The 138034-nt window shown below is 33.3% G+C and overlaps 10 protein-coding genes and 1 long non-coding RNA gene across 27 annotated transcripts; 3 read left to right on the forward strand and 8 right to left on the reverse strand.

Moving 5' to 3' along the window:
- Window positions 1-6416: 6416 nt before the first annotated feature.
- LOC111701483 (calcium release-activated calcium channel protein 1) lies at window positions 6417-12587 on the forward strand. 16 transcript variants are annotated; one of them, XR_002765200.1, is made up of 11 exons: window positions 6417-6612; window positions 7040-7154; window positions 7684-7742; window positions 8144-8300; window positions 8828-8947; window positions 9695-9794; window positions 10242-10369; window positions 10904-10987; window positions 11800-11868; window positions 12206-12269; window positions 12450-12587. XR_002765200.1 is itself a non-coding variant. In XM_023472782.1 (10 exons), exons 1-9 carry the CDS (start codon window positions 6572-6574, stop codon window positions 11860-11862), a joined length of 867 nt encoding a protein of 288 aa, XP_023328550.1. In that variant the 5' UTR covers window positions 6417-6571; the 3' UTR covers window positions 11863-11888; window positions 12206-12587. The 16 variants fall into 16 exon arrangements, 10 of the variants coding, with proteins under 10 accessions (XP_023328550.1, XP_023328549.1, XP_023328552.1 ...); XR_002765201.1 differs by having other exon boundaries at window positions 12460-12587; XR_002765203.1 differs by having other exon boundaries at window positions 12206-12258.
- Window positions 12588-12677: 90 nt separating this feature from the next.
- On the forward strand, window positions 12678-16795 carry LOC111701482 (ubiquitin-like modifier-activating enzyme 5). The gene is made up of 5 exons (XM_023472780.1): window positions 12678-12922; window positions 13108-13278; window positions 15245-15344; window positions 15617-16204; window positions 16389-16795. Exons 1-5 carry the CDS (start codon window positions 12849-12851, stop codon window positions 16626-16628), a joined length of 1173 nt encoding a protein of 390 aa, XP_023328548.1. The 5' UTR covers window positions 12678-12848; the 3' UTR covers window positions 16629-16795.
- A 1286-nt stretch (window positions 16796-18081) lies between these two features.
- Window positions 18082-21506, reverse strand: LOC111701488 (ubiquitin-conjugating enzyme E2 A). The gene is made up of 4 exons (XM_023472794.1): window positions 21126-21506; window positions 20494-20638; window positions 19723-19903; window positions 18082-18380 (listed from the first exon to the last, which is right to left on the reverse strand). Exons 1-4 carry the CDS (start codon window positions 21190-21192, stop codon window positions 18276-18278), a joined length of 498 nt encoding a protein of 165 aa, XP_023328562.1. The 5' UTR covers window positions 21193-21506; the 3' UTR covers window positions 18082-18275.
- A 253-nt stretch (window positions 21507-21759) lies between these two features.
- Window positions 21760-24616, reverse strand: LOC111701487 (uncharacterized). The gene is made up of 5 exons (XM_023472792.1): window positions 24456-24616; window positions 24031-24117; window positions 22841-23476; window positions 22536-22687; window positions 21760-22056 (listed from the first exon to the last, which is right to left on the reverse strand). The coding sequence occupies exons 1-5, from the start codon at window positions 24607-24609 to the stop codon at window positions 21898-21900; spliced, it is 1188 nt and encodes a 395-aa protein (XP_023328560.1). The 5' UTR covers window positions 24610-24616; the 3' UTR covers window positions 21760-21897.
- Window positions 24580-28859, reverse strand: LOC111701486 (centromere/kinetochore protein zw10 homolog). Its single transcript, XM_023472791.1, has 7 exons — window positions 28591-28859; window positions 28230-28305; window positions 26991-27637; window positions 26409-26592; window positions 25652-26343; window positions 25297-25408; window positions 24580-25030 (listed from the first exon to the last, which is right to left on the reverse strand). The coding sequence occupies exons 1-7, from the start codon at window positions 28833-28835 to the stop codon at window positions 24788-24790; spliced, it is 2199 nt and encodes a 732-aa protein (XP_023328559.1). The 5' UTR covers window positions 28836-28859; the 3' UTR covers window positions 24580-24787.
- A 5346-nt stretch (window positions 28860-34205) lies between these two features.
- Window positions 34206-96418, reverse strand: LOC111701468 (rap guanine nucleotide exchange factor 2). Of its 2 annotated transcripts, XM_023472758.1 has the most exons (14): window positions 96171-96418; window positions 77765-77892; window positions 75841-75924; window positions 49782-49857; window positions 48158-48213; window positions 46383-46514; window positions 44852-46001; window positions 42199-43656; window positions 37747-37932; window positions 37023-37154; window positions 36736-36847; window positions 36284-36652; window positions 34959-35114; window positions 34206-34469 (listed from the first exon to the last, which is right to left on the reverse strand). In XM_023472758.1, exons 1-14 carry the CDS (start codon window positions 96288-96290, stop codon window positions 34441-34443), a joined length of 4188 nt encoding a protein of 1395 aa, XP_023328526.1. In that variant the 5' UTR covers window positions 96291-96418; the 3' UTR covers window positions 34206-34440. The 2 variants fall into 2 exon arrangements, with proteins under 2 accessions (XP_023328526.1, XP_023328527.1); XM_023472759.1 differs by lacking the exons at window positions 75841-75924; window positions 77765-77892; window positions 96171-96418 and adding an exon at window positions 68589-69322.
- On the reverse strand, window positions 51952-56172 carry LOC111701470 (solute carrier family 28 member 3). Its single transcript, XM_023472760.1, has 4 exons — window positions 54137-56172; window positions 53607-53978; window positions 53154-53434; window positions 51952-53036 (listed from the first exon to the last, which is right to left on the reverse strand). The coding sequence occupies exons 1-4, from the start codon at window positions 54607-54609 to the stop codon at window positions 52378-52380; spliced, it is 1785 nt and encodes a 594-aa protein (XP_023328528.1). The 5' UTR covers window positions 54610-56172; the 3' UTR covers window positions 51952-52377.
- On the forward strand, window positions 54735-56756 carry LOC111701471 (uncharacterized). The gene is made up of 2 exons (XR_002765197.1): window positions 54735-54817; window positions 56598-56756. It is a non-coding gene; the product is annotated as an uncharacterized LOC111701471 (long non-coding RNA).
- A 9091-nt stretch (window positions 96419-105509) lies between the features above and the next one.
- LOC111701473 (beta-1,4-glucuronyltransferase 1) lies at window positions 105510-120948 on the reverse strand. The gene is made up of 19 exons (XM_023472763.1): window positions 120846-120948; window positions 120258-120308; window positions 120006-120040; window positions 119856-119950; window positions 118729-118795; window positions 117070-117139; window positions 116728-116789; window positions 116199-116307; window positions 115558-115615; window positions 115449-115496; window positions 113700-113754; window positions 113103-113214; window positions 112450-112488; window positions 111543-111611; window positions 110458-110571; window positions 109486-109614; window positions 108278-108335; window positions 105848-105914; window positions 105510-105651 (listed from the first exon to the last, which is right to left on the reverse strand). Exons 1-19 carry the CDS (start codon window positions 120939-120941, stop codon window positions 105510-105512), a joined length of 1476 nt encoding a protein of 491 aa, XP_023328531.1. The 5' UTR covers window positions 120942-120948.
- A 2242-nt stretch (window positions 120949-123190) lies between these two features.
- Window positions 123191-128159, reverse strand: LOC111701479 (putative leucine-rich repeat-containing protein DDB_G0290503). The gene is made up of 2 exons (XM_023472776.1): window positions 124830-128159; window positions 123191-123846 (listed from the first exon to the last, which is right to left on the reverse strand). The coding sequence occupies exons 1-2, from the start codon at window positions 128048-128050 to the stop codon at window positions 123324-123326; spliced, it is 3744 nt and encodes a 1247-aa protein (XP_023328544.1). The 5' UTR covers window positions 128051-128159; the 3' UTR covers window positions 123191-123323.
- An 8-nt stretch (window positions 128160-128167) lies between these two features.
- Window positions 128168-130362, reverse strand: LOC111701480 (vicilin-like seed storage protein At2g18540; the record flags this gene model as incomplete). The annotated part of the gene is made up of 3 exons (XM_023472777.1): window positions 130203-130362; window positions 129104-129433; window positions 128168-128581 (listed from the first exon to the last, which is right to left on the reverse strand). Coding segments are annotated over exons 1-3 (795 nt in total), but the record flags the coding sequence as incomplete, so codon positions are not given.
- Between the last annotated feature and the right edge of the window lie 7672 nt (window positions 130363-138034).

Consider the following 138034-nt stretch of genomic DNA (forward strand, 5'->3'; position numbering starts at 1 on the left):
CCCCCCCCCATACCTCGTATTTACTCCCATCTGCAGGATCTGTAACAGCCCGGAGACAAATACGTAGTCAGTGTTGTATGATCTACCTTCAGTCCGCTTCCGGTAATTTCAACGCCAGTTTCCGTTATAAATATGTATGCAGTGCATGAGGACTGTACTGAATTATTGTTTAAATCTCAATATATCTTTATAATATATTATAAACCATCATTGTTATAAAGTTCTTTATCTTTAGTTTACATAGATTTCAGGGCAGATTATTACACAATGCACGGTGCAAACTCAGTTTATTAAATGCAAATTAAATTAGTTCTGAAAAACAACAACATAAATTTTAGACTCTTAGAATTCTTGTAATTAGATAACATCACCTAAAAATACTATTTGAGTGGAATGTTTTCTTGACAATTGTTCTGCATGTACAATAACAAATCTTAGGTTATGCATGCATATTGCAAACGAGGGATTCTAGCCTAATTTTTTTGCAAACTACAAAATATACTTCAAAAACAACTTTTCTGACCTAATAATCACGTTATTATCTTCAAAAAAAACCAAAATTTTGATCCTACGGGTGAGGAGTTGTGTCCCTCTGTAGGATGTCAGGGGGAATGAGCCTGTTTTCCTCCTCAGCTATGGCCCTGTCTACAAGTGTGTTAATATGGATTTTCAATTCAATATGATCAGTGACATTAATATGAAACTATTCATCACAAAGTTTAAAAATCCTCGTGACATCTTTATGTGCAAAAAGTTTTACCACAATTAGTATTATGTTTAATTGTATCCCTATATCTCTGCAACCCGAGAGGTACAATCAGATCATATATTTGAACTATTAAAGGTTTATACTATCAGGTTGCCAAGATATAGGGATAAGAAAATTTCAGTTTGTGGCAAAAGCTCAATTCCTTTACAGGGTTGACAAGGCTGTTACAAGGGCCAAGACCTGGCATTATCGTCAAAAATTAAGCAGTTATGTGAAAACATTCTTCACAAAAGCCGTAATTCGTAAAAGTTAAAAAGAAATATAGAAATGGATAAATATTGGTAAAGGATGACATAGATGAAACTGAAACCACTATTTCAGTTAAAACCAAGAATTTTTAACCATATGGACGGTAAAATCATGACTAAGGAATGATGGTTTATGCAAATATTAAATTTATCTTTTTTATTCAAAAGCAAAATGTGGTTTTCGTAGAATTGCCTATTCTTCTAATGTGCAGATACTTTTTGCCAAGTTGAACCCAACTGTGCAGAACCATTTGTTAAATTTCCTCTGATTGTTAATTTTTCCGGTCGAATTGGCGACACATAAAGGATTTTATTGTGATTTGCATTTTACCATAAGCATTTAAAGATATATGGTTGTTTGGTTTATTTTCTGATAGTTCGGATAATATCCTCTTCCCTTTTATTATATAAATGTTAGACTACAACCGGTAATGATCTTCAATGTATACTCTACAGCCTTTTATTACACAACCAATATTTCACAATGTATAATTTAAATTATCCTTGATTTCTTCATTTCAGCAGTTTCTTTACCATTTGATCTAATAAGTAGATAAGTAGATTAGATGAAGGAACTGGAGTAGATATATGGAGGAAATCTGGATGAGCTGGAAGAATAAGAACCTCTGGATGAATTGGATGAGTTGAGAAACCTCTGGATGAGCTAGTAGGAGTAGGAGAACCTCTGGATGAGCTGGTAGGAGTAGGAAAACCTCCGGATGAACGGGACGAGTAGGAAAACATCTGTATGGAAGAGTAGGAAAACCTCTGGATGAACTGGATGAGTTGGAAAACCTCTGGATGAGCTGGACGAGTTGGAAAACCTCTGGATGAACGGGAAGAGTAGGAAAACCTCTAAATGAACAGAACGAGTTGTAAAACCTCTGGATGAACAGGAAGAGTTAGTGAACCTCTGCATTAATTGAAAGAATAGGAAAACCTCTGGATGAACTGGATGTGTTGAAAAACCTCCGGATGAACAGGAAAAGTTGGAGAATATCTGGATGAACAGGACGAGTTGGAGAACCTCAGGATGAATTGGACGAGTAGGAAAACCTGTGGATGAACTGGAAGAGTAGAAAAACCTCTGGATGAACTGGACGAGTAGAAAAACCTCTAGATGAACAGGACGAGTTGGAGAACCTCTGGATGAATTGGACGAGTAAGAAACTCTCTGGATGAACTGGACGAGTAGGAAACCCTTTTGATGAAATGAAAAAGAACTAAAAATTGATCAAGACTTTACAAACCTATATAGTATATATAGATTGTGTATATTTTATAGATAAATAATATACTTGTAGAAAGTTGTTCTATGCATAATAGCCGCCTACACGTTTCTGGAGGCGTTACTACAGAAGTCATAATAATATGCTAACGAATCAGTTTCAATTTCTCAATATTCTAACAGTTTCTTTTTCTTTTTCTTTTAAAGTTTCATTTCAGTTTCATTTCAATTATTCAATTTTGACTTCGTATACATCATCAGCTGGAGTTCTTGCATCGATTTAATTTGCTCTTTCATTTCATTTATAATCTTTCATTCCTAGTTCACATTATTTTATCTCTCATAATTTGCAATATTCCTTTCATGAAAAGGATTCTTCAGCAATTTAAATCAATATTGCTTAATTTATGGTAATAAGTGGTTTTCATAGGTCTTCATAAACCATCTTATAAGATAAATTAGTTTTATTGTGTATAGTGTACTATTTAAAAAAAACCATTAGTAATCGTGAAAGAACGTATCATTTTGGTCCTTAGGCAGGGGCGGATACAGGGGGGGGGGCGGGGGGACATTTTCAGAATAGCTTCTCAATAGCATGCTTAAGGGAAAGAAACCCTAGTGCAAAACAGGAAAAATATCTGTCTTAATAAACTATAATGTGTGAAAAGTTAAAAATCTGGTTTTTTAGTTTTTAGTCATTAATTTTGACTCTTTTTGAGTCTTTTACGTCAAAAAAATTTTCGCCTGCAGCGCGATTTTTTGTTCCTAATTATGAATTTTTTTGTTCCTAAAATATCTTGCCCCCCCCCCTCACTTAAATCCTGTATCCGCCCCTGTCCTTAGGGCCATCTTTGAGTTGTTAGATATGGCTTTGTTATGTTTCTTACTTTAAAAATTACGGTATTTTGTTTATTTAAAAAATGTCAATACAATTCTTGTTTAGTGCTATTCAGAATTGTCGGATTGAGTATAAACATAAATGGCGAGACCGTGGGTCAATTTTTAAGAAGAAATACCAATTAATTAGTTGTAGGATACTTGTATAGTAAACTGGAGCTGAAAGTAAAAATCATCAACCAAAAAACCTCTTGTGGACTATATACTGTCCAATAGAATGACCGTTGTTGTACACACAACCAATTAAATTAATTATATTTTCTCGGTATGCTTTGAGGACGGTATAAATTACAGAATAATGAAGATGACAACGAAAATTCAAATATAAAATTGAAAAGAATGGATCTCTGGATGTAAAACCGTTTCCTGGTCTCAAATACGTAGGCCTTCACAGCATAGTTATCCTGAACATCTTTGTCAGATATTTCAAAGCATGGTCGCATAAATTACTAGGAAACTCGTTCAGAAGCGATATTTTAAAGGGACTGTACACGTAATTTCAAGTGACCCTTAATTTATAAAGTGGCATTTACGATTCACAACGGTTCCCTTCAAAGCTTTATCCAATCAATGATGAATAATAATCCTTATTTTTCGAGCTAAAAATATTTTTTTTTCGAATGTGGTTAATGTAACGATCTCTTGCACATTTATGCTTCAAGGAAATAAAGGAAATTTACAGAATTCAACATGTGTGAATCGGACATGCCACTCTGTGTCTGTAGTGTCACTTTAAAATTACATCTCTTGTCCCTTTAACATGACTAAGAATGATGATGTTCTATAATGCAGGGTAAAACTTCATATAATGACTCCCTTTGAGCGTAATCCTGTACTTTAGTTATATATGGATACAGGTTGGTATCCTACAGATATATATCCTGTACTTTGGTTATATATGGATATAGGTTTGTATTGTATCCTACAGATATATATTCTGTACTTTGGTTATATATATACAGGTTGGTATCCTTATAATAATACTTCTAATCATTTGAGGAAGGGAGAACCCCATATACATGATACAATAGGGGGCAATTATGTACCTTGGAACAACTCAATATAGACTAATATACAGGCAAGGCTTAGTTGCACACTTATATATTATTGTACAATTCATACAAATGTACAGGTTTACACACAAGGATGAGATTTCAGAAATAATTGCACGGAATTTACTTATCAATTTTTTATTTTATTCTTGGTTCCAGTACAACTAAAATTGTTTCTTTCTTTGCCAAGCCATTAAAGGAATGGATACAAGGATGGGAATGGATACAAGGATAGGAATGGATACATGGAGAGGAATGGATACAAGGAGAGGAATAGATACAAGGATAAGAATGGATACAAGGATAGGAATGGATACAAGGATAGGAATGGATACAAGAAGAGGAATGGATACAAGAAGAGGAATGGATACAAGGATAGGAATGGATACAAGGATAGGAATGGATACAAGGATAGGAATGGATACATGGAGAGGAATGTATAAAAGGAGAGGAATGAATACAAGGAGAGGAATGGATGCAAGAGGAGGAATGGATACAAGGAGAGGAATGGATACAAAGATAGGAATGGATACAAGGAGAGAAATGGATACAAGGAGAGGAATGGAAACAAGGAGAGGAATGGATACAAGGAGAGGAATGGATACAAGGAGAGGAATGGATACAATGGTAATAATGAATACATTTTGAAAATAAATGAATAACAGGAGGGAAATTAACAATGAGAGGACCTGACCTAACCTAACCTTGAAATTAATACAATGAGAGGACCTGACCTAACCTAACCTTGAAATTAATACAATGAGAGGACCTGACCTAACCTAACCTTGAAATTGATACAATGAGAGGACCTGACCTAACCTAACCTTGAAATTGATACAATGAGAGGACCTGACCTAACCTAACCTTGAAATTGATACAATGAGAGGACCTGACCTAACCTAACCTTGAAATTGATACAATGAGAGGACCTGACCTAACCTAACCTTGAAATTGATACAATGAGAGGACCTGACCTAACCTAACCTTGAAATTGATACAATGAGAGGACCTGACCTAACCTAACCTTGAAATTGATACAATGAGAGGACCTGACCTAACCTAACCTTGAAATTGATACAATGAGAGGACCTGACCTAACCTAACCTTGAAATTGATACAATGAGAGGACCTGACCTAACCTAACCTTGAAATTGATACAATGAGAGGACCTGACCTAACCTAACCTTGAAATTGATACAATGAGAGGACCTGACCTAACCTAACCTTGAAATTGATACAATGAGAGGACCTGACCTAACCTAACCTTGAAATTGATACAATGAGAGGACCTGACCTAACCTAACCTTGAAATTAATACAATGAGAGGACCTGACCTAACCTAACCTTGAAATTGATATAATGAGAGGACCTGACCTAACCTAACCCTATAATGATACAATGAGAGGACCTGACCTAACCTAACCTTGAAATTTAGGTCATGTATAAAATTAATAGGACCCGGGGGGGGGGGTCCAAAAATTGTATACTAGGACGGAACCAAAAATAGTTTAAATGAGCCCAAAAAAAAATAGTTCAAATGAGCTAAAAAACAGTTGCTCATTTGAACTATATTTTTGATTCAATTGAATATATTTTTTTGTCTCATTTGAACTATTTTTTTGCTTATTTGAATTGAACAGTTTTCTTGATCATTTGAACTATTGGGTCCATCCTAATATACAATTTTTGGATCCCCCCCCCCCTACAATCAATTTCGTACATGACCTAAATTTCAACTATTTTCAACAAAATTTTTATTATTAATCATTTCAACTATTTTTTGCTTATTTGAACTATTTTTTGGTTCAAAACATATATTTTTTTTTGCTTATTTGAAAGCATTTGGTTTGAACGATTAATTGTTTTGCTCATTTGAACTACTTTTTTTCTCATTTGAACTATTTGCTTAATTTGAACTATAATTTGGTCCTTTGAATATGTCCATATGAGTTGTGAAATATCATGATCATCTAAACTATTTTGTAATGATTGTTTGACCTATCTTTTTCATGAAATATAAAAATTTTATGCTGCATGTTTAATAGTTCAAATGAGTAAAAACTGTGTTATTCAAACAGCAGTAGTTAAAATGCTGATCCACCAAAAAGATTATTTTGTTGAATGTTGATTGGTTGATTGCAAAATCAAAGACGACTTTTTTATAAATAGAAAGTGTACAGTTACAACTCACACAGTATATTTCTGACGCAACTCTCCAACTAAACAATATAATAACCTGCGTCAATGATATTATTGAGTATATTAACATGCCAAATGTATAAAAAAAATCTCTAAATCAAAATTGTGAAATGTGTAAAACTGAATTTTCCATTTTTAGAAATTAGAAAGTTTTTGTTAAATTGTGAGAGGAAATCGTATGTCCAAATTTGGAGGAAGAAGGGACTTTGATCCTGAGAGGTAAAAGAAAGTTTATAAATGTAGATAAAAGGTCCGTCCTAGTATACGATTTTTGGACCCCCCGGTCCCTCCCCCCCCCCATTGATAGGAGGTCCTAGATATGTATTTGTAGATAAGTGGGCTCTACGTATAATTTCCCAATACTAGGTTTTTGGCCCTTCTCCTATCAATATTTTACATGTATCTTATATCTAACACAAATGGCCATTGGTTGATGTGTGACTTGTCCTAGTCGCTGTGCTCGACCCACTTGCCTGTCATATAGCCGTTGAAATAGTTAAAACTTAAGGGGGAGTCCGCCCCATGCAAGAGTCTGCTCCTTGCATGACACCGGTCGTAAACTTGATGATTATAAGTTTTTTATATTTGTTATAAGCCTTTTGCTTAAAACTTTAACTTTTTGGGGTTTTATTATTTTTATTTTTAGTTACAAGGGGAGCGAGCAGGGATACAGAGACGATAATTCGTTCCATAGTATAAACAGGCAATCTAGTGTTGTATCCAACTATACAGCATTCTCTAAACCAACCCTCTCACCCCAGGTAATTTAATAAAAAACATTTTTTGTTTTTCACAAAACCTCTCTCCGTTATGTTTTTTATGAGGACAATTTGGAATTGTTGCAATCATAAGTTAGGAAGCATTGGTTTAATATAATTTTCTCCCAATTCTCTTCGGCAAATTAAGGATTAAATTTATCTCTACTTTATCATTATTTCGTTTCATTCTTAGTCTCTGGGATAGCCCCCCCCCACCCATTTGCTATCAACCTTATTCATATGTATTGATAATCTTAATCTTTTCACGCAATCAGATTATGGACGGAACGGTAGAATATTATATTATATTTTTTATTTTAGAATATTTTTTTCTTATTCTTGTTTTTATGAAATGTAAATGCTGTTCGTCTAGCCATGTTCTGTTTTTCTTTTATTCAGAGCTTTCGTTTAGTAATAGTTCGATGTAGGAAGGAGGGGGGGGGGGTTATATATTTTTTAATAATTTATGCAGTTTACAACAATATATTTCCCCGTTAATTAATGAAATATATAAGATATTTAAATATTTAAGAACAGTTTATTGTTCCCGAGAACTCCAATAGTTGTCGAGACAGGATTAAACAGAACAAGGTAATTTGGATAAAATATTAAAGTAAATCTTTTATTATATGTAGATGTTTGCTTCGATCCGTGACTTGAGATAAAAATGGGTTGGATTTTTAAAATTTTTGATTACATCATAAACCAAGGGTTTATATTTTGTTGAAATATCATCCACCACCACTTATTAAGGTTTTGTATCACTATTTTTTTTTTGGGGGGGGGGGGAGTAATATAAAGGTGAAAATTCTTCATTGTGGGATTTGTAATTTTAATTTTTTTAAATCAGATTTGCGGTTTTTTGTAAACTTTATTTCACTCGAATTTCTAAATATCATTCATTTGTTATTTGTTTTCATATCCTGTACTTCTTGTGAACGCCTTTCTAAAAATATTTTTTGGATTTTCTTTATTTCTCTATTTCTGAATAGGATGGGAACTATGGGAGTAGATGAGAGTATATTTCACTGGAAGATATTAAACCTGAGCAGAGCCAAGCTGAAGGCCTCCAGCAGAACTTCGGCCCTGCTCTCCGGGTTCGCCATGGTCGCCATGGTGGAGATACAGATCGATGAAACTATCCCGAGGGTAAGAAATTAGTTCAAGGAATTATTAAAGAGACAGCAGACGTATCTTAAGTGTTCCTTTATATATAGAGTGACATGTCCATTCAGAACAGTGATACCTTTACCCTTTAAACCTTTTAATTGAATATTGATTATTTTTAATTATGGTTTCTCTTAACAAATTACAGATTTATGCTGCAGTAGAGACAATCAAGGAAATTGTTAAATATTTTTCTAAACGCTTCGCAGAAAGGGGTTTAAAGGATACTGTTGTGATGCGGGCATGCCACTTTTAAAAACGGTCATATGAAACTAGTTCTACAGTTTTTATTTTCAATTTATCTAACGTACTCCTTTTAGAAGTTAACTTATTTGATTTTAAATATTTAGAACTTTTAAAACATTCCAAAATTTTATCCCTTTTTCTTTTTCAATAAAATGTACTTTTATGATGTACTTTTGAATACGCTTTTGAATTTATTATTGTTGAAACTAATTCAATAATATTAATTTTGTCAACTGTCTCACTGACTTTTTATTAAAACTCAGGGTTTGTTGATCGCCTTCGCAGTTTGCACAGTTTTATTGATTGCAGTACACATGTTAGCTCTGATGATATCCACCTGTATACTGCCTAATGTAGAGGCTGTATCCAACCTACATGTTCAGGTACTGTTGTATAGCTGTTTTTAGTTGCATTTGCAAACTTTTATCTATATAATAAAACATGACATTCGTATATATATAATGTATATATATGTTGTCTATAGCCGGCCAAACGGCTGGACCGATTGGGCTTAAATTTTTGTGGACACTCATCGGTGGCCGGGGGGTGTCATAGGCAAAAAAAAATCGATTTTAAAAAAAATGTTAGTCCTTAAAATTTTTTCCACGGGCAACGCCAGGCCCTTCAGCTAGTCTTCCATCAAAACTTTTTCAAGAAACAACTGATAAAGATTTCTATTGTTATTTTTCTTAACTCAAGATAGCTGGATAATTCTTTTCAAATATGCCTCGCCCCTCCCCCCCAAGAAATTCTTTTGAAAAATAGCAACCTCTTGTGACTTATGTATCTCTGTTAACCTTACCTAGCCTGGGTCAGAAACACTATGAGAAGATGGAGCCAAATGGTTATGACGAATATTTATTGTATGGAGCTGTTTCGGGCGGACCGACGGTTTCCAGAAATGGAGTTTTAAGGCAGATCGCCTGGCTAAAGTTTTCTCCATAGGGCTTCGTTGCCCATGAATACGTTCGGTGGGCTAGGAGCGCCGACCGTTATTTTATTGAATGCCGAGTTTTTCTTTAATAATAAGAATAATAATAATAGTAATAGTAATAGTAATAATAATAATAATAATAATAATAATTAATAATAACAACAATATATACAATAATAATGTAATCTTATTCTAGACTCCGAATACTGTATTTGAGTCTCCGCACAGGAAGATGTCCAAGATTATAGAACTGTCTTGGGGATTCAGTACTGTACTAGGAATCCTACTCTTTCTAGGTACCCCCCCCCTCTCCAGTAAATCAAAACATTTAATTTTCAATCGCATAGAGAACGTTACAACAAAGAAAAAATGTCATGGGATCAAAATCTTATACTTAAGCCCTATAGCTGCAGAGGAATATCGTAAATTTTTGTAAACGACAAATGATTACCTATAAAATGTCCTGTCTATGTGATGTCATATCTATGAAATGTCCTGTCTATGTGATGTCATATCTATATATGTTACCTATAGCTGGCCAAACGGCTTGACAAAATTGGCTGATTTTTTTTAATAAACGCATCGTCACCCTGGGGGTAACATAGGCTAAAAAAAATTCACCAATTTTTTTCAAAAATCATTTTTTTTAAATCAAACTTTTTTAAAATTCGAATATTTTTTTTAAAATTTCATGTGCGAAGCCGGGCACTTGAGCTAGTGTTGAATATTTATTAATGTTTTAGTTGAGATAGCAATCCTCTGTTGGGTGAAGTTCTATAAGTTTGATGTAGTAGTTGCCTGGGTAGCAACAGCTCTACTTATTCCAATCATTTTCATCTTCATCGCCTTTGCAGCACATTTCTACTTAAAGGTATATCATACAAGATATTAAACAGTGCGGTCGTAGGAATATATGTATATATGTTACCATTTAGAATAATAATATTACATGTAATACAATAATCAGACATCGGTACTTCAGTTCTAACGATATAATAAACATCAAAATCAACAATGAATTCAAAAATTACAAGATAATTAACATTAAAACTTTTAAAAAGGGTGAAGAAGGGAAATGAACCCAGATTATGATATGTAAAATAAAATAATTGGCAAAAACTCACTTGTAAAAGAATGTTTATTAAAAGACAATTATTTTTCCTTGATATTTATGTCTGTCATGAAGATAGAAAACAAACTGCTTTAATGTACGAGAGTGTAAACTATAGAAATTTTATGGAAATCAGTAAATTTTTTCTTCAAAAATAAACAAATCCTCTTTATTTTTTTTTAAATGACTGAATAGAAGTGTAAAAGTTTGCACATTTAAAACCCAGAATATTTTCTGTTTCAAAGCTTCAAAATCATTAATGCCTGAACTAAATACCTGTTGTTTATGTTGTAGTTGGTGTCCCACAAGTCCGAGGTGTATGAGCACAATATGAAGGAGCTGGAGCTGCTGAAGGATCAGCTAGACGAGGGGAACCAGGAACCGGATGGAAACAGTGAAAATGAAATTATCAAAATTGTGTAATTTCTCTCGGTTGAAATTTACAAGATCTGATGAAACGCCATCACATTTTCTTTGAGACAGTAAAACGTTCATTTAAATTCTCCTAAATGACGATTGAGTAAATAATTTTTGCAAAACGAAAAACTTATCTAGGTTTTGATGGAAGTACATGTATGAATCAGAATGTAAATATTTGATGAGATTCAAGAATGGAATATGCGTCGTTTAAACTATTCTAACAATACTAAATCTAATCTTTAATCCAATGCTGATCAGAGAAAATGATGATGGTGCTTCGAAAGATCAGAAACTGGAGTTAAACCGAATGTTTGTTGTCTGTTGTAAAGCCATATTTGAAGAATTCATTCAGTCCAAAGTTCAGCTTTAAATAAGCTCTGAAGTACATTGCTACCATCATTTGTCTTTTATAATTCGAATTATTATTCTTTTTTTATTTTTTTTTTACTTAAATTTTAAACTTATACTATTTTTGGACATTTTTTACATTCAATCCAAGTTCTATAATCGATCGTAATGTTATTTATTGCTAAAATTTAGATTAAACTATTTAAATTTTATTGTGAATACTTATTTTTTTCTTAGAATTGTTGAATGTTGATCTTCATCATCCTTAACCTTTCTTAACTGATTTATCTTTCAAAACGATAAGAAAAAATGTGTTTCTTAAAGCCGGTAATTGCAAAGGGATGGAAAAATCAGAGAAATCAATATTCTTTAAACATTCAAATGTACCAAAAATCATTTTTTCAATGGCATCTATCCACCAGATTTTTAATGTACCTCAGATATCAGTTTTACCATGGGTTCAGAAAAAAATGATAATTGTCTAGACTACGGCTAGGATAAAACTGCATGTGTATATATTTTACAAAATAATTATATTAGGGATTTCAAAGCTCAAAGGGCATTTTTTAGTTTTGTAGTTTACAAAGCGTTTTTTTTAAGAATTGGAATAGGGAGGGGTGGGGGGATCTTCTAAATTACATTTTTTTTGTGCAAGTCTTCAAAAAAGTTTGCAGATTATTTCTAAATTTGTGCCCATTCTTGATTACACTGAATTGCCACAAAAACAACATGTTCTATGGTAATATCAAGAAATGGAAACAAAACAACTCAATTGTTCTTGAATTTGGATTTTTGTATAATATATACACGCATACAATATACATAAAGATATACAAGCTCAGATAAATATAGCTTTTGAAACAGTTTCAAATTTATGATCGGTATCTCTCAAGTAAAAAACATTTAGGCTTTCAGCCATATTTTTCAAATCAGGGTATAACCGTCCAACGTGTTTTTTTAGGATTTTTTAGAAAATAAAATAATAATCGGTCACAAAATATATGAGTACTGCTAGTGCCAAATCATCCTGAGCCAAAATATTTTAATTTTGATGTGATTTTAATGCATATAGCACACTTGAGATATACCAATCAACTCAAAATGAACAAATATGATAAATACATAGATATTAGATAATGATTTATCAATCTTTATTTAAATATGTTCATATAATGTTAAGTGCCTTTGTTAAATATATCTGATAACGATGTATTATTTGCAATGTAAGTATTAGTTTCTTACTAGATTTTGTTTGGTTAATTTAGTTATTTATTGAATTTTATTAACGTATTTGTTGAAACGATGCAAGTTATCAGTACTTTTCTTCTTAATCTTGAAATTTTAAAAAGAGGCATCGTACTTAATTATTCTAGTCATATTTATTAATATTCGCCTGTCAATAGCTCCAATTGTATTTTCTTGTTTAAAATGAAATTAGTTTGAAAAAATCTATTCCTCATCAGAAAACAAAATGTCGGTAGAACAACTGAAGGCTCGTGTGGCAGAGTTGGAAGCAATGCTTCAGATTAAGACAGGGACAGCTAGGTAGGATCATTCCCCCCCCCCCCCCCCCCCCCCCCCCCCCCCCAATCGGCCAAATCTTTTACGAGACTCCAGACCCCCAACCTCTGACCAAATTTTGTATCAAATCTTTAAAAATTCTCGAATTCATTTACATTTTTGTGTGAATAAATTCACATCTTGGCAAATTCTTATTTTAAACATTGTAGAGAGAAGATCACTGAGATGTCCAGCCAGGTTGTTGACTCCAACCCCTACAGCAGGCTCATGGCTCTAAAAAGAATGGGGATTGTGGACAACTATGAGAAAATCCGGGATTACACTGTGGCTGTGGTCGGAGTAGGAGGGGTCGGTAGTGTTACTGCGGAGATGCTGACAAGGTCGAAATTTATAAATGCTTTATTTATTTATTTATTTAAAAGTAGAATAAGAAACTTAAGACCAGAGCCTGAAATTTAAGCCAAGGTATCGTTTTAAAACTCTGCATCCAATACATTGTCCCAGGTGTGGTATCTGTTACAGTATATGTCCTAGGTGTGGTATCTGTAACCAATATATTGTGCTTGGTGTGGTATCTGTAACCAGTATATTGTACTAGGTGTGGTATCTGTAACCAGTATATTGTCCCAGGTGTGGTATCTGTTACTGTATATGTCCCAGGTGTGGTATCTGTAACCAATATATTGTCCCAGGTTTGGTTTCTGTAACCAGTATATTGTCCCAGGTGTGGTATATGTTACTGTATATGTCCCAGGTGTGGTATCTGTAACCAATATATTGTCTCAGGTTTGGTTTCTGTAACCAGTATATTGTCCCAGGTGTGGTATCTGTAACCAAAATATTGTCCCAGGTGTGGTATCTGTAACCAATATATTGTCCCAGGTGTGGTATATGTAACCAATATATTGTCTCAGGTGAGGTATCTATAACCAATATATTGTCCCAGGTTTGGTTTCTGTAACCAGTATATTGTCCCAGGTGTGGTATCTGTAACCTATATATTGTCTCAGGTGTGGTATATGTAACCAATATATTGTGCTAGGTGTGGTATCTGTAACCAATATGTTGTGCTAGGTGTGGTATATGTAACCAATATATTTTCCCAGGTGTGGTATCTGTAACCAATATATTGTCTCAGGTGTGTTATCTGTAACCAATATGTTGTGCTAGGTGTGGTATTTGTAACCAGTATATTGTCCCAGGTGTGGAATCTGTAACCAATATATTGTCTCAGGTGTGGTATCTGTAACCAATATATTGTCTCAGGTGTGGTATCTGTAACCAGTATATCGTCTCAGGTGTGGTATATGTAACCAGTATATTGTCTCAGGTGTGGTATCTGTAACCAATATTTTGTCTCAGGTTTGGTATCTGTAACCAGTATATTATCCCAGGTGTGGTATCTGTAACTAATATATTGTGCTAGGTGTGGTATATGTAACCAATATATTGTCCATGGTGTGGTATCTGTAACCAATATATTGTCCATGGTGTGGTATATGTAAACAATATAGTGTCCATGGTGTGGTATCTGTAACCAATATAGTGTCCCACGTGTTTATCTGTAACCAATATATTGTCCATGGTGTGGTATCTGTAAACAAAAAAGTGTCCATGGTGTGGTATCTTTAACCAATATAGTGTCCCACGTGTTTATCTGTAACCAATATATTGTTCATGGTGTGGTATCTGTAAACAATATATTGTGCTAGGTGTGGTATCTTTAACCAATATAGTGTCCCACGTGTTTATCTGTAAGCAATATATTGTCCAAGGTGTGGTATCTGTAACCAATATATTGTGCTAGGTGTGGTATCTGTAACCAATATATTGTCCCAGGTGTGGTATCTTTAACCAATATAGTGTCCCACGTGTTTATCTGTAACCAATATATTGTCTCAGGTGTGGTATCTGTAACTATTATATTGTCCTAGGTGTGGTATCTTTAACCAATATAGTGTCCCACGTGTTTATCTGTAACCAATATATTGTGCTAGGTGTGGTATCTGTAAACAATATATTGTGCTAGGTGTGGTATCTTTAACCAATATAGTGTCCCACGTGTTTATCTGTAACCAATATATTGTCCAAGGTTTGGTATCTGTAACCAATATATTGTGCTAAGTGTGGTATCTGTAACCAATATATTGTCCCAGGTGTGGTATTTGTAACCAATATAGTGTCCCACGTGTTTATCTGTAACCAATATATTGTCTCAGGTGTGGTATCTGTAACTAATATATTGTCCAAGGTGTGGTATCTTTAACCAATATAGTGTCCCACGTGTTTATCTGTAACCAATATACTGTCCAAGGTGTGGTATCTGTAACCAATATATTGTGCTAGGTGTGGTATTGGTAAGCTGATCCTGTTTGACTATGACAAGGTGGAGATGGCGAACATGAACCGTTTGTTTTTCCAGCCTCACCAGGCAGGATTATCTAAGGTAAAGGAAAATGTTAAATATTTTGAAAGGAGAAAAAAAACGACTAAAGGAGATGAGTACTAAAGTTCCTGAGCTTTATATTGTTCAGAATTAGTTCATGGGGAGGGGGGGGGGGGGTATATGAATCAACAGACAAATGTTCTTCCTTTTTCTTACTTTTATCCAAAAAGTGTCCTTGTGCACAAAAAAATGGGTGAATTAAGTTTTTATAAATAGGGGAAATATTCTATATTGAGAATACATATACCTTTAATATTTTCCGTTATTGTCAGGTTGAAGCCGCAGCTCGAACTCTAGAGAATATCAATCCTGATGTTCAATTCGAGACTCACAACTACAATATCACAACCGTAGAGAACTTCGAGCATTTTATGTCAAGGATATCCGAGGGCAGCCTCACCGGAGGCCGGATAGACCTTGTCCTTAGCTGTGTTGATAATTTCGAGGCCAGGATGGCGATCAACAAGGCCTGCAACGAGCTCAGCCAAACCTGGTTCGAGTCCGGAGTATCAGAGAACGCCGTTTCTGGTCATATTCAGTTCCTAAAACCAGGTGAAACTGCGTGTTTCGCCTGCGCCCCGCCTCTAGTAGTGGCGAGCAATATAGACGAGAAAACATTGAAGCGGGACGGCGTGTGTGCGGCGAGCCTGCCGACCACAATGGGTATAGTGGCCGGGTTCTTGGTTCAGAACACGCTCAAGTATCTTCTTAAATTCGGACAGGTGAGCATGTATCTCGGATACAATGCTATGCTTGACTTCTTCCCAACTATGACGATGAAACCTAATGAATCCTGCGATGAATATTTCTGCCGTCAAAGACAGAAGGAGTTCGTTATTGAGTTGGCCAAGCGACCGAAGGTAAAAACTTTTAAAATCCGATATTTTAGAAATTTTTATTAAAAAATATCAGATAATTTCCTCTGACCTCTATAAAATATCAAGATGCGGAAAACCTGTGAAACCAAATCTGAGAATTTTTCTTAGTTCTTATTTTTTTCAGTTTACAGTTGAGGAAATGAAAATCTGTTTGTTTTTTTTACAGGAAGAAGTAGTTGAAGAGGTCGAGGAGGCTGTTGTTCACGAGGATAATGATTGGGGAATATCCCTGGTGTCCGAGGATGCCGGAGAAACAGACGCGTCCGTCCCAACCCTGGTGGCCGGTATTACAGTCGCGTATTCCCGGCGTGCGCAGGGTACTACTGACGAGGACAAGGAGGAACCAGGAACTGGAGCTGATGAAACATCACTGGAAGATCTCATGAAGCAGATGAAAAGCATGTGAAAAGAAACATAAAAAATGCATTTTTAAGTTGTTGAATGTTGACTTGTTAAATTTATTTATTGTATCGGTGACTGATATTGTCTTTTTTCCATTATTGGTTCTATTATGTAAGTTTTTACTTTCTGTGATTGCTATTTATAAATAGAGAATCCAATCCTTTTAAAAAATTTAGTGTAGAGATTACAAGTACTTTTTATTTTCACCAACTCCTGCCCAGGTACCCGCCGAAATATAAATGTGGATTAGGAATTAGGAACTCTTTATTGCCACTATTGATTTCATTTCTTGTGACCCACCCTTGCATACCCAATTCTCCCTTTAAACCTTTATCTAGTAATAAGAGATATCATCGTTTTTCTAACCTTAATTTATTTCCTTTTCTCTGCTGCATAAATGAAGAGGAATATGTAAATTTCAGATAGAAAAACAAGGATATCTCAAGGTGTGAATCGGCGATGTAACTTTTTAAATGAAAGGTCCTTCTCGTAGTCGGTCCTTATGGTAACCACGATGTGAAGTTTAATTCTATCTTATGTGTTCGAATTTGTCACGTCAATGCAATTACTTTTTGTATAGCAAAGAAATCAGTTGTTGAAGCTATTCAACAACGAATATAAAAATCACTCTTTAAGTTTTGGGGGCTTTAACATTTGAAGGGAACCCTTATTATCAGTTATTTTCGAAGAAATCCATAACAGATATTGCATGCAGGAATTCAGTCTTTGCCACAAACTCTAAATTTCTAATTCCTGTTTCTTTGCAGTCTGATTTTTATATATATATAAGCATTTGATATTTCAATCGTTGATTATTTGATCGAACAGAATTCATAGATTAAAATATCTAAGGTCTTGTACATTGGTTTGCGAAGATATAGATGTTAGAAAATCAGAGTTTCTAAAAGCGGCATTACATCTGACATTTTACACAATTTGTATAATAAATGAACCAATCTGATGATAAACAGGGTGTCCCACGAAACATGACAGTATGCAGGACGACTTGAATGTCGTCTTGACAAAGACGACTTTCAAGTCGTCTTGCTATTGTCATGTTTCGTGGGACACCCTGTAGAATAAACTTGACATAGCTCAAATTAAAAAAAGTGTGCTTTTATTTCAACCTAATGAATTTTGGCCTTATTTAACAAATTAAAATCTGAATAAAATTCTTAATAATTCTTAATATCTCTTTGAATATTGACAGCATAAAAGAGGCAGACCACATTTTGGAAATGCGAAGTTTTGTGATTATTGCTTCAAGAAACGTTGTAAGAGTAGGTTGACGATCGAATGCCGCCGCAATTTTTTACCTTCAAATCGTCTTTCTACCAGCAAGTATCGTGGGACACCCTGTATTTTCCGTTCCGAGGTTACCAATACCATGATTATGCCAAAAATAAAAACATGAAAACGATGCATTAATTTTTAACATATTACAAATATTTCAGTAGTTTAATTTTCTCTGATATATATTTAACAACAATTTTATACAACGGGAAACCGGATACAACATTTATTAAATGTGCTCAGTGTCGACTCAGTGAAATTCCATGCTTGACAAGGAAAATATTGGAAAAATTTAATTTATTTTTCTCTCAGAAAACATTGATGCTGAGAAGATGATTATTGAAGCCAATCCTCTTTCTTACTCTCCCTTCATCTCGTCTTTAGGATCAGTATCATCTGCTAGAATCAACCAGGACTGTTCTACAATACACGCTACTCTCTTCTCATATTCTCTTCGGTTCTCCTAAACAAACATCTTTTAGAAATTTGGCTTGTCTGTTTGCGTCCAATAATTAAAATAAACACCTAAACGGATCAGGCCCAATTTTTTTGTGGTGATTGAAATGACCCCAGAGCCCATTCTCTCCATAGAAAGTGGTCGTGTATTTCACGTACTTTGGGGGACGATATGTGGGCCACTAGATGATCTCATGCTAAATAAATATCTGATAGATAGATATTTCTCCGTACATTTAACGACCAAAATAGGAGAAGTTGTCGACCAATGCAGTTTATGGAAGGTTTAAAAATTTTACGTAGAAAAAATGTCGACTTTCGTCTCAATGTTTAGAGAACATCCGCAGAGTTTTGAATTATCCGATTCCGAAAAGCCTAATATTGAAAACGGAGCTCTAAAATATCCTCATCTCCTTCAATAAGTGCCCAGGATACAGATCTCCTTCAAGAAGTGCCCAGGATACAGATCTCCTTCAAGAAGTGCCCAGGATACAGATCTCCTTTAAGAAGTGCCCAGGATACAGATCTCCTTCAAGAAGTGCCCAGGATACAGATCTCCTTTAAGTAGTGCCCAGGATACAGATCTCCTTTAAAAAGTGCCTAGGATACAGATCTACGTGATCCGCAACTTTTATGCTCTCTAGATCCGGAAGAAAAACTAAGCGCATCCTCGGATTTTAATTACAAAATATTCTAATCAACCTATTTCGAAATTTTCATTCTTCAAAACACACACGTCTAATTTGACAAATTGAAAAAAAATATATCTTCGAGAAGTGAAGCTATTCTAACGTCTATCAATCTGTAAAATATGTAAAGTCCAACTAAAAATCTAAAAAACAAATTTTTAATTTTTTTCACCAAACGGATCAGAATCGAATTAAACAAATCCCACGCACTTATTTAATGCCTACGCCGTCAAATAAAAATCTCAAAAGGGAAATGTAAAGAAACTATTTCCAATAAGATGCATTTCGTATTCAGTATAGTCATATACAATTACAGGGTTACTTACAAAGAATAAGACAATTAAGACGACCTAAAACTCTTAAAATTTAATGATCCAAAAGTTAAATCATTTCTTCAACCTCATTATATTCTTCTATTGGCTTGTTTAATGATTTGACAAAGAAAGAAAGAAATAGTATGAATTCCGTACAGTCGTCTTTGAAGTTTCATCCTTTGTATTTAGTAACAATATTAGATAAGCGTATTTGAGTTAAAATTTAAAGAGAAGACTGAAATAAAGAATACGTACTAAATATTTTTTAGTTTCCATTAAAACTTTATTTTCTTTCTCTTTTAGTTCTCAGCCTGATAACTAAAATAGAGACAATTGCTCTGGGTACCTGATACAACTGGGCAGCAACACTGTTAGCAGGAGAGTTAGGATTGGGTTCATCAAGCAGGGATTGTATTGAAGTTAAAATAGCAGATACATCGTAGGTCGGAGACCATCTGTTCTGAAGGATATCCAGGCAGATTCCTCCATCAGCATATACGTTAGGGTGGAACATCTTACTCACAAACCTAGATATTACATTCTTCGTAGATTAGGGCAAAACATGTAAAAAAAGACAACAAGAAAAGAAGGAAAATAAGATCAATGATTAGCTGGATTCATTTATTTGCCAAATAATTTATAACTTCTCCTGTTCTACCCAACCTTGATTTCTCCTCTTCTAGCAAACCTTGATTTCTCCTGTTCTACCTAACCTTGATTTCTCCTGTTCTACCTAACCTTGATTTCTCCTGTTCTAGCAAACCTTTATTTCTCCTGTTCTAATAAAACTTGATTTATCCTATTCTACATAACCTTGATTTCTCCTGTTCTACCTAACCCTGATTTCTCCTGTTCTAGCAAACCTTGATTTCTCCTGTTTTATATACTAGAACTGGAACCCAGCGTTGCACAGGGGGTCATAGTTAGTCCCACTGATAACCCGCGCTTTACTTAAATTACAATCTCAAAACCAAGCTAAGAACATTCCCGTGGTCCTCCCGAGTTTCCCAATCAAAATTTGAGGCAAATCGGTCAAGGGGTTCCTGAATTATGATCGGACTAACAAACAGAGATTACAACTTTATATATTTAGAAGTATATTGTATATCTCCCGTACCTGACTGTTGGTGGTTTGTTGGGATATTCTTCTGTAAATTCTATTGTAAGTTTGAATGTTCCGTCCTCGAATGGAGTATCATGGGGTCCGAATATAACAGCGTTCCACAGCATTATATTATTATCACTGGGTGCTCCGCTCACACCTATAAATATATTGTACTTTGAACATTATAATTTTTACTATAGGTCGTGGTAGCGGGCTAAAAAAAAAGGACAATGCTAACCTGCCGGAGGTTCTTACTGAGGACAATAAAGCTAACCTGCCGGAGGATCCTACTGAGGACAATAAAGCTAACCTACCGGAGGATCCTACTGAGGACAATAAAGCGATCCTGCTGAGGACAATAAAGCTAACCCGCCAAAGGATCCTACTGAGGACAATAAAGCTAACCTGCCAAAGGATCCTACTGAGGACAATAAAGCGATCCTGCTGAGGACAATAAAGCGAACCTGCCGGAGGTTCTTACTGAGGACAATAAAGCTAACCTGCCGGAGGTTCTTACTGAGGACAATAAAGCTAACCTGTCAAAGGATCCTACTGAGGACAATAAAGCTAACCTGCCAAAGGATCCTACTGAGGACAATAAAGCTAACCTGCCGGAGGATCCTACTCAGGACAATAAAGCTAACCTGCCGGAGGATCCTGTTGCAACCTCTTAAAATCTCTCATCAAACGTCGTCGAGCCGGAGTAGACATTTTATTCTGAAACAAGAAATATTCTATAAAAAATCTACTTTAACAGATTCTAATTAATATTCAAATTCCTTTTTCTTCAGACAATGGAAAGGTTGTCAGAGGAACAGGTTCTTATATGTGTTTATTGCACAAAAATGCAAATTTTTTGGTTAAAAAACTTCTGAACCTATCAAACCTACTTTAAATGTTTCAATGAGAACTAATCTGCAGAGATGGAAGTACAGTTGATGTACAATTTCTCAGCGTACGTTGTACAATTCGCCAGCGATAAACGTTGTACACTTGTATAAACCTCTGCACTCGTTAGGATTTAACGCTGCACTGTTCAGATAAGTTTAAATTGTTAAAACTGTACATTTACAAACAAGTACTGCCAATTAGAAGGCTCAGATAGCATTATTCAAAACTCAAAAAAAAAACAGAAATAAAATTATTTCAATAACACTGGAACAAACCTTTAGTACTTAAAACAGCATTTAAACGTCGTGAAATATTGAGAAAATAAAATTATGTTTAATTTAAAATGTCAAAGACTGATGGTTGAAGCAATTATGTTACCAGGGTCTCTAAGATTATAAAAACCTGTATTTATCACATGACAACGCTGACCGCAACATCAATAATGTGACAAAAATGACAATAAATATTTTAAATGACGAAGTTAACAGTAAAATCTATGTCGTAACAAAGCTGACAGCAGGACAATTACGTAACGGAGATGTTAACTGGATCCGTGACAGGCCTGAATATACCGGAGACGAGAGGAACGGAAAGGTTTGATGAGAGTAGGTTGAACATGAATTCTCTATCACAGGAGATCTTCTCTAGACCAGATAGATTCGGATCCTTGAACACTCCACCATCCTAGATAAACAGATATCTATTTAATTCTGAAATATACTGAAATTTGTTAATTTGAAGCTGATGCTTAAATTATTTATAAAAATACACGTAAATTGTAGATAAATAGTTAGAAAGATAGAGATAAGGAAAGAAAAAAAGAAGAACAGAAAAAATAACGAAAGATAAATGACAGAAAGAAGGACGGACGGACAAAAAGGCACAGATCAACCGATAAAGAAAGAAAGAAAGAAAGAAAGAAAGAAAGAAAGAAAGAAAGAAAGAAACAAAAGAAACAAAAGAAAAAAAGAAAAAAAGAAAAAAAGGAAGAAAGAAAGAAAGAAAGAAAGAAAGAAAGAAAGAAAGAAAGAAAGAAAGAAAGAAAGAAAGAAAGAAAGAAAGAAGGAAAGAAAGAATGAAAGAAAGAAAGACAAACAGACAAAATGATTTTTTATCATTATTCCCATGCAATAAATATCCAATATTTTTATATAAGATTTTACCGTAGTAAGCTGAACCCAGGTAATATGAACTAGGTGCGGAACAGGTTTAGAAGAAACAGGTTCACCTTCTCCTAGAGCATGATCTGAACCTACTCCGGAGATAATATTTCTAAACCCTGCTTCGTGGAGCTCAGCACTGGAAAACGCGTTCTCTAAAAACGAGAAGTCTTTAAAACGCAACCCTGAGAAAGATATTGTATTCAAAATGTTATATAAATATATTAAAAAGCATTAACTTAAATTTGGGGGAGAGGGTATGAAGACTGGGCAAAACGATTATTTTAAAAAGCTATACGCGAAGTTACCTGATAAAAAAATAGGAAGTTTCAATTCAACATTTTTGTTAATTCCTTTTCCTGCGCTGGATATCACGCCCTGGGTCTCGTTTAGAACAGCTCCGAGTCCGTTGATTTGAGCCGGGAGCAGGATTTGCAAACTCATCTCAGGGTTCAGATTCACTTCCACTATCTCCCATTGATCGAACTTGGCAACATTCATCTCTGCATATATCACTGCCATTGGAATAACTTTGGTCAGTTTAGAGTTCACCAAAAATGCCTCTTCGGACATTTTAGAGTTTGCTAGAGACACTTGAAGTTTGTTAGTGTTTAGAATTGAAAATTTATCACATGTATCCGAGGTAACCTCCAGAGTTGCTCCGACAAAACTAGCCACCTCGGAAAATCCTGAAGAGATTTCATTTATGCAGGATGTATTGATATGTATATTGGACTTGAAAGACGGGATTATTTTGTTCAGATCTTGCAGGGTTCCAATCTTTAGCTCCGGGTAGGGGGAAGATTCCCCTGCTTGGAGGCTGTGGACCATGTGGGTCAGCTTAAGAAGACTGAAAGGACTGAAGACAGGATTAGAACCAGTTTTTAGAAGGTTGAGAAGAAGGGTGGAAAAGGCTGAGACAGGTAGCACTGAAGTAACTGGTTCTGAAATAAAAACTAATTTATGCAAACCCGTTCAAGCAAAAAATCCTCAGCTTAATTTAGCTACAATTAGCAATTTCTTACTTTTTAAACTTGAACACTTGATAATTTTGACACATTTTTTAGTTATGCCGTAGTTATGAGTTCATTTTCTAGTTTCATAATTATTAATTCATTCTTATTATCTATGAAGTTAAAGTTGAATCAATATTCTTGAGAGATATAGGAAAACAAGACTTTAAGGGCGCTTCGCGTCCATCTTCTATTTCATTTGAAAACATTTTCTCTTTGAAAACATTTAAAGAATAAAAAATAAAAAAATATCTGGATTTTCTTAATTTTAAAAATCAAATCTTGTTACAAGCTAATTTTTGAAAATTCGATCATTCCTTCCCTGGGGTCACGCAATGTTCCACAAAATTTTGGGCCCGATCGCTTTAGCCGTTTTGACGTTAATTTGATACAAACAAACACCCAAGCAAAGTATACATGTAGAAGGAGTAGTTCTGAAACAAAAATACAGGATTTTTCAATTTCTTCAATTAAATCCATCCTACCTTTCCTCTCCGGAGTTCCGAGAGTAACCAGTGGAACCAGGAGAAGGATTAAACTGAGTGCTAGTAGAACCAGGAGAATTAATAAACCTAGAAAAATAAATTATATTCTGGGTGAGCAATATCAATTATCGAAATATGATAATCTACTGATATGATTCCTTGTCTCACACACCAAAAAAGCTAATTTTAATTATCCTTTGTGCAAATATACAAGATTATACAAAAAGTGAATTTATTATACAGCAGTATAACTAGTTTTTAAAAAGAGGGAAAGTGGTATTAGAATCTTAAACCTTTAGTAAACAAGTTTCCTTATCATGGGAACTACATTTATACTAGGGAAATTGTGAACTCCTTAAATATTCGTATTTAAAGACCAACTTAATTCTCCAGTTTGTACAATAATCCGTTCCAGTAATCCCTACCTAGTTTAGGTCTGAGAGAAGCTGAGACTGAGAACCGGGTTGCATGAATCTCCGGGAGATATCTCCAGGGAGGTTTCCGGCTCAACGATCCTACGACCGGAACAGTCATTATTTCAACATTATCTCTAAAATATGATTTATAGAAATTAAACATGTTTACATCATCATTTGCTTATTCGTGAAGTACAAAAGATATTTTAACACGAGTGCATTCAAACTAATTTGTTTAAATGGTTTGCAAGTAGAAGGCCAGTAAGGCACAACAGTTTGCTTTAAATATATACAGTAGTACATAGTTCACCACGATATTTGTTAGATTTTAACATTTATAATCATTTTATTTTTGAGAGGACTGCAGCCCGTCGCTCGGTATTCTGGAATATTGCTCTGATCAGCTGCTTCACCTCCTCCGGGGAGAATTCCTTGGCCAGCACCCCCTTTCCCTCCCCCCACCTGTCCTCTATAACCCTTAAACTAGAGTTGAGTACAACAATTAGTTCTAGAAACTTCCCCCACTTCTTCACAAACTTCTCAGGTTCCTCAGCTTGGAATAGATCCGGAGCTTTAACAACAATCTAAAAAATATGAAAAAAAGTTTTGTCAATTTTTAGGATCATTTATGCTAATTTTGCTTCAAACTTAAATCATTTTTCCATTGGATACTTTATGTTAACATAAAAGAGCAAAGGGTGGCCGAAAATTAATTTTACAAATATTCATTTTATCCGATCTTACGTAATTACCATAAGTAATTATTTTTTGAGATAGCAGTTAAACTCCGCGCGAGTAAACTATGGCTTTAACTCATTCCGTTGATTTTAAGTTTCCAAGCCTGGTTTACCTGGTTGAGCAAAGAGCAGTATTGTCCTGAAACCTCGGCTGATATATCTGTCAGGTTCAGGATTCTCTGTAGTATCTCTTCAAGACCGGAGTTTACCAGGGTTCCAATACATCTAGACAAATATTTGGTTCAGAATAACTTGGCGTTATCAAATTAAAACAGACAATTTTTTGGCTTAATAGAATCAAAAAAGTGACTTTGAGTTATGAATGAAACAAAATTCGCTTAGAGTGCTTCTGTGACTTTGATAGACTTGCATAAAAGTTAAACTTTAATGTCCGCAGTGACAAGAACTGGTTTGTAATGGTTCATAATTGTTTTTTGGTGGTTTAGCACGTTTTCTATACTAATATACCTGTTATACACGTCTGCGGGAAGAACTTTTTGCCAAACCTTCTGAAGATGAGATAGCTGATGAATAAACTGTCTGACAGCTTGATCAACTCCACTGGATAATCTTCTCTCCGAACCAGCACTATTCATTCCAGCATTACTCAGGGTAGAGACGATAGTATCCCGCTGTATCCTCATACTTCTCAGGAGTACCTCAGCTCCGACAGTTCTGATCCTAGGAACTATATCTATGAAGGTTGGAGTATGCTGGGATAGAGCAGGAAGTTTATCCTTGTACAGGAATCCAAGTGTGATCAACCTATGAGCGAGGTACATGGCACTGTTGTGAACTATAGCGGAGAGCTGGGGTAGGGAATCCAGGTCGGATTTATGAAAGGTTGGAACAACTGCGCACCACAGTTCAAATATATTACGCACCGTGTTGTACAATCGAACGGAGCAGAATGGTTTGGCTAATACAGCTTCTTCTAATCCTTTCAGAGCTAGATCAAGAACCTTCATAGTAGAAGTGGATACTGAACACTCAGGGAACTTGAAGGTTCTGTCAGGCATAGAGAAGTTGGGAGGGATTGGGAGATCTTTTAATTCAGATGTTAGGTTCAGCGGATCTTCATGGTTTGAGTCTCCGGTTGAAATAACTACAGTAGTAAAGAAATCCTCCTTCATGAGATCTCGAGCTTTCACCAGCAACTCCTATTATTCAAACAAATATAAAAAATAAAATAAATAGTTCATCTCAAATTTTTTTCTCAACCCACCTGGCAGAGTTTGTTTGCAAAAAGTGCATCAACATTTTTAGCATAGTTGATAAGGGAGAGATCTGAGCTTGGCATGAAATCAGTTTGAACAAGAAACTCGTGGAAGGAGACGGTTTCCTCTAGAACATTCTCATACTCTGGTAATGATTCAACAGTGGATGGAACAGCTGTGGCAAGAACCTCTCTGAAAGAAACAAGTTTTGAATCCAATTTTGAAAACACATAATTTTTTATCAAGTACTTGATTGACAAAACAGTGCATAGGATCCATTTCATTTGATGCGGAAGAATCATGATCCATTTCACGAATTTTTCTAAAAGTTCTGTTTATTCTTTTTTGTAAAAAAAGGCTAATTTTATGCTAATTTGTATAAAAAAATTATCATTTCATGATGTGAAGGTTTTCATGGTCGCTTTAGATAAAATGTATGTTTAAAGAGAAAAGTGTTCGTTTTCCTTAATTTTTGTTGATATTTTACCACTTGTGGATTAGCAAATTTTATTAATAGGATTTGGGAACTCAAATGTTGCGGATTCAATGGATCCTGAACCTGCGCACAAGATAATAGACAAAAATCTTACGTAATTACAGTTTGGGATAACCAGGAGGAGAGTTTGGTTCCGACTCGTGATAACAGGGTTGGAGAGTTCTCTTCTTTACTCAGTGGAACAGCAAAGTTTGTTGCGAGGAAGGAGAAGAGGAGCCGCAACATTTTAAACACAGAGTTCGGATCCTCATGATCCTTCTCCGAGCTGTTACGTGAAACAGATATTGATCCATGATTAACAACAACTGAGGAATTGCCGGAGATTATGTTTTCAAGAAAATCGTTCTTTAAATGCTGGTTGAAAGGATGGAGAACATCATCAAGGGTTTCGGTGGCGTAGAGCGCCTGGATTAACTCCTCGACGGTCTCGTTGAAGGAAGCGTGTTCTGATGCCCCTCTGAGCTCTAGGTTAAATGAGTTCTTCTCTTCGTCCTTCTTAAAAATAACCTTCTGTGCCCACTGTGTCTTGAGGTTTACGGAAAGCTTTTGTTTTTGAGAAAAAATTTCTTTTTGGATGGACGGAAATATTTTTATTTCCATCTCGTCTAGGCCGGTGCAAGGAGTTCGGAGGATATTGAACACGGCCTGGAGAGAGGTGGAGGCTGCAAACCATTTCCCGGAGGACAGATGTTCATTACAGTCCTCCATGTGATCATAGCAGCACTTGATCTTACGAACTATCTGGAGTAAAAAAAATATGTAACTTTTTGTTTTTTGATTATAGTAAGAATGGTGTTAAATATTCACATTCGTATTTAATTTTGATTTAAAATTCGGTGATGGTGATGGACCAAACCTCTGTAGAGTAAAAAAAGTAGATGTTAGTTCCACATTTATTGAAAATATATTTCGGTCTGGGTTGACCCTCGTCAGTTCTAACGATATAATAACCATCGAAATCGATAAAAAAAAAATATTAAAAAATGTAAAAAATCACAAGAAGATAAACAAACAAAAAAGATTATCCAAAATAAAATTTGGGCTTTCAAATGGACATAAGGGAAACGAACTCAGATTATGAGATGGAAAAAAGATAATTTGCAAATATTCACTTTTAAAAAAATGTTTTGAGACAATTATTATTCCTTGAGATTGTTTCTTCACAAAGATTAAAAAGTTCATGTCCAGGAAGGTTAAAATGTTCTCCTGTAGGCTGGCTTGTATGGAGATTTCTAATGTAACTTAATGTAATTTGGAAACTGTTTACGTCTTTATTACTAACATCAAAAGTTACAGTAAGATTCATTTAATGAAAAAGGGAGAAAACTCTAACCTGAAGTGTTAGGTTTGTTTCTTGCATTCCCTGATTCAATTCAATCAGTTCTCCATTCCTAGCCATGAGCTCTGCTCTAGAGAACAAAAAGATGTCTAATCAAACTAAAAAACAGGACTTTCTTTTTTAATACAAAATACGTATTTTATCGAAGTTAAAAGGAACAATTGATGTTAATGGGTATTCGTTCATTGGTTCGTGATTGAAGGTAAATAAGAAATAAAGAACTTTATAATTATATTATATTCATCGGAGAAATTCTAGATGAATTCAAATTTCCCAAGTAAGTTTATAATCATAAATCTCTTTTTTAAGGAAGACGGGGTAACCTGAATTAAATAAAATAATAATATTTTTGTACCTCAAGTTTTTGTTAATACTTGACTCCAAGGTTTCTATATCAGCAGTTAATCTCTCCAGCTGACCGTTAATGGTAGTTGTGTGGGAGAGAGATGAGGAGAAGTTGGAGTAACGATTATGAATATGAACACTCAACTGAGATTTTAGATCATTCAATTTCTTCTGAATTTTATTCGACTTGGACGCAAAATCGTCTTTCTCCGCAATTACCGCGGCCGAGAGAACCTCGCGGACAAACGAGGCCATTATTTCGTAGTTTTTATATAGAATCTGAAGCAAAATTATATCTGTAGATAATAGCTTTATTATCAATCTGTGCTCTGGTATTGATCCTAAATATGTTATGAAGAAAAAACAATATTCTATATTAAGCCCAATCCTAAAGCTTTAAACTTTGGAAACAAAACTTTGTATTTAGTATATAATCATAACGCGCCATATTCTGAGGATATGAAGAGTGAATAACCATACCTAATATACATTTTACATTTCAGGAAAGAGTATTGAAGAAAAGTTCATACCATCAATGTAATTTTAGTAAAACAATTTCTGTAAAAATTGGCTCTAACAACAGGTTGACAAATGATGTTGTGTCATTTTGATTTTTATAGTATTTGGGTAAATTATTCGTCACTAGAAATTTATTATTAGGTCACTCGTTCTTGTATTTTTCATTCGCATATTCGACTTTTTTAGTTTGAAAGCTGATCAATTTCACTTTTATCGAATATTTGTATGTGTGTTTTTTCTACGTTGAGAGTACAAGGTCGTTGCCGCAAGCGTTTTGTTGTTTCAAACTTAGCAAGAACGGAATAAAAAGTCGTCTTACTTCAAATGTTCTTTAAGATCATCTTAAAAACTTTCATTCGAAAACAGAGTCACCCATAAAGAATGAGACTGTAAAGCTACGACCTGACCTGAAGCTCTTTAAAAATGAGGATTCCAATGTTGAATTAAATTTATTGCATTGAATAAAGGCTTCTTATGGCTTATTTAATGATTTTCGCAAGGGACGAAAAAGTTTAATGTTTCAGATATCATATACAGAGAGTCCCACGAAACATGACAGTTGCAAAACCATATGAAATTCGTCTTTGAACTTTGAATTTATTTGAAACATTCAGTCTTCAACCTACTTTTATGTGAATTATTCTTGAATCAATAACCGCGATATTCTCCTAGTCCTGCAGGTATTTCAAAATTGTGGACTACTTTTTTGTGCTGTAAATATTACCGGAGACATTTAGTCTCCGTCAAGCCAATCTCGATCATTTAACGTCCAGAATTATTTACCCGCCATCGGCACATGTAGTCGGTTAAAATGTTTCAGATGGATGAATTCCGTACAGTCGTCTCTGAACTCGCATCCTTTGTTGCTAACCCTGTAGGTAACAAACAAAACTATAAACTAAATAATTGTCCAAAGAAATGTGAAGTAAGCAAAGCATACAAAAATTGGCGATTTGGGACATGGAGGTTGAGGTTATTTCACAGGGTGTATGATTCGAAATTTCAGTAGAACATTGAAACTCTCCAATATTTTGTTTAAGCATATGCATATGCATAAGCATATGTTTGATATTCATGTGTTTGTAAAATGATAATCAACTTGTTTAATTTCAAAATTAGTCTAAATTATGGAAATAACATACATCAGTTTTATTAGGAGAAAAAGTTGAAAGATTCAACGTTATTTCTCCTTTCTTCTCAACCTCTTAGTTATGCTTTCTCTTCCTTGATCCCGTAAGCTTTAGTTCTTCTCTCTCTTCCTTGATCCTGTAAACCTTAGTTCTCCACTCTTTTCCTTGATCCTGTAAACCTTAGTTCTCCTCTCTTTTCCTTGATCCTGTAAACCTTAGTTCTCCTCTCTTTTCCTTGATCCTGTAGACTTTAGTTCTCTTCTCTCTTCATTGATCCTGTAAACCTTAGTTCTCCTCTCTTCATTGATCCTGTAAACCTTTGTTTTCCTCTCATCATCGATACTGTAAACCTTAGTTCTCCACTCTTTTCATAGATTCTGTAAACCTAATTTCTCCTCTCTCTTCATTGAGTCAGTAAATCTTAGTTTTCCTCTCTTCATCGAACCTGTAGTAAACCTTAGATCTCCTCTCTTTATAGATCCTGTAAACCTTATTTCTCCTCTCTTCATTGAGTCAGTAAACCTTATTTCTCCTCTCTTTTCATCGATCCTGTAGACTTTAGTTCTCTTCTCTCTTCATTGATCCTGTAAACCTTAGTTCTCCTCTCTTTATTGATCCTGTAAACCTTAGTTCTCCTCTCTTTATGGATACTGTAAACCTTAGTTCTCCTCTCTTTATTGATCCTGTAAACCTTAGTTCTCCTCTCTTTATAGATCCTGTAAACGTTAGTTCTTCTCTCTTCATAGATCCTGTAAACCTTAGTTCTCCTCTCTCTTCATTGATCCTGTAAACCTTAGTTCTCCTCTCTTTATAGATCCTGTAAACCTTAGTTCTCCTCTCTTTATAGATCCTGTAAACCTTAGTTCTCCTCTCTTCATCGATCCTATAAACCTTAGTTCTCCTCTCTTCATTGATCCTGTAAACCTTTGTTTTCCTCTCATCATCGATACTGTAAACCTTAGTTCTCCAAGTTAGTTCTTCTCTCTTCATTGATCCTGTAAACCTTAGTTCTCCTCTCTCTATTGATCCTGTAAACCTTTGTTCTCCTTTCTTTATTGATCCTGTAAACCTTAGTTCTCCTCTCTTTATTGATCCTTTAAACCTTAGTTCTCCTCTCTCTTCATTGATCCTGTAAACCTTAGTTCTCCTCTCTTTATTGATCCTCTTAAACGTTAGTTCTTCTTTCTTCATTGATCCTGTAAACCTTAGTTCTTTGTTCTTACTGTAACTAGTATAAATCTAGTGAATGTTTGCTTTATATACATTATGACGATATAAAAGCAGTATTGTTCATAAATATCTTATAATTAACTTGTTCAGGCTTCAAAATGTATCTATTTTACTACCCCCCCCCTCACACCCTCCATGACCTCCGTCCTATACTTTGTATGTTCTTGCATTAGTTGAGGTAAGCCTTGTCATTTATGACTGTAAAGTAAAATAAACTTTTTTACGCCATTTTGATAGCAGTTTATTAAATGCAGCCTGAGCTACGCGTGCGCGGTATTTACGCGCAGAACATAGCTGTCATGAGCATAGGCTTGCCAAGTTTTTGCTTGCATTTATAATATCCTGTAAAATACGATCAAAAGGATCATGTTTACGATAAAACCTTCGTCAATTTACACTTTACAGTTACAGTGATAGTTAGCTGTAAAAGCGTTTTCAAGCATCTAAAATTGTTTAAATAATTATGAAATAATTATTAAATAATTATTAAATAATTATTAAAGTAAGTCTTTCAATAAGTCTAAGAGCCTTAAAAGAACTTATCCCTAGCTTAAAAGAACTTATCCCTAGCTTAAAAGAACTTATCACTCGCCTAAAACCTTTGATATTTCAACCATCAGCTATACATTCCACTTGATCAACTAGTAAAACTTTGAAATATCAAAGGATTACGGCATCATGTTGCAAAGATTAAGAGATCAGAAAGTTACTGTTTAGTCCCTACAACGATATTTGTTTTCATTTGACTTACACTGGAGATAATTTACATTATTCTGAAGAATAAATTTTGAAAAATATAAAGCAACATTTTGGGCAACTGATTGCACAACAAGATTTGAAGATTCTCAATTTGGTATGGAGGTCGAAGATAGGTCAATACTTCAGATATTATTGTTTCTGGGTTCAGCTCAGTCAGGTTTTCAACGATAAGTCAGAATTTGATTTCGGAGCTGTTACGAAATTTTTGCAAATTGTTATTAATATACAACGGGACCCATAAAACTGTGGTAAAAAAATGACGACTATTAAGCAATTTTATCTGTATTTGATGTTATAAAGCAAAGCTGATTTGTAATGAACTTAAACTTAAATGTGTCCGTGTACACTTTGTTGTGATTCATGTTCACTCAACTATTTAAAATTAATAATGTGCATTACATTGGATTGTTATGGGGTCTTTTTTGTCTATATTTTCTAAACATTTACTGTTAGAGGTAAATTTGGTTTTATAGGTCCCATCTTTAGTAAATTTGATTTTATAGGCCCCACCTGTAGTAAATTTGGTTTTATAGGTCCCATCTGTAATAAATTTGGTTTTATAGGTCCCATCTGTAGTAAATTTGGTTTTATAGGTCCCATCTGTAGTAAATTTGGTTTAATAGGTCCCATCTGTAATAAATTTTGTTTTATAGGTCCCATCTGTAGTAAATTTTATTTCATAGGTCCCATCTGTAGTAAATTTGGTTTTATTATAGGTCCCATCTGTAGTAAATTTGGTTACATAGGTCCCATCTGTAGTAAATTTGGTTTTATAGGTCCCATCTGTAGTAAATTTGGTCTAATTGTCTGCAGTGTAAAAGATCACATTACAGGAAATTTTAAAGGAAATTAAAAGGTTACTTCTCCAAAACATTACTATAAAAGAGGGGCTATGTATATCCACGTACATTAAACTTCATTACAGACATTGATATCTATTTATAAAAAGAATAGATTCTACCTAAAAAATCTTAAAAAATGAAATATTATTAATAATTCAGTCCTGTAGTACTCTTATACTAAGTTAAGTTTTGTGCGAGCATAATATGAAAATGTACTAACAAAAAGAACAAATAACATTTACAACGGATTTTATGACCTTTTCCTTCCATAACATAATATTTGAGAAAATGGTGTTAAACTAGAACCTAACTAGAGTTTATTGAATATTTTAAGCTTTAGCAAATTTAACCAACTGATCATTAGCAGCATGAAATCTGGAAACCGTTAAGTTTTTTAAAAGTTTCTATTAAAATAATATTGTAATCTTTTATGAAAATTAAAAAATATAAAATGTAAAAGATATACAACAAAGCCAGAACACTTACATATTAAAACCTATTATTCAGAGGTCGTCGTATATATCAATACAATGAAGACGACTTTAGATTTAAATTTTGATTTTTTCCCATGCTTGGATGCAAATAAACATAGTAACAAAGATAATGTGTCAATTAAAATCTTCTCTTTGTTTACTTGAGACAATGTAATTTATAAAAACAACACAATCAAAGCTTAAAACAAGAAGTCGTTTTTATTGTATTGATAAAAAAGCCAACCACTGTACATAAAACAGGTCTTTTGAAATCTTCCATTAATTTCCATGTTTTTCGATACTCCCTGTTTGCAATTTTCTATATATGAGAACGGCCCAAACAATAGTTGAATGCATATTGCATACCCTCTCTTTAAGGTTTAGTTTAACCTTGTTAAAGATCCCCTTAGCGGCCTAAAACACGAGAATATATCAGCAGTTTGGCCTGTTAACTACCATGTTTACCAACTAGCGCCAGGAACCAGTGTAAGCTTTGCACAATTTATTATTTTCTTTTTAAATTGCTGATATGCCTATACGTGTATATCCTTATGCATATTGCGTATCTTGTATATATTCTTATATATGGATATTGGATCTTTTATACCTGCATACCTACAGATACTATAGTAGATTGACCGTGATCTTTTAACCCTCCAATAAACTTCAATATTTAATAATTCAATATAAATATATTGGAAAACGACATAAATTTACATAGAGACAAGTTTAGTAATTAAATTTACATAAAAATACATAAATGTAAATTGTTTATCACAGGTTTAAGGTTTCATCTCATGCTACTGGTTTAGGTTTAATATCTCCTAGTCTCAGGGTGGTATCAGGAGAAGGGTAGAGAGATTGGAATCAGGTAACAAGATTTTCTTCAGGTCCATCTTTATGATCTTCATACTGCAGACACTTGAGTCTCATCGTCTAAATTTAATGATATTAAGAACTTCGATTATGAAACAGTTATCAAGATTAACATTTTGGGTTTAAGCATTAAAACTATAAAAACCAAGTTAAAAACAGTATACACAAACTGTTAGGTAAATTGCTTTGGAAAAAATTGAGACTTTTCAAGAAATTCTGAATAACTAAATTCATTGTGGTAAAAAGTAAAGATTTTGTTATAATCTCATTTTGAAGAGAAGGCAGAAAATGCAGATTTAGGAAGGTTGGATGGATGAATGGATGAATAGATATCAAAACTTGAGAAGCGTGAATAATCTGCAGACCTAAGTCTATTCCCTGATATTCCCACTGCCTTGAAGTGGAATACTGCTTGTGCAAAACAAATTAAAGAATACAACCTCCCAGTATATATATACACAGGTTTAGGAAACACGCGGAGTCTTTCAACCCGGCACAGAGAACAGGATGAAGAGGATTTGCGGAGATTTAAAATAATTAGATCCTTACCCTCTGACTCCGGGTGGTGGTTGTAGTAGGGAGCATGGATGGGAAGATGGTTGAGCCTGGTAATTCTTGGAGCAGGGATGTGTCTAGAGTAATATCTACCCGGAGAACCTGGGCATATTGATACTGGGACAGCATGGTGCACAGATAACGGTATTCCTAAATATAAATATTTATATTTTTTTTCAAAATATGATCCAAGATTTCTGGGAATTGCAATCAGCTTCATATTAATTATTCATTAGATTAACAATGCCATGAATTAAAAGTTTGTGAGAATTTGCTAAGTGCAAGGATTTCAGGAATTTGCGTGCACAGATGCAAAAACTTGGTTAGAATAAGACCGCAAACTTTATTTTAAAAATGCGAAATATTAGTTAAAGAGCCTGGGGGTGTTTTTTTTTTAACTAATTCCGTGTTGAATACTTAGTGAAGGGGCTCTTCAAGTCCGTCTCCAACCCCCCCCCCCNCACTGTTAAACCTAGAGAAAAATGACGTTATCTTTCTTATTATTATCAGATAAAGGTTTCAAAGATACAGTTTTGAAGTTACCAAAACCTTTATTTATATATATATATATGAGATTTGGTATAAGAATCTAAGTTTTAAACAGATCTGCAAATACGCAACCAATCTGAAAAACTACGATATTACTACTACTACGATAACTTAGGTTTCCTCTTTTTATAATTTTTTATTTTTAATAGATATAAATGATAATTTAATTAAAACGTCTGAATCATGTGACCATAATTTGCACCAATAGCAGTGCAATATCATTGTCACGTGTCTCCGTCGTATCACGTGACAATGATAATGCACTGCCATTGGTGGGAGTTCTGATCACGTGATAATTATATTATCAATTATATCTATCAAAAATGAAAATTTATTCAATTCAAATACTGGTAGGAGCAAGCCTAAGTTATTAAGGCTTACCAGTCCCTTTAAGTTAATTAGGACGATCGTAAAATATTTTGTACAAAAACACATTCACAAGTTTCACCAACCATAAGCTTTAGAAATCCGGGAAATTAAAACCAAGACGAAAGGGTTTAAGAATTAAATAATTTAGAAAGTGAGAACAATAAACATAATGTATACAACAAATGTATCCAAGATAAACGTCAACGCTTTTTGGCAGCATGGATATAATTAGATCAAATAATAAGCTTTAAAACAACTTTGAAAAAGTTGAAATTACGTATATTATAGAATTTGACATGAAAGATATGAAGACAGGAAGTTAGAAGGAAGTAGAGTATCTGAGTAGACGGATGTATTGTATAAAGATATAAACACTTGTATTGTTCATAAAGGATATTTACCATGGTTATGTTGTTGTCTATGGTAGTGTTGATGGTATCTCCTGCGGTTTTGAAGCTGAGGAGACTCACTTTGGTTCCGCTCCAGTCTCTCCTTCTCCGTACTGAAACCACTATCGGACGAGGTTATGGAGCCAATGGAGTTCTGAACCTTCCGCACTTTGGTCTTACTCACGTTACGCTCCTTTGGCCTCCCTGACACAGAGCTGGATTCGGAGGTTAGATTGACCGGGGTTGGTTGCTCCACCCTTTCAGGTTTAGGTTGGCTAGGACTGGGTTGATCTCTCTCAACTCCGGGATGAGATTTATGTCTAGGTTTTGTCTGCTCGGATAGAGCGAGTAGTTTCTTAACCGCCTGAGGACTGGCAGCTCCTAAAATTATATTTCGTGTGTGAAATAGTTCCATGAATAAATTTAACCAACCAACATGAGAGAACATGGTAAGTAAAACTTACCAAACTTCTGTGAAGAGATCATTAAGTTTCTCCGATCTTCTGAATTATGTGACGGAGTAGAAGAGTTACTACTAGCAGCAGAAGGAGAAGGACTGGAGGTCCGTTTACGAATCTAGAAATATAAAAAAAAATGGTCAAAAAAATTGAAACTCGCAGCAGAATTTCACTAAATATATTATGTTTTTTTTTTTTAAATTTAATGTTTGGATTTGTTGTTTGGACCATGTAAATTGTTAATTCCAAGACGAATTCAATTAAAAGTTGAAAACAAATGAAGAAGCGTTTACCAGAACTGTTTGATGTTGATGCATTCCAGCCTGGGGAGGTTCACATTCAAGAGACATCTTGTGGAGTTCATCCTCGTCCGTGATCACCTTCATTGACTTGAGGTAGGCCTTCACCCTCCTCACCATCTGGGCCTGGGTAGACAAAAATATGTTCAAGAATATCCATATCGGGATCATGTACGACCAAATGAATAATGATGTAAAAATGAATAATTTATGTAAAAGTGTGCCGAAGAAGATGATAAAAGAATTACGTAAGAAACCAGCGCAGCGTTCCCTTTTAGGGAACATTGTGGACGTTGATATTAACTAATGTTTAAATCTGCAAGCTCCATATATGGTGAAAACTAGTATATCCAACAAAAGGCAGACCTGAAGAAAATTTAAACCACAGGGTTCTTTTAACCAACTTAATATTTGACTTGTAAAACTCTACTAAAAATTGAAAAATCTGAGGTTTTTGCAAGATCAAGGATTAACGCTATTTTAATGTGGTACTTTCTGTTTTTTCTTTTTTTCAAAAAGCTATGAGCTAATGACTATTGAGCTGTTGAAGTAATTTTCGTGTTTAGCTTTCGGCTTTCCAAGTAAATATTTCTCCAAGTCAGAGAAGTGCAGGAACTACGTACTGCGACTTAAGAAAAATTTAAAAGTCACTTCTCAGTTACTCTCCTATGGTTAAGATTTGGATCAAAATTTAAGGTAAAACATCTATTATTTTTACCTCTTCGAACATTCGTTTAGGATTCGGGATTCCGGCAACCTTTTTCCTTCCTCTTCTTGACGCCAGGTGTTGACCAGTAGTCAGCTGATTCATGGCAACCATTGCTGTTGAAGGTTGTTGTCCTCCTAGCTCTAGCATTGAGAACAGATCCAAGGGAACAGAACACATATTCGTCAAGGTTCGAACCTGAACATGATCATTTTATAAGTTTTTGCATGGTTTTCAGACAAAACACATAATTAGTCGGTATTGCAGAAAAAAAACTTAAAGCTTGAGTTTAAGAAAGAAACCGAACCCTGGGCTTTGCATGCTAAATTATTTTATAAGGAGCTAAAGAATTAATTGCCCATTTTTCACATTTTCTAACGGGGGTACAGAATTTTTCAATTTTTAATGCACATTACACATAAAAAATTCTTATAAATATATTTTTGCATAGCTAAAGATAGGTTTTTTCCCGGTATATTTAAACTATGCACTTGATGCACTATTGCCTAGATTCTAGCACTTTATGGAATCTGTAGAGACTAGATGCAACTATGCAGTGTATTTTTGACAGGTTGCATGCCTGCAAATCAAGTACTTTTATTAAATTCAGTAATGTATATTTACTTTTCTGACATCAGGAGATACATTAAAAAAGTACGTACTCTACATTTAATGGAAATATCTAATATAAAGCTATTTGTCAATTTCAATTTAAAAAAAAAACATTTCATCAATCATGAAAGGCAAAGTTCAAACTACTTGCAAAGTTTATGTAATCTATTTTTAATTTTACTAAAGTAAACTAGATTAATTTGTAAATTTAGCACTACATACAATAAAAAGATATTTAACTAAAAAAATTGTAAATTGCATCATGTGACCTAAATTAAACACACATGTGGCGAACTCATAGAGATTATGATTAAGATTATTTCTTTTTAACTTTCTTGATTCTTTTATTTTACCCTCCAAAAAAAATGTATTTTGAGCCTTAATAACACCCAGAGGCGTATTCATGGGGGGGGGGGTTGCTGTGGGTGCTCAGTCCCCCCTGTATCAGTAAAATCTAGAATTTCCAGGGGTTTTTAGTCCACAATAGGTGCTGAGCCTCCCCCTTGACAAAAAAATGTGAGCCTCCGTCTTGAAAAATTCCTGAATACGCCCCTGATAACACCCCGATCTTCTAAATTATTCTGAAGAGGGAAGAACAAAATTGTTGGTTGTTAAAATAAAATAATTTTTAAACCATATTTTGACATCAAGTGCACGCCTTGTTTGATAGTATGAAAATTGTCTAACGAACACAGGGAATAAACGTTGGTTTAATTCAGAACAGTAAATTTTATTATTAAATATTGATTATTGAATCCTATATTATACAATTTTACATTTTGTTCTGATATTGTAAAGATTCTTTAAGATTCTGGAAAAGGGAAGATATACTTATTTGAGGATTGCCTGTGTGCTTTTAATACCAAAAAGACCATAAAGATAGGATTATTATTTTGGTTTAATTACATTTTCCCGCCAATTGGAATTGGGTTATTTTTTCCGTCAAAGTTTTTTAAATTGTTACACCACACTTTAACTTTGTTGAAATTGACAACAGTACAAAAAACATATTTCAGTGAAAAATCACTTGATCGCAACGGAATATTTAGGAAAGTCAATATTTTTTTTATGTCCTATACAGTATTCAGGGCCGTTACTGAGGGGGCGCCCCCCCCCCCCTGTTGGAAATCGAAAACTATTATTAACTTGACTTGAAACCTGGTGGTCCATATTCAGCAGTGTGAACTATTAACTTGAGTCTAAAAGTCAACTTTCTCTTCCAGAGTTTTCTGGTTATCACTGTATTTCATTTATTCAATTATTTAACAATATCTGCCCTGATTCATTTTGCAAATCTTAAACTAGTTTTTTCTAGTTTTTTACATATGTGTTTTATATTATATAAATAAAAACATTATTTGTTTCCAGATATCATTGTTCATTTAAAATGCTGTGTTGATGACATTTCAATGATATGAAATTAACCAATGAAAAGGATTGAAGTTAACCAATGAAAAAGATTGAAACACTTCACGAATATAAGGTAAAAAAGTTAAAGATAGATAGATAAAACCAGAGATAATACTTTGATTGCCAAGGACAAGATGGGTTTGTATTCTGATTATCCGGACGAATAAGTTGGTGACCATACCACTAGATTGTGGTTGGAATATATACCATAGAGACGGATCCTCCCAACCCAGGGGTCATTAAAAATGATAAATTTAAACTATTTCCTATTTCATATGTTCTTATTCTACATTGCAAAAAGATATAAAATTCCCAACGGTACCTTTTTTAGCTTTGTCTGATCAAATATGGATTAGATATCAATGTTTATGATTTTGAAAAGAAATTATTTTCCATAATGGTTCTCTATACTTGCGCATTTCTACTGGAGAAAATCCTACAGGAATTATCAGAATTAAACACTGTTAAACCTAGAGAAAAATGACGTTATCTTTCTTATTATTATCAGATAAAGGTTTCAAAGATACAGTTTTGAATCGGGAATTGCTCTCTTAGAATGCAAAAATAATGTACTTTAAATCCTAACGTTTCATGAGCGATTGCCAATACACATTAACTTTTATTAAAATTATCCTTTTGACTAAATAAACATATTTTATTATGCTTTAGTTCAGCTTCCGGTAGATATTGTATGTATGTATATAAATACCCCCCCTTTACAAACATGTTCTCGAGCAAACAGGAAGTAAACGTTTGAATTTAGAAGTCTGTTTAATGTTTCCTGTATTTCATGCAAAAGGAGAACCATTTATATCCAGTTTATCTTGGGTTTTGTATATCCTATGTTTCATGTATATCCAGTTTATCTTGGGTTTTGTATATCCTATGTTTTTAAGTATAGCCAGTGTATCTTGGGTTTTGTATATCGGATGTTTTCTTTATATCCTCGGTAGTTTGTATATCCAGTATCCAGTGTTTTTGTGCCATATAAAATCTGTGTATCCTATATATCCAGTGTGTCTTTTGGGTTCTGTATTTCCTTTGTGTCCTGTATATGAAGTGTATTTTGTGTCTGTAAATCGTATACAATCTGTTTATCTTTTGCGTTTTCTGTATCCTGAGCATTCTCTGTATCCTGTGTACTCCCTGTATCCTCTGTATTCCCTGTATTCTCTGTATTCCCTGTATCCTCTGTATTCCCTTTATCCTCTGTATTCCCTGTATCCTCTGTACTCCCTGTATCCTCTGTATTCCCTGTATCCTCTGTACTCCCTGTATCCTCTGTATTCCCTGTATTCCCTGTATCCTCTGTATTCCCTGTATCCTCTGTATTCCCTGTGTCCTCTGTATTCCCTGTATTCTCTGTAATCCCTGTATCCTCTGTACTCCCTGTATCCTCTGTATTCCCTTTATCCTCTGTATTCCCTGTATTCTCTGTATTCCCTTTATCCTCTGTACTCCCTGTATCCTCTGTATTCCCTGTATTCCCTGTATCCTCTGTATTCCCTGTATCCTCTGTATTCCCTGTTTTCTCTGTATCCTCTGTATTCCCTGTATCCTCTGTATTCCCTGTATCCTGTGTATCCTGGATATGGTATGTAACTCTGGTTGACCATGAAACATCTTTATATGTTCTGAACCCAGGCTATAAACATTGAACCTGACCTTATGTTCACCCCTTCCAACATGCGTACTGCGTAGCCGCTCATACGCAAATTTTTTGCTTGCCTAGCATTCTGAGAGGTAATTACCAACATTCTGAAATGATGGGGGGGGGGTAATTGTTAGAATTAGGACAAGCATGGTAAAAACTTTCTTCCCTCGCCATTTTATAGTTAAAGTTATAATTTCACCCAAATTGAATAGCCCATGGTTTAAGAGCTTCATATTTGCATTCAGTTTCTTGCTTTGTTCATGGTTTAAAAGGCCATGCTTAAGGTTCAAAATACCAATTAAATAACAAGAGTTAATTTATCAGACTACATCAGGCAGTTCAAGGCACAAAGGGGAGAGGAGGGGGGGGGATGACTCAATAGTCAATACAAGACTAAAACTAATCGATTCCAATCATATAACGTTGTAACCAACGTAAAAACCGTGGGATACAGTTAAACTTTATAAGCTAGCGGCAAAGGAATAAGGCCCCCCGTAGGTCATTTAGTCAACTATACATCTTAAAATTAATTTAAAATTATATATTTCAGCCCCAAGGCCTACACCACCAAACTGCTAGGTATAATACAATCAGTATAGTCGGAATTAATATTGTTGGATTGAAGTACCAGTTCTCTAGTTCTCTGTGATAATTTTTTTCGTCACGATTATCATTATATAAACAATTCTAATTATAAAACCATTACACAAAAGAATACAGAAATAAACATGGATCTGAAAAGACGACATTACGGAGCTGAAATTAGGAAATAATTTTGCGATAAATACCTCTTTTGCAATCATCCGCATCTTCTCAAAGTTGACTAGGCCGTCCACCTTGCTGTGGTTCCCCAGGTGGATAAAGGTCAGATCCTTCTTCACGACCGGATAGAACGGGATGATGGGAGGCTGGACGTTCTCCGAGTTTACAAGGTTCCTGTACCTGCTCATGTTCCTGGAGGGGTCCATCAGCTGCTGCATCTCGGTAAATAGTCTTTGATATTTTGAGGGAAGTTTCTCCCAGGTTGATTTAAGCCTGGAGACGGAACCGTGACCCAGGCCGGAGATAATAGCGAACATGGAATTGAAATTCTGAGTTTCTTTGCACTGTCGAGCTATTTTTATAAATTGTTTTATTACCCGCATACGTTTATGAATGGATGGTTCGGAGACTATTTCAGAAACAATCCACATCATTTCACGGTTGACAAGAGCACTGAACGTAGTTAGGTTCGGTGTTCCATACTTGGATTTAATTTCAAACAAATCCTCGACGTATTCCGTCGCTTCAATCTGTCGGAATATGGTAAAATCCTCGACCATGAGCTGGGTTGAAACCTCAACAGGGTTCAGCTGAAGCATGGTTACATTTGCCTCCTTGAGTAGATCCTGGGCGCACTCGTCTGGGAGCAGAGCTTCAGATTCATGAACATTCTTGATATAATATCTGCTCGCTAGACCGATTCTCTCTGCTAGGTTCTTCAGCTGGTCAGGAAGGGTTCTTTGCTTTATAAAACCTCCTTCAGCAACACTAACCTCACATAGAGTAAAGTTAGTGCTAGGCTCCGTGATACCAAACTCCTGTAGAGAAAGCATCACTACTTCATGAGCACTTGTCTCCTTGTGTATGAGAAGATATTTAAAGGTTTGGTCTGCCTTGTAAACCTTGAGAACATGCTCCGGATACTCTGATCTATCCTCAGCACTGGTATCTCTGTGCTCCAGGTCGGATTTCAGGTTATTTACGGGGAACATACCGGCATTAGAGTTACAGGTTGATCCACCCGCCAGACTAATCTCCTCTACTAAACAACTCTCATGAGGATTCAAACTTTTCGGTTTACTCAGGAATTTGTGAAACGCGCGGTTCAGGAGTTGTTTAGAGCTAAGAGCTAGAAACCGTCCTCCAGCTCCTGATCCGTTCATCCCAACATACAACTCCTTCTTAGACTTATATACCGGGGCCGAGATATCATTGGTGTGTCCGTAGTTCTCCGAGGGTAGAGAACCATCTACACTAGACTCCAGTAGGATACTGTTTGCATATCTCCTGTTCCTCCCTGTCTTGATTGTATCCTCGGAGTTGATCATATCCTGGTATGCCAGGAGATTACTCTTCACTGTAATACTAAGATGGCAAACCCCCCGGAGTATCTCCGTGGCTCGACTGTACTTGATACTGTGTTCAAAACTCTGTCCGTTCACTTCCAGGATGTGATCTCCTTTCTTTAATCCGATCTCTTCAGCCTAAATAGGAATTCATTAATTTTTATGTTCGATTGTTTCGAGGTTTGTGAACATAGGTATAAAGTTCACTTATAAAAAAGTGAAAGAGTTAATGCATAATTATGTTTTGTTGTTTATAAATGTGCAGATAGGAGAGGGGGCCTTCCATATGATTAAGCCCCCTTAACCTTATTAAGATATGAATAAATTGAAAATGAATAGATTTATAGAATATGGCTGATTATAATAAGTCTGCAGGTTTAATATATGTATGAAGTAAGGATAAGGGTGGGTCCGGTTTATATTCTAGATTAACGATACTACTGAGTTGACCATGAATACAATATATAATTCTTAGATACTCTCAATACATTCCTATATTTAGATATATATATATAGAGAGAGAGTTTTGAGTTGAGATTTAATGTAACAGATGTTATTTACTCTCATAATTTACGTTGCTTTGAGAGTAATTGGGTAAAAAAATAAACTAAAAACCGAATTAATGAAAAGTTTGAGAAAAATGGCTGGTTTTGAAGATAAATGCAGGATAAAATAATTCTAATGTATCCTTGTAATTGAATGACCAAGGAGTTCTATAGAACTGTAGAACCGGGCGGGTTGGGTTGGTTTTCAAATTCTGCATTTCATTGAGAACTATTTTCTTTGTTTTAAACTTGTGGAGAAGGAAACGTTTCTTAAATTGGTATTTAATTCTAAACTCTGCAAAATAAAGGTTGAGATTTAATTCTAAACTCTGCTAAATAAAGGTTGAAATTTAATTCTAAACTCTGATAATAAAGGTGAAGTGAACAATTTCAATATGGACTTTTATACGAAAGAAAAAGTAGCTGTTTTTTCAAAATCTTTATATGATGTCTAGAACCTAATAATAAAACGGAATTATTGCATACAATTCAACTTTTCTTATCCCTTTATCTTTCCAACCTGATGGTGTAAACCTTTGATATTTAAATAAGTTTATCATAACATAACAACATAATTCATGGTTTGAAATATTAAAGGTCTAGGACATTGAGTTACAAAGATATAGGGATTTGAAAATTAGAGTTTTAGGCAAAAATTCAGATAGTGATTTAATACTATCATTTCGAAACTAGGAAATATTTTCCTATTTACATAAGATTGTAAAAATGTAATTATGACCATAAAAATTAATTTGAAATATAGAGTTGTAAAGAATGGGTTGGGTTACCTTTGATCCCGGTTCAACTTTAGAGATAAAGATTCCAAAACCTTTCTCGTATCCACCAACAATATAGAACTGTAAAGCTTCCTCGCGAGACGAGCGAGTCAGAGTAACCGTTCTTTTCCGAGCTTTCGCTGTGCAGGCGAAATTCAGCATTCTCAGTTGCCCCAACATTTTGCATTTCTCTAGTTCGGCTTCAAACCGTTCCAGGAAAGCCATCATCTTGGGGTCGGTTTCAAAGTCTGTGAAATGATTGTTAACCCAGAGAAGGAGAACCCGTGTAACCTTGTCCCGGAGAGATTGGTCCGCGAACCATTCCAGTAACTGGTTCGCAACTATCACTGATTCTTCTACAAAGGTTCGATGGGTAAGGAGAAAATCTTCTATGTACGTGGGATCAATAGTTGAGTTATCTTCAACTAGTTGGGTCATTAGTCTTTCAGGAATTCCTCTGATCACAATGTGACCTTTTCTTATACCATTGTCAAGAGATCTATGCTCCGTGATCAGGACAACTTCTCCGTCCTTCTCATGTCTCTTTTGATTCTCCTCTCCCTGATGGAGTATCCTGTAATAATCTGTCTGTGTTATACAAACAAACTGACAGTCGTCACATTTAGTTCTCATCATTCCTGAATGATAAAGTTTATCCATGGTCGGTGTAATACCGAAACTATCTCCTAGGTTTAGTTGTCTAATCTCTCTATCACTAGTTTCTATCTCAACCTGTCCATTGATTATAACAGACCAGGAGTCAAGTTCCTCTCCGTCCGTCATAACTATAGTTCCTGATTTTTCCACAACCGCAAACACCATGGTTGCGACCAGGGCTCGTCTTACAGAGAGAGTCATATTTGTAAACGCGTTTAGATGTTGAGTAAACTCTAGAAGAATCTCAATATCATCCTCGTTTCTATCCGAGGGATCTTTCTCCAGGCAGTCCCTCACTGCATCCCTCACTGTCAGATTTCCAATGGACTCGGATAAATCCTCCTCCTCGTCGGAGTCCACGACGGACTCCATCAGCCCAGAGAGATCCACCTCCTCTGTCTCTACGGAGCTCTGCATGCTGTGCATGGTATCGGAGCCGCTGTAGGCGGAGCTGGAGTCACTAGAACCTCTCATAGACTTGTAGGCGGAGTCATTGTGATAATCCCTAACAACATCGAACAATAAATTATTAATGCAAATGATTAGGTTAAAAAGAAAACGCCCGTTTTAATAAAACCATGGTCGGAAGTGTCGTAATTTCCGTAATTACAAGGAGCTTGTAAACAAATAAATCAATTGAGCTGGTTCCTCAATGAATGAAAAATGCAAAACTAAAGTCTAAATTAGTTTTGAGAAAAAGCGTGAAGTGTGTATACTGTATGTATAGTTTTAAATTGCATAGTTGAAGTATAAAGTAAACCACCCTAAATACAGGCACGCCCAATTTACACCTTAAGGTTATTTCTTTATCTTTTTATAATTCTCAATTTATAAAACAAAATAATCGGTGAAAAAAATCTGATTTTTAATGAAATGTTTGTTGTTCCTGTTGGATCTATGATGATCTATGAAGATATCGTTCCCGTTACCCCCGCCGCCAGTGTAGGACTCGTCCACGCTGTGTTCAACGTAGTTCTGGTTCAGCTTCCTCATCCCTGGATCCGACACTATCTCCGTCCTTCACAAAGAAAACCAATCTTCAACCAAAGTTCTCAAGATACCAAAGGTTAAAGGCATTAATTATTAGTTAACATTCTTATTACTTCCTCCCAGTGGTTCCAAGAGTGTCCCATTACAACAAAAGTATGTTACTGAAATTGAAGTATAAGTGTTTTGTAATCCTGTACTTGAGTTGAGGTTTTACTGGACGTAAGTATAGAAATCTAACCCTGAGCTAAGTCTTACTGGTTTTAACTACAGACACTGATCAGTGTTTACAGTTATGAAATACTAATTGAATTTGAAATTATTCCAAGATGAGATGGGCTGATTGAAACCTAATCACTATTATATTCTAATCTTGGATCATTAGATTACAACAGTATAGAATACAGATGTATGATTGCATAAATACAAGATATCCAGCTAGTTCAAGCCATTTCAAGCTATTAGATACTTTGTAGTCATCATTCAATACAGAATATGTACACTGTACAGGGTGTTTCAGAATGCTAACTCAGGTCTTTATTAAAAAAGTTGAATTGACAAGTTTAATATTTTTGTGTTAAAAAGTGTCTGTATAGTTTTAGACGAAGAGGAGACAGTTCTGCTCGTCTTTACGAACATAAATTCTTTAACGCCACAATATGTTCTATGAACCTTGAAAAAAAATACAATTTATTAACAAAAATTAAAAATTTTTAGACACCCAATGTCTGTGTTAACAATCACAAACTCTTTTTTGTTAATATTGTTAAGTTTAGCTTTTTCTAAATCTTGATTGAGCTTTGTAATAACAAAAGACTAGTTTTTAATTCTAAATTTTACAAGGATGATTCATCACTTTTAATACTTGTTGACAAATCATATCATTGTGTGAAAAATGTTATAAATTGTTTGGAGTGGAAATTCACTGAACCCTAAACACTGAACACTGAACACTGAATACTAAACACTGAACACTGAACACTGAACACTAAACAGTGAACATTGAACACTAAAACGCTAAACCGAGAACATTGATCACTAAATACAAAACACTGAACACCATGGAACACACCTTTATCATCGATTCTATAATTTGAGCAGATTTTTTCATCCTGTAGTATATGATGAGCCTTCAACTTTGTATATTTTAATATTGATGGTGTTTAATGATAAGAGGACGTGAGGTGTGTTGTCAGGGTGTAACTTGTGATAATATTATCTATTCACTAGAGCTGCTCTATAGTATATACTCGGATAAGATGAGATGGGTTTAGATACGGTCTATAGATAACATACTTTAAACCACATGTGATATCTGGGGGGTTTATGGTGGGTAATATTCTTTATTGCTATTATTAGGTTCGCAAAAAAAAGTAATAGGGATTTTAATAATAGAAAATACTCAACGGAATTGAGTCTTTATCACAAACTTAAATCTAATCCATATAACTGTGCAAAGTGCCGGTGTTAAACTTTTTTATTTCAAACTTATGTAGATTCTTTAATATAACAGAATTCATAGTTTATGGTTTGAAATATCAAAGGTCTAAGACATTGGGTTGCAAGAATAAACATCCGAGTTTGTGGCAAATCTTAATTCCTTTCGGCATATCAGAGATATTTCAAATACTATTTGAGAAATGATGATTTAAAGTTTTATGTCAAGATTGGTTCCTAGTTGTCATATCATCAATAATATTTACTCCTTTTCTCCCGTCTACATAATCAATCTAAACAAAATATTAATCATAAAAATAAATATTCGTTTATGGCATTAAACTTTAGATTAAAGGGACAGTAAAGGAAAAATGAAAGGGGGTTTAGGCTGAAAGCCAATCACTTTAGCTCTTGATCGCGACCCATGAAAGTTTTATCTGATCTCGAGAAACTGATATAAAACTGTGTTAAAATTATACGAAAATTCATATATGTAAAATTGTGAAAATCTAAAACTTAAATCACGTGACCAGAACAATCACCAATGGCAGAGCAGTATACTGGTCACGTGTCTCCGCCTGTATCACTTGACCTCTTTACTGCACTGCCATTGGTGGAATTTCTGGTCAAGTAATACGGACGTAAAAATAATATTATGAATGAAATCTATTGAAAATAGAAACAACAAAAATATAAAACTAAACCTAAATTACAATTAGCTTTCTCTGGGATATCATCGTTTTCAGATTGGTTGCTTATTTGCTGAATATGATCTGTTTAAACCTACTACTTTTATACAAAATTGTATATATATTAATTTTCGTATAGATTTGACACAGTTTTATATCAGTTTCTCGAGAGAGGATCATCAGATATGACTTTCATGGGTCGAGATCAAGATCTAAAGTGATTAGCTATCAGCCTATACCCCCTTTCATTTTTCCTTTACTGTCCCTTTAAGTTGGCCATTATAATCACATACTTTTATTCTGAAAAGCAAATGAATTCAAACAACAAATATAATGATTTTAATTCAGAATCAGAAAGAATATAAAAATACAGAATATTCTTGATGTATTTATCGGTGTAAAAGAACTGATTACTCACTTCTAACTCTAATTTCTAATCTCTATATCGTTGCCACCTGATGGTGTAAACCTTTAAAATCTCAAACTTTGACTGATTGATCTATCATGGAATTCAAAGCTTCTACGACATCATCGGGTTGGAAAGATAAAAGGATTAGAACATTTTTGTTTGAAGCGAGAAATTGTAAGAATTATTTGACACTAATATAAAACTCCTTTATTGAGAAAACAGCCACTAAAATATCTATAATTTCTGATCTTCTCTCATAAAAAATAGGAATAATCAATTTGAAAAAAGTATTTCTATTTTAATTTAATGTTTCTACTTTTTATTTTCTAGATAATTCTTTTTATTTGACTGAAGATGTGAACTTTTTAGTGTTTACAGCCCAACTTGAAGGAGTCGAGTGTTGCGAGTGAGGAAGGAAGGCGGAAATTGTAAAATGTTTTTTTAGTAAACCACTCCTTCACTCTTTTCCTGTCTTATAACTACAAGGATTAAGGAAGTCGAGAGATGTCATTTTTTAACCTTTTTCAAGATTGTTCACACAAATTCTTGTTCTATCCATTTATATAAAATTAAACTGCATTTTACTCCAAAGAAAGAAAGAACTTTTTTTTCAGACACAAAATATAAGATTAAAGTATAAATATTTTTGCAATGTGACAATTTTAAATTCCTAAATATATTTGAGCTAGAAGATATCCAATAGTATTGTTGTGTGAAGAAAATAAGTTAATTAATATTTAAAACTATTCTCCAAGCTTCTCACCACAATCATTTCCGATGGTTCGAGAACAAGGCACTCATGCTGGCGTCTAGCTGAGTCTCCGACCCTCTTGCCAAAACTGAAATACAAAAAATCGTAAACATCAAACTTGAGAAGAATAGAATAATTTACAACGGGTTCAGATTTCTCTACATATCTTACACACATCCTACACACTATCTTACACACATTCTACACACTATCCTACACACTATCTGTCAAGCTCACGTCCTCGTACATTCCTTGTACCGCCCTTGTACCGTACATACAATATGCGTCCGTTTATCGTTCATACAATATAAAGTAATGTGTGCGTACATTACACTGTATTTCTTCGTAAACATACTTAAATATATGTCTAAATAATTACATTTAACAAAGGTCATAATCTGATAAAGACGACAGTAATTTTTTGCATTTTTTAAAGTGAAGATTTCGATAAGTTAGAACTGTTAGATAAGTTGTTAAATTATCAAAACGTGTTCTTTTCTATCTATCCATACACTTTTACCCCGTTCCCCCTTTTTATTCTTTTATTGGTCAGTTAAGGGATTTTAAGTTAAAATGTTGAATTTAAATTTTTATATTTAAATCTACATAAATGATTATACAATATACAATGTACATACATATTACATGTAACATATCTCCTTAATTTACCCACTCCCTTAACATATTGCAAATTTACATACATACATATATAATCATCTCAACATTTTTATATATATATATATGACAGAATACACGAGCAAAAAGTTTTTAGTATGATTTAGAAACTTGATCCTAAACCCTGCAGTTTTAAACATATTCTGTTTCTACCTAATCTAATCCTGGAGAAATCCTATATCTTTAATCACAAACTCGCTCTTACACTGAGCTTGGATTAATTATGTAAATTCGTTAGAAAAGAAAACCCGAGACAAGTTTTCTATTCCGTCAACATTTCTCAGTCAAAAATGTTCACCATATATTATTGAGGGGTGAGGGGGGGGGGGTTGGCTCTTTAAAGGCCCTGCAAAAAAACAACTAGAAAGTGGTATATCTACATAATAAAACAAGACATTCGTATATATATATATGTTGCCTATAGCCGGCCAAACGGCTGAACTGATTGGGCTGAAATTTTTTGTGGACACTCCCCGTGTTAAAGGTTAAAAAATTCGAATTTTTTTTATAGGATTTTTTTCAACATTTTTTTCCACGGCCAACGCCGGGTCCTTCAGCTAGTACATAATAAAATAAAATAAAAGCAGTTTATAGTTAATGAGACGGTTTTGTTGAATTAACGTGTAGTTGAATGTAGAAAAGTAAATAAAATTATGAAAATATCTTCGATATCCCCTCTTTTTTTAAAATTTACCGTCAGAATGAAAAACGTCCCTTTTTTCTTAAATTGCCATTTTTAGAGAGGGTGTTGATGAAGTTGAAGTAAAAAAATAGAATTATTTGAATATATAATCTATGTTTGTCTGATTGTTTGAGTGTTTGGATGCCCTATCATAACTCATGAACCTCTTGTCCGATTTGCCTCAAATTTTGATCGGGAAACTCGACAGAACCACGGGAATGTTCTGAACCTGTTGAGTGTTTGATTTCTACTTGGTAAACCCCAGACAAAGCTGGTTTCCAAGTTAGTTTTAATCGTAAAAGCCGCTAAAGATTATTTGCAAGGTACTAATGCAAGGAAAGTTATTTCAGAGGTGAACGCATTTTGTACTGCAGTGTACTGTCTTTGGGCGGAAAAGTAAAGGCAAGACGGATGTCACAGCTCCGACTTGAAATCCATTTTCACAAAAATAATGTATAAAATATTCTGATCATAGGAAACTATTATGTGAATTTTCAAAATTATCAAAATTAAATGCTTTTATCCTCCTCGGATACTAGACGAACACTGATGCATCTATTCTTGTTTACTAATTCCGCCCAGAGAGAACTGGTTTCAATATGTACGCAGAGTGTACGCATCTGCAATTAACTTTCCTTGCATTAATACCTTGTATTATTTGTAACTTTTATGACTGGTATATTTATGGACAAATGACTAGAACTTATTTTAAACATATTATGTATCACAACTGAAAAATCTATAGTGGGATTTCTATGGATAGACAGCAATTAGTCCACTGTTTATTAGTTATCACTGTCCGCTGGCCCAGCGTAAAGAACTGGATTCATATTCTTAACAAATAGATTTATTACTAACATAACATTAACAATTTGTGAATTGTTCATGATTTCATTAATATACATATAATGTTATATAAAATATAATTAATTTTATAACTAAGTATAACACAAGTTGAACGCAACAATTGTAGAATATCACAAGGATTAAGTCTCTAGAGCTGACTGACAGTAATATTTACTTTCTCAATATTTTATAAATATTTTGACTTTATAAATAAACAAGATTTTAAAGGTTTTAGTTTTCTACACTACATCATGTGTAAGTTTTTGTTTTTTTATTATAAAAATCTCTTTTATAAAAAAATATAAAAGTAAATGGATAAAATGCCCTGTTTTATCTTTGTCCGAATTTAAAAATAAATTTGAATAAGAATGATTCAGTTTGAATCAATGAATGAAGGGTTAAGGATTATTCAAAAGGAATATAGGTTGATTCATCAAACAGTGTTCCAGCAATACAAGCAGTTAAGAAGCAAGCAGCAGTTCCGGAAATAAAAGCCCGGAAAACAACTTTGGAAAAATCGGATTTCCGTTGAGGGGCCAGAGAGGATAAGGTTGCTAGCTGTACTCCAATACTACCCGGATTAGCAAACCCACACAGTGCATAGGTTGCAATAACTGCGGAGCGAGGAGAAAGCTCTCCATCCTTGATGAGAATACCCAGCTCCCGGTAAGCAATAAACTCATTGAGAATTGTTTTTACTCCGATTAATCTTGCGACCTTCTCACAATCCTTCCACTCTACTCCCATACAGAAGGTTAACGGTATGAAAAGTTTACCCAGGATAGAATCAAAGGTGAGGTTTTCCAACCCAACCTGGTCTCCTAGGAATCCAACAACACTGTTCACAAAAGTCATAAATGCAATGAAAGCTACAACTATTGCAGTTATATTCACGACTAGGATACCAGCTGCAGTAGCACCCTGAGTAGCTGCATCCAACACATTAGCTTCCGTCGGAGGATCAATTTGAATATTCTCGGATCTGGTTCGAGATTTCTCCGTCTCCGGGTAGAATAGTTTAGCAAAGGCGAGAGCAGCTGGAGCAGACATCACGGATGCGGATACTTAAATAAAAATTATGATTTACAATTCAGAAAATGCATTTCTAAAATTGTTTAAATAAATTTGATTTATAATCCTGAATTAACAATGCGTGATAAATGCGGAGTAAACAAAAATACCTAAATGGGCAGATGACACACCAAAACTTATATAAGCGGCCAGAACCGTCCCAGCTATTGTCGCAAACCCTCCTGTCATGACAGCATGAATCTCGGAGAGGGTTAGGTCTGCCAAATATGGTTTGATTAGGAACGGTGCTGTTGCCTGACCCATGAAAATGTTTGCAGACGCATTAAGGGATTCACAAGCTGTAGTTCCAACTGTAGCCTGGAGTAACCATCCTAGCTTCATAACCAACCACTGTAGAGCTCCCCAGTAATAAAGCATGGAAACCAGGAAGCTAGAATCAGAAACCAAAACTTTAATTATTTAAATTTGAGAAAGTTTAGGTTTAATATATGCAGTGATACACTCACTACTTAACTTTAATTGGAAAACCTAATTAGAAATTAAGTTTAATTGTTTAAAACAGTTTTTTTTTTAAATTAAGTAAAAATGTTTTGATTAAATTCCTGAAGAAATAAACAGTTGATAGAGCCTTGAAGACGACCACCGTTGATACTGCATGGTTTCGGTTTATCTCCTCCGCAACCTCCCGAGCTATTGAGTTGTTTTCTAGTTTGTGTGGAAGAAATGGTTTCTGGTTTACAAGATATCCGAACACGAATGAGGATCCTGTATCTGTGAACCCTAGGAACGTATCAATCTTGTTCCCAAGACAGTTAAAGAACACTCTCCCGTACTCCCAGCGTAGAATGAGAAGGCCGAAGATGAACTGGAGAGAGAGCCCCCAGATGATGTGTCTCCAAACCACTCTTTTCCGGGATGTGGAGAAGATGAAACCTAGGAGTAGGATAAGAACTAATCCTCCAGCTGAGACTAACCTAGACCCAGAGCTCTGTTTAACTTTTATGAAATTCATTTGACAGCTGATAATTAGTCATGCTAGTTTGTATTTAGTATTTGAAAAATAGAGACTTTGAGTTACATTTGGTTTGTCATGGTTTTTCCATCATTTCCTTAAATATAAATCAGAACGCTCCTGTATCTATCATTCACAGTATCTACCACCAGAAATACGACGAATGCTGCAAACACTAGAAGTGTAACAAGGTAGCTGAAGAACCTATGTTTAACAACCCTCTCTGCTCTCTCCGGAACCCTGATCTTGACGTGGGATCGTTTATATCCCGGTTTGAGAATATAGAAGTAAAGGAGTGAGAAATAAACGATTAATGTGATGATTATCAGAAATCCTAATCCTCCGCACCAATCCATATCCATCCCGTTCACCTTGTGATAGTGAATAGCGTACACAATGTAGATATTATACAGCATAACTAAAACTATTTTCAAGGAGAGTTTCAGAGCAAGAGTGAGGTTGAACTTTCTCAGTTTTCTCCTAAACCTGCTTCGTCGGTTCAGTGTCTCCGAGTCCTCCTCAATCTGAACACTGGACTCTATTGAGTAACTAGGACGGAGTTTATTAACTTTCATGTCAATAGGTCCGCTCATACTGATCTCAGATTCACAAGTTTACTTCAAGAGCTAATTCATCAATACTGAAATGACCAGCTGGGTAAATGTACTTGAGGTCAAGGAGTACAACGAGGCCGACGGGTAACTGTGCGTATTGACGGCGCTGACTCCAGTGGATAACTAAACCAGTGAACACAGTTGGAAAGACGAGTAAAGCAACATTCTTTCTGAGTCCAGATTCAAGGTGAGATCAGTTCTGAGATCATCTACTCATCCTGGTTCATGCTCTCCCCTTCTCCTCACTACGGAAACTAAACCCAACCGTGCCAGCACTTTACTAAATCAACTTTATATTTAATGGTTGTTTCAACTAGAAATTAAGATATTTTGTCTGAAAACTTCTCTAGAAATTCCGCTTGGTTGAGAACCACATCACGCAATCCATGCTCAGCAGTTTTTTAAAAACATTTTTCTGAAGTTCTAGTATTTAATTGATACCATCAGTGTAGGTCTAGGTTTAAATTTCAAATAATTACAAAATTATGGAGTATTCAGTTTCAAACATAATATACTTGAGATAGGAACTATTTATATGAAGGGGACAGCCTGGGAGTAATTATAGGATATCCTTCCTCTTAAGATAAGTAGTGTATTAGAGTATCCTGGTATAGAACGGAATCGGAGGAAGAAGGAAGGAAGTATCGTTAAATCCTAGTGCTATGAGAGAATTGAAGGGAGTAGAGAAAAAAAGAATATTAAAGAACCAATGAAGATGATTTAACAAATGGTGCAACTAGGAAACAATTAAGTGGTGATGAGGGTTTCAGGGTTCAATATTCAGCTGAAATAAACATGGACAGAGAAGACGCTTGATATCCTTGAATAGGATTGAAGTAAAGAAATGGGAAAAACTTCCATACAAAAAATGGTGGAGGAATTGGAAAATAGGATGGATATTTTGGTAGGAGTAAAAAGAGAAGGATGGTTTATCCTTTCAGGATTGAAGAGAAGGATGGGATATCCTGGTAGGATTGAAGAGAAGGATGGGATATCCTGGTAGGATTGAAGAGAAGAATAGGGTATCCTGGTAGGATTGAAGAGAAGGATGGGATATCCTGGTAGGATTGAAGACAAGGATGGGATATCCTGGTAGGATTGAAGACAAGGATGGGATATCCTGGTAGGATTGAAGAGAAGGATGAAATATCCTGGTAGGATTGAACAAAAGGATATAATATCCTAGTAAGATTTAAGAGAAGGGGGATTGAATATCCTGGTAGAATTGAAGACAAGGATGGAATATCCTGGTAGGATTGAAGACAAGGATGGGATATCCTGGTAGGATTGAAGAGAAGGATGAAATATCATGGTAGGATTGAACAAAAGGATATAATATCCTAGTAAGATTTAAGAGAAGGGGATTGGATATCCTGATGGAATTGAAGAGAAGGATTGAATATCCTGGTAGAATTGAAGACAAGGATGGAATATCCTGGTAGGATTGAAGATAAGGATGGGATATCCTGGTATGATTGAAGAGAAGGATGAAATATCCTGGTAGGATTGAAGACAAGGATGGGATATCCTGTTAGAATTGAAGACAAGGATGGGATTGAATATCCTGGTAGAATTGAAGACAAGGATGGAATATCCTGGTAGGATTGAAGACAAGGATGGGATATCCTGGTAGGATTGAAGAGAAGGATGAAATATCCTGGTAGGATTGAACAAAAGGATATGATATCCTAGTAAGATTTAAGAGAAGGGGATTGGATATCCTGATAGGATTGAAGATAAGGATGGGATTCTTTGTAGAATTGAAGACAAGGATTGAATATCCTGGTAGGATTGAAGATACCCTGGTATGGGAAATAATATTCTTAAATTGATTTTAGAAATTAGAACAATCTTTCATAGCTTTTTTATATAAAAGAATGAGAAATGAAGGCACATGCTTAAAAAGAATGGGATATATGGCATGGAAAAAGAATAAATAAATATCCTGGTTATATGATGATATCTAGGTACTAGAATAGTAGTGGGACAGCTCAACTGTATGATATACACGGAGCAACTGGAGTCCTAAACGAATGCAGGATCACACCTAGCACTATCCTAACAATAAACCAAACCTTGGTGACATGCATATTAGCATTTTTCAGAATAAATTTTAATCCTTGTTTTATAAGTTTCAAACAATAACAAGAAGATCAACCAAAAATAAGTTTTCTTTATACAGATGTCTCTATTTAACATTTTTATTGTTTTATGGAAGAACTTTCATGATTGTAAATAAGAAAGCAAAGGAAAGAATAGGTAATTAGGTAGGATTAATTCCTTTTACAATTACAGGTTTTGTGAAGTGAAAATGGCAATAAGGGGAAACAAGAATGTCAAATAATTTGCTCTCTCAAGAGAACATGACAAAAAGAAGGGAAACAATAATACTGTACAAAGACTTGTGTAAAATAAATATAAGCTGCAATGCTTCCTGAAAACTGTAATACTCATAATAGGGAAAGAAAAAGTCATAATAAGTAGTACTTGAGCTCTAAACCTAGTACGAAGCAGAGAATCTACTGGAGCAGTGCTATGGAGACCCGGAGAGTCAAGTTGAACTCCGCGCTACTAGAATCTGTAATCAGAATAGATCGCGACCTATTCATGGATTTGAATTTGAAATCATACTTTCAATCAATATTTTTCAAAATATGTGACAGGGCCAACTCCGTGTGAGGGATCGAATAAGATGGATCGGGGGTTGAGACTTGGATAAGGAAGGAACAGGGAAGCACAGTAACGAAGCTATTTGGAGAATAGAAGGAATAGATCTATAGAAAAAAGAGAGTATAGATCTATACTTGGAGAAGAGAGGGGATAGATCTATACTTGGAGAAGAGAGAGGATAGATCTATACTTGGAGAAGAGAGTGGATAGATCTATACTTGGAGAAGAGAGGGGATAGATCTATACTTGGAGAAGAGAGAGGATAGATCTATACTTGGAGAAGAGAGGGGATAGATCTATACTTGGATAAGAGAGGGGATAGATCTATACTTGGAGAAGAGAGAGGATAGATCTATACTTGGAGAAGAGAGAGGATATATCTATTCTTGGATCTGTAAGAGGAAGGAGATATCTATGCATAGTTAGAGAAATTTGAAGCAATCATGAATCGTGTAAGACTTTGTTGTGCCTGCAGAAAAAAAGAATGAGATGTTCCGTTGCCTTTTTTATGTTTTGTATTTTATTATGTTTTGCAAGTTTGGGCCCAGGCCTACTTTAGTATTAGGCAGTAAACTAGCGACACAACTTATATTTTGGATGGATTGCGAGGTACAGGGGGGGGAGGGGGTTACAAGGTTCAAGGTTGTGTGATATCACTAGATCCAAACTAAATTCTAATCACGGATCTATTTCCCCCATGCTCCACTCATCCAGAAATTAACCTTCCACTAAGGATCAGTTCCTTATTGCTCAATCAGCAAATCTAACGCTTTAGTGACTTTAATATCGATGATTGTTAATAAATCTAGTAACTGTAATATCAATGATTGTTATTCAAACTTGTAACTATAATATCGATGATTGTTAGTCAATCTAGTAACTTTAATATCTATGATTGTCAAAGACTGTAATAACTTTAATATCGATGATGGTTAATCAATCTAGTAACTTTAATATCAATGATTGTTATTCACACTTGTAACTTTAAAATCGTTGAATGTTAGTCAATCTAGTAACTGTAATATCGATGATTGTTAGTCAATCTAGTAACTGTAATATAGATGATTGTTATTCAAACTTGTAACATGATATCGTTGATTGTTAGTCAATCTAGTAACTTTAATACCAATGATAGTCAAAGACTCTAATAACTGTAATATCGATGATTGTTAGTCAATCTAGTAACTTTAATATGGATGATTGTTAATTAAACTAGTAACTTTAATATCGATGATGGTTAATTAATCTAGTAACTTTAATATCGATGATGGTTAATCAATCTGGTAACTGTAATATCGATGATTGTTAATTAATCTAGTTCCTTTAATATCAATGATTGTCAAAGACTCTAATAACTTCAATATCGATGATTGTTAGTCATTCTAGTGACTTTAATATCGATGATGGTTAATCAATCTAGTTACTTTAATATCGATGATGGTTAATCAATCTAGTTACTTTAATATCGATGATTGTTTGAAATTATCTCTATGGTAAGCAAAAAAAGCAAAGAAGCTTTGAGCTGTATACATTTCTTCAGGATAAAATTACTCCTATTTGAGACAAATGTAAAGGGTTATTTATATAATTATCAGCACGACTATTGAACCCTGTAACTTTGCCAGTTTTTGTTTTCAACCAAAACAGAGAGATTCAAATTTGTTTGGTTAAATAAAATGATTTTTTAAAATGAATTATCAATAGATCTCTGGTACTAAATATGGGTTTAAAGTGTGAGAAACTTAAACTATAAAGCAATAAACTTTAGTTAAGAATAAATCTTCTAATTATAATTAAATTTTATTTAAAATGATTATGATGAGTTTTATATTCCCTTCAAACAAACTGGTGTCTGTCTTTGAGATGAACAAATCCTTGGAAGAATATGAAGGAAATGAAAAGGAGTAGGGGGGGGGGGCTAATGCTCAAATCTGATATGTCCGAATGAAATCAAGAACTAGGAAGAGTTATGTCCAACTCTCACTAATAATTTATGAAACTGCAGTTTTATATTGAGGGCAAACTTTAAATATTTCTTATCTCCTGAAATATATGCCAAAACTAATAAAACATAATATTTCGACCCTGCTTTACATATGTCTCTTTGTTAGATGTAAACTGAGAACTGAGAAACCCCGGTTAAATCTATAATCTTCAATTCTGCCGTCTTTGAAAGTGTATCAGAGCATTGAATAGGTAGTCCCCCCCCCCTCACCCCTCTTCTCAGCCCTACACTTTCTCCCTGTCCAATTCTCTCTCCACTAACCCCCCTGCACAGGAATTTCAGACTAATAAATACGCATCCTACTTGTTCCTGGCTAATATACGCATCCTACTTGTTCCAGGCTAATATGCAACCTACTTGTTTCAGGCTAATTTTTTATACGCATCCTACTTATTTTTAAAATGCTCTTCTATCTTTATTTGCTCCAGACTAATTTATATACGCATCCTACTTATTTTTAAAATGCTCTTCTATCTTTATGGAATAGTTTTAGCCAAAAGCTTTACGAGTGGGAATTAAATGTTTTGGCAAGTGCATTAAATGTACGCATTACGCATAACAGAGAGAGGCTAATGTACGCACTGAACGCACTAGTATTCTTCTGTGTCCGTTGTTCTACAGTTCCCACGACACACCTTGAGAATTTATTGAGCACAAGAATTCAACCTATTCAGTCTTCCCTCTGTAATGGGGTTGTTAATTTCAAAATTTACAGGTTTAATATAAACCTGATAACCTGCATCAAATCATGAATTCATCCCGACACTTATTCCTTTCTTTCATCCCTAAACCTATATTCTACTCATCCAAGACTTGATTAGTTTCTTTATTTTTTTTGTTCTTTTAAAACTCTAATTCTTCTTTAATTCTTACTTTAATTTTCTCATTTTTTTATTGCTATTCATAAATAAGTTATAAGAAACCATGCAGGTGTGATGTTTATATCTAATAGTCTGGTAATCTTATAATCTTATAATTACTGTTCTACCCCAGCTCGTGAAATAAACTCCCCTTATTGTATTTTTGCAGACTAGGTTTGAATATATCTAATCTATATAATTCTACACAAAGCTTGGAACAGAAACCATACCCAGTTGTCTGGCCAAAACACCCTGGGGTTACATTCTTGGATAAAAGATTGTTGATAATACAGGGAGATTAAACAAACTAGAAACCTGGGATTCGTCATTTTCAATAAACTCACTTAAAAAAGTAATATTTTAAAAAATAAATACACTGCAAAAAATATTTTTTCGAAAATGTAGTTTGAATCAAGAAAAAACATTGTGTTCGTAATTCTCTTTTGTCTCATGTATTTCGTGACCACCTGGACAAAGGATAAAATGCAGAGGAGTTCCAGCTTAGCTGAAAACCTGTTTTTTCATATTTGTTATAAAATGTAAACAACTGTTTGTTCATCTGTGTCTGGAATGCTACGCATTTTTAAGCATATATCTGGCCACCCCCTCATTTTCATTAGATAAATTTTAAGCGCACGGTTCAATCTCTTTCTATCTTTCTCTATCTCTCTCTCTCTAGTTGAAGTGGGCAATTAATCTAATCAACCGAAGTTGGCGACTCAGTCCCAGGGTGGGGGGGGGGGGGGGTATCTGATTTGTATTAAAGTAGGAAGCATACTTGAAAATAATCTTGAAAACTTGACTAGCTTGTTAAGTATGCAAGGCAATAATAGTTAATGAAGGTATAAAATGTCCTAAGTATGCCTGCATACAAGACTCTGCGGCAGGCAGAAGGCAGAGGGCAGCTGTAAATTAAGATCTGCAAGGACAAAACTGTCGTTAAACGTATTTTAATATTATTAAAACAAAACTTATCATCATATTTCTCAGAACACTTTTCAATTCAATTTTCATTATTCGTTTTTTTCATACCATCAAATATATTTCAAGCTAAGATTGGGTTTACTTGAATCTTATTATATCTTATTACTTTCTATCTTATTCTCCTTTTATCTTATTCCTTCTTTCACTTCTATTACATTATATTTTATATTCCTTTCTTTCCATTACATCGTTTTAAATCTTACCCCTTCCCCCCCCCTTCCCCTCCCACGTATGATTTAAATCTTATCTGATAAGTAAACCATTTTATTGCTGAACAAATAGTTTCGTGTTTTAAACACTCCTCACCCGATATTTTTCCCTTTGTTTACATACAAGGAAGTGTTGATATAAGGTGGAGAGTAAGGCTATAGATAGAGAGATATGGTTATACAGTGTATAGACATATATTGCAGAGACCTGACCAAGGTTCTGCAAACAATAAGATCATTTCCTTCCTTGCAGTGCAGAGATAAAACAACTTCCGGTTAATCACGTGGTTTTCCATTATTTCCGCAATTTTTTCTCCGAACTGATACTTTGCAAATTTTTAGTTTTTGTAATACATTTCAAGTTTTAATCCTAGTTACTAAATAGTCCCGTTTTTTGTGATTACTAACTTTTTGTGATTACAAAATTTAACTTTTGTTAATGTCATTTTTCTATTCTTAGTTTTCTATATATTTTCAGTCTCTGAATAATTATCCACTAATTACGTATATATCTGTGTCAGTGAACCAACCTTTATAGTTTCAATTTTATGCCTATATATACAAATAATACAAATAATACAGAAATCTGCAGAGTTGATCATATAAACCTATTTTTTACATTTTAACATTGTAATACGTTATAAACACTGACGTAACTGATTATTTTGTATATATGTAATATGTATAGACGTATGTACTAAGATCACGAAATTATTGTAATGTAAATTCTTCAATCTTCAACTAGATACTTGAAATACATAAAAATCTGTTTAAATATAACTATGGTTGTATGTATGCAATGCATGTACACTGTACAGTGAACACTACCGATATACATGCAAATTCAAGCTGAAAAGTGCATTAAAAAAACAAATGTAATAAAACAGATTTAACAAACAGGTTCATACCTTGTTTAAAAGAAATATTACTATACGGTTAGTTTGAAAAATTCGTAAAAAATCATTAAAACAGCAACAAAATATATTGCAGAGATTATACAGGGTGATCCAAATCATATAATAAAAACATATTTAGTTTTTTTTACAATTGTATCTTCAAGTTGAATTTTCCGACTCGTTCTGAAACTCCAATTAAAAAATTTGGATCACCCTGTGAATTTTCACGCAGTGAGAGTGCACACACATGTCGAAATAAATGACTAAATAAATCTGTCTTTACATACATACATATATATATACATATTAGAGTTATTCTTCCATGCTTCTAGAAGCCTATTGTTAAAAAAATGACATACCTGAAATAAATTAAATATTTTGATTAAACGAACACATTATACAATTATATAAAAATGTTAAAGAAAAACGATTTGGGTGCCGTCAGCAATTCACAACAAGAGCCTTTGATTAACTTTTGAATTTCTATAGCAACGACCAACAAGAAAATGGCCGTGGTTAACCTATAAAAGGAAAGGGGTTTAAAGAAAATGTTGCCAAGCTTTAATAAGACACTTTAATTAAAGGGTCATTTAGATTATTAACTTTGATAATGCCTTTAACAGAAATACTTCACCCTAAACTAAGCTTTCGATGTGTACTGTAGTAAACTGCAGTATACAGACCGAAGAGTTATATAGCGGGTCATAGTGAAGAGTGACTATAATTCCTTCCTATAAATCCTACATAAAATATTACTAACAACTCTTTTAATAGTTATTGTATCTAAAACAATGGAAAGTTGGGCGTAAAATATTGTGCTTCTTACAAAGATTATAAGAATGTTAAGTAATTGTATAAACATGATTTACTCCTACACACTTACTCTTCTTCCTTAGAACTAATCCACTAACTCACACATCTTACTTCACTCACACTAACTCACACTCATCGTATTTCACTCACAAACACACACACACACAACCACTCATAACCCCCCCCCTGATGTCTCGTTCATCACTCAGTTTTTTGTTTAATTTTCTCTGTGCCAAATACATAATGGTTTAAAGCGCAGTGCAGTAATACATAAAGCATGCATAGTTTAAGCATATATGCAGCTAAACATAATAACAAGTAGTTTCTTTAGTTGAAAACCATTAATACTAAACCACACGATGTCATCATTTAAATGCATACATGCCTTGCTACTCTATGCATGATCTGTACCAGGCATTTGTTCCAGGCATATTTTGGTCATATATTTAAACAAGTATAATTTATACAAACAGATATCCATAATCCTTGGTTCACCAGACAATCTCAAATTCTATTTCTCCAATAATATTCTAAATCTATCTTCATCCGTCCTGATTTCTATCCGACAGATCAAGAATCGGTTTCCCACCCACCAAGATCCTAGGATAACCCTACATGGTTCAAACATTATTCTCGCGGAATTTAGCATCTATTGAAGGAACAGTAGAAAAATGGTATTTGAGACTAAAAGCGCACTGCGGAGCAGGAATAAAGTAAACCGATAAATAACTTCTAGTCTACTTTTTTTGACACTGAATTTGTATAAACTTCTGAAAAAACTATTGTGGTTTATTTTTTCATTGTCGTTTCTTACAGTTGATAGTTCTTACGACCTTTTCAAAATAACAGGTTATCTTTGGGATAATTTAAGCCACCGAAAAGCAATTTCCTTGACTAGCTGACTTTCTGCTGTAAACAGCAGAGGTGTTAGAAGGACAAGGGAGTACTGAAACCCTGAGCTAGGACTGATGACACGAGTACTGAACCCTGAGCTATGACTGATGAAGAAAGTACTGAACCCTGAGCTAGGACCGATGAAGTGAGTACTGAACCCTGAGCTAAGACTTTTGTGAGTACTAAACCCTGAGCCTTGACTGATTCAGGGAGTAATAAACCCTGAGCTAGGACTAATGAAGGGAGAACTGAATCCTGAGCTAGGGCAGATGAAAGGAGTAATGAACCCTGAGATAGCTGACTTTCTGCTGTAAACAGCAGAGGTGTTAGAAGGACAAGGGAGTACTGAAACCCTGAGCTAGGACTGATGAAGGGAGTACTGAACCCTGAGCTATGACTGATTAAGGGAGTTCTGAACCCAGAGCTAGGACTGATGTGAGTTTTAAACCCTGAGCTATGACTGATTAAGGGAGTTCTGAACCCTGAGCTAGGACTAATGTAAGTACTAAACCCTGAGCTAGGACTGATTAAGGGAGTAATGAACCCTGAGCTAGTACTGATGACGTGAGTACTGAACCCCGAGCTAGGACTGATGAAGGGAGTACTGAAACCCTGAGCTAAGACTTTTGCGAGTACTAAACCCTGAGCTAGGACTGATTAAGGGAGTAATAAACTCTGAGTTAGGACTGATTAAGGGAGAACTGAATCCTGAGCTAGGGCTGATGAAAGGAGTACTGAACCCTGAGTTAGGACTGATGAAAGGAGTACTGAACCCTGAGCTAGGACTGATGAAAGGAGTACTGAACCCTGAGCTAGGACTGATTAAGGGAGTACTGAACCCTGAGCTAGGACTGATTAAGGGAGTAATAAACCCTGAGCTTAGCTTCTAATGAAGGGAGAACTGAATCATGAGCTAGGGCTGATGAAAGGAGTACTGAACCCTGAGCTAGGACTGATTAAGGGAGTGCTGAACCCTGAGCTAGGACTGATTAAGGGAGTACTGAACCCTGAGCAATGACTGATGAAGGGAGTACTGAACCCTGAGCTATAGGACTGATGAATATCCTGGAGATGAGCAGAAAAGATACTGATTAGGGTTCTCAGGGAGAGACCTTCAAACCCTAATCACGCATAAAGAGAAATATGTTTGTCAATTTCTCATTTAAAGCCAGGCGTTTCAAAACATATTAACCCCGCCACTCCCCCNCCCCCCCCCACTCATATCTAAAAGTAAGAGTCTGCAGTATTTATGGTTAGGTATGTAGTGCAAAAATAAATGACATAACGATTAATAATGTTCAGATGAGAGAAGATAAGAAAACAAATGTTCTTGATAAAGCAAATAAAACTGAAAGGTCGATAGAAGAAAGAATAAAATGATGTAGATGCAAGCGTAAAGATTTAAAAGCAAACAGAAAGAAAAAAGAAAAATTCATAAACATTTATAAATATATAGATATGTAGGTAATTTCCTAGTATACGATTTTTGGACCCCCCCTCCTATCAATTTTGTACATGGGTCTGACAGGAAGTGTCTTAACTTAACCTAACCCGTGGCCGCAGCGCTCGGCCCCCTAGCCCATCCAAAGGATACCTGGTTCATACCAAGGTTATGGACCAACGCATATAAAATATAAACTTAAATGGACATAAAAGGTTATCTATTAATAGATTCATGTTAAAACATGTCATTGGAGTAAACAAAACCACATTTTCACAAACGATAAATGATCCATGTATATTGTAAATTGTATACCACATATATACTAGTACTTTAATATATTAGATGCTTAAGAGAAATATGTTTGATATGCAAAACTAATTCAAGGCGGGATTGGTTAACGTCTGGGGGGAGGGTGTTAGGGGGACGAGCGATATATACACTCTGGGTGGGCGAAAGAAGTAGAATCCTTGTAAACCTTCATCTCTTAATACATATATATTTTAGATCTACAAAAACCAGGATTAAAATGAGTACCCGGCTGCCTGAAAAAATACAAAAAAGAAGTTACATATAATCATTTCCAATTGAAAGAACACGAAGCATGATCTAAGGTTGAGATCTAGAGGTAATCTTTTTATCTTATACAATTCTCACACATCACCTTCTCCTGGATAGATTAATATATATCGTTGAGACATTCTTGCGATACACGATACAAAAAGAAATATTCGATCTTGGATAAAAATGAAGAAATTGGATAAACAGGAAGCAGAAACAATGTAGAGTGGCTGGCACATCAAAAGAATTCGAAAGTTCGGTTGGGGGGAATCAGAGAAACTTGAGACATTAGAAGAGCAAGAAGAATGGGAAATCCTGGATGATCAAGAAAAAGCGGAGGGCCCGGAGAAATCAGAGAAAACTGGGGGGCCAAGAAGATTTAGAGAAACTGGGGGACATATACGTCATAGAGAATCAAGAGGAACTGGAGAACCTAGAGGATCCAGAGAAACTGGTGGTTCTTCTGTAGGAATCGGGTGAACTTGAGAGCCTGGAGGGCGTAGAGGATCTAGAGAAACTAGAGAAGATAGAGGATCTAGAGAAACTAGAGAAGATAGAGGATCCAGAGAAACTGGTGGTTCTTCTGTAGGAATCGGGTGAACTTGAGAGCCTGGAGGGCGTAAAGGATCTAGAGAAACTAGAGAAGAAAGAGGACCCAGAGAAGATAACGAATCCAGAGGTACTTGAGGGCATGGAGGATCCAGAGAAACTAGGAAGCTTGGAGAATATAAAATACTGGAGGGTCGGGAGGATCCAGAGAAACTGGAGAGATTGGATAATATAAAATACTGGAGGGTCGGGAGGATCCAGAGAAACTGGAGAGATTGGATAATATAAAATACTGGAGGGTCGGGAGGAACCAGAGAAACTGGAAAGCCTGGAAGCATCAGAAAATTATCCTTGAAACACGTGCTTTTACAGGTTTGTTATCCCCATATCCAGATATATAAATTAGCATGAAGGGATAAAAAGGTTAAACCAATGGTCTTGTACCAGCAAAACTTTAAAGACGGCCCGGTAGTATTAGCTTGTGAATTCATAAATATACAGATTTCAGTTAACATCGAAGATCAGAGGAACTGCATGGTGAGATTAACCACGGAGAAACTGGAGTAATTGGCGGGGAAATTTGAAACAAAGAAACTGTGGAGGAGCTGAAGGAGATAAAGGAACTGCAGGGGTGAAAGAAACCATGGAGATATAGGAGAAACCAGAGTAATTGGAGGAACAAAAAGAAACTTGAGGAGCTAGGAGAATTAGATGAATTGCAGGGTGAGAGAAACCATAAGAATGTAGAAGAAACTAGAGTTATTGGAGGAACAAGTGGAACCAAAGAAGCTTGAGGAGCTGGGAGAATGAGAGGAACTGCAGGGTGAGAGAAACCATGGAATACCGTAGGAGAGGAAAGAAACCAAAAGAAACTGAAAGTTCAGGAGGAATTAAGGAAACTGGAGGGTCAGGAGGAATTAAGGAAACTGGAGGGTCAGGAGGAACTAAGGAAAATTGAGGGTCAGGAGGAATTAGGAAACTGGAGGGTCAGGAGGAAGTAAGGAAACTGGAGGGTCAGGAGGAACTAAGGAAACTGGAGGGTCAGGAGGAATTAAGGAAACCGGAGGAGCTGGAGGAATTAGGGTAACTGGAGGGTCAGGAGGAACTAAGGAAACTGGAGGGTCAGGAGGAATTAAGGAAACTAATGGAGCTGGAGGAATCAGAGGAAATGAAGGGTAGATTAAAGCAGAAAAACTGAAGATACCAGATCTTAGGAACTGATGTGAGTAGCAGAACCAGAAAATATGCAAGGGCTAGATCTGTGGGCTATGGAGAAAAAAGAAAGCCTCTAGAATGTAGGGACTCGATGAACCCTAGGGGCCAGGAGGGCATCATGTGATTAATAAGGAATTTGGAGGGGTTGAATAAAATAGCTGCATAATCGAAAAACAAGATCTTGAAAAAATTAATGAAATTAATTGGCTAGAAGAGCTGAAAAAAAGTAAAACGGAGAGGAAGATTTTTTGTTTTTTTTTGGGGGGGGGGGGAGGGAATACAAGAGGTTTAGGAAGGAAACGAACTTGGAGAGATAGAGAAAATGGGAAAATTAGAACAAGAAGAAACGGGAACTGAATTTACTGTAAGAAATATAAGAGGAGGTTGAGGGGTTTCATAAACAGGATAGGTACTCTAGGTACAAGAAGATGCAAAGTTTGGGAAATCTGGAGAAAAGTTAAAGGTTTGAGGTTCCGAAGATGTGCGATTTGCGACGCGTACTGATGTAAGGAATTGGCAGGTTTGAAAAGTTTGAAAAGTCGAAAAAGTTCGAAAGATCTAATAATTTGGAAAGTTTTAAGGAGTTTAAAAGGTTTGAAACTGAGGAAAGATTAAGGGAAACATTTGACATAATAGAAGAGATTCGTTAGTTATTGGTGGAATTTTCAACGTTTAGGACTCTATCCAGATAACGAGCAGGATATCAAGTTCTGATTTAAAATCTTGACCATTTATCCGATTCATCATATCCAATATCATGAAAACTACTGAGCCAAAAACTGCCCGTGAAACGTGTATTTTGTGTAATCCTACGTATTCTATAATGCGCGCTCTGTGCATGATAAGAACCAATTTGGTTACCTTTAGCTAACAAACTGATGATAAAAGGCACCAAACCAAATTAATTGTAAAAATTTCTCTTGGTCAGTTCTCCATATTTATATAATCACTTTCATTAACTGCATCCTGCACTCCGAGTTAAAACTGAACCCGGAGCAAGAATTAGATTCACTTAACTAAGTATTAGAGACCCTGAGGTTGATTTGATTAGTGTTCTCACATCTGTGGAATGATAAGGGTGGGAGGTGGCTAGAAACTATTTCCCTCTAGGTGTGTATTGTGTATGTCTGCAATGTGCAGTGTATGGTTCGGAAGTATGGTCTGCCTGCAGGCCAACAATAGAACCAGATTGGAAACCTGATCCAGGTCCTTCGTAACACAGGGAATACGATATAAATCCGTAAACCTGGGTAATCACAATATTTACACGGATCTCGATCCTCAGATATATGTCACTGTACACTACGGCTCCATGTACAAAAGTAGTAGGGAGTTTAAATAGACTAGCCGGATCCTTGCTCACATAGGCTCAATGTAGTACTGAGAGCTGAGCTAAGAGCTCTGAAATAAACGCGAGCCTGCCTCGCGCACACTTACTGCTCTCTGCTCACACTCACGCACAGAGAGAACTCAAAGGAAAACAGTTCTAACCTGGAAACTTATTAAAATACCGCCGGTTTATTTTAATTCATATTTTACGGAGCTAATTGAGCAGTTGTGTGGCTAATAGCAAACATTTTACGCATTCTAATAGAAATCTGAACAGGATGGACTTGACAGACTTGACAGGACCGTTTGTAATTATTGGGTAGGAGAGGGGGGCGGGGGTAATTAATATCAGGTCAAAAATATTTGAATTTTTACTCTTATTTTCATTTTGTTTAAAACTTATTTCCTTCATTTTGTATGTTTCTGCTCGGGTTCCTTACATATTGTATGTATCTTCTTGGGTTCCCTATATTTTGTAAATATCTGCTTGGGTTCCCTATATTTTGTATGTTTCAGCTCAAGTTCCCTATATTTTGTATGTTTCAGCTCGGGTTCCTAATATTTTGTATGTTTCTGCTTAGGTTCCCTATATTTTGTATGTTTCAGCTCAAGTTCCCTATAATTTGTATGTTTCAGCTCGGGTTCCTAATATTTTGTATGATTCAGCTCAAGTTCCCTATATTTTGTATGTTTCAGCTCGGGTTCCCTAAATTTTGTATGTTTCAGCTCGGGTTCCTAATATTTTGTATGTTTCAGCTCAAGTTCCCTATATTTTGTATGTTTCAGCTCGGGTTCCCTATATTTTGTATGTTTCAGCTCGGGTTTCCTATATTTTGTATGTATCTAGCTTCTCGGGTTCCCTATATTTTGTATGTTTCTGCTCGGGTTCCATATATTTGGTATGTTTCCGCTCGAGTTCCCAATTTACTGTATGTTTCTGCTCGAGTTCCCTATATTTTGTAGTTTCTGCTCTTGGTCCCTATACTTTGTATGTATTCGCACGTTTTTTTTGCAGATTCTCTTCACTTAGAGATATTTACTGTGGTGTGATCCTTTATTAAATATTTAAACCTCTTCTTCAGATCCTTCCTTTGATGTGGGTTTCCTGTTCCAAGCATCTGAATCATTTACTTGTTCTTTAGCCAATTCTTTAACCGAGGAGCTCAATATTGAAGAGATGGGAAGGGGGGGTAGGACTTACTTCAAGAAGCTTCCTGAGAAAAATTTATTAACAATGAATCAAGATCCAGGGAGTAAGGAATAGAAGGGAGATAAAACTAACGTGGTTCTCCCTACCATATGATTACATGCTTTGCAGACGGTACTTCGTTTGAATAAGAAATATTGGTCCGATGTACATTTACTGCGTATACAATAACCTATTCTGAATATTTCTTATACAAATGGAGTACCCGTCTGCAAAGCATGTATAATCATATGGCAGGGCGAACCGTGCCAGTTCTATCTCCCTTCTATCCCTTACTCCCTGTTAAGATTCCATGAGTATGTTTGAAATTCGTCTTTAATTTTGTCGATTACAAAAACCTAAGGGTTTTAAAATTCAACTTTCCTCTAGAATGTTGTGATAAAATACTGAAAATTAACACAATTTAATAATTTTTTTATGCATTGAAACCATATTATAATGATATCACTTGTTTTGATTAACGAATGCTGCATGCATACAAGTGAAATGTGATCGAATGTTGCTGGTTGTAAATTTTAATCTTTATCTTAAACCAATTCCAACATGATTTATTTTGTACATTTTAAAATATTGTATAGGTGTGAACTTCTAGCAATGCCAACTCCATTTTTTCTCCTTATACAGGGTTTTCCACTAAGGATGAGACTGTGAAGATGACCCTAAACTCTAAAAATATGGCGGTTTGAAGCTTGGTTTTTGGTTTCTGAATTCGATTTAGCATTGTGATGGTTTACTGAATGATTAAGCATAGAATAATGCCAGTTTTGGCCTACAAGGACAACAAGGAACCCTGAATGCAAGAAAACGGACTAAACAATTCTGTTAAATCGTACAAAATAAAATCCGTCTAATCGTCTCTGAAGTCTCGTCCTTTGTGGATAATCCTGTAGCTACAAAGTTACCCACAAAGGATCAGACTTAAAGGACGACCTGAAACTCTTCACATATGACAAATGACGATGTCAAGGTTTTATTTCTTTGTTTACCTTGAATATTTTGAGTTTATAAAAGTTAGAGGATTACTTATAAAGGATGAGACTTCAGAGACGACTGGACGGATTTTATTTTGTTTAAGCTTAACCTGGAAACCAATTTTCCCTTAACAGTCGACCTGGTCATGACTTAGAATAGCGTAACTCAGCTGAGAACATTCCCGTGATTCTACCGAGTTCTCCAATCAACATTAGAGGCAAATCGGTAAAGTGGTTCTAAGTTATGATCCGACACAGAGATTACTACTTTATACATTTAATTATTTTCTTAAATTGACGATTTAGCTTTAAACTTGTTGCTTTCCTTGCCAAATCATTTAGAAAGACTATGAAACCCAAGGATCAAATTATAAGAATAAAGATCGACAATATACACAAGTTGCAGGAATCATTACTAAAAGTCTCATTCTTTGTGGTTATCCCTGCACATTAGAAATCTAGCAAAAAATTTAAAAAGTGCAAAGCTACGGGTAACCATTAATATCAGATAATAAATTCTCTGTTCTGTTTCACCCTCCATGGTTAATCCATATATGTATAATGTATATGTATGTATCTATATATCTATATCAATTCGGGCGCTATATCATTTACCCTACAAATCATAAAATATATAAATATATATCTGTTACATTCTATTTATATTGAACAGTTGAATATATTTACTAAGGGTAAAACAGCAAATTGTTTTTTGAGAGACAGCACATTATTTAGCATTTAATAGGCCTCAGCTCTCGGCCCCCAGCCCATCCTAGCCGCAGCGCTCGGCCCAGATATTGTCTAAACCAAATCTAAACCAAAACATGGTACAAGACAGCATATTATTTAACATTTAAAAGGCCGAAGCACTTGGCCCCCAAGCCCATCCTAGCCGCAGCGCTCGGTCCAAAATCTCTTAACCTAACCTAACCTTAAATAAGGTGAGATCACAACATATTATTTAACAAACCAAAAGAAATTAAATTGAATTGTAGGACAAATGGTGTATCTCTTTCTCTGTAGGACAACTGATGTGAAGAGCACAATCGAAATGTAGTTAAAATGAAGTGTAGGACAAAAATGATGTTGTCTCTTCTATGTAGGACAAATTATGTGTAAGACAAATTATGTGCAGGACAAATGAAGTTCTCCCCACCCTGTAGGACAAATGATGTGTAGGACAAATGATTTGTAGGACAAATGATGTGTAGGACAAATGATTTGTAGGACAAATGACAAAGTGCCCTCAAATCGTCGAAAACTAAGTTTGAAGACGACATTCAATTCGTGCTTAACATTGAGCTTAAAGCTTAAAGCACAAATACATCATTGTAAAGCAAATAAAAAATAGAGTACGTAGGTTTTAATGCAAAGGGTCCTCATAAAAACGGGAATTATAATCGTCTTTGAGTTTTGATGATTATTAAACTATAGATAAAACATTACTAAATGATAAAATCAAGGTTCATGCAAACAAATTGTGCGACTAATTGGCTTTCCAAAATGTTTTTTATCTGAAGAAATGACAGAGAGACAGCTTTTCTGGAATCGCATAATTGGGTAAATACGATTTTCATTTTTTTGCCATTGTTTCGACTTTTGAATACATGTACGGTTTCTCTTTAAAACGCTAGAATGTTTTCCTTCCCCTTTATTTCAAAAATAATGGTATTCGCTTGAATTCGAGCTTAAAGAAACTAAATCTGCAAAACTGTTTAAAAGAAAAATCTTCAAAAACTATTTAGATAGTTATGCAAGCTATATCTGTAAAAAAAAACTGTTTTTCATGTGGATAAACTTAGTCTTTGCTATCTTTTTCACCCTGTAATTCAAAAACATGATTCTAATATTGTATGTCACCCTAGGGGAGGAAGGCCAACCACATCAATCTCTAGTCCGAACCACATTCTCATCATTTTCTCGTCCGAACCACATCGAAATCCTCATCCTTTCAATATTATTTTTTTAAGTGTCCGATTCTTGAAAATAAATACATTTTTTAAAAAAAATGGAGACGTTAGGGCATAAAACATGACTAGAATAAAGTTTTCCAAGGATTTTGAGATGTTGGAATCTTCAAATCCACGAGAATGATGTCAAACATTATTTAGGTTAAAAATTGAATCTCTTCTGCCTCAAAAATGGATAACTTTCACAAATAAAAATTTATACCAAAGAATTCGCGTGAACATGGTCTTTAATCTTTTCATTTTAACCCATACAAAATAATCATTGATTTCTGATTTATTTACAAATAAGGTAGATTTGTTGTCCCCACTAAGAGATCACTTCTGCTTGCCGCATGCTTAAAATTATAGAAAAAAATAATGTTCAATTTATATTATTCAAATCATTTGCTACAAATAATTGGTCACAACCCTATAAATTCAAACAGTATTTAATCATATAAATAATTGTAAGTCATATCTCTAACCCAAATTCAGCTTGAATATTACAAAAAGTTGTTTACATCGAGTTTGAGAATGTTTTGCGGCATTTTCCGCTAAAGAAAGGGCTCTTAAACAGACGCTTTTTTGTAGAACATCGTTTATGGAGCATTTTCATTTTTACACAAATCTAAAATTTAATTGGGAAAATTTGATATTTCATCTATGCCCTAACGTCGCCATATTTTTAAAAAATGTATTTATTTTTTAAGGATCGGACACTTAAAAAAAATAATATTGAAAGGACGAGAATTTCGATGTGGTTCGGACGAGAAAATGATGAGAATGTGGTTCGGACTAGAGATTGATGTGGTTGGCCTTCCTTCCCTCGTCACCCTCTGTTACAACCCTTCCGCTGAGTACTCACCCTTTCCTTTATACTTTTTCACCCCCTCCTTACCTTATTCATGATTTATCATCATTTGTTTTGTTTAAAATGTACACTGTACAGTGTACATCCATCTATTTATTTACAATTCTTATTCGCTTATAATGGGCCAACCAATCAAAACAACCAACTCTGGTTAGGCGGGTCCAAACTACATAGTAAATTGTGATTTATTATTTGTATTATCTCTTGCTTTGTAGTTGAATAAAAATATGATGATGTTACTAATATAATTAAGTTTTTACTATGGAAAAATACGATATAAAAAGTCATTAATAATATCCCATGCTTCTTTGACACCTTGTTTAAAAGTCTTTAAATATTAGATAATGATAATGATCCTTATAGTATTTTTATATATATTTGGATTTGCTGTTTGATGTTTGTTTGTTTATATCCAATGAATGTCAAAATGGCTGCAAACCGATCGGGCCCGAAACTCACAAGACTCCTGCAGTGAAGGTTTATAGACAGTTAAATAATTTTTCTGTTGCTTGGAGTTAAAAACAACTTATGCGATTTTTGAAAATCCGTCAATTTAAACTGAAAAATCTGCTTAAAAATAATGTTTAGGTCAAAGAACAAGGCGATGCAACACTTTCAAGTCAACCTAGTCTTAAAAATTGGTGCAACCCTTAAAAGAAGTTTGGATCAATTTGACTACAGAGTATCCCAATAAACATGGGAATTCAGTAACGAATTCGATATCGTCTTTTTAAATAATTCTTTGATTTAATATAGTGATACCTACTGAGAATGCTGTAATCTGTAAGAGTTTCGTCTGCTATGTTTAAAATTTGTTTGTTTATGTTTTGATTGTATACGGTTGTACTTGCGGAGACATAATTATAGACACATATTTACAGTCTTTTGCCCTTTTCATAAAATAAACTCAAGCAGACAAAATAATATTATGGCTTTTGAAATTAGGTATTACAATGCTAATTAATAACAAAGACGATATCGAATTCGTCACTGAATTCCCATGCTTTTTGGGACACTCTGTAGTATCCAATGGTTAAATGCCAACTCTTAATGTTTTTAATTCTTAAATCATTTTGAGATTGTTATTCCTCATCATTTCTAAGTGCAAATATACTACAATTGGACCTTTAAACATTGCAGAATAGGAAGACGACTTTTAAGCAATCCTATGTATATCACAATTTTACCAGTATCTTAAAATTCAACTTTTGAGTAAAATGGGTCTGTTTAAACTGCTCAATTGTTGTGATTTAGACTTTAGTCAACAGGTGTCTTCATTTTCCACGTTTTAAGGGGTTCCACTGTATCTGAGATGAGTCGTACAGCCTTCAGAGATTTGGCCGTGGCTTGAGATTTTCTTAACGCAATGTGAAAGACGACATTCAGCCAGATCTTCCAATTTTACCAAAATGAAAAAGAACAAATACTCAGACTTTTAGGTGTATTGCCTGGGGTTCTAAGTTACAATTAGAAGATTGCTGAATTGAGAGCAGGGATCTATACAATACACTACTGGATTAAAACCTTACGTGATAAAATAATTTATTTTTTAAATACAGTAGTCGTTGCTTATTCAGACAATAAAGACGACTTTCGATTTTAATTTTTATTTATACGAAGCTTTTAAACAGCATGGATACACAAAAACAAAGAGGAGCTGTCAATTACAAAAGCTTCTCATAAACTTGTAATTCGAAAAAAACGTGTAAACAATCAAAACTTAAATAAAAATTCGTCTTCATTGTGTTGATATAATCGCCTACCAGTGTAGCATACATTATAGTACCTTGAGTAAGGAAGGAACATCGAACCATGTATAAAGACTGCTCCAGATAGAAGAACATACCAACAGCTAGCTAATTCTCCGGCACTAAAATAAGATTAGAATTAAGTAAGAAATAGTAAATTTCCAGTCAAGCAGAAACTTGTAAGATTCATGTTTTCACGGAGAAACGAAGAAGAAGAGTATACAAATGTAGATTTTTTGGCGGAGAAGTTTTTTTTTGGGGGGGGGGGAGGCTTGAAGCCAAAGGACAAAATAATAGGAGACGGAAAAGTCCAAAAATTGCCAATAAGAAAATGCGAAGAATAATATTCAATAAAAGGGTGGGTATAGTTTCTCAGCAATTTCAACAGAACAAGGTTTCGTGATTATTAAATTCGATGTTTCTATTTTAACCATATTTATAAGGCCGGGTATTATGGGCGTACAATCTAACTATGGGAGGGAAGGGGACAGACCCCACACAATCAACAGATTAATTTGTTTATTTACTTAAAATAATGCAGAAAATACGGGGTTCTATGGGTATTCTGTTAGTATTTTAGCGTTAAAGGTTGAATCCAATATGACTTGGAACGCCATTTTGAAAAACACAGTGAAAAGATGTTGCTCATGAGAAAAGGTTGCCAGTTGGGATCTTTTATACCGAAAAAGAGGAAAAAGAGGAAAAAGAGGAAAAAGAGGAAGAAGAGGAAAAAGAGGAAAAAGGGGAAAATAGGAAAAAGAGGAAAAAGAGGAAAAGTAGGATTGAACAGTGAACTCATTTGGATAAGCCCTAGATATTTTAGTGTAAGGATTGAGACTTAGTACAAGTAGGGAAGAGGGGAGGATATAGATAAAAAGTAACCGGATACAGGTTTATAGCATAACAGGAAGAAGGGTGGGTTTCTGTAATCACGAAAATATCCAAAATACAAAATTATTTGAAGATTGTATATGAACTAATATTCAGGAGTTTAAAATAAAAAACCTCTTTTTATGACCCTGACAGTTTTTAGCGAAACAAAAAAATGCAACTTTCGGTTTTATCACAAACGTCCTTATCCACAATTTAGATACATAGGACTTCTACGTTAAATCTTAAGATGTAAAACTGTTGAATATCTATTTTTTGCGGTTTCTCGCCATATCGTAAAATAAAATTAGAAATCTTTTAATTACTTCAAACCTTAAATCTTCCTATAAATATGAATGATAGCGATTTCTTCGCCTTTCGGAAATTTTTAAACGTCCTGCTGCGGTTGTGTATAGAAAGGTGTATTCAGGAATTTTGTTCAGGGGCGGATGGATAATTTAGTCTTTACTTGTACCAGTCCGTCTAGTGTACCCTGTATGTAGTTAAAATAACACGTTTTCTGCAACGGTTGAGGTCTAAAAACACCCTGGAAACTATTTATTTTACTGATCCAAGAGGGTGGGCTGAGCCTCCATAGCCCCCCCCCTGTATACGCCTCAGCAATACTAAAGGAAGATTTGACGAATTGCAGAAAGTGCGAAGAAGAAAACGACCCATTCTTCATCATTATTGATTAGATCACGGTTAAACATTTACTGTATTTTATTGTAAAAGTAACTCTTTAATTCGAAGAGAAATTCTTCTGACCATCCCTTCAAAGTTTAAAGAGACTGTCGCAGTAAAAACGTCATCCTTAAAACCCTAATCTGATCAAAATTGCGAAGGATAACGTCGTTTTCTGACTTGAACAGTGCACAAGTCATTTTTGCAGAGAAACCACAAATGAAAAGAAACAGTCTTCAAAAACAAAAAACATGGATATCTAATTCATTCTTGATAAAACAAAGCTGTTAAGGTTATCGTTGTAAGAGTGTATGCCCCTCTGTAAATGGAGGGTCACTTGAAATTATACCTACAGTCCCTTTAAAGACGAATAATTTTTCCAGTCTGTATTGTTCTGATGAATCTTACCAGAAAAGAATATCGTTAGCCCCTGCAGTCCTGTATCGAAGAGTGTGAGCTAGGGTTCGGAGAGATGTATCCTGGAGTCTACAGAACACTGGTAGATCACAGAGGTTATCATAGATCACTTCAATATCCTACAATAGAAAAATCAAATTAAAACTTTTTAAAATAATCACAACTTTTTCATTTTTATACAGTGAAACCCTTAATAACGAATACATCGGAAGAATTTATCAAATGTCGTCTTGATATTTTTTCAATGAGTTTTATACTATATTACGTAAATTTCAGTATTTGCGAAAATAAATAAATAGCCATGAATATGCGGGAACAGTTTTAAAGAGTTCCATATAATAATTAAATTAAAAAACTAAATATCTGCAACATTCCATTATTAGGAAGTGAAGAATACGACATTTGTTGAATTCTTTAGATGTGTTCGTTATTAAGGGTTTCACTGTATGAACTTTTAGGAAAATTAAAAAGGTAATGAGATAATTTTTTCTACCTGACTTTTATAAAATCCAACTCAAATATACTTGTATATACAAATTAAGATATAACTTGAAGACAAAATCAAAATAGTTTTTTTTAATTCCAGAGTGCAGTGATGGAAATAATATTATAGACTATTTTTCTGTCCAGGAATTTTAAAAAAGGCATTTATTGTATTTAAAATTAGGAAGCATATATTTATTTATTGTATTTAAAATTAGGAAGCATATATTTATTTATTGTATTTAAAATTAGGAAGCAATTCCTCCTTTTTTCTGGGAACCTGCCCTTTCTCTCTTTCCCCTCCTTCCATCCTTCCTTCCCTCTCCCAACCTTCTCTTCTCCTTCTCTCTTCTTTATCACCTTCCTTTAACTTTGCTTCCTTCCCTGCTTCCCCTCCTCAACCTCTTTTAATTTCTGCTTCTTCCCTCCCTCATCTTCTCTCTCTTCTTTCTTTCACCCCCGCCCTCCTTTTACAGTGGGACTAATAAAACTGTGGAACAAGGAGACGACATTTAAGCAATCTTATGTTTTATCAGTTGCTTGAAAATCAGCCCGATTTGAACTCCTGCGTCGTATTGCAAACCCCTTTTCAGCTCCTTAATAAACAATCTCATTTCCTAGACATTTAACTTCCTCAACACTCCTATCACCAATCCTTCCTATCACCATTCCTTCCTCAACACTCCTTCCTATCACCAATCCTTCCTATCACTATTCCTTCCAATTACCACTCCTTCCTATCACCACTCCTTCCTATCACCACTCTTTCCTATCACCACTCCTTCCTATCACCACTCCTTCCTATCACCACTCCCTCCCTTCACCAATCCTTGCTATCACCTTCCTTCCAATTACCAACCTCCTTTGAACTAACCACAACTAACCTTCTGGACTTTTCTTTATACCCCCTTTAACCTTGTGTATATTTAGCACACAAAACTGCAATCTATGTACATAAGAAACTATAAGGATCTTGTATACTATTGTGTGCATTCTCATCCTATATAAAAACGTGTACATTTCTTGCAATAAACCACGCTAACATTAGGATCGTGAATTTTTCATAGTGTGTTCCTATGTAGATCTTCCACACTAGTATTGTATAGAGACAGTTCAATAGAATTCATGATGCCTTAAAGCGTTTATATATTTATTTATGTATAATATACGATTACAGAATAGATCTACACATATTTGTATGTAAATTCAATCCTGGAGAGGTTTCGTGATTTAAATGCGAATTTACAGTGACACCGAAGACAGATCGAGCTGAACCCTACATTTCTCTAGGTAAACAGTACAATGCAGAAACTGATGACCCGCCCTGGGAGAGGTTAAATATCTCCGGATGATTCATGGTTAGGGTTTTAACAAACCATAACCTTCTCAGTGTCAACTGGATAAACAAGGTTGATTTACTCTTCATCCTACTTTGCAGTTGGCAAAATGAAAAGGTAGTTCATTCCAATACAAACTTTTTCTTTTTAATAATTTATTCTTGTTATTGATATCAAATAATGAAGCACATGCAATACAGTATATTGTTATATGTGTTGTTTTATGCGTAAAGGTAATAGAATAACAGAATTTTGTTAAAAGTGTTATTAAGAAAATAGAATGACCGAATTTTGTTAAAAGTGTTATTAAGATGAAAGAATAACAGAATTTTGTTAAAAGTGTTATTATGATAAAAGAATAACAGAATTTTGTTAAAAGTGTTATTTAGAAAAAAAGAATAACAGAATTTTGTTGAAAGTGTTATTAAGAAAATAGAACAACACCATTTTGGTAAAAGTGTTATTAAGAAAATAGAATAACAGAATTTTGGTATAACTGTAAAGTTAAGAGAATAACAGAATCGTATTATAAGTGTAAAGTTAACAGAATAACAGAATCTTGTTATAAGTTTAACGCTGTCAGAATAACAGAATCTTGTTAAAAGTGTCCAGATACCAGAAAAACACAGTTTATTTTTAAATGTAAAGGTAACAGAATACCAGAATCTTGTCATAATAACAGAAATACAAAGCTACAAAAGCAGTAAAGTATCAGAGTGCTATTTTGTTTGATTAAAGTAGAATTAAAAGACAAAAGGTTTCTGATTTCTAGATTTATAACATACTAGCTGAAAGGCCCGGCGTTGCTCGTTAAAAAAAAAAATTTGAAAAAAAAATGTTTGAAAAAAAATATTTATAAAAAAATTGTTTGCCTAATAAACCACTTTAAACCTACTTTAATAAACCACTTTAATAAATCACTTTAAACCTACTTTAATAAACCACTTTAAACCTACTTTAATAGACCACTTTAAACATACTTTAATAAACCACTTTAANAAAAAATTGTTTGCTTTAGCCTATAACACCCCCCGGCCACCCATAAGTGTCCACAAAAAATTTCAGCCCAATCGGTCCAGCCGTTTGGCACGGCTATAGACAACATATATATATATATATACGAATGTCATGATTTATTATATAGATTTCATGTTTTAAAACTATTCTGGGTCAAAAGAGTAAATGGAGTAATACAATATTGCATAAATAAATTTAATTCATAGTAAATTTTATTAAAATAATCCTTTAACCTTGATCTATTTATTGAAAACGGTACAAAGATATATTCTGTAAAAATTGATAACATGGGACCAGGGATTTTCTAAGAAACGACTTGTAGATTTCTTTAACAAAGACGAGCAAGAAAATATTTATGATTTGTCACTTTCTAGGTAAAAAACGAATCTTATAATTAGATACAGGTTTATAAGGTATTTTCAACTTTTGACAGTATAAGATGTGATGATATTATCTCTATATCATTTGCAACCTGATGGTGCCAACCTTTGATATTTTAAACTTTGATTATTTAATTTAAAAGAATTCATAGTTTGAAATATATATAAAAATGTATTCAGATTTTGTGGCAAAAACTCAACTCCTTTATATTTAGATTTATATAAAAGTTTCCAATGCATTGTAAAAATGCAATCATCTATATATAAATTTAGCTTGTCTGGGTGTCTGTTTGTTTGTATCTTATAAACGTCAAAATGCTCACGTGACCCAAGGGAAGGTTTATGAATGATCAAAATTCTAAAAATTTGTGTTTAAAAGTTTTTTATTTTTGTAAAAAGCCTAGTTATTTAAAAGTACAAGACTGTTTTTTCCTATGAAAATAAATCTGAACTAAAAATCAATATTTCAGCGAAGTGTCCCTAACCATAGTGATATGACTCTGAACCAGTGTCGTATACAGGGGGGGGGGGGCCCCTTGGATGACTGAAATATTGAGTTTTCAGGCCCCCACAGTTGCTGAGCTCCCTGTCTAGTGTCTATAACGCCCCTGCTCTGAGCGTCTTGAATTCATTCTTGGTACGATATATGGTACTATGTGGAGTAAGACATGAAGATTCAGGATGATTTGTAAGTGGCGCAGCACACACCACACTAGGTTCTAACCCCGGTATGAAGAAAGGTTTGCAGGGTCAAGGATAATATAGCAACAACAGAGCACAGCGTACAGGGGTATATTCTTTTCAAAATCCCCCATCCCCCTTCCGTTGGGGAAAATGAAAATTCTGTAGATGGCAACGTTTCTCTTTTTGACACTCTTTTTAGAAATCATTTATTTCTTTTTAGAATTAAACACCCCCTCCCCCTTCCCCAATTTTGAGTGCACAATTGCACATTATTATTATATTAAAAATTTAAAATAAACATAAACCCCCCTTTGAGCCTAATTCTATCAATTCTGTAAATTCAATCAACATGAGTAAACACCAATTTTAATATCTTTAATTTCTAATTTTCATTTTAATTCTTGGAATAAGATTTTTCTAAAGATTTCGGATTTGCGCACGGAGTCATCAAATGCCCCGCTACATTCTGAAGACTAAACTAAACCGTAAATTGTGTGCTTTCTCTTTTAGAGTTTGAATCAATTCAGAAATTGCTCACATATGTACCTTTGATATTTAATTAAGAATCGCTATATTAAAAGTATTTTTTGAATTCTTATCTATAGTTCTAGAGAACTATGAATTAATGGAAATCATATCTATTATAGTTCTAGAGAGCTATGAATTAATGGAAACCATATCTATAGTTCTAAAGAGCTATGAATTAATGAAAACCATATCTATAGTTCTAGAGAGCTATGAATTGATGGAAATCATATCTATAGTTCTAGAGAGCTATGAATTAATGGAAACCATATCTATAGTTCTAGAAAGCTATGAATTAATGGAAACCATATCTATAGTTCTTGAGAGCTATGAATTGATGGAAATCATATCAATAGTTCTAGAGAGCTATGAATTAATGGAAACCATATCAGAGATACAATGAAACAAATCAGACCTCTGCCAAAAGCAGGCCTTATCCGGAAGTTGACAAAGTTGAGTTCACAATGTGTATTCGATTCAAGGGCGAGCTGTTAAAAAAGTGACAGATTTCTGTGCCGTCTTTCAAGTTTTAGAGCAGAGAAATTAGTCTCAAGAAAAAATTTTGAAGTCTGAAATTGTTGCAACTTTCAGCTTAAAAACTAAAGCATCTACGGATAGTTTAGAAACTTTTAATTGAACCGAAACATGGAAATATTGGAACAGACCACATTAGGAGGGATGGTTTTAGTTAATTATCTACCGAATACCACCATATCATAGAATTGCGCTTCACATTGACGATTTTTGCGCATTTCCTGCAACAATACGCACGAATCTATGCACATTGCGAATTTTTTCTGCCGACATCCGATTGTCATGATTTTTCTTGAACTTGGATCAAGTTAATAGGACAAACAAGTGGAATGGTTTGACACGTAACCTTGGATATATTGAGTTTGATCCTGGGGCATGCATTACATGTATAGGACTGGAACCATATTTACATATGATTAATATATCAGGGAACCAGGAGATATATTGATTATAGAAACTCAGCATTCTTAGCAATCTTTATGCATTTGGTATTTAGGTCGTTTTTAAGGCCCACACAATATTGTATCCAGGGTTTCCTATTGTTTGTGTATGTGTCTTTGTAGGACCAATTAGAAAAACTCTCAATTTTTCCATACGGATTTGATCCGAAAAGATTTTTTTTTCAGGATGTCGCACCTTTTGTTAACCAAGGATATAATGCAAGGAAAGTTATTTCAGAGGTGTACGCTGCATCTTTTGTACTGCAGTGTACTGTCTCTGGGCGGTAATGTAAACAAAAAACGGATGTCGAAGCCTGACATGGGAGCCATGTTTCACATTAAAAATCAATGAAATATTCTCTTCATAGGAAACTATTATGTGAAGTATCAAAATTATCAAAATTTAATGCTTTTAACCTCCTTGGATATTAAACGAATACTGATGCATCTATTCTTGTTTACAAATTCCGCCCAGAGAAAACTGGTTTCAATATGTACGCAGAGTATACGCAACTGCAATTAACTTTCCTTGCATTATAACCTTGTTGTTAACGCTTTGTAACTTCTAAACTGCACACGTAAAACTACAGCTAAGTGCATCCTATATTGGAATATTTTCGGTTATATCTTTATCTCTTATTCAAACTTCGTTAAAAATATCGTAAAAGACCTTTTATACTTAAATACCAAAAATACAAGCCCAATAAAAAAGTAAAAATAGAAAATACGACATTTTTTCCTTAAATGGGTAGAAATGGGTTCTCAAGGGAAGACTCAGGGGACGTTCAACGATGAGCTGTAGTTTACCGGGAGCAAAAGTGTATTTTAATTCGCCCCTGTAAAATATCCACGTGTTTTCATATAAACAATTGTTTACCTCGACCAATCAGAAGTGAACAGAAATATTTACATCCAATGAGGAGAAATTAGTGTCAGCCAATTCTCACAGATGGATTCAGAATCTCCGATTGGTTTAACGTTAGATTTTGTTTAAACGGTGTACGGGTTAACTTAGTAGTTTGGCTAAGAACGGTTTACGCCCTTCATTACTAAAATTTTTCATTAGTTCTGCATTCTTAACAGCTCAGAAAAGGTTCTGTATGAAATTTCTGTCATCAAATCTATCCGAAAAAGATCGGAAAGCCTTATCATAATAAGGACGTTTGGAGCTTATTCATTTTTGTGCCCATTATTAAAACTATGACTTGAATCCAGATGTTGTAAATGTATGCCACAGTTTAATTAGAAATACATACTTCATACACAAAACATACCCATGTTATTGATCATCAAATTCATCACCTAAAGTTACAGGTTTTCATGTTTTCATTACCCTTTAGGTCGTCTAAACAAATACTTTCCATGAGATTTTTATTTCCTTATATTAAATATGACAAATACAGCTGAAAAAGAGTTTCGAGAAGTGGGTTTCGACAATGAATCATACCAGAAAATATTAAATTTATAATATCTCAATCACTGGCATAAGTACCCTTTTGGCTACAATTCTTAATCTTTTCAAGAAGGTGAAACTTCCGGCTATCTTTTTCTTCATCATTTTTTCAATCAATTAGTCTTACAGGATAACGCATGTATATGTGAGAAAATACAATAATAACTGGGTTGATAAAGGAAAGTTTAACAATATAATTAAGAATACCTTAAAAGTTCTCTGGTTTGGATCAAGTTTAATAGATTTAAAAAACTGTTGGAACTGGAACCCTTGAATCTGAGAATCAGTATTAGTGACACACATCTCCATCTCTCCTTATTAGGACAGGAGAACGCATTTCTGTGTCTATATTCTAGACAGGATAGTTTCAGGCTTGTTTACTAATTAGCTTAAAGCCAAAAGTATAAATGCACCGATCACTCTTGCAAAATGTTTTTAGCGCTAGGATTAAATGTAAAATTAACTAAGCTAAGATATGTGTTTATCACTAAAAGAATGAAAACTATGCAGTCACTTTGAAATGAATAACTTGATCACTGAAGGCGAGACTATTTTTACGTGATCATATAATGTAGATCCATTATGTAAGCAATTTAGTTAGATCAATCACTTATCGACATGGTGATTCAATGATCACTGATAACAAGAGTAATTTACTAATCTCTTCTAGTAAGGACAATATAATGATCACTTAGAAAAAAAGATATAGATATTGATTATTTATAGCAATCTATGATCACTGATAGCAAGGGCAATCTAATGATCTCCTTTAGAAAACACAATATAGTGATGTCTTGAAGTAAGGGAAATATTATGAAAATACGGATATAGATTTATAGCAAGGACAATCTATGATCACTGATAGCAATCTAATGATCTCCTTTAGAAAGATCAATATAATGATTACTTGAAATACGGGCACTATAATGTTTATTTGGAAAGTAAGTAGATATCTTGATCACTAGAACATATAAAGATTACTACTCAAAAACATTCTTACATATTGATCACTCAGAAATCAAATAAATTCATTGATCCCTCAGCAAGTACTGAAAAGCTACTGCATCTGTAAAGCTAAGGAGAAAACTATGAACCGGTGGTGAACACAGAACACACACACACAAAAGAAACTACGGACAAACTTCTCCATCAGAGGAAGTCATGTGGAATAATTGCTAATACAGCCTGACGACGATATGCCGGTTGGTAATGGACGCCAATTGTTCCAAAGTTTTAAAAACGTTCCATCTTTAATTGTAAACAAAGCCATTGTCTTTCACACATTCTTGATTCGCTTTTCATTCAGTGTATAGTCCATTCTTGATCCAGTTTTTATGCAAGGTATAGTCCATTCTTGATCCAGTTTTTATGCAAGGTATAGTCCAATCTTTATCCAGTTTTCATTCAGGATATAGTTAAATCCTGATTCAGTTTTCCTTCAGGACGTATTGTTCATTCTTGATCCAGTTTTCATTCAAGGTATAGTCCATTCTTTATTCAGTTTTCCTTCAGGGTATAGTCCATTCTTGATCCAGTTTTCGTTCAGGGTATAGTCCATTCTTGATCCAGTTTTCATTCAGGATATAGTTCATTTTTCATCCAGTTTTCATTCAAGGTATTGTTCATTCTTGATCCAGTTTTCATTCAGGGTATAGTCCAATCTTTATCCAGTTTTCGTTCAGGATATAGTTCAATCCTGATTCAGTTTTCCTTCAGGGTATAGTCCATTCTTGATTTAGTTTTCCTTCAGGGTATAGTCCATTCTTGATTTAGTTTTCCTTCAAGGTATAGTCCATTCTTGATCCAGTTTTCATTTCAGGTATAGTCCATTCTTGATCCAGTTTTCATTCAGGGCACACAATATTGTATCCAGGGTTTCCTATTGTTTGTGTATGTGTCTTTGTAGGACCAATTAGAAAAACTCTCAATTTTTCCATACGGATTTGATCCGAAAAGATTTTTTTNAGTATAGTCCATTCTTGATCCAGTTTTCATTCAAGTATAGTCAATTCTTGATCCAGTTTTCGTTCAAGTATAGTCCATTCTTGATCCAGTTTTCATTTAGGGTATAAGTCCATTATTGATTCAGTTTTCCTTCAGGGTATAGTCCATTCTTGTAACAGTTAAGTATTGCTCTCAGATAACATTTTTTTATGAATGGTCCAAAATTATTCCAAGGGGGATTATACTATTTATACAATTATAGGGACTGTTAAGACGTAATTTCAAGTGACATTCCATTCACAACGGTGCCATTTAAACCTTTGTCTTATCAATACTTGTTAAAATATTCAAGTTTCTCTATAATTGCTAATTGTGGTTTCTCTGTAAATGTATTTTTGAAGTATATATACTGTACTACAGATTTGTACATAGATCGAGAATCAATATAGTAAATAAATTTCGAAGATTTCCATGAAAAATTTTTTAAGTCTTTCAATGTCGTAAGGCCCAAGGCAAAAAATTGATGAATTGTTGTGGGAAAATTAGGATGGATGGGAAGAGAGGGGAGGGGGGATATTATGTTGGGGGAGGGGGAGTTCAAGCCGCNCTCCCCTCCCTCCCTCCCACGAGGAACCCTGTTAATTTAATTCAAGTGGTTTTGATAGACATATATGGATTTTATCTCAGTCATTCAAGTTTTCAAAATAACTAACTAACTAACTAAGTATTTACAATAAACATCACATCTAATTAACTAATATTTTTAACAAATCCAAATAAATAACTAATTACCAAACATCTAACTAATATTAACCACCCTAGTTCTAAAAAAACAACAATTATAACTAACTTGATAAAAGAAAATCCCTATTTAACTCTATCAGACATCACACAAATTTAAATCTAAACTATCATAATTTGATGTTAAACTATCTAACTATGTAACTAATCACAATAACCATCTTACTAACTTTCTAACCGACTTAACTTCAAACTCTTAAATGAATAAATGCTGAAGAACGAAAGATCTAAATTAGATTTTACCAAAGTTGTGACGATATTTAAACCAGTCCGGCAAAGTTTTTCATGAGTAGTTACAACTGTAGAAAGGAATTCAGTCTTTGCAACAAACTCTGATCTGTTAATCCCTATATCTTTGCAACCTAATTTCGTGGATCTAAGATATTTCAAACTATGATTTCTGTTAATTAGATCAGCTAATCCAAGGATTTAATGCAAGGAAAGTTATTTCAGAGGTGTTCGCATCTTTTGTACTGCAGTGTACTGTCAATGGGCGGTAATATTCTGGTCATAGGAAACTATTATGTGAATTATCAAAATTATCAAAATTCAATGCTTTTAACCTCCTCGGATACTAAACGAACACTGATGCATCTATTCTTGTTTACAAATTCTGCCCAGAGAGAACTGGTTTCAATATGTACGCAGATAATACGCAACTGCAATTAACTTTCCTTGCATTACATTCTTGATCTAATCTAAGTTTGCAATATCAAAGGTTTATATCATCAGGTTTATCAGATATAGGGATAGGAAAATTTGATTTCGTGACAAAAACTCAATTTCTTTCATAAAATTCATTTACTTTAAATACACTACTTGAATATTGTAAATATGAGTAACGTGAAATATGTATTATACTAGGAACCCTTAAATCTGCAATAGTTTGAAATTGTATTGCAGATTCTTCTTGCTTGGTTTATGATCAAGAAAATTGTAAATTTTTAATTTTTAATTATTGTTTGACTAAAGGAAGAACCCTGAGAGTAACGTCAGATGTTTCAACCGGGAATTTCCCAGGGTATAAAATAATAAATATTTGTTTTTATGAATTCTAATTAAGAATAAGTTGACTATTTTGACAGGTACATAGTACATAGTACATAGTACACAGCTAATTAACAGCTTTTGGTTTTCTATCCCTCCACATTCATCAACATTTACAAAAATTGTTCATTAAACAAATTTTTATTCCAGTACTATAGGAGTTATTTTTGGCTCAATACGTTCATTTGCTCTCTGCCGTACATTCTATTTTTCATTTGCTTTATATCCTTATACGTTTACTGTATAGTGTATATACATAACTAGAGCTTTTAATTTATCCTAGCCACAGCATTCGGCTCTTAGCCAATTATAACTGCAGTGCTCGGCCTGTGGCGCTATGAACGCCAAATCTAACTACTGAACATTTCTCTACTCACAGAGCAGATAACGTCTGAGTCATTGGTCGAAGAGCAAATGACATACAGAGTGTATGATTCTAGAGCAAATTACCATAGAGCTAGTGTCGGTGCGCTGATATTTTCATCCTGCTAGATATCAACTTCTAAATTGTACTTTCTGTTAAATTCTCAATTTCCATTCTTAAAAAAGCTATGATTTAACATAGAAGAACATATTCTAGTTTCTAGTTTCTTCTAAGTTATCTAGATAGTACTATGAATGTTTTGCATAAATAAATATTTCCTTTCAATATTAACTTGTCAATTGCAGAGGGAAATAGCATTTAGGTTTTATTCATAGTAAAAATGAATTATTAAAAACTATTTTATTTATTGTTTATCCTATTACAAAGAAAACCTGATACAGCTTCTAAATATACATATCTTCTTGGTTTAAAATTTGTTTAAGTTAAAGGGAGTGTTCAAAAGCGATTATTTATCACCGTAAGCCTATACCCCCTTTTATTTTTCGCGAACACTCACTTTAAGTCAAAATTGTTTGGTTAAAGTGAAACCAAAATTTACTTATTTTTAATTTTGTTGGTGTTATAGAAACTCATAAACTACTTTTTGTAACATGGCACTGGTATAAATATTTTTTATTGGTTATAACTTTAAAAAACGATAAAATCAAACAATTTATATTTGTTAGTATTTCGATAAAATGATAATGGTGTAGAGAACCCTGAACTAAAGAACGGTTTAAACTCTCCTCCCTATAGTCCTATACCCTGCTCTACCATTAACCAAGATCTGATCTAAACTCTAGACTATATTTTCATTAGTTAGGTCATGGTCAAATTGATTAATTTTGAAGATTATCAATATATTATTAAACCGCGGAAACTATTTGGATTCTCTGCCACCAGTAGATAGGTAATAGAAGGAGAGATGTAAACCAGAACGGAAGCAAACGCAATCAATTCTAACCTCGATAATCTCAAATTAACTCATCTTACTTTCACACCTTCTCATCTCTTCTCATCTCTTCTCATCTCTTCTCATCTCTTCTCATCTCTTCTCATCTCTTCTCATCTCTTCTCATCTCTTCTCATCTCTTCTCATCTCTTCTCATCTCTTCACATCTCTTGTCATCTCTGGTCATCTCTTCTCATCTCTTCACATCTCTTCACATCTCGTGTCATCTCTTCCCCCCTCCTTTCTAGACTGAAAATTTAAAGTAAAATATTATGATCCCTAGGTTTGTATTTGTATATTTATGGTTTACATCTAGAGAACAAGACATTGTGCCCAAAAGGACAAGATCGTAAAATTTAAAAATGTTTTTTTTTAGGGTAATATTTTTTATATTAGATAAATAGCCGTCCATGCATGTTCTCCTTATTTCTTTTACACATTTCTCAAAGATTTCAACAAAAATGCATTTATTTTTTTATACACCCGGTATACATATATATATCAACATATAGACTGCAGTGTATACAGATACTCCTATAGTTAGACAGGTTGACAAGGATAGTTTCATAGTTTAAACCCACGCTTTGAGATAGATAGATAGATAGATAGATAGATAGATAGATAGATAGATACAAATGGTCCACCCTTTGTCGCTAAAAGCTTTGTATGTTCCACCTTTAATACAAACTGTCCTAATTTCCTTAGATTTCACATTTCCTTCAGATCATGCAATTATGCAATTTCAAATTTGCAAATTCTGAATTGAAAAAAATCTGATACAATACAGGCTGTAATAGTTTTAACTTTACGCTAATTAGAAAACATATTTGTGCACGTAGAATGACTGGGAAAAGGGAAAGTGAAAAAAGATGGAAATTTTTGATTGAGGGAAAAGTGGTTGAATTAGTTACGGCAGGTTTAACTACTAATTCTTTAGCTAAGCAATTTCATCATTGGCGGAAATAAAACTAGTCACTCAGGAGTCTTAATCCTAATCCTAATCCTAATCCTAATCCTAATCCTAATCCTAATCCTAATCCTAATCCTAATCCTGTTCCTAATCCTAATCCTAATCCTAATCGTGGGTCACTAAAATTTCAGAATTCAATTATTGTTATCTAACTTAATCCAGTTTTAAACCCAGTATCAACAAACATTCATAAGTTTTCAATTTATTCAACAGATTTTGAATATGACAATTTAAGAGTTTAACTTGTTTTTTTTTATAATTTCAAGTCGTATTGGGATCAAACATATGGGATCCAAGAAATATTGGGATCAAACATATTGGATCCAAGAAATATTGGGATCAAACATATGGGATCCAAGAAATATTGGGATCAAACATATTGGATCCAAGAAATATTGGGATCAAACATATGGGATCCAAGAAATATTGGGATCAAACATATTAGATCCAAGAAATATTTATGATAAATAATAGAACCCGAAAATCTGTATACTGTGAAAAAGTAAGGTTCCTCGCATGAAATTTCTCTTGATTGAATTTATGATTTCAAACTTTGTTTTTAAACATGCAACTGAAATTTGACTCTCCATGAATGTGTTGTAACTATTGCCTCAATGGGTCAAAATGTAAATGTAAACAAACACAGTCCTGCCTCCCAGGAACTGCACACCAAACTTTTTATAAACAAAGGTACGAGGATTCAAGTTCTTTTTGGCATAATACGCATATACTGGTCGAATCTACCCTTAATGAACTCATTAAATCACAGCACTCTGATGGGTTGTTTGGCATCTGTTCGATTTATTAGGAACCTTTTTAACGAATAAACAAACATCACTCAACCCGGAATACAAAATGCGGGAAATAAACTGTGTTTTGAAGATATATTCTTTATTTCATTTCAGTTATATGTAAACTTTAATGTTTTCACCATTTTAAGCAAAATTCAAAGAAAATTTTCTGCTGAAAATCTATATCTCGGAAAAATTTGAAACTGTCTCTATTGTACAATGTACAATGTACATCATTATTAAAACTCTGCATAAAATCTCGTTTAAAAATTAGGTTGAAAGGAATTGAGTTTTTGTCACAAATCCCATTTTTACAATACCTAAATCTCAACAACCAGATGATGCAAACCTTTCATATTTCAAACTTATATTGTTATTGATCCACTAGAATTCATAGTTTGAAATACCTACGGTCTACGACATTTGGTTTTAAAGAAATTGGGATTTAAAAATCCGAGTTTGTGGCAAAGACTCAATTCCTTTATCTAAGTTAAAAAAGTTGAAAAACAAAGAAACACACACTTTTGTATAATTAAAAAGTGCCGTCAACGGAAGCCAAATATTGGCCTGGTTCGGTTTCCTCTCAACATATCAGTGACTCAGTTTGCTGTTTGATGTGTTAACATTGATCAGTGATTCGGTTTTGCGTTTTCAAATTGATCAGTGATTCGGTTTCGAATCTTCAAATTGATCAAGAATTTGGTTAGGTGCTTTAAAATTGATCAGTGGTTGGGTTTTGTGTGTTTAAATTGATCAAAAAATTGATCAGGGTGGTTAAAATTGATCAGTGATTAGATAGTTCAAATCAATCACTGATTCGGTTTGGTGTGTTGAAAATGAATAATTATTTAGTTCTGTGTATTTAAATTGATCAGTGATTCGAGTAAGCGATGAAATTGATCAGTGAATTGTTTAGTTGTGTTCAAGTTGATCACTTACTTGGTTATGGATCAATTATTCTATTATTCAAAATGATTAGTAATTTGCTTATCTGTGTTTAAATTGATTAATGATTTGGTTAGGTGTGTTCAAATTGATCATTGCTTTGGTAAGATGTGTTCAAATTGATAAATGATTCGATAAGGTGTGTTCATAGTATCTAAATATCTGGCTTCACCATACTTTCACATGACATACTTTTCAAACATGGTTCGAACAAAATTTAAAGAGGAGAAAATGAACTTGAATAAGACCATTGATATTTGAAATTAAAATTCTAGACAAAAAGTAGATCAATTATCACAATTAAATAATATCAAATTAGTTCATTTGGAAAACGAAAAAAAACTTATTCTATTATTATAAAGTTTTCCACTGAGAAACATTTTTATAATATGATTTTCTTAAAAGTATACTTCGAGCAGAGTTTCTTTTAAAATCTGATAATCTATAACAGAAGCGAAATAAAATTTTATTAAATCATAAATTGCGTAATATTCGTTTTTGTTTTCTGATAAAATATGAAAGGAATAGACAAAATAATTTTATTTGACAAATCTTTTATCTATCTGGTAAGCGACAAATATAAATCGGCCATTTTGTTTCTCTTCTTTTGAGAGAGAAATCCGCGAGTGCCATCTTTTACAATTAAATGTAGATATCTTAATTCTTGATGCTCTGTAACACTTGAATAAAGGGCACTGTGAATCGTTTATAGCACTCCTCAAATGGAGAACCACTTAAAATCCCTTAAAAAGATTACTTTGTTTAAGAAGTCAGTAAATGATATATCTTTTGAGTTACGTGATAATTACAGCATTGAATTAATTAAAGCATATCAAAATAAAAGATCTGTTGAAAAATACCATCGCACATAGTTACATAAAAGTATATATATATATATATATATATATACATGATATCTTGATTATACAACCTTTCACGTGTATTAATTCGACGTCCACAGTTTCATACTCTTTGACAATATTCATGAACATTTTATATAAATAAATCTAAGTTTTATTAGGCTTTGTTACCTCCAGGGTACCTATGGGCAAGTGTTGTTAATCCCTTTCTATCGTTTTTTAGAAAGAAAATAATAGATCTTCCATGATTGCAAAACTGTATTAAAAGTTTTCTTTTACTAAAATTTGCAGTATCTTTATCTTAAAGTGGAAAACGATCTATAAACGATCATTACAACACCTTACTTTTTATATAGTTTCTGAGTCGTTGTTTGAATGTTTCTTCTGCCAGGGTCATAAACCTCTTTTTACTTTACGCCAAATTTTGACGCTGAGAGTATCAGAAGAAAGATCTGAAAGCCCCCCCCCCCCCAAGAATATAAAGTCAAAAACTACCCAAATAAGAACAAACTGAAAGCACATCCCGGCCCTACCCATGGGTTTCCTTAAAAAAAAAAAATTTGGTCCAGCCGTTAGGTCAGCTATATCTAACATATGTATATATATGAAGAGCTTTCTTATATTGTTTATGCCTGTTTAGTGTTTAGAGGGTTTATACCAGTTAATATATTGCCTTATCAACGGCCTAGTGCCTAGACTAACTAGAAGTGTTAAACACCACCTGCTTCAACCTTCAGTCAGAACTTTTTATAAACAACAAACTGAACTGATTTTCTGAATAACTCTGCCAAATGAATTGATATTCTGAATACCTCTAACAAATGAATTGATATTCTGAATACCTATGCCAAATGAATTGATATTCTGAATACCTCTGCCAAATGAATTTATTTTCTGAATACCTTTGCCAAATGAATTGATATTCTGAATGCCTCTGACAAATGAATTGATATTCTAAATAACCCTGACAAATGCATCGATATTCTGAATAACCCTGACAAATGAATTGATATTCTAAATAACCCTGAGAAATAAATTGATAATCTGAATAACCCTGACAAATAAATTGATATTCTGAATAACCCTGACAAATGAATTGATATTATGCATAACTAAGCCAAATGAATTGATATTCTGGATAACCCTGCCAAATGAATTGATATTCTGAATAACCCTGCCAAATAAATTGATATTCTGAATACCTCTGACAAATGAATTGATATTATGCATAACCCTGACAAATGAATTGATATTCTGAATAACCCTTCCAAATGAATTGATATTCTGAATAACCCTGACAAATGAATTGATATTATGCATAACCCTGCCAAATGAATTGATATTCTGAATAACCCTGCCAAATGAATTGATATTCTGAATAACCCTGCCAAATGAATTGATATTCTGAATAACTATGACAAATGAATTGATATTCTGAATAACCCTGACAAATGGATTGATATTCTGAATAACCCTGCCAAATAAATTGATATTCTGAATAACCCTGACAAATGAATTGATATTCTGAATAACCCTGACAAATGGATTGATATTCTGAAAAACCCTGCCAAATGAATTGATATTCTGAATAACCCTGCCAAATGAATTGATATTCTGAATAACCCTGACAAATGAATTGATATTCTGAATAACCCTGCCAAATGAATTGATATTCTGAATAACCCTGACAAATAAATTGATAATCTGAATAACCCTGACAAATGAATTGATATTCTGAATAACCCTGACAAATAAATTGATATTCTGAATAGCCCTGACAAATGAATTGATTAGACCGGTAAACACTAATTAACTGAGTTCGTTAAAAAGTCTGTAAGCAAGTAATGGTTTCTTCAAATAATTAACAAACTTGCATAGAACCTGACGAAGAAAAATATTTGCGAAACATGTTCATTAGTGTCGATTATAGATAATCAAAAAAAGTCTTTTTAGGATTTCTTTTATAAAAATTGGGAAGCAATAAAAATTATGATAAATGATAATAAAGAAATTGATTTTTTGCCAATTATTTTAGCCCTATCTCTTTGTAACCGGATGGTGTAAAATTGTAAATCTTTGATATTTCAAACCTAAATTATTTGATCAAACAGAATTTATTATTTGAAATATCAAAAGTCTACGACATTGGGTTGCAAAGATAAAGGAATAGAAAATTTACTTTTTGTGGCAAAACTGTGTGGCAAGATTAAAGTTTATTTCAAAATTTTTTAAAATTTTTATTACATTTATATTTTAGTAATAAAAAACTTCTAAAATCGTGAAAATTATTTTGAACTTTGTTTTACAGTTTAGATAGTTTTCTGGGGTGATTACACATCCAATATCACTGTCTTTTTATGAATGCAAATTTGTTAAACCAAATTTTCCAAAAAAAAAATTTATCTTTTTTTCTACAGTTCTCTCAATGAAATTTTGTTCAGCATCATTGAAATGAAAACTGCGATTCATATTTCTCTCTTGGCCATCTGGCATCACATACACCATATACTGGTAGATTTATAACGTTTTTGGTTTGGAAACAAATTAAGGTAATAAATAATATTATTACAATAAAAAGAAATTAAGTTTTAATTGGTTTACGTAAAGTGGAGAACTTTTAAGAAAATTATTCACACAGAAATATATTAGAAATTATGCTAAAAATTTATTATTTAAAATTATCTTTTTCAAAGATAGTTGGTTCGAAGAGAAACGACTTAGAACCTCGTTACAGTTTATCATTTACTTGTCTTTAAGGAAGGAATATTCTTTATTAACCAGCCCTGTCCAACATAATCCTTCCTTGTTCATAATTCACATTTACTTGTATCTATTCCTGATTAAACACCCACGGTGGTACGGTTACTTACATAAATACTTCTCCGGGTAGGATCTGTACATAGAGCTGCAATAAACTTGGTGCCTGGAGAACTCGTCGTTCTGGACGAGAACTTTAATCCATGTGAACCTCGTGTCACATTTCTAGCCATTTCTTCACTTCACATTATCACATTTATGTTCACAAGTTTAGCGTTGAACCTTAATAAACCAGGATTACTATGTGTTTACTCCGGATGCGTATGTTAGCATGATGAGACGCAGAACTCAACTGAAGAATCTGCACCTTGAGTTTATGAACTATACGTCTCCACCCCCCTTCTTCATACCGTCATTTTCAAAACCAGGCGCTGTAATCATTCAATAATACCGCCTCAAAATTCATTAGAAACAATTCTTTAAACCAATTATGATTAAAGTAAATCTTGAAAAAAGTTCAAATAATAAATCGATGTATTCAAGGTTCACATTGAATATTTAAGTATGTTTGTAAACACTAAAACTTAATTGAATTGAGCTATTTGTTCATAATTTCGTGGTAGATTAGCATAGAGTGGTATATTAGTTTATGTAAAATAAGGAAGCGTAGCTCGGGATTTGAAAAGAAATATTATTAATGAAAGAAAACTTTGTACACTGTACTTAGTAAAGTACCTAGATCTCAGTACATGATTCTTAGTTCTCCGTAATAAGTACACAGTTATAATTAGTAATCAGTACACATTCTAGTACTCTGTACTCAGACTCAGTATTACTACGCGCTGCAAAGTACAACATTTTAAATTTTTCAGATTTCAATTAGCAATTAAGTGCTTTTTGAATATTTCTATTATAAAGCGTAACACTCGTCATCTTTTACAATCTGGAAAAGGAAAATCTATCTGCCATTTTCTTAGTTGTCTTTTCTGTAGAAATACGCGAGATATTCCCTAGAAGGTTCACGGAAAAGATGTAATAATATCTCCGCCGTTGATATTTAGGGAAAGGTATACAAATCCTTCGTAAATCGTTGTTAAACTTTTTAACAGTTCCTTTAAATTATATTTATAAAGTTTTAATCTCTTTTTGTCAATTTGTATGTCCGATCATAACTCATAAACTCATAAACGATTTGCCTCAAATTTTGATTTGAGAACCAAGAGAATGTTCTTACCTTGATTTTCAGATTCTAAGTTGAATGGGTCGACTTTTAAAGGGAAAAATAGCTATAATCATAAATTACAACCAAGCTCGTGTAAACGGCGGGAGAAACTATGAGTACCCTGGGCAACGCTGTGTTCTTCAGCTAGTTTATAATAAGATACAATATGTTTATTTATCAAATTAAACTTTAAGTGTTAAGAACAAAGAATTATAGAATTATACAATTTTATAATATACTATAATATAACATGTTCTCTTTGTGTACATCGTAAAACAAAACAAAAATAATTCGCGGATTTTCACAAAAAATTTCGTGGATTTTCAGAATTTTCAAAAATTTAATGAAGATCGAATTTTGATGGAGACAAATATTTAAAATTTCAATCATTCATAAACCTTCCCTGGGATCCCTAGATGTCCCGCAAAAAAATTTCATTTATTGGATACAAACAGACAGACAAACAAACAAACAAACAGACAAACGGACACCAAGACAGACAAGCCAAATTTATATATAGACTAGCCTTAGAGGGCGCTTCGCTTTGAACATGTTCTCTTTGTGTACATCGTAAAACAAAACAAAAATAATTCGCGGATTTTCACAAAAAATTTCGTGGATTTTCAGAGTTTTCAAAAATTTAATGAAGATCGAATTTTGATGGAGACAAATATTTAAAATTTCAATCATTCATAAACCTTCCCTGGGATCCCTAGATGTCCCGCAAAAAAATTCAGCCGTTTTGACGTTTATTGGATACAAACAGACAGACAAACAAACAAACAAACAGACAGACAAGCCAAATTTATATATAGATATAAGATATTCTACAAACCTGGGACTTGCCGAAGGATTTTGATAATAATGAATTGTTATAATCTGATAAAATCTTGGAAAAATAAGGTTTAGATTTGATAATAAGAGTTTTAGTATTTGAGAAGAGAGAGCACATTTATTCTTCATGTTAAGTTTTTCAAACATGTATTTTTATTTTAATTTTTCATTTTCGTTTAGTCCGATCAACCATTAAATACACGTTTGACAACTTTTTGACGAACAAAAAAAGTATTTTAAATATTTAACAAGTTGGAAATATCATAAAATACTTTTTTTAATGTTTTTTTGTTGTATTTTCATTATTATAAATTACAGTGCTTCTAGTTTTGAATTGTTTGGTATCATAGGTCTTCAGTGTATTGAGTCAGCAATATGGAACCATACCTTGCACAAAACTTTAAATTCTAAACTGAATCATTCTCGAATATGCAATGTCTAAATACAGAGGGGACCAACATATAAACAAAATATATTTAAAAAATCTACCGTTCAAACGCGTAAATAAGGAATTGCGTCATTGCCACAAACTCTATTTTCTATCCCTATATCATTGGAACCTGACGATGTAAACATTTGATATTTCAAACTTAGATAATTTGATCTAACAGAATTCATAGTTTGAAAAAACTAGGTTTTACGACATTGAGTTGCAAAGATAGAGAGATTAGAAAATCCGAGTTTGTGGCAAAGACTCAATTCCTTTATTATAAAAAATTCTGAATGATTTTATACCACAGAATTTACTTTCTCACCAGTAAAACATTTTTCTGATTTCTTTTAAGAAGATGCCAAACTTTATATCTTTGACTAAGATTTTTTTTATGGTACGGGATGAGATGGTCTCTTGATATGAAACTAGTCAAAGTACTGATATCTCACATACAACTAGTCAAAGAGCTGATATCTGATATTTAACTAGTCAAGGAGCTGATATCAGATATAAAACTATTCAAGGAGCTGATATCTGATATAAAACTAGTCAAAGAGCTGATATCTGATATAAAACTGGTCAAAGAGCTGACATCTAATATTTAATTAGTCAAGGAGCTGATATCTGATATAAAACTAGTCAAGGAGCTGATATCTGATATAACACTAGTCAAAGATCTGATATATGATATAAAACTAGTCAAAGAGCTGATATCTGATATAAAACTAGTCAAGGAGCTAATATCTGATATAAAACTATTCAAGGAACTGATATCTGATATAGAACTAGTCAAGGAGCCGATATTTGATATAGAACTAGCCAAGGAGCTGATATCTGATAAAGAACTAGTCAAGGAGCTGATATCTGATATAAAACCATTCAAGGAGCTGATATCTGATATAAAACTAGTCAAGGAGCCGATATTTGATATAGAACTAGCCAAGGAGCTATTATCTGATATGAAACTAGTCAAAGAGCTGATATCTGACAAAGAACTAGTCAAGGAGCTGATATATGATATAAAGTAGGCAATGAGTTAATATCTGATATGCAACTAGTCAAAGAGCTGATATCTGATATAAAACTAGACAAAGAGCTGATATATGATATAAAACTATTCAAGGAGCTGATATCTGAAATTAAACTATTCAAGCAGCTGATATCTGATATAAAACTAGTCAAGCCGCTGATATCTGAAATTAAACTAGCCGCTGATATCTGATATAAAACTAGTCAAAGAGCTGATGTATAATATAAAAACAATCTTATGCTGAAGAAAATCATATATTATTAATTGAAAGTAAATTTTGTATGAAGTTAATTGCAATGATGATGAACAAGACCTTAACTCCCTTTACCTGACATTTATGTTCTCTAATCAATTGTTTAAATTATTTTTAAAACTTCTCCCCACGCATTAAAGCAATTTGAACTCTGTGCGGGCATTTTTAAGCCACGAGCATTCTTTTTTACAATTAACCTAAGTTTATTTTTATTTATATTATGATATTGATTTAATATTATTAAAGCGTGATTTTCATAGATTAATAACAATACAGAAGGACACTAGATGTCGTCTTTTCATCATTTCGGAGTTTTTCGTTCACAATAACCCTGAGGTAGGAGTTACGCAATGCCGCCATGAGTTACAAGACAGAGAGAGAGCATGCGCGTAACTTCTTTGGGCTTCTGTCTCAGGGTTATTGTGAACGAAAAGCCCCTAAATGTTGAAAAGATAGCATGTAGTGTTATATCTGTATTGTTATTATTCTATGGTGATTTTGTTCTGAGAGGATCTTAAAGCTAGGACTGGGCAAAGTTCCGTTAACGAAACGGAGGTTTTCGAAAATTAACGGAAGAGTCCGTTAACAAACGGCAAAAACGAAGGGAATTTGCTGTTTTTGAAAAAAAACTCACGGTTGAAAAAGAAAATTAAATGGGATTATTTTAAAAACGGAGATTTTTTTTCTGCCTAAAATTGCATGAAATTAAAAAAAAATGTTTTTATATGTTTTTAAATGTCAACTTCTGTGTTCAAAATCGTTAACGATTTCATAAACCATTAACTATTTTTTTTGCCGCTTCGCGCCATTAACGCCGTTAATACTGTGATAGACCATTAACGGCTGGGCCCTTAATTATGTAATAACGGTTCTGTTAATGGCTGGAGCCGTTAACGGTTGTGGATAATATTGATATCGTTAACTAACGGTAATTTTTAAAATATACGGAAAATACCGTTAACAAAACGAAGTTTCGTTTCTTACCCTCTAAAACTAAAGGCTACCTGAGTTTTTATTTTAAAAACGGTTAAAACTAACCGTTCACGAAACGGCTTGAAAAAGTTGGAACGTGTCCAGCCCTACTTACAGCGCGTCAATATTTTACGAGAAACGATACGTTCAGTTTTATTTATTCCGAAATAACAATTGTTGTTGTTGAATTTGTTGATAGCCTTGGCTTTAACTTTAAACTCAACATTTTTAAGTTTGTAATTTATTTATTTTGTATTCAATAAAATAAGAATGATTATGATATGATGAATTATTGTACAGCTCGCTCGCGGATTTCTAAAACAACGAAAGAGCAAATCTGGTCTTACATGTTAGAAAAACGAGATATTCTACGAAATCATCGTAGCTAAAAATATTTAGAATTCTTTACTCTTGCAACAAAAGGTTGTTTAAGAAAATTACCTTTTACAATTTCTTTCATTTTTTTTTCAAACTCTGAACAAGATTTGAAAACTATTTTATTTCATTTTCTCGGGCAAAGACTCAATTCCTTTATTATAAAAAATTCTGAATGATTTTATACCACAGAATTTACTTTCTCACCAGTAAAACATTTTTCTGATTTCTTTTAAGAAGATGCCAAACTTTATATCTTTGACTAAGATTTTTTTTATGGTACGGGATGAGATGGTCTCTTGATATAAAACTAGTCAAGGAACTCATATATAACTAGTCAAAGAGCTGATAACTACTTAGAACTAGTCAAGGAGCTGATATCTCACATATAACTAGTCAAAGAGCTGATAACTACTATAGAACTAGTCAAGGAGCTGATATCTGATTTAGAACTTGTCAAAGAGCTGATGTCTGATTAAAACTATTCAAGGAGCTGATATCTGATATAGAGCTAGTCAAGGAGCTGATATCTGATATAGAGATAGTCAAGGAGCTGATATCTGATATAAAACTATTCAAGGAACTGATATCTGATATAAAGGGCTAGTAAAAAAGCTAATATCTGATATAAAACTAGTCAAAGAGCTGATATCTGATATAAAACTAGTCAAAAAGCTGATGTATGATATGGAACTAGTCAAAGAGCTGATATCTGATATAGAGCTAGTCAAGGAGCTGATATCTGATATAAAACTATTCAAGGAGCTGATATCTGATATAAAACTATTCAAGGAACTGATATCTGATATATAACTATTCAAGGAGCCGATATCTGATATAAAACTATTCAAGGAGCTGATATCTGATATCTAACTAGTCAAGGAGCCGATATCTGATTTAAAACTAGTCAAAGAGCTAATATCTGACATAAAAGTAGTCAAGGAGCTGTTATCTGATATAAAACTAGTCAAGGAGCTGTTATCTGATATAACACTATTCAAACAGCTGATATCTGATAAAGAACTAGTCAAGGAGCTGATATATGATATAAAACAAGTCAAGGAGCTGATATAAAATATAGAACTAGTCAAAGAGCTGATGTCTGATATTAAACTAGTCAAGGAGGTGTTATTTTATATAAAACTATTCAAGGAGCTGATTCCTGATGTAAAGAGCTAGTAAAGAAGCTGATATCTGAAATAAAACTATTCAAGCCGCTGATATCTGATAAAGAACTAGTCAAGGAGCTGATATCTACTTTATAACTAGCAAAGGAGCTGATATATGATATATAAAACTAGTCAAAGAGCTGATAAATGATATAAAACTATTCAAGGAACTGATATCTGATAAAGAACTAGTCAAAGAGCTGATGTCTGATATAAAACTAGTCAAGGAGCTGATATCTGATATAAAACTAGTCAAGGAATTAATATCTGATATAAAACTATTAAAAGAGCTGACATTTGATTTACAACTAGTTTGATAGAAAACTATTCAAGGAGCTGATATCTGATATAAAGAGCTAGTAAAGAAGCTGATATCTGAAATAAAACTATTCAAGCCGCTGATTTAGAACTAGTCAAGAAGACACACTATGGCACACTTGAATTCAAATAATAAAAAGATTACTAAAGAAACATAGTTTGCTCTACAATGGTAAATATAAACTGTAAGACTTCTATACTTTTCATCTTCAAATTAGAAATTATTAAAATTCTAAGAAAAAGCAAACTTATCATTATTCAAATTTTTATCATAGATTTTAATTAACAGAAAGCAAATTTACATCTAACAACATCTTAATATTAATCCCCAAAACTGGAAAAATAAGTTAAGTATTGAACCAGCTAGGTTACAGCATAGTTAAACCATTTAATCCATAATTAAGAATTAAACCAGCTAGGTTACAGCATAGTTAAACCATTTAATCCATAATTAAGAATTAAACCAGCTAGGTTACAGCATAGTTAAACCATTTAATCCATAATTAAGTATTAAACCAGCTAGGTTACAGCATAGTTAAACCATTTAATCCATATTTAAGTATTAAACCCGCTAGTTTACAGTATAGTTAAACCATTTTATTCATAATTAAGTATTAAACTAGCTAGGTTACAGCATAATTAAACCATTTAATCCATCATTAAGTATTGAACCAGCTAGGTTACAGCATAGTTAAACCATTTAATCCATAATTAAGTATTAAACCAGCTAGGTTACAGCATATTTAAACCATTTAATCCATGATAAAGTATTAAACCAGCTAGGTTACAGCATAATTAAACCATTTAATCCATAATTAAGTATTAAACCAGCTAGGTTACAGCATATTTAAACCGTTTAATCCATAATTAAGTATTAAACCAGCTAGGTTACAGTATATTTAAACCATTTAATCCATAATTAAGTATTAAACCAGCTAGGTTACATTATAGTTAAACCATTTAATTCATAATTAAGTATTAAACCAGCTAGGTTACAGTATAGTTAAACCATTTAATTCATAATTAAGTATTAAACCACCTAGGTTACAGTATAATTAAACCATTTTATCCATAATTAAGTATTAAGCAAGTTAGGTTGCAGTATAGTTCAACCACTGAATCCTTAATTGAATAATAAACCAGCTAGAATACAGTATAATTAAACCACTGAATCCTTAATTAAGTAATAAACCAATTAGAATACAGTATAATTAAACCAGTGAATCCTTAATTAAGCCTTAACCATTTAGAATACGTATAGCTAAGCCAACTGAACCCTAAATCAAGTTTTTAGCCATGGTAGACAAAATTGGCCTTGGGAGCCCTTGGTAAGGTAAAATTCCCTTAACTTCCCTGTAAAGTAGTTGTAAATAATTAAAACTTAGCTAAATAACTAATTAATTAATTACACCACAGAATCCTTATTTAAGCATTAAACCATCTAGGATACGTGTAATTACGTTAGAATACAGTTTATGTAGTTAAATTACTGAATCCTTGATTAAGTTTTAAACCCTGTTAGATTACTATTTAATTAAATCACTGAATCTTTAATACAAATTTTAAAATATTCAGAATATTTAAGAAGTCAAATACAAAGATATAAATATCTATTTACAGATTATGATATCTAAAATGAAGTCAGGCGAGGGCAGAGGTATAGGGAGGGATGAAGGGTGGGGGGAGAGGTAGAGGGAGGGAGGAAGAGGGTAGAGGTAGAGGGAGGGATGAAGAGGGTAGTGGTAGAGAACATTTTTCTGATTTCTTTTAAGAAGATGCCAAACTTTATATCTTTGACTAAGATGTTTTTTTATGGTACGGGATGAGATGGTCTCTTGATATGAAACTAGTCAAAGTACTGATATCTCACATACAACTAGTCAAAGAGCTGATATCTGATAGGGGGAGAGGTAGAGGGAGGGAGGAAGAGGGTAGAGGTAGAGGGAGGGATGAAGAGGGTTGAGATGGAGGGAGGGATGAAGAGGGCAGAGGTAGAGGGTGGGGGGATTTGAGGTATAGTAGAGAGGGGGATGAATATGAGGGAAAAGGGGGTGTATTACCCCGTTCCCCTCTCTTTCTTCATGTTCTATCTATATACAGATAGAGTACAGGTCGTGACACTTTTCTCCGTCTAAATTCTCAAGTTGAAACGTTATTCAACCTTTGAAACAGTTTTCATGATTCTCCACAGTTGGAATATACTAATCTTGTAGGATTACTCAGGTCCCAGAGAGCTCTTTATTAGTTCTGTAACATCTGATTTGTCCACCTTTTATCGTAAGATTGTATTGCTTTCGTTTTTGCAGGGTTTGACACTTTAATGATGATCTAACAAACAAGTTTACAGTTTCAAGGGACCAAGAATGTAAGAAAAAAGACTGAGGAATATTTGGCGCTAATCCACCAGTACGCCATGGTCAATGGTCATGCCTAAACAATTGATAAATGTGCGATCTTGAAAATAAGGGAAGAGAAAAAATGTTTTTTAAGATATATTAAACTAAAAGTTACAAACGATACACGTAATTCTTCACTCGATAGCGACAGCAATTGTAAGTTCAAGTGATCCTCATCCCGATTCACAACGGTACTTCAAAGCCTTCGTCTAAGCAAAATTTATATATATGTATATAAAACTTATAATTTCACTTTCACTTTCAATAAAAGAGACTTGCGTATTTATACAACAAAGAAAAAAGAGGATACTAATCGAATTCAACCCTTTTAGATAAAAACTTTCGTTCTCATTATTGCTCAGAAAGGGACAAGAATCAGACATAAATACGTCACTTAGAAATACGTTCACTGTCCCTTTAATGTCATTAGAAAGTGTTAATGGGTCGGGGTCACTGCTGCCCTGGGACCCCAAACTCTATATCTGTAATATTCTTGACCCCCCAGAATCCTGGCATCTCCATCTTCTGAAGCATATTGTACGGATCCTTGTTGTACCGAGCAGAGATCTCTCGAGCAAACCCTTTAAATAATCTGAAATAAAGACAAATATATAAAACTGACATGATTCAAACGGTCGTACTTGGACAAAATGTAAAAATAGCAAGACCGTACCTGAGGGGGGGGGGGAACGGGACACGTACCCCACCCCCCCTTCCTGTTTAAGATCTAATTTAAGGTGAATAATATGTTTTTCATTGTGTTAGTCGCTTTGCCACCCCCTGTTTACCTTTTGTGCCCCACCCCACTAAAACTTTCAGTTACGGGACTAGCAAGAAGTAGTTGAACCACGTAGACTAGTTAAACTAATTAATGAATCGGCACGCATAAGATCTAATTTAAGGTGAATAATATGTTTTTGATTGTGTAGGTTGGCTTTGCCACCCCCTGTTTACCCTTTGTGCCCCACCCCACTAAAACTTTCAGTTACGGGACTAGCAAGAAGTAGTTGAACCACGTAGACTAGTTAAACTAATTAATGAATCGGCACGCAAGAAAATGGTTCAACCTAGTCTACGTAGTTCAACTAGTTCTTGCTATTAATCAAACTCGGGCCCGTAACAGATAAAAAGTATAGTGTTACCCTGACAAATTGGATTGCGAACATTCAATTCAACTTCAATTTGTAAAAGTTTGTAAAAATGAATGTTCCTTTACTCTTTACGTTAATTCAGTGTGATTCATTTATGATTAAATATACTCAACATTTCTGTGATTAAGTCAATTTAACAAAGTTTGAAAGGTGTTCCAGTTGAATTATGAATCTATGATTGATATCTGTGCTTCAATCTTATGCTGAAGAAAATCATATATTATTAATTGAAAGTAAATTTTGTATGAAGTTAATTGCAACGATGATGAACAAGACCTTAACTCCCTTAACCTGACATTTATGTTCTCTAAACAATTGTTTAAATTGTTTTTAAAACTTCTCCCCACGCATCAAAGCATTTTTAAGCCAAGAGCATTCTTTTTTACAATAAACCTAAGTTTTTTAAATTTATATTATGATATTGATTTGATATCTTATTTGTATTTGTTATTTGTATTATTTTCATAGATTAATAACAATACAAAAGGACTCTAGATGTCGTCTTTTCATCAGTTCGGAGTTTTTTTTTAATTGGCTGTTTTTGAAAAAAAATCACGGTTGAAAAAGAAAATTAAATGGGATTTTTTTAAAAAAGGAGATTTTTTTCTCCCTAAAATTGCATGAAACTTTTTAGGTTTTTAAATGTCGTCTTCTCTGTTCACAATCGTTAACGATTTCATAAACCGCAAACGATTTTTTTGGCTGGAGGCGTTAACGGTTGTTCATAATATTGATATCGTTAACTAACGGTAACTTTTCAAAATAACGGAAAATACCGTTGACAGAACGAAGTTTCGTTTCCTACCCCCTCTAAAATTAACGGCTACCTGAGATTTTATTTAAAAAACGGTTAAAACTAACCGTTTACGAAACGGCTTGAAAAAGCCCTACTTTCAGCGCATCAATATTTCACGAGAAACGATATTTTCAGTTTTGTTTATTCCTAAATAACAATTGAATTTGTTGATAGCTTTGGTTTCAACTTTAAACTCGACATTTTTCTGTTTGTAATTTTTTATTTGTATTTAATACAATAATAATGTTTATAAATAATAATATGATGAATTATTGTACAGCTCTGTAATAAATGTTGCTTGCGTATTTCTAAAACAACGAAAGAGCAAATCCAGGCTTACATATAAGAAAAACGAGATATTCTACGAAATCATCGTAGCTAAAAATATTTAGAATTCTTTACTCTTGCAACAAAAGGTTGTTTAAGAAAATTACCTTTTACAATTTCTTTCATTTTTTTTTCAAACTCTGAACAAGATTTGAAAACTATTTTATTTCATTTTCTCGAGTTGTTTTATTTTTAGAATCAGAGTTTTGATGGATTTGCCGGAAATTGTAGCATTGATCCCAAGATACATTATCGAACGGATATTTTATATCAAAATACTTCAAAACCAGAAGATACCGATTGGTCTGAATTAGTTGCACATAAATATAGAGAGTTTGAAAACTATAATTTTCTAATCCCTATGTCTTTAGCAACCCAAAGTAGACCTTCGATATTTCAAGCTATGAATTCTGTTAAATCTAAATAGTCTTAGTTTGAAATATCAAAGGTTTACGCCATCAGGTTGCAAATATAAAAGAATCAAAAAGTTCGAGCTTGTGACAAAAACTCAAATCCATGACAGCTGTCTGATTGTCAGCTATGTTTTCATGTCTTGGATGCCAGCAATACCGTATTTGTCTGTTTGTGTGTTTGAGCGTATGAATCACAGACTACTCAGACTGCTTGTCTCCTTTCACAGGGTGGGCTACGTAGGCCTAAGTTGACCAGGCACGACATGCTATGTTTTTACGTTAGGTTTTTAGAGTGCCATCTCACGGTCACTAGTTGAACATAATACCCATTCAGGGGTTAAGTTTTACAACTTTTAAAGAAATACTCCAATTTTAAACTAATCCATAATTAAGTATTGAACCAGCTAGGTTACAGCATAGTAAAACCATTTAATCCATAATTAAGTATTAAACCAGCTAGGTTACAGCATAGTTAAACCATTTAATCCATAATTAAGAATTAAACCAGCTAGGTTNATATATATAATAAACCTAGATACAGGATATTGAGTAGTATTAACCTATATCCTGCTACATACATCTCATATACCTAGAGTAGGATAGTAGGATATTGAGTAGTATAAACCTATATCCTACTATATACATATTATAAACCTAGATACAGGATATTGAGTAGTATACACCTATATCATGCTACATACATATAATAAACCTAGATACAGGATATTGAGTAGTATAAACCTATATCATACTACATACATATAATAAACCTAGATACAGGATATTGAGTAGTATACACCTATATCCTGCTACATACATTTAATAAACCTAGATACAGGATATTAAGTAGTATACACCTATGATCCTGCCACATACATATAATAAACCTAGATAAAGGATATTGAGTAGTATACACCTATATCCTGCTACATACATATAATAAACCTAGATACAGGATATTGAGTAGTATACACCTATATACTGTTAAACATCTTATATATGTATCAAAAAAATTCAGCAACGAAGATGGAATTATGATTAGTAGTGTAGGATTAAAGAACAGAAGTATAGGCGACTAAGATTAAAGAACAGGAGTTTAGTAGATTTTTGGAGAATTAGAAAGAAAATAGAATTAGAAAGAAAGTAGAATTAGAAAGAGTAATTAGAAATTAGGAGAATTAGAAAGAAAGTAGAATTAGAAAGAGTAATTAGAAATTAGAAGAATTAGAAAGAAAAGAAAAAACAGAAAGAAAGGAGAATTAGATAGAACGGGGAATTAGAAAGAAAGGAGATTTAGACAGAAAGGAGAACTAGATAGATAGGAAAATTAGTTCGAAAGAAGAATTAGAAAAAAAGAAAAATTAAAAAGAAAGGAGAATTAAAAAGAAAGGGGAGTTAAAAAGAAAAGATAAATAGAACATTAAATAAATATACTCTTTTCGGGCACATTGATTAAGCGAGTAGAGCTGATCATTTCTATAATACAAACCTTTAACATTTAATACATGTTTGGAAAGCTCTTGGGCTATAAAATGTTTAAAAGAAAGGAAACATAAAAAAGAAAGAAGAATTAAAAAGAAAGAAGAATTATTATCAAAGGAAAATTAGCAAGAAAAGAGAATTATAATGAAAGGAGAATAAGAAATAAAGAAGAATTAGAAATAAAGAAGTTTAGTTTTAGAATGAATGGAAGGATAAAGTTTAAAAGACTGAGAGTATAATTAAAACTATAAATTTACTTGTGTGTTCCTTGTCATACCGAACCCAATAAATCTCTCATCAAAGATAGGAGTTTCAGCTCTAGATACGTACAAGGGTTCATACTTGAACAGGAAGTGTTTAACTTCGTATGCTATTTCAGTGGTTTCCTAGACAAATTTGAATTAAATAATTATTTATATAAACCTTCAGATTAAACCCTACCACGAGAAACCCCAGAGTTTATTCTGGGTGGCGAGTATATCCCAAAGAGAATAGAATATATATTAGAGGGGAATTTACTAGAAAAAAGTGTATAACGGCCATTTTGTTGTACTGTTTCCATACTGAAAGTGTACTTCACATATTTATGCTTTATAACCTTTTGGGCCCTGGAATATCATTTTATAGAAAATTTAAAATTAATGAAAGTGAAAGGCAAAGAGTCTAAGTGAAAGGATCATTGGTCAATTATGAAACCAGCCTATTTCATAATTTGGTTTTCTTTTAATATTAATTTTAGATTTTCTTTAAAATGATATTCCAAGGGCCCAAAAGGTTTTATAGCATAAATATGTGAAGTATACCTGCAGTATGGAAACAGTACAACAAAATGGCCGTTTTACACTTTGTTCTAGTAAATTCCCCTCTAATATATATTCTATTCTCTTTGGTATATCCAGAGATAGGAGTTATAACTTGTGATTTACACTAAATATCTAGTTATTAATTTTAAGGATATCCATAGTACTGAGTGTGTATATGCCAAGGTTGTTTATTAAGGTTAGATTAGTTAGAAACTATGGATGCGCTCTAATATACGGGAAATGTCGTCTTAATAGCAATGGACACTCAAAATTCTTCGATGAGGTAACTGTTTGCATGATTATTGGTGGAGGATGAAGTGACAACACAGTTGATGAGAGGGAAAAGGATTTTCTCTGGTTTTACAGCTGATAAGCACTAAGTGTACCATGCATTTAGAAGTGCATGAGTTTACCCTGAGATAATACCTGGTCCGGTATTGCTTCCCATTTATCCAGGTCCGAACTAAGCTGGTTGAGAAGATAAACTGTCTGATGGAACCGTCTAGCGAAGTATCTGTCGATGAGAAAAGAGAGCTCAGTCTAAAATGTTTTGTTAAGATAGAAATGTTATTTATCCTACCGTATTAAACGATATAAAAGTATTTTATCAATTTTAACATTTGTTTAAAGAGAAAATCTACTGAGTCTCTTTTTCCCACAACAAGTTAAAAAAAAACTTCTTCCAAACTGAAGCTAAAAGGGACTGTACGCTTGATTTCATGTGACCCTCCATGTAAAGATGGCAGTGTCTGATTCACAATAGTACTCTTCAATCCTTTATCTGATCAATACTGTGACAGATATTGTTGTTTTTCTAGGTTTATTAACAGTTTTTAATTCTGATAACTGATATGGTTCATTTTGGACGAGAAACCACAATTAAAAATAATCAGCTTCCAAAATTATAAACATTGATTTATCTAATTCATATTTGATCAGACAAAGCTTTTAAGGGTACCGTTGTGCATTCTTTAAATATAGGGTCACTTGAAAATACGCTTACAGTCCCTTTGCAGCTTTGAAATCTTCATAATTAGAGCTTATGTATAAATCAGTTGACGAGGTAAAAGAAAGGTATAATGATGTCAAGATTAATTATCAACACTAAAATATTTCTAAATATTGCCGGACTGATGAGCAGTTTAAACTATATTGCTCAGTAAAAACATGAAACACCAGGAACTAAAGATCCTGTATGTTGCACGTAGCAACAGGAAACCCCAGGAACTAAAGATCCTGTATATTGCTCCGTAGCAACATGAAACACCAGGAACTAAAGATCCTGTATATTGCTCCGTAGCAACAGGAAACCCCAGGAACTAAAGATCCTGTATATTGCTCCGTAGCAAATGAAACACTATGAACTAAAGATCCTGTATATTGCTCCGTAGCAACATGAAACACTATGAACTAAAGATCCTGTATATTGCACAACATTAGTTCTACCAAGTGCAACAGATTGCATAGTTTAAATTAATTAATTATAATAAAGTAATATATCTAGAAATCACCTTGTTGGTTGGCATCATGTCCCGGCTAATGCTAGATTTAACTTCGTATACAGGAATTACAAATGCACACTTCAAGCATATTCAGTTAAAGTTAATTCATCAAGGAATATTAAACAAGTAGCTGAAGTGCCCGGCGTTGCCCGTGGAATTTGAGAAATATCTTGAAAAAAAATTTCAATTTTGAAGAAAAAAATTGATTTTAAAAAACCAATTTAAACATAAGTGTCGAATAATTTACCCTATCTAACCCCTAGGGTACCCATGGGTTCCCTAAAAAATTCAGCCAATTCGGTACAGTTATAAATGACTTATAAATATATATAGGCAACATATATAAGAATGTCTTGTTTTATTATATAAATATAGAATATGAGCGAAGATCTTTATTATAATAGATTTTACTTATGAGATAATAGCATGAAAGTTAAAAGGTTTCAGGATCATATTATTAAAATTATTTTGTTGTTAAAGTTGCTCACATCTTGTTTAGTGTAAAGTATAAATTAGGCGAAACTTAAACTGACATGTTCCTAACCATAACATTATTCATAGTAAACAAAATCTTATACAGGGTTGCCCACAAAGGATGAGACTGTAAAGACGACCTGAAACTTGAATCAAACTGAAAATCAAATATGACCTTTCCAAGGTTAAATTAAGTCTACTGTCTTAAAGAAAGTCTTTTATGGAATTTTTTAATGATTTTTCAAAGAAAGGAACACGTTTTCAGTTCCAGAGAATTATAAATTTAAGGAAAAAGACTGTAAAAATTCCGTACAGTCGTCTCTGAAGTCTCATCCTTTTGGGTAACCCTGTATATGTATGTATTAATATGTAAACAAGCCGACTTATTACGGATAATGGACTTTAAAATACTTTATTTTGACAAACTTCCGCTTATACTTTCCTTGTTGCAATTTGAATGCTCAGGTTTCTGCAAAAATACCTGGAAAAAATAAATAGTTTTTGATCGCGCTAAAATTCTTAAACCTCACAATTAACGTGAATACTTTAAAGGAATTGAGTCTTTTCCACAAACTCTGATTTTCTAACCCCTATGTCGTTGCAACCCTTTGTTGTATACCTCAGATATTTCAAACTATGAACCTTTTGTTCTATACTTGTACACTGTACATTACCTCTTGTTCCTCTACTATGTATACACGTACAGTAAACATTACCTCTTGTTTCTCTACCTTGTATACACGTACAGTGTACAGTACCTCTTGTTTCTCTACCATGTTGCACGTACAGTGAACATTACCTCTTGTTTCTCTACCTTGTATACACGTATATGTATACACACTGTACATTAACTCTTGTTCCTATACCATGTATAATTAAACAGTGAACACTGTACCTCTTGTTCCTATACCTAGCATACTTGAACATTGTAGAGTACCTCTTGTTCTTATACCTAGTATACTTGAACACTGTAGAGTACCTCTTGTTCCTCTACCATGTATACTCATGTACACTGTACAGTACGTATAGTTTCTCTACAGTGCATGTATGTACGTATAGCTCTACTTTAAATACTATTTATAAAGTGCACAGTACCTCTAATTTCTCTGCCATCTGCTTGGACGGTATCATGTCTGTATCTGGAACCATAGTAAACGGTGTCTGACATCCGCTCTTACCAGTGTTTCTAGCCAGGTTCTGAGGGTACCTGGAGATACAGTTCTTCAGATCTGGATTAGAGTTTTTACATTTTTCATCTAGTTTAATATCAAGGAGAATGATGACCTTTCCTTTGAAAATGGGTTGGTTTGAACTTTTAACTCAATAAATTACAAACAAAAAAAGTAAATTCATGCAAAGACCCGAATTTTGAAATTAATTTTGTTCTATTATTAAACTTTATACATATATAAAACTATAGAAAGAAATGCTATTTTAACAAATTAAACAATTTCAATAATTCCAATCAATTATAACATTGTAAAACTTCTACATTATAGAGAAAAAAGAAAATTAATTAATCCTTAAAAAAGAACTAATTAAGGATTCGAACACGTGTCACAAACTTTAATTTTCTAAGCGCTATGATTTCGCAACCCGATGGTATCAACTTATGATATTTCAAACAGAATTCATAGTCTGGAATAACAAAGGTTTACTAGCTCCTTCAGGTTGCAAGGATATAATAGTTACCTCAATGATTCTCTCCAAACTGTCATCTCTTCAGGTCTCAGGGTTAACAAATTAGCTGAAGTGTATATTTAAGCTAAAACGAAGACTAAAGATTTGTTAAATGGTAGTAAATGGTAGTTGAACTGAGAATGTAGTATTGTGGAGAATTCTTTTAAAGAATCATTTGAGACCTTTTAGACGTTTTTTCGGTGCATATTTGTTTAGCAAGAGCGCAAATTCAATCTTTAAAATCCTCATATATTGTTAATTTTTTAGGGATAATTTTGAGAAACTATTATCATCGGAAATAAGTAATTTTATTCAGTTTCTATAATGTCTCATTTTTCACAAACATTGTCTGCATATTTCCTTGAAGAAATCTGCGAACAAATTCGTAAAGAATAAGAAATTCAATATAATGATGAAAAAGAAATAATTCATTCTAACATTGATTTATTGAGAAAATTTCAATTGAGAAATATGTTCCTAACCATCTAATTAGTTAACTATAGAATTTTCTGGATTTTTTTGTCGTCGTTATTTAATAATTTAAAAAAATCAATTCTCAAAACGTAACCACCCAAATGGATAATTTTGAACGTCGACTTTGCGCTCAAACTCAGTAATTATACATCATTAAAACGTTTTATATGTCTCAACTTCATCTTAAAAAATTTCTCCACAGTACATTCTCAGTTCAACACCTTATATTGCCGGTTACTCCCTTAAAAATCAACTACTAAAAAAGATTCAATTTAGTAAAAAGACCATCTTTATGGAAACAAGACACAGCACAGGACGATTAAGAACAAAATTAAAAGAAACTAAAGCCAGAGGTCCGTACTTTATACCGATCCCAATATCAAGTTATATCCATATTTTTAATGTACAAGGCTTATAGGGAGCTTCAAATGTGAATATTTCTCTTTGTATACATTGTAAAACAAAAACAAACAAAAATTTCGTGGATTTTCAAAATTTTCAAAAATCGAATTTTGTTGGAGACAAATTTTTGAAAATTCGATCATCCATAAACCTTCCCTTGGGTCACGTAAGGTCCCACAAAAAATTGGGTTTGATCGGTTAAGCCGTTTTTACGTTTATTGGATACAAACAAACAAACAGATAGACAAACAAGCAAAGTATATATATAGATATCGAGATTAGATAAGCGCTAGAAGTTTCAATTGTATAACGGTTTAAAAAGAATAAATATGGATTAAACAAAACTGGATTTAGAACGATTTTAATAAACTAATGCAATTCGGATTAAAATAAACGGGACTATAAACGGATTAAATAAACTAAATGCAGGAAAATTTGAAGGAAACTCGATAAAGACTGGATTAGATTAAACTTAATTGGTGTGGCTTAAAGGAAAATATTGACTGTAATATGGGAAAGGAATTAAACAAATAAAAAAAGTTCGGATTAACTAAAACTAAATACGAACATGGATTTTAGAAAACTGGATTAAGAACGGATTAAATCCAAACAAATGCAGGACGGATTAAAAGGAAATTTAACTAACTTAAGAACGTATTTCAAGAGTCATGAGAAGCCTCAAAACTAAATTAAAGTGTTGAATTAATTATTAAAAGAGAATTACGATAAATTTGGTGGAAAAGGTGAATGAATAAAATGATAATTTTCTGAAGAATCCTTTCATTAAAACTTTTCAAAAAAATATTTTGACAATAGAGCACTTAAACCTAAATACAAAGTTAAAAATTAAACTTTTAATTCCTCTTCTTAAACAAATATATTTACCAATTACTACATGCGGGGATTCACAAGGTATACTATCAATTATACCATCTAAAAAATGTATTTTTTTTTTAAATTTTTAAAAATTAAAATTTACATAATTTTGAATTACCTAACATACTAAAGTTCTTTGGTGGATGTTCATCAGGATATATAATATGGAAGCTGACCTAAAAATAAAAAAGTTGTACTCAAAGGGTTCTTTTTTTTGAAAATGCACACAATGACCCAAATTTAGGAATGAGGAACAAACTAAGCATATCTTGTATCAATACGTTTAGTCATTTAATTATCAAAAAAATCCATAGATCTATTTTATTTTGCGTATAAAAAAAAAGTTCTCCAATCGTTTTTAAAGTTTTCAAATTAAGGGGACTATTGACGCTATTTAATATGACATTTATCTTCACAACAGTGGGGAAAATATTGTCGGTTTTTTTATCTTAAAAAGAATTGAAATCTGTAAATTATGTTAGTGGTATTTTCTGGAAATAATTATCGTAAGTCAATTCTATAGAGATACCACAATTACTTTTTAGACAGGTAAAAAAGAAGATTCCAGCCTTTTTTTATTTGGTTAATTTATTTAAATAAGATATAAATTTTTATATTCTACCACTTTGTATTATTGTATTGGAAGTAAGGAAATATTCTTGAAATCCCCGAAATAAAAAGTTGTAATATTGTGTTTTTTTTAAAGAGATAATCAGTCTCAAAATTTATTTTTCAATTGAACTTTATTTTTTGATTTGCCTGATTTCTAACTGAAGGATAACAGGTTCGGAGGAACTTAATGAAGACCATAGCTATAGAGTACTCAACATCAGGTAGAAATAAGGTCATAGATATAGGTCCACTCCACCTAGTATATACAGTACATAGAGTACACATAGAGTACTCAAGATCATATAGACACAAGGTTATAGATATAGGTCCACTCCATCTAGTATATACAGTAAATAGAGTACATATAGAGTACTTAACATCAGGTAGAAACAAGGTTTTAGATATAGGTCCACACCACCTAATATGTAAAAGTATAGAAGAGAAATATTTGGTAGATGAAATCTCCATGATATTTTTTTTTGAGGGGGGGGGGCAGAATAAAATTTGGAGAAGAAAATTCTGGCAGATGTCTTTCCAAGAATTTTAAATTGCAGTACATTACAAATAGTATATATTGTTGACAATATTTAATAACAATGAAAATAAAGTAACTTTTCAATTATTTATTATTTGGATTGAAAATTATGAAAATTATTTTATGTCGTCTTTATTCGACCTGTTCGCCATCTGAACAATCCAGTGCATTCTCTCCACACTAGAATGGGTTCCAATGCAGACCTAAATACATTTTACCAATTTCATTTGTTTTTAAACATTATTTATTATTCTTTCTTAGACGTTTATTTAATTCCAGAGCCTCATTTATAATCTGACAACGTAAACTAGAGGTGGCTATCATGTTCTTTAAAGCTAGATTAATTAGAAAAATTAAGCACATTTCTTAATTATTTATATGCGCAAATTGGGGTTTGGAAATTCGGGAAATTTGCAACTAATTGTGTTTGTTGGAATCTTGGTAAAATTTCTAATTTCCATATTTTTAAAAAATAATTTTCACCTGTCGAGAAGAAAGCTGTGCCCATTTATCAGCTTTGATAGCGTTTGTATGAATTTTAAATAATCTCCACCTAGGTTTATAGGAGTTTTATATAATCTCCACCTAGGTTAATAGGAGTTTTATATAATCTCCACCTAGGTTAATAGGAGTTTTATATAATCTCCATCTAGGTTTATAGGAGTTTTATATAATCTCCACCTAGGTTTATTGGAGTTTTATATAATCTCCACCTAGGTTAATAGAAGTTTTAAAAAGTTAATATGAAATTAAAGGGTCGGTCAAACAGGTTGGCAAGATGAATTTTGTCTCGTGTTTCTTATTAAAATGGATAAAAATTGTATAAAAATCTCTTTTTTATTCACTATTTGTCCATTCTAGTACATCCACCTAAATAACTTATATGTCTTACTTAATTGAGAATTCAACTTTTAAACGACACTTAGCGACAAAAAAAGTTAAAAGTTGAAAGTACAATATATATGAAACTAGTGACAGTATTATGAAATATAATCTATATACGAATGCGTCGAAAATAATCGATGATTATAGGTAGGAATATCTAAATGATTTGTTTGGAATTAAATTAATTTTTTTACGATCCAAGTTGAATATTGCAACTTTCTGAATTTGTATTGACGCTATGTTCTTCGGTATGAGCTGTTTTTAACCATTTTCTCCTTATAGACGCAAAATATAGAAGTAAGAATAGTAGCAATCACCATCAAATATTTTTCGACGTAAACCTATACCCCCCTTAATTTTTCGCGAACACTTCCTTTAAATTTAATCAAGATTTGGTTTAGAATTCAAAAATCTTTAAATTTTTTTCCTCAAGTGAAAATTAGCTGGAACAAAGACAGAAATGTTAAATTCGCCTGACGTTTCCAAAGAATTGTAGAATTTGTTCGTTGGTTGACTTGTTTGTTTGTTTGTTTGAATTAAATAAACGCCAAAAAATTATCAGAACCAAACTTTTTCATTCCAGGAAAAGTTATGACTAAACTTGGGCAAAGTGACAGTTAAAGGCTGAAAGAATACTGTAAAGAGGGGCGCGAAGCGCCAAAAGAAACTGTACTTTTTATTCCTCCTTATAGAACAACCAAAGGTCAAAACTTGTGTGTGAAATAGCGCTAATCTGAGACAATTGAACACAAGATACAGTGTGACAACTTTTAAAGGAAATGAGTTTTTACCACAACTTAAATTTTTTAATCTTTATATCTTTGATAATTCAAACTATGAATTCTGTTAGATCAATCTACCCAGTTTGTAATTTCTAAAGTTTACACTATCAGGTTGTAAAGATATTGTGATTCAGTTGCTCTCAGGAATATTTGCTTGATCTTTAAATTATTGTTCCGACCGCAGGATTTCCAAGAGAAAGGAATTGAGTCTTAGCAAACTCCAGCTACAATCTTTTCAACCAAATGTCGTAGTCCTTAGATTTTTCAAATTTTGAATTCTGTTAGAACTTAGATCATATAATCTAAGTTTGAAATTTAAATAGTTTGCAAAGATATAAAAATTATAAAATTTGAGTTTTGTGGCAAAGACTCAATTCCTTAAAGTGATCTATTTGGCGACAAATACGGATAACTGCTTGATCCTGGGATTCACAACTTAAAAAAGTTAGAACTCTGATACTATATTAAAACTGACCTATCATATACCCCCTCATCCTGTTTAATATGGGATATCTTGTTAGTTTCAATCTCAGGGTGTCGTTCTGTAGTTCAGTAAAATAAAATACAAATGTTTGGAAATTAGTTTTTAACAAGCAACACATCGAACTGGGCAATATTTAAAGGTTTTAATTTCTAAGTTCTGGATGTCCCCAATACTAATACTGATCACATCCCTCGATTTCTTATTATTTAATTCTTATATCTTTTTAACTAGTAGGATATAGATATTTCAAACTATGTATTTGAACAGATTCAATGGTTAAATTTTAAAAAATCAATTGTTTCTACCACCAGGCTGCAAAATTTTAGGGATTGGAAAATTAGATTTGAATGGAGAAATCAGCTACTTTAAAGTTTTTTAAAGTAAGATTATATAAAACCTTATAATAAAAGAACATTTTAGAAATGCTTTTCTAAAAATCATTTAGATTTTGTCTTGAAATGTTTAATGTTTATAAGTATAACTTTTCAGCAGCATCATATATATTATTATATACAGGGTCATTCACAAAGGATGAACCTTTAAAGACTTCTTTACGGAATATATTAAATCTTGTTCTTGCATTCAAGATTTCCAGAAGTTCTATTCTTTTTTATGTTCTATTCCCATTAATTTTATGTAGGTAAAAACTGAAGATTAACCTTTGATTTAAAGAGCTTTGTGTCGTCCTTTGTGGGTATTCCTGAGATGAGATTTGAAAAGCTTAAACCTGAGTAAAGCCCAAACTCGGGCTTAGATAGAACTCAAGTCAGGATTGGTTCTGAGTTGACCAATGAGAGACTGTTTAGCAAGCTTTCTCTCTGTAGCAGACAGAATGCCGTCAGATTAGCTGTGATGTAAGGAGATTTAAAATGTACAAATATAAAAGATTTTACGAAATTTACGATCATCAGCTGCTGAAGACTCGAGCATTAAAGAATGAAAACCCCAAGATTGTTGGTTTTTACTAAACTCAAGGCCATCCAAAACCAGGGTCTTTACTTGAGTTTTACTTGGGTCGAAGCAGACGCAAAGACTGGATTTTACTCGGGTTTACGCTTTTAAAATCTCATCTCTGCTCTGCCATTAAGATTAACAAAATCTGACATAATTTGTATTTCCTTGGTCTATGTTTGGTTTGATTAAAGATAGACTAAGAGGAAAGGCAGTATTGTTGGATTTTTCAATTGCTTTCTTCACCGCAACACCGGCTTCTCTAAATAATTATTTTTTATAAAAAAAGTTTTTTTTAAAATTTTTGATAATTTTACCTGTAGATAATTTCTCTTTTACACAACAGAAGTGCCTTGTAACATTTACATCTGACGCTTTTTAAACCAATGAGAAACTTAAATCATTTTGACTCAACGTTTGTTTAACAATTTGTAATCTAGAAAGTTAAAAAAAAGTTACAGCTGTTCATTGCTTTAAGAATTTTAAATATAAAACTTGAAATGAAAAATATTCTTTTTGAATCCTGGTAAATATGATGTTTGAATGAAAGGTTTACATGCATGATGTTCCTGCTCAAAAGTGTAGATATTGTTTGCAGTGTGGTCCATACTGTCATGCGCCTACATTTTAATTAATTTTATTTAAAGGGACTGTCCTTGGAATTTCAAGTGACCCTTTTTGTAAATAATGCCCGATTCACGTGTGCATATTAAGTCGTCATCTGATTCCGTATTTATCAACTTTGTCTAAAAACCTTCATATTTATTTTTAATTTTTAGAATAAAGATGACAGAAACCTTAACATCCAGGAAACCTGTGTATAAAGGTTAATACATATTAAATAAAAAAACTTTTGATTTTCTAAACACTATATCTTTGTAACCCGATGTCGTAGACCTTAGATATTTCAAATTGTTAGATCAAATAATTTAAGTTTGAATTATCAAAGATTTACACCATCAAGTTGTAATATATTCAAGTCTCAAGGAGGAGGGAAGGAAGATATAAGGTGGGAGGAGAGATAAATGCGAGTTTGTGGCAAAGACTCAAATCCTTTTTGTTTTGACTCATAGGGATGTTTTTGTGGGGGGGGGGGGGTTCAGAAACCCCAGCATTTGTTCTTGGGTCTGAATCTCATATTTATCGGATTCCTATACCTGGAGAAGAAAAAAAACATAGCAAAGGTGGAGAAACACGTTTGCCAGGGTGAGAGGTAGGACATACTGGATCCAACCAGTCTGTGATCTACCCATTGATAATCTAATAATAATCTAATAATAATCTAATAATAATCTAATAATAATAATGATAATTCAGAGATTTTGATTCAGCAAAAGACAGAGGTTGCAAAAGATATTTGAGTTTGATGAAAATGACGTTTTTAATTATGGATTAATTCCGCTCCATAGCTATATTTCCATATTTCATTAAAGTACAATATTTAAACAAAATATATCCGCCCCATCCACCTATCTTGATCTGTTATTAAGTTTCATGTATATAGTTTTGAGTGAATAATAATGATAACTTTCAGAGATTATCGATCGCTTCTCATTTGAGAGATTTTAAAACCTTTTTGTTCAATCTTAACTGTTGCCACATTTCAGGCCGAAAAGCCGGATTTTATTCAAAATTTGACCTTTATCATTACATCAAGATTCACAATTATATTTTTACTTTTGATTGAATCTCTACGAAAATAACTAGATTGCTACAAAATGTTGCATGATCAAATTTTTTTTTTTTTTAATGATTCGAATAACTTATATCAGCCCTTATCTTTAATTACAGCAGAGTAAATACCAAATTGTTTAAGATTTTTTGATACCCTTGACAAAAAATTAGTTTTACAGCAAAAATAACGAAAATGATATTACAATCACATATACAGAATGCAAGGAAACTAAAGAGAGAATTTTTTTTATTCATTGTTTCAATAGATTTTGTTCACACCTGTTAATTCTTTTCAATCTTCAGCGTAAACGGTAGGATAGACTAATACTAAAGGGGTTGTTCTATTTGTTGGATAGTGCCAAGTATTGTTTATTCAAAGGGATTGTTCAAATCAGTTCTTTTATTGATTATCTACTAAAGGAATTGAGTCTTTGTAACAAACTCTGATTTTCTAAAACCTATATTTTTTCCACTTGATGGAATTCATAGTTTGAAATATCTAAGGTCTACGGCATTGGGTTGCAAAGATATAGAGATTATAAAATCATAGTTTGTGACAAAGACTCAATTCCTTTGAATTATATTTACTATAATTTTGTAAACATTTGATGTTTCTATAAAAATATAAATATCTGAGTTTTGAATTAAACTTTCTATATATGTCTGGAATGTTCTAGTAGATGAAAGGTTAAACGGTTTCCATCTTCAGAGACGTTAATATCCGACTAGGAAATATATCTAAATATACTTTTTAATGATACTTCTGTGTACTTTATCATTCTTATTCGCTTCATCGTGAATTTTATAATGAAAGTGTTGTAAAGTAATTATCGTGCTATAAAGTTAAATTAACTGTACATTATAGCACGTGTGCTATGAAGTTTTGATTGGTTCCCGGATTTTCTCAAAAAAAAATTTCAATTGAAATAAAAATAAAATTGAAATTAACTTCATATTTTGACTTCTGCTTTGTTTCAATGCTTATTTGATCTAGGAATTGCCAATGAAATAAGACAATGACACAAACGTTTCATAAAATTACCTATAACACTATTATTTTGGCACAACGTAAAATAAAGTTTTTGGCCTTAAATTTTCTCTTTATCTCGAAGGTTCTCGCCTTTTTAGATAATATTTTGTTCCTCGCTAAAGCTCGGGACAAACTTAAATCTAAAAAGGCTTATATCTTCCCGATAAGAGAAAATTTCTGTCCAAAAACATTATAACACTGCGAACCCAAATATCAGTGTTATAAATAGTTATACTGGGATTTGAAAAGTTTATTAAACAAACTTTTATCATTTAACTAAATACAATTTTTAAAAAATTTGATAAATCACTTAATTCTGATTTCTGATGAATTCTTCTCATTGGAATGAATTCATTGTTCACAGTCTAGAAAAATTCAGGAATCTTTAAAAGTTTTAAAGTGTGATACGTTGATTGCCAGAATTAAATGAAAAAGAAAGACGACTTATAATAACCCATATCGTGCATCGACAAAATTAAGTTAATGCCGCATACAAACGTATAACAAACATATAATGTTGACTTTTTTCTAAATCAAAAAATGTTTGCTATATCTTGTGATAATTTTTAAAAAGATTTATTTAGATATTTATCTCATACACTTTATTCTGAGCTTTTTACAAAACATTGACTAGTGTCTTGCTTTAACTGAGAAATATTTCTTTAAATTTTAGCTTATAAACTTTATTATATGCTCGTTACAAAATATTAACTATTGCCATTTGTCTTACTAGAATTGTAAAAGATTTTTATCAAAATATTATATATAAAACATTATTCTGAACTATTTACAATATATTTACAATCTCGTAAAACTATCATCTGAGTTATATACGAAATATTGACTAATATCATAATATAATTGTGAGAAAAATAAATTTAATAAGAATTATCTAATAACACTTTATTCTGGACTATTTACAATATATTGACTATAGTTGAGAAAGATCCTTATTAGATGCTCTAAGACTTATCTGACTACCAAGATTCTTCTTGAGAGTTTGTATGACGTCACCAGCTGACAGGTTACTCACACTGCCGGTCAGTCTGGAGGCTACAGAGCATAGTAATCCTCTCATTTTGGAGGACGACTTGTAGGAGGACTCTGCCTCCACTTTAGTTGGAGGAGGTTCTTCGATCTCGGAGCTTTCCTCATACTCACTTTCATCTTCATCTTCATCATCTTCTTCTTCAGCAATAACATCAAAATATTTATTGATTGAATCCAGAACCCATTTTCTATTTTCTTGGGATTTCGGAGGGAGAACTTTTTTATTGCTTTGAATTTCCGAATCTTTGTGAATTATTCCGGAGCCTCCGAATTTATATTTCGGAGCAGAGGTTTCAAACATGGCCTTTACCATTCGGTTGGAGGCTGAGAGGTCGGTTAGGGTTTTTTCATCGAGGTCAACCTTTAGCATCTCTCCTGGTATACCAACACAGCTGTTTGACCTCCTAAAGAAAAATACGTCTTGATTAATTCTTATAATACGTCGGGCTGTCAATAATCTATATTTATATATAGATTATATGATAACATATGTTTATCTGTTTGTATGTCTAATCATAACTCAGAAACTTGTTGACTGATTTTTCTCAAAGGAATGGAGTTTTTACCCAAAACTCACAGTTTATAATCCTTATATCTTCACAATCTGATGGTGTGAACCTTTGATATTTCAGACTTAGACTTATTGATCCAACAAAATTCATAGTTTGAATTATCAAAAGTCTACGACATCGAGTTCCAAAAATCCCGGGTTCGAAAATCTGAGTTTGTGACAAAAACTCAGTTCCTTTAGATCAGGGAACTCGGTAGAACCACAAGAATGTTCTGAGTTTCAAAAATTCTAAGTTGAGTTGGTTGACTTTTTTAGAGAAAATGTAGTTTTGGGGTAAAGCTGGGTTACCAAGCTAGGGACAAAATAAAGAAGAACAGGTAGTTAAAAAAGGATAAAAGAAAGGAAGTCTTTGCCCGAAACTTAAATTGTCTAATCCCTATATCTTTACAACCTGATGGTACAGACCTTTGATATTTTAAACTTATAGATTAGCTGATCTTTCAGTGAAATATCTAAGATTTACGAATTTGGGTTGCAAAGATTTAGGGATTAGAAAATCCGAGTTTGTGACTCAACTTCTTTTAGTAATATTCATGAAAACAATTTGCAACTATATTGCGCGCAAAGAAATTAAGTCTATGCCACAAACTCTGATTTTCTAATCCCTATATCTAAGTTTGAATTATTAAAGGTTTACACCAAAGATATATGGATCAGAAAATTTGAGTTTGTGGCAACGATTTAATGTCTTTCACTCAGTTTCAATCAGAGTAAGACACACTACATTGTATTAAATCTAAATTAAAATTAAATTTTTAGAGGATGTACAATCTATAACAAACAATGAAACCAAATTTCTTAAATATAATAGCTAACCTCATGACGGGGCCAGGTCTAGTCCTTGATTCATTAATCTGACTGCTCCCCTTGTCTAGTTTATTAAACCCCTTCATTACAGAACATTTTCTTAATGCTTGGAGTTCAGAGCTGATGGTTTGAGAACCATTAAAATCTTCTTCAGAAATCTCAGATTTATTAGATTTTTGCCTCAACTTTGGAATTAAATCCTCACTACTTGAATCCGAATCATCATCAAAGTTCCTGGGTTTAATTTTCTCCTTCCCTTCAAATGTTGAGGTTAAAAAGGATTTGAAATCCTTCTTTCTCTCAGGAATCACGTCCCTAAAGTCCTGATCAACGCTGCTTCTCCTGGTACTGGAGAATATACTACCGGAGTCAAACATCTGCTTTATATTGGAGCAGGATCCGGAGACGGTTGGTAAATCCATCTCCGACCTACTCATTCCAGGCTTGGAGTCAGAGAAATTTAGCACTCTAGACTTGGAATCTGTATATTTCTGGGAAATTTTTGATTTCTTCATGGTCTGAAGAATGTTCATTAGACTGGAGAAAGAACCAGTTTTTCTTTGGTTTTTCTCCGGGGTTGATTCCCGACTGGAATGGATTAGATCCAAGTATGCATATTGTTCCTTCAACTGTTGTTTATATTCTTCAAGTTCTCCGTCAGAATCTGATATATCTTCTAAATCCTCGTTCTCTGATGGGAGAGGCCGGGTTGGTTTAATAAACTGGTTTAATCTTGGAGCAGGTTGCTGTGGTGCAATGCTTAATCTTTGTTTGGACAAGTTTTCAGTTAAACAATCTTTACTCCCGCTTATAGAGTTGTAAATCTTTCTAGAATAGGAGTCAACTTTCTTTATGGGATCTTCTAACAGTTGTTTCACAGAACTTTTCTCTCTTTCTGCATCGCTTGGTTTCACAGATTTTAAAGGAGGTTTTGGATCCTTAGGTTTTATACTTTCAAGTAAATCAGGTTTACTCTCAGACCTATTCATAAAATGCTTCTCCCAAAAGTTAGATTTTTGATCTTCTTTATTCGACGATAAAGATTTTTTACTCTCTCCATCTTTTTTCTCTTTTTTAAAAACCTCCAAAGTACGTTCAAACGCCGCTTTATCAATTATTACTTGAATATTTTCTTTTTGTTTTGTTGCAGAGTTTTCACCTTGTTGGAGGAATTTTGTAGGATCAAGTTTGTTTACGGTTATCCTATCAGGACTTGTTGGAGTTTTTAAACTTTGTTTTAAATGTTCTTCAAATGAATTTTGAATGTCTTGAATATTGAGACGGTTTATAGCTGTTGGTTCATCTTTCTCTGCTACTTTCTTCTTTTTATTTTTTATTTTATTTTCTTCACAAACAAACTGAAGATATTTTTCCATTTCTTGTTTATAAAGCTCAAAGTTCTCCTCTTGCTGTTTTAATATCTGTTCTTCTTCAACATTTTTGAGTCTTTTTAATTCGGACGTAATTTTTTTCTCCATATTTTCTACTTCAAAGTTGTGTTTCTTGAATATTGGCTCATCATCTTCATCAATTTCGAGATCTGTATTTTCATTTGTAGGATTAGTATCATCGAATTCTCCAGAAACAACAGAACCAGATTCTTTGCTAGCTTTCTGGCATTTACTCTGAAAATGCTTTGCCCAAAAATTAGATTTTTTTCCCTCAAGTTTTTTATTAATTGAGTTTAACAATTCTCTCTCTGCTTCCTCTCTTTTTTCTTTCTCAAATAAACGAATTGTTTTTTCAAAATCAGATTTAGATAAATTCAAGTCTACAACTTTCTTAGATAAAGAAACATATTTGTCCTGTTCCTCTTCTTCTTTATTTTCATTTTCAAAAATTCCAACCGTTCTCTCGAAAGCAGCTTTATCAATGATCACTGGAACATATTCCTTCTTTTTGGGAGCTGAACTTTCATCTTGTTGGAGGAATTTTGTAGGATCAAGTTTGTTTACGGTTATCCTATCAGGACTTGTTGGAGTTTTTAAGCTTTGTTTTAAATGTTCTTCAAATGAATTTTGAATGTCTTGTATATTGAGACGGTTTATAGTTGTTGGTTCATCTTTCTCTGCTACTTTCTTCTTTTTATTTTTTATTTTATTTTCTTTACAAACAAACTGAAGATATTTTTCCATTTCTTGTTTATAAAGCTCAAAATTCTCCTCTTGTTGCCTTAATATCCGTTCTTCTTCAACATTTTTTAGTCTTTTTAATTCCAAACTTTTCATTTTTTCTACGTCATTTTTTCTCATTCCATTTTCTCTTATGCTTTCTCCCGCCTCACATAAAACCTCAGAATCTTGAAGGATCGCATTTTCTTCAAGATCGGACTTTTCAAGTGAATGATCTTTTTCTGCTAAATCCGAACTCTTCTGTGGTTTATTCATAAAATGTTTTGCCCAAAAGGTCGATTGTCTATCTTTTTTCTTGGATAATTCAGCAATCCTTTCCTGCTCCTCCTTCTCTTTCTTTTCTTTTTCAAATAAACTAATTGTTCTCTTTAACGCAGTTTTGTCTATTATAACAGATATGTTCTCTTTGGTTTTAGGACCGGGGTTTTCAGTTGGTTGAAGAAACTTAGTGGTGTCTAGTTTACTTACTGTAACAGCATCTGGACTGGTTCCTCCCGTAAATGTCTGTTTAGAATTTTCTTCAAAAGAGTTTTGAATATCTTGAATATTAAGGCGGTTTATCATGGGAAAATTTTCTTCTTTTTTGGCAGCTTTATTCTTTTTCTTTTTAACTTTGTTCTCCTCGCAAACAAATTGAAGATATTTTTCCATTTCCTGTTTATAATTCTCAAAATGTTGCTCTTGTTGTCGTAAAGCCCTTTCTTCTTCCATATTTTTTATTCTCCGAAGCTCTGAATTTATCTTTTTCTCCATGCTTTCTACTTCCGCCTGTTTTTCCTTGATCCCGGAGCATGTTATATTCTCCTCCTTATCAAAGAGAACCTGGGAGATAAGATAGTTTTGCATTGCCTTTTTATTCATTTCTTCCTTGCTTTCAGAGCTCGAGACATTCATCCTGGTTATCTTATGATTTTCATTGTTGAGTAAACTTTGCGATTTTTTCAGGTTTTCTTTCGACATTTTATGAAGAATTTGCTTCGATCTGTGAATAATGTTTCTTGTTCTTTCTTTCATTATTCTTTTCTTTTCTTGAAGATCTTTTCTGGCTTGTTCTTCCAGCTCCGCAGCTCGGGACAGTTCTTCAAACTTTAGAGCCATGGAGTTGTTTGCTATCTTCTTTTTGGGCTTTTCAATCTCTTGTACATTTTCTTTTTTCTTTTTCCCGTCAAACAGTTTTTTGATTTTTTCTTCCAATGTTTCTTTTTTAAATTTTTCAACCTCTTTTATTTTTCCTTCGTCAATTTCAGATTTCAATTTTTTCTGTTCTTCTTCTTCCAATTTTTTTCTTTCCATCAATGCGCTAGAAATTCTCTTTGCTTCTTCAAACTTAAGAATTCTTTCCTTCTCTTCTTTTCGTCTTTGTCTCTCTGTTTCCTCTTTCCACAATCTGGCTTTCTCAAGTTCTACAGCTCTCAATCTTTCTTTTTCCTGATCTTCCTGCCGTTGTCTCTGCTCCTTTATCTTCTTCTCTTTCAGTTCTTCTTCTAATTGTTTAGCTTTCTCTTCTTTGAGTTTCTTTCTCTTCATCTCAATTGTTTCCTGCATTACTTTCTTGATCTCCTCTTGCTGCTGCCTCCTTGTTATCTTCTTCTCTTCCTCTTCAACTCTTCTTTCTTCTTCTTCTTGCTCCTGAACAAAATTACGAATGACCCGAAGATAAAAGTGTTAATTATAAAAGTCACTCAAGCTTCTTTTAAAGGTAAACTCATTCAAATCTCGAATATTAACCGATAAAAATAGCAGAACAGTTAATCTCCTTGCTAGATGATGATTTTAATTCATTCTTTCCTTTTAAAAGTTTCAAACTTGATAATAATGGGCTATTTATAATCAATATCTTGTAAATTGATAAATCTTATTATTTATGATTATTGATTCGTAGCTCAAAAAATATAAAGGAAAGAAGCTATTGGACTAAACACCACTTTCAAGAGACATTTTCGTTAACTATCTAAAATAATCACTACATGGATATGGCTTTGTTTTATTGTATTTTGAAAATCATATTTTATTTATTTGGTAATTTTTGAAAATTAATCTACTTGAAACTTTCAAACTCAAGGAGCTACTAATCTGATTAGTTTATTAAAACTTGAAATATTTGCTGGTTCCTGCTAAAATTCGAATTGGAAACAGTTTAAATCAACCAACCTTGAGTCTAGCGATCTCTCTAATCCTCTCCTGTTCCCGTATCTGCTGAGCATGCTTAGCTTCTAGTTCAAGAATCTTATTCAGTTCCTCTTGAATCTTATTCTTTATCTCCGCTTCTTTTCTCATCTTCTCTTCTTTCTGTTTCCTCTCCTCTTCAAACCTTTTTACGTTCTCCTTTTCCCTCTCATTTATTTTTCTCAGGGTTTCTGCGATTTCATCTTCGATCTTTCTCTGTTTCATCGAGTTTACAGTTTGTTTAATCTGGTCGGAGTAGGACGGAGAACTGGGTTTCTCCATGTTCTTCCTCTTCTCATATTCGGCTGCATAGTCCTGAATTAGGAAATGTTGATCGTGCATTTTTTTATATATCAAGCAATCAAACCAAACAAGTTTTTTTTCACAATTCTTTGTTTTATGAGTTTTCTGTAATTCTAACGGAGGTAAATAATTTATTATAAAAAATTTCTAACTTTGTATTTTAGATTTATTTCATATATTATGATCTTGTAAACCTGAAATAAAGGATATTTTTTGGGGTCCCGGTTTTACTTAGATTATTATTTTTGAAACTGTTGGCATTAGTTTTAGGGAAAAAACAATGATGAAAGAGAGATAAATCCTTCTCCTAATTTCTAACTAAGCCTTATGTTTATCAGAATTGGTTAACATGTAAAAGAGGAGAAATATTAAAGCAAGGTTTAATAAAAAAGAATCAATATCTCCATTAAAAAAAAGGTTATGGAAATGCGTTTCAATTACCACTCCCCCCCTCCCTCTCGAGTCAACTTTAACAAAGAAATATATATTTACACTAGATATATAGGTTTCGTTAATGTTATTTGTAAAAATAACTAGATGTACATCATACAAACATTTTTTTCTCGGATTGAAAACTTCTTATAACGTGCTTTTGCTTTACTCGTGTGTTTTTAATCCCTCTAAAATGAATTGAATTAATATTGAACCGTAAGTTTTTCAAGATTAACAAGAATAGTTTTTTTAAGAGTAGGGATTTTCAAAATCATTTTCTTAAACTAAGTCTAAAACTCACAAAATTTGTTTATGATCACATTTTGATGGTTTGGAAGATTTTTTATACCTTGTAACTATCAAGCGTGGAGAGAACTCCCGCATTTTTATCCATTTTCATATAAAATGATTGTTTAGAATTTAACAGATCTCAATGACAGTTCCGAGTTCAAGGTTGTTATGCAAATAATTGCATATTTCCAGACCTCGATGTATCCTAGTAAACTGAAAAGAGAATTTAAACTGACCGGAATTAGAGAAAGCAGGGGAAGGTCAAGTCTAAGGATATTCTATACTTTACGGGTTGGGAACAGGTGGGACAGGTTGGGAATAGGTGGGACAAGTTGGGAATAGCTGGGCCAGGTTGGGAATAGCTGGGTCAGGTTGGGAATAGGTGGGACAAGTTGGGAATAGCTGGTTATGAATACAGTTTAAACAAATGGGACAAATTGTAAATTGAAAAAGTTAGGTAAAGGTCTTCTTGAGATGGAATTCTTGCTTTGATTCAATATTTGAACTGGATTTAACATTCTGAAGTGTTAGTATTGTTTGGGTTTAGAACCGGTCAGAGTAGAAGTAAAGGTGGTTAATAACTTTAATAATTTAAGCGAATTAAAGGGATTGTTCTACAAATATAAAGGAAGGGGTATTTACTATCATTAATGACCAAAAAAATAACGTTAAAAAGCAAAACCTCAATCTTGATTTTTGTTTTTCGAAACTTTAAGATTATTCGCTTGAAATCTTACTTTTTCAAATATTCGAAAATTGTGCACAGTCCCGTTAATTTTAATTTGGTTTCCAGGCCTTGCTAATTTATTCTTACGTTTCACCATGAACAAAGGAATAGAGGAATGATGGTAGAACTAATAGGATTGTTTACATCTTACTGTGACGTACCTTTCGAACTTATCGTAAACAGTTACACAGACCGTAAACAAAAATCAGCATTCCTGAACAGGAGGGCCGGACCAGGGCAATTAAACTTTATGCTAAATGTTTACTATAAGACTTTTATAATTATGCAATCTTAACAAATCTGAACACCCTCTTATAAGTTTAAATCCTCCTTGAAAATGAAGTTGTCCATAAACTCACAAACTTTTTTTTCAAATGGTACAAACTGTCCATAAAAGAATTATTACCCTTGGTCTTCTCATGGTTTATGACGCATTTTCTTGTACTATCATTTTTAATTTAATCTAGGTTTCTTCAGCATTAAAATTTCTTTTAGGAAAAGTTCTAAAATAAAGTATAAAAAACGGAATGAATCTCAAGTATATTTAAATGTCATTGTTTAGTAATAACTTTCTATTTGTTGGGCAATCTTTAAACTGAAAAATATAAAATATGTAAAGGGGTAAAATATCAAACATGTCATGAATATATACTTGCAACTATGTTCATTACAAAAGTATGTTTTCTATATCAAAATTATGAATGGCTGCAATTCTTACAAAATGTTATTATTGTATAACTTGGGAACACAGGTTTGGCGTGAAACTTACCTTTTATCATTATTTATAAAAGTTCGTTTTGATTTTCTATTTCTATTATTCTGTTCTTGATTCTAGCATTTTAATAGTTCTTTCTATTAAAGTGACATTGGACGCTAAACTTTTGTTCTGTCATAATGAAAGAGTTCTAGCTCAAGTTCTAGTTGTAGTTCTAGTTCTAGTTCTAGTTCTAGATCTAGTACTAGTTCTAATTCTAGTTCTAGTTCTAGTTCTAGATCTAGATCTAGTTCTAGGTCTAGTTCTAATTCTAGCTCTAGTTCTAGTTCTAGTTCTAGTTCTAATTCTAGTTCTAGTTCTAGTTCTAGTTCTAGTTCTAATTCTAGTTCTAGTTCTAGTTGACATGAATGATGCAGAGTATGTTCTAGTTCTAGTTCTAGTTCTAGTTCTAGTTCTAGTTCTAGTTCTAGTTCTAGTTCTAGTTCTAGTTCTAGTTCTAGTTCTAGTTCTAGTTCTAGTTCTAGTTCTAGTTCTAGTTCTAGTNTTGAGTTGGTTCAATTTAATCTTCTTCTAAATCTGTATCTAATATATATTTATAGCTGGCTGGACCAAAATTAAATGGAATTTTTTTAGGGATCCCTGGGTATCCAAAGGGCAACAAAGGTTAAACAATTAGATTTGCAAAAATGTCGTATTCATTTTATCTTATAATTACAACCGTCGCGTCCGTAAGGATTTCGTCGTTATAACTTTGAAAAAGCTATTAAAATAGCCCCGAAATATATAAAAACTTTAATGATGGTATGATAACAGTAACAATAACAATAAAAATTAACAATAACAGTAACAATAACAATAAAAATTAACAATAACAGTAACAATAACAATAAAAATTAACAATAACAGTAACAATAACAATAAAAATTAACAATAACAGTAACAATAACAATAAAAATTAACAATAACAGTAACAATAACAATAAAAATTAACAATAACAGTAACAATAACCAAAACAACTCAATTTGTATGAATAAAAGGCTGAAATTTTTAATCTGCATTTAAACCCAAAACTTTTAAGCAGAAACTAATATATATATTTCTTGAAAAATATATAATAAGAAACTTCCAGGAGTTGCCCCTCCCCTCATATTCCCCTTAATATTAGCCCCCCCCCCATGGCCGTAATTATTATGGTTTACTGACTAACGAGAAGATATGGTATTCAGCTAGGAGTAATGAGTTTTGCAACTCGCAAAATTTAAATTTTTGCAAATTCATTTTATATGCTAGAGCCTACAATGCACTTAATTGGAAAAAGCTGAAAACCCAAACTTAATGAATTTTTCGAGTTTAAAACTTTTTAAAGCATTTGTTTTTCTAAATTAACCATTTTTAAAACTATTTCAATAAACATATTTTTTACTTTGGATTTAATATAGCTCGTTTTAATTTTTATGGAAGATTTCATGCGTTGATCTAATAAAACAATAAAACTTAATAGCACACTTCAAAACACTAAAATATTGCCTTAAATGAATTCTGTCTTTGCCACAAACTCTGATTTTTTAATCCTTATATTTTTGCAACTCAATGTTGTAGATGTTTCAAACTATGATTTCTGCCAGATCAAATAATCATAGTTTGAAATATCAAAGTTTTAAACCACCAGGGAAAGGGATTAGAAAAGTTTTTCCAAAAAACTTGATTCTATTGACTACAGTATTTTTTCGGTAAAAATAAACATTTTCATCATGCGGATATTTTCTATGTGCATGATTGGGCACTGAATTAAATCAACTTTAGCAGATTTCTAAACTTTAGTTTTTAGACCTAAACTACGCTTTTTAATCTTTATGGAACCCTTGGAACTAAGATTTTAAATCTATAGTTAGTGTAAGTGTTACAAAGGAATTGAGTCTTTGCCACAAACTCAAAGTTTCAAATGCAAAAATCGTGATGGTGTAAACCTTTGATATTTTAAACTTAGATTGTTTTGTCTAAAAACATTCATAGTTTGAAATATCTAAGGTTTACGACTTTGGGTTGCAAAGATATATGGATTAGAAAATCAGAAATTGTGACAAAGACTCACTTCCTTTCAACAGCTAAATTATGTGTAAAAACACTATAGAATCAGTTGTTTTATGGAATAATTGCAGGTGTCAGTTTAATGTGAAATCGATTTAAAGGCACTCTGGGCCGTAGTAAATTTGAATTCGAACAGGACCTGTCCAGTTTGTACCGGCCTGCCAGATAACAGCGTGTACTGACCCGATCCTATGGTACAGTACGTCGCTCTAACCAGACTAACATACGACAGGGGTCAATTTTCTTGGCATAATCCCGTCGGAGGGCTAACTATGACAACTCCCATGGCGCGTTCAGACTTTTTACATTACCCGGCCTAATCCTAGGCCTATTTTACCGACCCCACTGGCTTAGTACACCATGAAGGGACTGTACAGGTAAATTTAAGTGATCCTTCATGCAAAGGTGACAATACCCGATTCACAATGGTACCNTTGTCTGTATGAGTTTATCTGTAAATAGTTGTCTGTATGAGTTTATCTGTAAATAGTTGTCTGTATGAGTTTATCTGTAAATAGTTGTCTGTATGAGTTTATCTGTAAATAGTTGTCTGTATGAGTTTATGTGTAAATAGTTGTCTGTATGAGTTTATCGTATGATATTATGGTTGATGGTGCTCCGGGAGGCTGGCGGAGCAAGGTATAAATATTCAAGAGACGAGAAATATTTATCATTTATTCAAGGAACATAGATTGCAATAGTCAGGGTTCAAATCCTTACTCTAGTGTAGGATAGGTAATCGTTTTGGATCGTTTTGGATTGTTTCTGAAAACCTTTAATAAAACTTCCAAGATTTCAAAACGGTCACAAGTCATGGTTTGCGTTTGTTAAAATTTGCAATAATTTTATCATAAAAAAAGTTTAAAATTACGATCTTTATAACACGTTAGTTTTGGCATGGCATTTGGGTCGTTTTTGTTTCGTTTTTTGCCTATTTTCTGTCAGGATGCAAATTTAAGAAACTTACATATTTAGTATAAACAATTTTGAAAACATTTTTCTTACAGAATGCACAAGAAAATATATGCAAAAAAACGATTTAAAAACGAAGCAACGGAATGCACATCACTTCTTTAGTCTATGTATATATAACTAGGCTTTTAGGGCGCATCGTGGCCCTTTTCCAGTATTAATTTTAGCGTTTGAAAGAATTGAGTTCTTGCCACAAACTCTGAATTTTAAATCCCTATTTACTAACAACCCAATGGTGTAGACCTTAGATATTTCAAACTATGACTTCTGTTATATCAAACAATATAAGTTTGAAATATCAAAGGTTTATATCATTTGGTTGTATATATAGGTATTAGAAAATTGGGATCTGTGGCAAAGACTCAATTCCTTTACTTTTCAATTTTTCTTCATAATTTTTAAACGCAATTTTTATCTTTAATCTACTTTTTTCCCGGGAAAAATTTGTCAATATCAACAAACCAAACCCATCCCTGGGTCATGTGATTTGTCACAAATAATTTGGGCCCGTTTAGACGTTTATTGGATACAAACAGCCAAGGAAAGTATATTGATGGTCCATGGATGCTTAAAAATCATGGTGCGTAGGGAGCATCTTTTTTGGTTTATTTTTAAACCCTTTTTTTACTTTTGAGAGCTATAGGTTCCGTATGAGTCTAAATTTTTAACATATTTCAAAATAATATCCTTTACAGGTTTGCTTTAAAAATTAAAAAAGAGAAAACCCAACATGATTTATCAAATAAAATTAAACAATCTTTTTTACCTTTTATCTTTTGTCATCGTAAAAGTATAAAGAAATTGAGTCTTGCTCTAAAAACTCTGATCTATATCTTTACAACCCAATGTCATAGACCTTAGTTTTACTTTTAAATATCAAAGATAAAAAAATTGAGTTTGTGGATAAGACTCAATTTCTTTATTCCCTTGTATACATAAAAGAAAACTTATGGAGATTAAGTGTTAAAATTGATCAATATATTTATCTCGTGTCTATGGTACGAAATTTATATCTACTGTCTATGGTACAGAATTTACAACTTCTGTCTATGGTACGGAATTTATATCTACTGTCTATGGTACAGAATTTACAACTTCTGTCTATGGTACGNTTTGTCTTACTTTATTTATTTGTACTCTACTTATTTTGCAGCAAAAGTTTTAAAAAAGTTTTTTTTTAATTTAGCGATTTTTTTATTTCAAAACTTATTGTAGAAATGAAATTACAATGGAGCACACTGGGATTGTTTTGTATTGTCGCCTGTTCAGCAATATCCGTTCAAGATCCAGATAGTCCAGTATCCGACCTATACCTGGAGAAACGAGCTCCAATGAGGTTTGGGAAAAGGTTCGCGGATCCTGAAGGTTTGGAGCTTATTAGATACGCCAGAGCTCCGATGAGGTAGAGAATAACCCTATATTTTCTGTTTCAAAGAGTTACACAACCCGCGGATTTTTTGCAAATAAGTGCAAGAAAATTGCCGACAAAAACTGAGTTGTCGTCACAAAATCTGATTTTCTAATCCCTATATCTTTGCAAACTAATGTCGAGGACCTTTGATATTTTAAACTTTGCATCAAATTATCTTCGTTTGAAACGTTAAAGGTTTACATTGTCAGATTTCAAAGATATAGGGATAGACAAAGTCTGAGTTTGTGACTAGAAGACAGTTTCTTTGTTTTACGAATCGTTAATGGCATTCTTAAATTGAAGGTTCATTTAGAAGTCAACAACCCTTTAAAGTAGAAGAATAAGATCAATATTTTTAATAATATTTTTCATAGTCAGTTAAGCAGAAAGTATCAGTCTATAGGTCTGTTGACTTAGCATAAAAATAACAAATAATCATAAAAAAATATCTAATTTTTCATATTTAATTGTAAAAGTAATCTTAGTATGAAAGGGTAACAAAATCAAAATTTAATTTTAAACAAAAATAAACGATTTTAATGACTGAAAACATTTAATCCAGGGTCTTTTACGGGTTTTCCCGACTAATATTTGAAACTTACGTTTCTGTTGCTACTGTGCCATTTCTCAATATTTAATCACAACAAAAATATTATTTAATTAGGTCAAATTGTACAAGAAGCTACTTAGCTGGATCATTCTAATCTTTATACTTTAATATACAGCTGGGCAAGGACTTGGTTCTTTTTTAAACTTTTCAGGTTTTTGGACTTTAAAAAAACGTGAACCTCAAAAATCTGAGAAAAAACAACATTAAAAAGATAATTTTTGTTGGTTTATTTTTGCATATATTTTCTCTTAGGGTTAAAATTTGGTATAATATATTTGTATATTAAGAAAAATGTTTAGAAGAAACAAATTTTTTGTAAAACTTTGAGAATCACTTTAATTTTGTATTCAATCCCTATAATTCTTTAATTACATTTAATTTTTTTTCCCAAAGAAAGCAGTTTAATAGGATTATTAATTTTTAAACTACTAAGAAATGGTTTTCACAAAATAAAATTTTTATTTCTAATTAGATGAATAAAACCATAAAACACTAATTCATAAAAATAAAACTAACTATGCTTAATGGGAGAGAGTGGCTAGGTAACGTAGTTGAACTGAGATTACAGTATTATAGAGAAATATTTTAGAATTTATTTGATAGCAATAAGATTTTTCCTTTAGGAACATATTTCTTAAAAGAAATTCTAGGAAATCTACAGGAAACGTTTGGGATGAATCAAACACTACAGAAACCGATAACTAGATAAAACTACTTCTTTTTGATAATAAGAGCTGATTTTGTTAACTCAACTAGTTCCTAAACAACAAATTAGTTTATAGAAGTATTTTTGTTACGTTTTCTGTCCGAGTTATTAAATAATTGTTAAAAAAGTTTCTTCAATAAGGACAACTCTTAAAGTAGATAAGGATGGAGCGTTAGGGTGAAGCTAGAATGGGTTAGGGTAGAGCTAGAATGGGTTAGGGTGGAGCTAGGATGGGTTAGGGTAGAGCTAGGATGGTTTAGGATGGAGCTATCATATGTTAGGGTGGAGGTAGGATAGGTTAGGATGGAGCTAGGATGGGTGAGTATGGACCTAGGATGGGTTAGGGTGGAGGTAGGATAGGGTAGGGTGGAGATAGGATTGGTTAAAATGGAGCTAGGATGGGTTAGGGTGGAGCTAGGATGGATTAGGGTGGAGCTAGGATAAGTTATGTGGGAGACAGGATGGGTTAGGATGGAGCTAGGATGGGTGAGTATGGACCTAGGATGGGTAAGGGTGGACATAGGATGGGTTAGGATGGACATAAGATGGGTTAGTATGGACATAGGATGGGTTAGGATCCACCTAGAATGAGTTAGGATGGAGCAAAAGAATGGGTTAGGATGCACCTAGAATGGGTTAGAATGTTTTTTTGTTTGTTTT

This window comes from Eurytemora carolleeae, unplaced genomic scaffold, assembly GCF_000591075.1.
Source record: "Eurytemora carolleeae unplaced genomic scaffold, Eaff_2.0 scaffold372, whole genome shotgun sequence".
Lineage (NCBI taxonomy): Eukaryota > Metazoa > Arthropoda > Copepoda > Calanoida > Temoridae > Eurytemora > Eurytemora carolleeae.

Bases quoted from the DNA above. Each gene is read 5' to 3' on its own strand.
- LOC111701488 (XM_023472794.1), bottom strand. From the start codon at position 21,192: ATGTCTACTCCGGCTCGACGACGTTTGATGAGAGATTTTAAGAGGTTG. The intron at 20,639-21,125 runs GTTAGCTTTATT...ATATATTTATAG, and splicing joins GCAACAGGATCCTCCGGCAG to GTGTGAGCGGAGCACCCAGT. The intron at 18,381-19,722 runs GTACCCAGAGCA...ATGTTTGTTTAG, and splicing joins TTGCTGCCCAGTTGTATCAG to GAGAACCGAAGAGAATATGA.
- LOC111701483 (XM_023472782.1), top strand. From the start codon at position 6,572: ATGTCCAAATTTGGAGGAAGAAGGGACTTTGATCCTGAGAG. The intron at 8,301-8,827 runs GTAAGAAATTAG...ATTAAAACTCAG, and splicing joins TCGATGAAACTATCCCGAGG to GGTTTGTTGATCGCCTTCGC. The intron at 9,795-10,241 runs GTACCCCCCCCC...TTAATGTTTTAG, and splicing joins AGGAATCCTACTCTTTCTAG to TTGAGATAGCAATCCTCTGT.
- LOC111701479 (XM_023472776.1), bottom strand. From the start codon at position 128,050: ATGGCTCTAAAGTTTGAAGAACTGTCCCGAGCTGCGGAGCTGGAAGAA. The intron at 123,847-124,829 runs GTTAGCTATTAT...ATTTTTCTTTAG, and splicing joins AGACCTGGCCCCGTCATGAG to GAGGTCAAACAGCTGTGTTG.
- LOC111701487 (XM_023472792.1), bottom strand. From the start codon at position 24,609: ATGTTTAATTTCTATAAATCATATTTTAGAGATAATGTTGAAATAATG. The intron at 23,477-24,030 runs GTAGGATGGATT...TTTTTATTTCAG, and splicing joins CGGAACTCCGGAGAGGAAAG to AACCAGTTACTTCAGTGCTA. The intron at 22,057-22,535 runs GTAAAATCTTAT...CTGTTTATCTAG, and splicing joins CCTGGGTTCAGCTTACTACG to GATGGTGGAGTGTTCAAGGA.
- LOC111701482 (XM_023472780.1), top strand. From the start codon at position 12,849: ATGTCGGTAGAACAACTGAAGGCTCGTGTGGCAGAGTTGGAAGCAATG. The intron at 12,923-13,107 runs GTAGGATCATTC...TAAACATTGTAG, and splicing joins ATTAAGACAGGGACAGCTAG to AGAGAAGATCACTGAGATGT. The intron at 13,279-15,244 runs GTCGAAATTTAT...ATATTGTGCTAG, and splicing joins ACTGCGGAGATGCTGACAAG to GTGTGGTATTGGTAAGCTGA.
- LOC111701468 (XM_023472758.1), bottom strand. From the start codon at position 96,290: ATGGCTAGAAATGTGACACGAGGTTCACATGGATTAAAGTTCTCGTCC. The intron at 46,002-46,382 runs GAACAACAAACA...CGATGTTGTTAG, and splicing joins GATCATCATAGATCCAACAG to GGATTATCACAATGACTCCG. The intron at 36,653-36,735 runs GTAAGTTTTACT...ATATAATTTTAG, and splicing joins GATCTCTTCACAGAAGTTTG to GAGCTGCCAGTCCTCAGGCG.
- LOC111701473 (XM_023472763.1), bottom strand. From the start codon at position 120,941: ATGGGTAGATCACAGACTGGTTGGATCCAGTATGTCCTACCTCTCACC. The intron at 113,215-113,699 runs GTAACTATTATA...CTGTATCTCCAG, and splicing joins GTTTGGAGAGAATCATTGAG to GTACCCTCAGAACCTGGCTA. The intron at 105,915-108,277 runs GTTTATTATATA...TAGTTTAACTAG, and splicing joins ACTCAATATCCTGTATCTAG to TCTACGTGGTTCAACTACTT.
- LOC111701470 (XM_023472760.1), bottom strand. From the start codon at position 54,609: ATGAGCGGACCTATTGACATGAAAGTTAATAAACTCCGTCCTAGTTAC. The intron at 53,979-54,136 runs GAGCGTTCTGAT...CTCTGGGTCTAG, and splicing joins ACTGTGAATGATAGATACAG to GTTAGTCTCAGCTGGAGGAT. The intron at 53,037-53,153 runs GTATTTTTGTTT...TTTTTATTTAAG, and splicing joins TGTGTCATCTGCCCATTTAG to TATCCGCATCCGTGATGTCT.
- LOC111701486 (XM_023472791.1), bottom strand. From the start codon at position 28,835: ATGGCCTCGTTTGTCCGCGAGGTTCTCTCGGCCGCGGTAATTGCGGAG. The intron at 27,638-28,229 runs GTTAGAGTTTTC...TTTTTACTCCAG, and splicing joins AAACAAACCTAACACTTCAG to ATAGTTCGTAAGATCAAGTG. The intron at 26,593-26,990 runs GTAAGATTTTTG...TGTTTCTTTCAG, and splicing joins TTATCCCAAACTGTAATTAC to AGAGGTTCTTGCCACAGCTG.